This window comes from Prinia subflava, chromosome 3, assembly GCF_021018805.1.
Source record: "Prinia subflava isolate CZ2003 ecotype Zambia chromosome 3, Cam_Psub_1.2, whole genome shotgun sequence".
NCBI lineage: Eukaryota > Metazoa > Chordata > Aves > Passeriformes > Cisticolidae > Prinia > Prinia subflava.
The window spans coordinates 28,358,060-28,495,306 of NC_086249.1; the positions used below are offsets into that span (position 1 = coordinate 28,358,060).

The window sequence follows — 137,247 nt, forward strand, 5'->3', positions numbered from 1 at the left end:
TTGATTCTTTGCAATCACTGAAGACCCTTTGTTCTTTCACCCTTCCTTGGTTTCTATAATATTTAGCAAAATGATGACAGAAAATATCTCCATGTCTTTAGAGAGATTAGTTTCTATTAAAAAGAGTAAAATGGGAGCAGTAAGAACCAGTATATCACTACCCCATGTTCACTGCTGTCTTCTGAACTCATTTGTTCACTCTTCAGCTTTTCCAAATTTTTTCTCTTGGTGCAGATTCATTCTCACTTCTTGAAAATTTATCTCTACCATCCATTCCTTTTGTAAGATTCTCTTTGAAACATATTTCATCCATAAAGCCTTTTAATGACTTCATCTATATAATCAGTTTCTTTCTACTAAAGAAAACATCAAAGTTAATCTGCAGTAGAAGTGTAATCTGCTATATCACAAGTCTGTCTGATCATACAGTCTCTTTGATTTACAGCATGAAGGTCTTGATCAAACCAGGATCCGCTCTTTTACACTGTGAACATTTTTGCTGGTATTTCATAAACAATATTAAGACGTTATAACAGCTATCCAGGAAAAATGACATGTACTTACCCAAGGGGCGATCCTGTATCATATCCTGTATGTCACCCACTGTACAGGTGGGTTGTCAGAGAGATAGCACAAGCTAACATTAAGCAATGGGAGTATCTAACACACATTTTTAATTGCTTTATGTATAAATGACTACTAAGACACCAAAAAGGATTCTGAAATTCTGAGCTCGAATTGGTCAATATATTGGCAGGTCCCGACAATTTCATGCTTTATGATTTTATCCAGAACCTTAATTAAACCTCTTCTTTGGAGACTTGTAAACTTAAAGCCTTAAGCTGTTCTTCAGGATGTCTTTGCATTTTTTTTTTTTGTTTATGGCACAGCATTTGGACGCCCATCTGAGAGAAACTGAAGCTTGTGAAAACTCCCTGTAAAAAATGTAATAAACATAAGCCATCAAATGGAGGGTGCAAACAATACAGATGAAGTCAAATTAGGTTGGAGAAAAAGTAATCATTTTGAAATTAGAAAAAAACCCTAGTTTTCTCCTTTCACCTTTACTACAAGCTGAAAATACATTGCTTACTACTAATATAAGACTAAACTAAAGAAGTATTTTTCATCACATAAGGAGGGCTTTCTCTACAAGGTGAAATTTTAAGGCATTTAAGAGATCTTGCTTGAGTAGAATCTGTTATTTAAAGAAAATGTCAGAAATCCCAGGTTTCTAATTGAAACTACCTGCAATAAAGAAAGGAATGTTCAATATAGTTTCTGAAATGGAATAGAAGGAGGTATTAGATGAAGAAACTCAGGAAGGTTAGCCAAACAAGATATGGCACAGTAGTTGACAAAAGCTGGCAAAGACCAGCTGTAAACTCACTGGACTGAGCATTATTGGCCTATTAGTGCACAGAGCTGCTATGCATATTTTAACAACTGGAGAACATTCTGTGTATGGTTCCCATACATATATTTTAGAAGGCTGAACATAGGTTACAAGAATTTTAGCAAATTAATGTGCACACACCAAGTGTGCATTGTAGAAGTCTACACATACTGGCATCACTGAGTAATTGGGCAGACTGGTTCTGAGGATATACAACAGGTACACAAGGCTGCTTTCTGGCAGTAAAAACCTGAACCCAGTTCAGTTCTCTTGGCTTCAAGCTTTGGGAGAGTTCATTTGTTTGAGAGTTTGAGAGCCCATTTTAAAATGACCTTAGGCAGCACTGTGGTTTATGCATGAATGAGAAGTTCTTAGTCACTTGTTGCTGCTCTTTCCACCCCAAGGCTGGTTGTTTTTCAGAGACTCAAATCATTAAACTGGGCTGAGCATGTTGGGTGAAATCCCAGGAGCATTTGTGACAGAGAATGAGCCTGCTTCCCTAATAGGAGCTTCTGAAGCAATGTCATAGGACAGCATGCCTTTTTTTTTTTTTTTGTCTGTATGACAACACCATATATGTCCAAAACCACATCTGCATTTACAGACATTTTCTTCCAGAACAATAATTTTAGAATGTACTCTGTATTTAATTACACATAATTATCATTTTGCCAGCTACATAGCCTTTTATGCCTCATATTTTACTTCTTTTCTCTTTTCTTTTTTAAACTGTAGCTTTTTTTTTTTTTTTGACAGAATCTGTACCTTGAGAATTTATACAGGCACAGCTCTGGATACAGTTGCTTTGGTACTGGCAAGTGCAGCTTTGCAGCTTTCTATTACACGACACGGAGTATAATAACAAAAGCTATTCTTCCACATCTGTCAAGAAAATTTATCTCCAAATCAGTCTCAGGCAGAAACTATTATAGACTGTGCTTGCACAGACTGACCATGGTAGATTAGTCAGCCTCAGAAATAAAGATTAGCCCTTCTTCCTTCTTAGGAAACTCCATGTCTTTTTGCAAAGCTTACACATTAATATACTTATTGCAATCTATTTAACAAAAGCGCTTTGCAGCTTTGAAAATGTATGAACCGGAGGATTACAGACATTTGTAAAACCATATTCTGTCAGTTCCTGGCGGTCACGATAATTAGACATCAGGTGCCAGGTGCTAAAAGAAAACAGCATGGGAGAAGTAATCACACATCAAACCAAAATGAACCATAGGGGAACATTTAAGACTATATGACAGTGTGGAATGTGACACTGAGGAATACTGAATGCAGGGAAAGGCCAGTTCAGACTGATATAAATCCTCATTTCATTCTGATACTTCAGTTATCAGCAAGACGGAGACTAGGAGCAGAAAACTGCAGTAATGTATAATAATATGTTAGAGGACTCGCCAGGGGGATTTCGTGTCTGAATATCACATGTTTATTAAAGCTCTTCCTTCAGGGTTTTTCAAGGAGAATACTTAATTCGTGCAAGGTGCCAAGTCCTGTGCAAGGGTGAGCTGTCAGGTGTTTGTATTGTTCCATTACTAGCTTGCAGAAAACCTTTAAAACCAGGGCTTCCCTCCTAAAGATGCAGAAAAACCTACAAAGTCATCTTTCCCTTGTGTAACTAAGAGACATGAGTAGACAGTGAAGAATTTCTGATGAAGAAAGGAGCAAGTGTTCCTGTGTGGTAGTAAAATATACAGGTTGCTTATACTGGTTTGCTTGACCTGCCCATGAGACAGGGAATATTTTCTCTCAGGCCACACAAAGTCAACTCTAGCCTCATGGATCTCATATTCAGACCAAATGGCCCACAGAGCACACCGAGGCAAGGTGCCTGTGCCAAAATCTCTTGACTGATCAAAATCTCTTCACCTACTGATAGAATAAGCCTCCTCTGAGATAGGGAAGTACAAACAGTCCGCTCTCAAAAGACATTTTCTGGAACAGCACAAGGCCTGTACTGTGATTTGAGCTCCTGACTGCACTGCAGGCCAACTTATCAGTGGCTTTCACAGTCATACAACCCCTCTTCAAGCTCAAATGTATGAAACTAATATGATTTCTTTCAAATCTGTGTTTTCATGTAGATTCACTCTGAGACATTTTTATGTATGAAAAGCATTCTTTTCCTGAAAAGAAATTCAAATTTTCCACCGGCTCTCTTGGGACTTTGTAGATAACTCCTGCAAGTGTAATTCCTTTTCCACAAGAGGAATGTGACCAATAACTGAAGCTCAGTACCTCCAGTTTTATATATCCCTAAATAAATGTACCAGTATTGCTGCATCACTATTCACCATTTATAAAAGGAACACTATCTACTTCACAGGGCCAAGGAATTAATGCAGGTCTGTAATACTGTAATTCAAATGTGTATAGAAAAAAGGAGAAAACATTACAGTATTAAAATTCCTGGTTTTCAGTATAGGTATGTAAATTAAGCAGTAGCAGATATAATTCTGCAAGACAATGACAGAAAACACCCTTGAAACAAAATTCTTACGCAGCACATGTAGGTTTCATAATATCCCTTTTATTCAACGGTGTAATTGAGGACCATATATTTGATCTCTTTCACATTTTATAAGAAGAGGATTCTAAAATCCATAATCTCAATTACTCTCTTAATAGACTGTCTTGACTTTTTTTCACCTGTTGACCTGCAGGATAAAGCTATTTACAAGTGATGTTATTGAGGAGAGCACTGCCATAATGAAAATGCTGAAGGACAAAAAAATCCGATAAGGAGACTAGAAAACACATTTGGAAGTGCACTTCTCAGGTCTAATTTATTCAATACGCATACTGTGAAACAACTGTGGGTCTAATGTACAATCAGGTATTAACTTGGAACCAGCTATTCCAGCCAGTAGTCTGCAGCAACTTGCAGAAACTTGTCAGAAAGCAAAAGTCTGTGAACAAGAAGGCACTGCAGCAGTGAAATGAAGAAGGCAAGGAAGACAGCACATAAAACTGCTATGTTACCTCCTCTCCTTATGTCTTTTCTTTTGCAACTGTGTATTTTTTTGGTCTGTTTCCTGTGCAGCCATGCACCAAACCATTAAGTCTTACTGAGTAACCTCAGCAGTCCTAGTTTTAGTCCTGTAGTGCACAATATGGTGGGTTACTATGACAGGTAGCTCCTAGTATAAAATACTTTTTCCTTTTTCTATAAGAAACTGCCAAAAAAGTAGCTATATTTTGCACTCAAGTTTCAGCGCAAGACGATTATCTCCTTTGTGCCTGATCTGTTTTAAGTCACAAACATTTCTTCCAATTTTGTAGCAGCAGCTCAGACCCTTGGAATGTGCTCCTTGTGAAGAAACAGACTAACACAGCCTCTCTTGCCTCATCTGTATGTGTGTCCTCAATATAAATAACATTTACATTCCTCATAAATCAAGGATATCTGATGTCTCCGTTTTCAAATCCCAGCTGCTGCAAATGTTACACAAATGATAAATGGTTCCTTTCAGAAAGAAAGGTGAAGTGTGAGGAAGAAGTAAAAGAATGGTTTGGATTGGATGGGACCTTAAAGATCGCCTGCTTCCAACCCCCCTGCAATGGGTAGGGACACCTTCCACCAGACCAGGTTCCCGAAAACCCCAGCCAGCCCCGTCTTGGGGGATGCAGCTTCCAGGGATGGGGCAGCCACAGCTTCTCTCTCACTGGGCAGCCTGCGCCAGTGCCTCACAGTAAAGAACTTCCTCCCAATGTTTCATCTAAATCTATTCTCTTTTTGTTTAAATCCATTTACCGCCTTTGTCCTGTCACTACGTGCTACCAGCAAAGAAGCAAGCATTGCATCAGACATACAAGGGGCAGGCGACAGTCAAAAATTAGGTTTATAAAGGAAAGGTTTAGCTCCAAGGTTGAGGCAGCAACACAGATGTGCCTGTTGTAGAAGCCACGTGAAGCCCAGAAGACAGGCAGAGCAGCACTGCAAGTACAGGGGCACTGCCATAGCCTGAATGCGGCTGGAACTAAATGATCTTCAAGGTCCGTCTCCAAGCCAAACCATCATTTTATGATTCTGTGATACTCCTTCTACAGACACAGAGCAACCAAAAAGAGCGCTGAACAGCTGCATAGAAGTAACACCAGTGAGGCAGAACTAGTAGGATTCAGTTCTATTCCGCTCCCTCAGCATTTCAAGCTCGGCCGGTGAGTGCCCCTCCCACACGAGCACTTGGAAACTCCGACTGCGAGCTCCGGGTGCGGTGTTGTGACGGAGCCGTGGTGACGAGCGCCTCCACGTGCGCGCCGAGACTGCCGCGTCAGGCGAGGGGGCACTGTCCGCTCAGCCCGGCCATGGGGAAGGGTCGGACCGGCGCATATGAACGCCCAGCGGCCCCTTGGGGCAAACGCGCACCCCACCCACAGCACCGGTTTTATATTGGGCGCGCGCGCCCCCCGCCGCCGTCCCGAGCCCCCATTGGCCACGACGGGATCGGGGCGGGGCTCGGGCAGCCGGGGCGGGCGGCGGCGCATGCGCCATTGGCGGCTCGTTGGGGCGCGGGGTCACGTGGCAGTGGCGGTGGCCGTTGGCGCCAAGGCGACCGGGAGGGCCCAGGCGGCGGCTGTGGCGGTGGCGGTGTGTGCGGGGCGGCGCTGCTCTCCCCTTCGCTTCCCTTCCCCTGCTTCCTCGCTTATCTGCTTTCCCTTCCCCCGCTGGTTTACTTTGTCGTCCCTCCGCGCTGTCCCTCCTCAGCTCGGGCGGATCCAGGTGCGGCCCGGCGGGGGCTCCCGGTGAGTGGCGGGAGCGGCCCGGGCGGACCCTGGGCCCTCTCCGCCCCGCACCACCCGCCGTGTGCTGCGCCTGAGCCCGGGCAAGCGCGGCGTTTGCAATCTCTGCCTCTGCTCTAATCCTTTACAGCCAGGCTTTGCATTGGCCATCCTCTGCATTTTTCCTCTCTTTAGGAGTGTGCATGTGTGAGAGAGAATGTAGTAGTTTGCTACTTAATTTTAATTGTGCCATGATAAACTTCTCTACCTCGTCGCGTGATTAAGGGCGGACTGGCAGGAACCAGGATGCTAATGTCCCTCTTTATGCTGTAAAGAGCTTGGGGCTGGTTGCTTTAATAAGCCTTTACCCAAAGTATCTTATGAGTCCTCGGCTTTACACCTCACCTGTCTTCTTTACAGTCTTGCTATTTTGTCTGTGATACTGTGTCTAAATGTACCAAGATCAGTGTACGTGATGCTGAAAATAATTGTCTCCAGGTGTGACATGTTGGTTAAACTGTTAGTGCTATATGAATTGCTCACTAGTTTTTTTTAGAATTAAACAGGGGCTTTTGAAAGTCTTTGTTTGCTTATTTCGTGGGAATATTTCCAGGGTTGTAAATATTTAAAGATCCAGTAAAAATCTTGCTTGATTCAGGGGAAATTTAGATTAGGCTATTTATCAGTTGAAAAAAGTATTTTTTTTAAATATGAAAATTGTAATTACAAGGAAAATGGGAAGCAGTCTATAGAACCAGAAGATTCTTGTTTCACAGTAAAATGTCGAGGGAAACATAATTTAAAATTTGTCTTAGGAAAGCTTGAATAAAATATCGTTAGTGAGCAGTTTCAGCTTTCCAGTGAAATGCTTGGTATGCAGACTGTTGCTAGAGCTTCAGAGCCTGTAGGGCAGAAAACCTTGGAGTACAGCCAAAAACATAAACAAATTTGCTGTTATATCTTATCTACAACAGTTATGAGAGTATTTCAGTGCAAATCACCTGAGTGACCAGCCTGCTTTACTGTGGGGTGTGCTTTTCAGTAGTTTGTGGGTTTGTTTTTAAATCTCCCCAGTAGCGGAATGGTGTTCACTCTTTGCTTTGCAAATGTTGGTGGCTGGTCCACAGAGTAGACTGTGAATGTGATCCTGTTGCAGTATCACATATGTTGTTGCAGACTTTATTTATTGATAAATAAATACTGTTTATTGAGTAGTATGATTCAAAGTCATAGCATTATCTTTTGTGGCTGTAACAAAGACAAAGCCAATGTTGTTGATGACATTTAAGAGTCATTAAGGTTGGAAAAGACTTCTGAGATCGTCGAGTCCAGCCTCCAGTTGTGACAGACTGAACAGTTGCAGCTCTCACATGCAGATACCCTGATAGAGTTGACAACATTATGGCAGTATCCTGTTTTCATAGCTGTTTTGCCAGTGTCATTTATTTGTCTTTTCTCTCAATTTCTCTTTTTCTTTTCATTGTTCTCATAGAAGTTGATTATTCAGCATATCCAAAGATGAAGAGGAAACCTGCAACAGCTGGGACATTGAGGCTTAGTCCTAATGAAGAAGCCATGTTTCTGAAAGAAGAATATGAAAGAAGAAGAAAACTAAGGCTACAACAGGTATGCCTGTATTTTTCCATGTGTTGCGTTTCATTTGGTGACGTAACAAATAATTTAAGAAAAGTAACTGAAAAGATTCTTTCCTGTAAGCTAAATTTCAAGGGATTAGTATTGTAGAATGGTGGAATATTTTATATTGGAGAAGACCCTTGAGATCGTCGCATCCAACTACTAATCCAGCACTGCCAAGTACACCACTAAACCATGTCCCCAAGTGCCATATCTCATGTCTTTTGAACTTTTCAAGGGATGGTAGCTCAACCACTTTCCTGGGCAGCTTGTTCCAGTGCTTGACAATGCCTTGTGTGAAAAAAAAATCCTAAAATACAAAGTGGAAAATAATAAACTATATTTACTAAGTTTTCAGTATAGTTGTTGATTTTTTTACCGGCATGTTGAATTCTAGTAGGAACCTTTCATAAATTATTGTGTTGTATTTTTGGAGGGAAGGATATTCCAAGAAGTTTTTGCAGTTTTGTCACTTATATATCACTTTTTGGACTTTACCTGAAGCATTTAATTAAGATTAGGTTTATTATTTTATATGTTACTTTTGGAAAAAGGTGCCAGCAACTTGAAAGTATTTTCGCGACAGATAGTAAATGAGATGGAAAGATGGAAGGAGGGTAGACTGTCTTGTGGAAGGTCTTGCTGCAAAAAGTATTGTGCTTTTCTTGAATTGCTGACAAACATAAATGCTATTTCCACAGGTCAGAGAGCAGCAGAAGTGTATCTCCCACCAGATAAGGCAGAAGGTAAAGCAGAGGAGAGAAGAGCAACTGCATCAGTTAGAGGAAGCACTGAGAGCTGAATGGCAGAAGGCACAGGAGGAGAAGCTGAAAGCCCTGGAAGAGCTGTATCTATCGAGCTTAAGAGCGATTGGGGAGGGTCACCGACAGGCTAAGGAGAACGTAAGTGAGCCTCATATTTATTGTGCCATGGTTTCACCCCAGCCAGAGCCAAGCACCAGGCAGCTGCTTGCTCACTCCCTCACCAGTGGGAGCAGGGAGAGAATCAGAAGGGTAAAAGCCAGAAAACTCACGGGGTGAGATATGGACAGTTTAATAGGGAAAGCAAAAGCCACACACAGAGCAAAACAAAACAAGGAGTTAAATCACTGCCTCCCATGGGCAGGCAGGTGTTTAGCCATCTCCAGGACAGTCCATGTTTTCATGGATCCTCCGGGTTCCTACTGTCCTGGAGATGGCTGAACACCTGTGGAGAAGAGGAAAATAAAGATGGTAGACAAGGAAAAGTTACTTGAGTATTTTTACCCTAATACAGTAGAAGGCAATTTTGAGCTTGTGCTTCTTACCAGCAGTATGTAATGTGAAATACCATACTGATAGTATGAGATGTGAATAAAATACTGTATTAAGCGATTACAATATTTTAATGTTAAGGAACCTGACTTAGAAGCTCTGGCAAAGCAAGCAGAGGAAAGGAAGCAAAGAGCACAGACGAGACATAGAAAAGCTCTGATAGAGCAGAAGCACCAAAAAGAAAAATTACTTCATGAGCAAGCCAGGTATGCAATAGTTACTTTGTTTCATTAAGAATGAACTTTACAGTGTCATAAGATGAAAGGCAAAAGTGTTGATGCTTCTTGCTTGGAGCTTTTGCAATATTGAAATTTTATGCGTTAGAGAATAAATGCTCATTGACAAAGTTTGTGGCTTTTGATAAAAGCTGTAACTTTAAAACCAAGACAAGAATGTCAGATATTCAGGTTGGCCTTACAGACTCTCCAGGAATTCAGTGACATATGAAATGAATTGTTGTCAGGCCAGTTCCTGATGGAGAGTTAACCACCTGGAAAAAGGTCCTCTAGTGCATTTGTCATGGTCTTTCTTCTTAGTTTTTTTTTTTTATTAAGCAGATTGGACCAAATTTGAGCTGGCATGGAAAATGGTCTGTGTCCTCTTGGGCATAGTTGTGCTTGAGTAGAGCTAAGACCTGTAAATTAAACAGTTAAGTATGTCTCCACTCGAGCAATTAAAGTATGTTGAAGTGCACAATACTTTCTGGAAACTTTGGTCAAAAGCAGGGATTTTGCATTGCTTTTGGGGTGCTTGTATATATTAACATTTTTTTGCATGACTTGAAAAGGTAATTCTTAACGCTGCTTTCCAGCCTAAGTTCTGTTGTTTTTTTAATATGCTTCCCCATCCCTATGGCCTGAGCATTCAGTGCAGGTACTTAAGGAGGAATCTGATTTTAGGTTTACCTTTTGTTTTGCACTGTTCTGTCACTGCTGCTTCAATAATTTTCTGTCTCTCTTCTCTTTTGTGGTTTGTTTCGTTTTTGTCCCCCAAGACGAACAGATGCACGTAGACGTGCTCTGGAAGTGGAAAGACAAAGAGCAGCCAAAGTTGCAAGCATGCCACCTCCTCCACCACGTCCTTTTGAGGTGTGTATCTGTGCTATAACAGTGATCACAGTCTCAGGGGTGCCATATATATCTCTTGGTCTGACTCCTCACAACAGGACGTCCAGAGCTGCTATTTGCATACTATAGGAGGAGTGGTTCAGCAAAAACCAAGAGAATGAATTAATTATATATTAGGAGATTTCTTGCTACTAAGCTTGGGTAGTCTATTGATCTCTTGTTATATGTGAATTTTATTTTTTATAAGCATACTCTTATTTTTCTAAAGGCTTTTTAGACTTTCATCATATCTCATTTTCATTTAGTAGCCCCAGTGGTATGAGACTTTACAACGATCTCTCTCAGCATGTACATTACAGGCCTCCTCAACCTTCTGTCATACTGATGCAGTTAGCAGCATTTTGTTTAGTTCTGTAATAAAGACAATTCTGTCTTTTTAGCTGCGGGGAGCTTTGTTGGGTTTTTTCCTCCCTTCAATTTCTTTTTCTCATAGGCAGTACTAAATAAAGGGGAAGCTCTTTAATTTTGATAGGAAACCATCACTCAAGTCTGTTGGGGAGGCTGCAGCCTTTTGAGGTGTGGCTTTGTACCCCATTCATGCTGCTTTGATTTCATGGAACTGGTGTAGAATTTCCTGTAGGATTGCAGATCTGAACTGCAGAAAGAACATAACGTGCATTTTTACTTTGGAGTTAACTACTAGAACTTCATGAATGCAGAGTATGTATGTTTGAGTTGCCTCATGTGGTGTTGTGTCCTTTTAGACCTTTAGGTTCAGGGGTATTCTAACTACTGACAATAAAAGAAAGGGCTGAGGTATACTAGCTCCTCTCAGAGCCAGTGAAGCTTTCCAAACGTTTCCCAGCTACATCCCAGCATGTTATGTACAGGTTCGAGTGCAGGATGATAGGGGTTTGATGTCATATGTGGAAAAACTGAGTAACAAGTTTGACCCTCCCAGGTTTAAGAATGATTAGAAGGAATACCCATGGCCTTTCATTAGTTCAAGTTTCTCCCTAGATTTTCTCATCGGGTGCCCAGTGATTTTCATGTTGTGTAAACTGGAAATGAGTGAAGATAAAAACAAATGTTGTAAGGGAGTGGTAGAGTTTGGAGTTATTTCTGGTGAAGCACATCAGTCAGTATTAAAATTCAGTACATGTAGAATAAGGCCCTGTCTGGTACAGTTCAGGTAAATTCACCCCCTTTCACTTTGCTGTTCCCCTCTGTGTTGTGCCACAGACTCACAGGGTGTGTTCCTGGTGTGTCTATTGTAGAGCAGGTGAAGTCTGCATCAGTCCAAACTTTGACTCTTTTTTCCTGGGTTTCAAGTGCTTCTGTTGGTCAGTTTGGCATTGTTGGGAAAGCATGAGATGCTGTGGCTTTGCTCTGTAGTAACTTTTGCAGTTTAGGATGTGTCTTATGTCACATTTTATTTACCCCTTCCCCACAGATAGTCACTGCAGTTAACCTCCATAACAACTAAAATGAGAAAGTACTTAATATGTAATAATACTTTGATCTAGCAACATCAGTAATGCATCTTCCTTTCCATTTTAATAAATGCAGGATTTTCTCCTGATTCTTTAGTATTTTGTCACCAGGGGAAGCAAGAAGGCTTTGTTCCCAGGTTTCTCCAGGTTCTGGCGAAACCATAATTGCATATACAGTTGTGTTGGATGATGTCTGCTCCTTTTCAAAAATTAACACGTTTCCATCCATTAGCGAATGTCCTTTACTCGCCTTTTCAACAGATGCAATTTGTAACCGGTTTTAGAGTTTGCAAACATCTGGATTTTCTACAGTGTGAAGATTTTGTTTCTGTTATGAAGTTCATGTGATAATGGCAGATTGAATCAGTAATTTTGCAGGCATGTTGAGTTTTTGTTGAGGAAAGAGATTGCTCTGTTTCAGTGTAGCACAGTGTGTCAATTTGTTCATTTAAAGACCAACTGACTTTAAGCCTTTTTTCTAGTTCTCATATCTGTATAGATTTTAATAATTTTCTGGTAGACCTATGTCTGGGAGGGCACAGGGCTAAGAATAAAGTTATTTTCTTCAAGGAGTTATTGGGTGCCGTTTACTTCATGGGGAAAAATTCTAAGTAATTGAAAGATTGAGAGATTTTTATTCTTATTTCTGTTTCAAGAGAGAGAAAACAAATGATATTGACTGTCAGTTGGGGGAGAGTAAATCTAGGGCTTTGTCTTGCAAATGTGTTACTCAAAAGGCACTGAATTTAAATTGTCGAACTTTAAATCCTGTGAATTACAGCAAATTACAGGGTCATCTGAATAAGTTGCTAGGTTTTTTTGAATTAGTTTGCATAAGGAGCTTATTAAATACAACTGTAATCATACTCTGATGCTCTGTTGCAATAACAATTGACTATAATTTCATAAAAAGGAGCTAGGGCACTTTTGTTCATGGCACGATTACTTAGAATATAAGAAACATTCTCTAAAGATACTCTTATTATTGTTATTTTACCCGGTTAGAAAAGAAGTATATTTACGCTAATAACCGATTTTGGTTCTCAGAAATACAGATTTTAGGAGTTGAGGCCGTATTTACTTAGACCAAATGAAAAGTTACTTAATTGAGTTAAACTGTAAACACCATTTTATTGAAAAGTGTTGCAGAGTTCTTGTAAACTTACTTTTTCTTACATGATCTATTAGATTTTTATGGAATGAAAATAAAACCTAAAAAGTGTTACTATACTCTGCTTGAGTATTCATAGCATTTTAAGAGTTGGGGTCATGGGTTTTTTGTTGGGTTTTTTTTTCCCATTTCATGATACTTTGCTGCTCCAGTTTTGCCAGACTTTAGTACAGAATTATTTGCTTTTTGAAGGAAGGAAAAAATTAGAGAGGAGTTACAAAACCAAGATGGAAGTATGGTATTTTTTTTAAGCCTAAATTGCTTTTGACATTAATTGGAAAATTACAGCCTCCAAAATAATTCTCATATCTTTGCAGCTTTTGAATAAAATTCTGGAGGTTTGATTTGATTACATGTAATTAATAATCCTTTGTTATTGATTTGGTTTTTTTAAATTTATTAAATAATTCAGAAGAGGTGAATTTACAATTTAATTGTACATTCTGAAAGTAACCCAGTACAGGGCAAGCACTGGTGGTAATCTGGCTAATGAGCTTTAGGCCTGAGACTTGTCTGCTTTTATAGCTATAATCAGTATCTGCAAGTGTTCTGGTTAATGTTAATCTGTTACAATTACTATGATTTCTATTGATTAAGAAGTTTAACCATTTATTTTTTTACCCACTAGAATAACATGCAATAATATTGTTTAAGGACCATAAAATAAGTTACTAAGTTCTGTTGGTAAGGCTAAAAGTTTTACCAGTTTTGAGTCCCTTATGACAAGAAGGACATTGAGGGGCTGGAGCATGTCCAGAGAAGGGCAGCGGAGCTGGGGAAGGGTCTGGAGCAGAAATCTGATGAGGAGTGGCTGAGGGAGCTGGGGGTGTTTAGTCTGGAGAAAAAGAGGCTCAGGGGGAGCCTTGTCAGTCTCTACAGCTGCCTGCAAGGAGATTGTAACCAGGCGAGGGTTGGTCTCTTCACCCAGGTAACAAGTGATAGAGGAGATAACCTCAAGTTGCACTGGGGGAAGTTCAGACTGGATATTAGGAAAAAATTCTTCACTGGCTTGTCAGGCACTGGAACAGGCTGCCTGGGAAGTGGTGGAGTCTCCATTCCTGGAGGTATCTAAAAGATGTGAGTTGTGGCACTCAGGAGCATGGTTTGGTGGTGGACTTAGCAGTGCTGAGTTAATGGCTGGACTTAATGAAGGTTTTTTTCCAATAAGAATGATTCTATGATTCTTTGATTTTCATTTAAAGACAGGACTTTCTACAGTCTTCATAAAATAGTGATAGTCAATACTGAAATTTTGTATGCCTCTTCTTAGGCAGAGATAAGTTTAAGATATTCCTGAGACCTAATGCTGCTCTTTGTGTGTGTGTGAATGTCTTTATGGTCATGTTCATTTTAGACCACTCAAGCTATGAATCTTTCTGGTTTAGTTAATGTGGATGAGAACACATTTTTAGAAGGTTGAGGGAAGAGGAAGCTGAGAGAAAATTAATGGAGATGTTAAGTACAGAGACAGGTCCAACAGGATACTGAGTTACCTAACTTGGCTACTTTGCTACTGAGAACATGAGGCTAAGCCAAAGAGGGAGGGCCTGATGACTCATTGTTCAAACTTCCAGAAAAGAGTTGAAATGTGTTAGTGTACCCAAAATTTCTAAAAAAACAGAGCAACTAAGCATTCTGTCAATAGACACTTTTCAGTGAAGTTACAGAAGATGCTCTTTTCTCTGCTCAACCAATAAATTTGACATAATAGCTCTGAGTTTCCTGAAGCAAGTCTGTACTTGACAAGTGTTGCTTTGCTGTTGGGTGTAATTATATTGTGGGTCTGTGGCTGCCCTGCTCTGAGGTGAATGTGACAGCTGTTGTAAGTGGGATTTGTATTAATGCATTAAGCTCAAGTGCTTTTAAATTAGTGCTTTTGAAACATGACACTCATGTGTGTCAGTTCTGTGTAGGGATTTGCCTAAGACTGTTAGATGCTCTCAGTTACTAAAGCCCTCTAGATTTGCCTTGTGCTGATGTCTTTTATTAATTATTACATGTATATAAGGTTTTAAACAATATTTTCAGGACAGAATTTGCTGGGGTGGGTTTCTTTTAATAATAATTTAGGTGTACAGATCATTTCTGTGTAGTTGCTTTGGTGGAGGTACTGTTCTGTGATAGAGCTGTAGTTGTACTTCTCTTCCTAGAGTTGTGAAGTGAAGAAGATCATTGCCATGAAGCCCTGCGGTGCTGGCAACTTTTCTGTCACACGTTACCATATTGCTGAAGCTCTGGTGGACAGAGAAGTGCACAGAGAGCAGGTGATTAACCCCAAGTGTGTGTGCTACTCTCTTACATATATGTTTCTTTACATTGCATACATTGTCTGGATATCAGCTGTTGGATTTTCTGGAACCTGTTTAAAGATATGAACTTATATAAAGCAGCTGTTACACTGCTTACTAAAGAGAATCTCAGATGGACAGGCTTGTAAAGCCTGTTTCGTGCTCAGTCACTTAGGGAATCACACCTGGCAGTCCCTTGTGTACAGGCTTTTATTAGAAGGTCAGATCACAAGACTGGAGTAATGTTCAAATACCCAAACTGGAAGACTTGTGGCTTATGCTGAGTTGATAGCTGCAGTTGCTCTGCTTTTCTCTCTTCCCTCTTTTTAGCAGCGTACTCCCAGACTTGCCTTATATTTGCCTTGCTTACTTGGAATGACTTGGTTTTTTCCTAAGTGTATTTTTATTTTTATATTAGTAAGAATTTTCTTCTTTGAAAGTTACAGGTTGTTTCTGGTTTCCCAAATGAAATTGAAAATATTTCAGGGATTTTTCCCCTTGTTTAAAGCAAAACCATGAGAATAGAAATACTCAATCTGTAATGTTGATCATATCATTCATTTTACCATGTATTGTAGGAAAAATAACCACTCTGCTATAACAAATCATATAAATGATTGTCCCTGGTACAGCTTGAAACTGGAGCACTTTGTCACCTAAACTTATGTAACTATGAACTTTTTTCCAAAGCTAAAAAACTATTTTGGTCCTGCTTGCAACATAAACATTCAAGGATGTTTGTATGGCATTGTATGTCTTTAAGTGCTTTTGCTGCAGAATTATTAATTATTGTTACATATACTTTGAACTGTCAAAGAATTTTGTGAACTAAACTGTTGATTGACTGTCAGCCAGATGCTCATTTAGCTGCTGAGGAGGAAGGGAGACGTTTGGAGGAGCTGCAAAGGGAGGCGGAGAAGGAGAGAAGAAAGCAGCTTGAAAAGGCCCATGTTAGAGGAAGTCACGCCTTGAGGCAGATCCAACTGGCCAAGGTAGGCAACATAGTTATGCCTGTTTTTAATGTCAGAACAGCCCCTGTTAAGTAAGTTATAGGTAGGTGATTAATAAAGGAATTATATTTACAGGAGGGGAATTGATGGACTAAATAAAGTTTTCAGAATGCCTCTGGAAAAAAAAGGAGTCAAGATCTATTTGCTTGTTTTGGCATCTGGAAGGAGTGAGAATGAAAGAACATCCTCTTAATTTTTGTTATCTGAATGTTTGACCAGTTATTAACCAATAGGTAATAGTCAAGCAAAACTTTTTCCATGGGTGATGAGTTCTGTTTTTCCACATTAGCTTTAGTTGGAGTTGGTGATTCTGTACTTCGGGGAAAAAAATATTGCTAAAAAGGTAATGAGATTTTTTTTTTTTGAAAATTTTTCGAAGTTTTCAAAGACTGACATTCTGTTAGTGTACAAGTCTGGAAATGTTGAAATAGTTTCCTTTAAGAAATAAAAATTGAACTGTGTAGAAAAGTCTTTGTACTGAGATCTACACCCAAAAAATTTTTAATGTCTGATAGATTCACAAGTATTTTAGTGGCTAGAAAAAGAAAAGCTTGCTTTTTATCAGCTAGGATATGATTGGCCCTGAATGAGTAACCAAACTAAAATGGGGATTTTGGGAAATATTACTGGTGCTCCTGAAATTAACAGAAAAAAAGCCCCAACAAACTTTTTTTTTTTTTTTTTTTTTTTTTTTTTGATAGCTCTCACTTCTACTCAATGTGCTAAAGAGTATTTAGTTTACATCTTAAAAAGCAGCAACTGCTGAATGGTATACTATCAAAGGAAGTACTCATTTACCTTATAAAACAGGTTTCATTTTCTTGAGGAAAGTTGGCCTACAGGTGTAGAGTCTGATCCATTTTTTAACATCAGATAATCTAGGCAGTATTGATGACTCCTGTGTCCAAAGGGCTGACACAGCCTTCTCCTGAGGAACCACTTTCTCCCTAGAGTAAGATTAACTTTGGACATTGACCAAACATCATGGTAACCAAATGGAAGCACTTTGTATCAGTCTTGATATACGGCTGTCTGAATGTCAACACTGAAGGTTTGTGTTATCCCTTCTTTATTCTTAAAGGAGAGGGAAAGGCTCCTGGAGGAACTGGAGCAAATGCAAGCTGAGGATCGGATGCGCAGGAGACAGGTTGTCGCACAGATGCCACCTCAGCTTTCAGTGCCACCGTGCAAACGCAGGGAAATGAAAGAAGAATGGCAGAGAGAACTGGAGTCTGCCTTTGAAGAAATGTACAGTGAAGACAGGAGTAAGTTCTTGCTTGGAGGTCGCTGCACCTGGTACCCAGTAAAGGAGAGGCTGCTGCAGCTGCCTCTTGCCAGGTCGAGCGGGTGGCGAGGCCGTGTGCGTATTCACAGTTGGCACACACACAAACAGCCTTCCAGGGTACATCCATACAGCTGGCCATGCAGGCCAGCAGGGAAAACACAGCACTCACATTGAGTACAAACAGAATAAATTACTTCCTTCTGTTTACTGCTCTGGCTGATCAAGATGAAGGCCTTTTAGTGGGATATATGTCTGTAATATGGTATGGATCCCTCCAGCAGTTGGTCTTAGACACTCAGTCTTACTCAGGAGTTGTCCCCTGTATCCCAGGTCTCTTATCTGGCACACTGCAGAGCCTCCTCAGGTCTACCCAGTGATTCATGCTAGAGCCTGAAGCCTTAGAGTTACCTCTCATACTCATGTATGCACTCAAATGCACAGGTTCTCAAATAGGAGCTGTGGATCACTTGGTGAATAGATTTAGACACCTGCTCTTACCTGGCAACTGGCCCTTGATCCTTAGTCTTCCCAGCTGCTGGACATGTGAACCCCCAGGATCTCTGCTCCACTCCGGTTGTTGCTGCACAGACCCAGCTGGGCATGTGAGCGTATGCACAGACATGCATATGCTATGGATTCCTGTGGGAACTGACCATATATACACAGTCTTGTGTTTTGGTGGGGAAAAAAAAGTTGGATTAAATCTGTTGTGAAATAACCTATTGATCTTTGAATTTCCTGGGGATTTGTGTGTGAGTGTGGTCTTGCAATGATGTTTGATTTGTATTCCAAATGGTCATTTTGTTTTGTTGTGCTCTTTTAATTAGACATGAAAGGAGACCTGATTTTGCAGTTTGAGCCACAACCTTTGCCAACCCCTTCTGACAGAGCTCAAGATAATGATCTCGATCTCTCTTTGGAGCATGAATCTGCTTATGATGCTCAACCAGTGCTTCCTTGTGATACTCAACAAGAATCAGAACATGTGATAGAAGAGGAGATCCCCAAAGAACCAGAAAGTAAAACTTCTAAGCTTCATATTTAACTTAAACCTTTTCATTATATATTAGAAAAGATTAGTCCCATATATCAAATAAATTCTAGTAATAAGTAAAATGCCTTAAGAAGTAAAACTTCTTAATGTGCATAAAATAATTCAGAATAATTTGGTTTATGTTTAGCTTAGATGATAATACTTTAATGATTATGAATTTAGATATGAAACTGTGAATTCTTTTTCTGATATGCTTCATTTCATTAATATACTGAGAATAATTTTCAATTGTAAGGACTACACTGTTGGTAGCCATAATCATTCCTATGTAATTGGTATAAATCATGGACTGATGCTGATGCGTGAGCTTAAATATTTTCCATTTTGAGATATTTCAAAGTTGAAGCTTTATAGTCTGCCTGTTGTGTTTCCTTTATGCTCAGGTTTGTGGCTGAGCAGCTGCGTTCTGTGAGTAGGCTGGAACGGATGCAGAGTGTGTCCTGTCTGCCTGTGGCATGTCCAGGGTCAGTGGTGTGAGCCACAAGTGTCTCAGTGAACTTTGCTGCTTGGCCCAGCGCCTCTGCATCCCTTGGGTGTGGAGTCTGGTGTTTGGCCTGTGGTGCCAGTGCTGATAGAAAGCAGAGGGGGGATAGTACTGCAGATTTCTGCAACAGTTTGACTATGAAACACTGCATCCAGCTTAGTCCTTCTTTTATAGCTTGCAGAGGCATATTACTGTTTCTCTCTTGCAGGTAAGAGAAAATTTTGCTAATATTTAAAAAATACACCAAAGCTATTTGTCCAACTCCGTAAGCATTAAAAGAAATAGAGTTGGGGTTTTTTTTATGATACGAAGATATTCATTACCCAAAACTCTTAACAGTATATATTCTTTATAGGGTATGAAGAAGGAAAAACTTGCCAACTTCGGTCAAAACTTGCCTTGAAGAAATTGTTGAACAAAATTAGAAGCCAAAAAGAGGAGTGGACATCAAAAAGTGAGAAAGAGAGTCAAAGTGAATATGAGACTATTGAATCAGGCACAATTGCTAGTGAAAAGAGATCATTATGTGATCTAGAACTTAACAAGAAGCAGCAGAAAAATACAGTGTCTGAAGCCAAAGGTACAGAGTACATACTTGCATCAAAGTTTGTTGGGTAGGAGCAAAAAGACTTGTACAGGGGGCTATGACAGTGACTGTGACAAAACTGTTTAATGAACTTTCAGTGTTAAATGCTTTGTTGGGTTGAATGACAGTACAGTTTCCTATCTGTGCCCACAAGACTCTCTGGATTTGTTGAAAGCACAAACAGGAGAGGTTTTTGCTCTTATGTCCAACTTGTCTGTTAAGATCTTGAAGAGAACAGATGTTGAAAATACCTTCCCTGTCTTTCAAATCTCCCTCAAATTGTTGTCACACTTGGTGTTGCCGTACTTTAATAGGTGTTTGCCTCCAGGGATAGAGTTCTCAGTGCAGAAGTCAGAATTGAAGCTGTGTACCTGTTGAACTGGAAAAGCTGCTTTCTTTGGAGATTCACAGCTATAAATGCCCAAGACATGCATAAGCTGATGAGCGGAGGTTTCTTCTGCTTTTAGGCACCATTCTGAAAAACCTTTTTGTTAGAAATGGAATTTATGGCAATTGGGCATTGCAGTTGGTTTGATAGCCAAATCATCTTGGGGTTACTTCCCATATCTGTCCTCGGTGCCCTTCTGGTTAGGCTAATGCTGAATTGGTCATCTTGTAAACTGAATGGGATTTCTGAAGTTTTAAAGTGATTAAGTTGTGGCATGTGTTTTTGGTTGTTTGGGTTTTTTGCATTTGGGTTATTTGCCTTCATAAGGTGCTTTTTTTTTTAAACAAGATAAAGTGATTTAGTTCCACCATGCACAAGACTGTGCCAGCATAATGCCTGGGGATTGGAGAGCGCAGTGTGAGTGAAACCATGCCTTGGGGAAAATGTGCTGCTATTTAAAGCTAACAGTACAGGATTGAGACATGCTTTTTCTGCAGTAGCCAAATGTTGGATCATTTGCCCCGAACTGCCAGTTTAGACCCTCTTTGTTCCAAGAAGTTAATGTGTGGCTTTTGATTCTTCAGGGTGAACTTGCTCTTGGGCTCCCAAGTAATATTGGAAGTAATTTTCAGTCCCATTGAAGCTGGGACATTACTATGTATTCAAGAAAGACACACAATAAGGAGCTATTAAAGGCTTAAATAATATAAAAAACTGATTTTCTGGCTTATGGAGACAGGCAGGGTAGTAGGATATAGATCTTTTCAAAAGGAGCCTTATGCATTTTGTTGAGAGATACTGGAAAACTGTAAAGCAGGATATAAAGAAGATCCAAGGCTCATTCTGACTGCAATTACAGCTAAGTAACCATGTATATTTTAGACCCTAGGAAAAGGTTGGAAAATACAGTTGCAGATGAAAAATCAGTTCTAATCAATCCTCAAGAACAAGCAGCTAAAATCAGAATGGAAGAGGCAGCTAAAATGAGAATAGAAGAGGAGAGAGAAAAGTGGGTAAGTGTGTTTGTATTTATTCCTATCTCAGTTGTGGTGTAAAAAAATGATTTACAGAAGATTTTAAAATGTTTCAGGTTATACAGCAGCTATATGCACTCTTAACATTTAAACTTTTACTGTAGTATTTTCTATACTTCTCAAAAATGATGAAGGTGTAGCTGGAATTTAGAATGGAGTGGAAACCCCCAGTTTCTTAAAATCTAACAAGTGCTGTAGGCAAATGTAATCATGATTAAATGAGAGTTCTAGTTGTACATTAATACTTTTGTTTTATAAAGGGAGGATATAGTCAGCAATACACAACTCTGAAAACTTTAACCCTGTGCACTAATGTGTGAAAGTCTATGGAATTGTGTTTAGAGTGACAGGAAAAGCATACACGCCTTGAGTAATTTTTTTGTTGTTATTTAGGAAGCAGATGCAGAAAGTTTTTTGTCTCTCTGGGAATGCTATATTTATTACATTTAGAAAATAATAACTTTGTGTTATTTCATTATCTCTTTTGTGTGTGTGTTTCATTGTGTTTTAATTTTTGTTGTATCCCTAGAGACCTACCAGCTGTTATGTGGTGGTTTACCAATTAAAAAAAAAAAATTGAAATTTGGGTCTGTGTGCAGCCTTCAATTGCAGTTTAAGTTCAGAAAAAAGGAAACAAAAAATAGATAAAATAGTAATATTAAAAAGAGAAAAGTAAAAGCAACAGATCCTTTATGAAAGTGTGGCTACTTTCTTTTAATGCCTTGGGGAGGCTGACGTGGAACTGAGACTAGACAGAGCTAAGAGAATAAAGCAGATATTTATTAAAAGGCCTTTAATGATGCAGCTTGGGCAGTACAAGAGCCTGGCCAGGGCTACACCCCAGGTGGACCCAGTCACAAAATGGACAACTGGTCACAAGGTCTTACAGTTTTATAAATTTTGGTCCGTTTGCATATTGGGGTTTAATTGTCCAGTTACAGCTTCAGATTATGAAGTCTTGTCCCTCTTGTTTCCTCTCTTCAGTCCACCGTTGTTGATGCTGTTGGGCCTAAAACTTGTAACACTTCACCCTTCATTTCCTCCCACTTTGCACCTGGCCAGGTGTACGTGGTTCTGTGCCCACATGAACTGTTCTCAGGTCCAGCGTTTTCTTGGGTTGCTATTCCTGATATCCCCATTCACACTGTCATTAAAGGCTGTTGTCCCCTTCATCTTTGCCAGTACTTTGAAATTTTTTTTGAAGCAAAGTACTTTGCTTCAATTCTAAAAGCACATATGCTGTTGCTAAGTGTGGATTTAATTGAATTGTAGCTGATAGGTATATGGAAAGAGAATAAAAATAAACAGACTACTTCAGAGGTTTATGGACTGCTGTCAAAAGTGGTTATACATTAGCTATTTCAGAAGCTTTTGTAAAGCTTGAATTAATGCTTAGATGTGTTGGAGTCTGATGAAAAACTGAGTAAAATGCAAAATAGATTTTTCAGGTAAGTTAAGAAAAGGACTTCTTTTGCAGTCTTTGGAAAATGATAACATCTTGAGTGGATTCTGATTTTATCCATTTTATTAATTTCAGAACAGATAACAATGCAATAGTAAATGGATTCAGGGATTGGTAGAAATATTGAGCCAGTAAAACAAAGTTTTCCTGTAGATTTTGGAACTACTTTTAAAGACCTATTGCAGTTTGGAAATACTTGTCACTGTAGAATAGCAATAGAATTTCCTCTGTAATTTGGAGCAAAGGTTTGTCTGTGGTGGTATGTGTGAGCAGTCTGGTTTCTTTGTCATTCAGTTCTAGAGATTACCCCTCATTTTTCTTTTTGATAGAATAAGGAAATAGAGAAGCAGAAACAGGAGCAGCTGGCCTTGATTAAAAGAATTGAGGAAGAGAAAGCCCTTTTGGAGGCTGATTATCTGAAGATCCAAATGCAAACCTGTTTGGAGGAGGCTAAGAAAAAAAAAGAAGAGGAAGAGCAAGGTCAGCTGGTGCAAAGCCACAGGCTCCCTTCCACAGATCAGCAGAACCAAATGGAACATGAGGTGAAGAATTACAGAAAATTGTGTGTAGGTTTTTATTTACTATTATAATAAAAATGAAGAACACCATTTACCAATTTTAAACTATATCAATTAAGACAATTTTTATTTCTTAGGCTGTGAATTAGAAATTTCTATGTGTTAAAGCTTACTTTTCTGGTGTACAAACTTCTATTTCACATGGTGTCACTGGACCTGAAGGAGTGGCATGAATCTGTGTCAAGGGAGGTTTAGGTTAGATATTATGAAAAAAAATGCTTTTAACCAAGAGTATGGTTGGGTGCTGGAACAGCTCCCAGAGAAGTGGTCACAGCACCAAGCCTCTCTGAGTTCAAGAAGTGTTTGGACACAGGTACATGCTGTGGCTCTTGGGGATGGTCCTGTGCAGGGCCAGGAACTGGACTGTGATGACCTTGTGGGTCCCTTTCAACTCAGATATTCTGTGCTTTTATGATTGTGACTTTGCTGTTGCATTGTCTCTATAGTCTGAGGGGCAGCACATCTCTTTATAATAGCTGTTAGTAAAATCTAATTATAGTCAGCTAATGATTGTTCATGTAGACATAACCTTTTTCAAGAAGGAGAAAAAGAAGTAGTGGGAAGAAAAGATACAAAATCTGCCTCTGTCTTTGTTTAAATCTCAAACAGCTGCTTAAATAAGAGGAATTTATGGAGGATGATGAAGGAAAGTAATCTTTTTTATATAAAAAATCTTGCTTCAATTGCACAACTGGTACTCTTTTGAGAGCCTGATTGCCTTGGAAGTGCACCTACATTGGCTCTTTGTTCCCTGAATTTGCAGAGTATTCTTACCCCTTTAGGCTGAGCTGCTGTAAGCATCATTGACTTTGACGGTGTGTGCAGAAAGAGGCTGTAGCTGTGGGCCATCTGTTCTGGAAACTCCTTTAGCTTCATTGCCTCAGGCTGAAATCTCACAGACTTTAAACATGGTACCCAGTGGCTTCTGTAAACTTAGGCAGAGGAACATAGAGCTTAAGGTTGCTGCCATAATAGTTTTCTGTGAGTTAGTTGTATATGTGCAATTAAAATTACTTCATTTTGATTAGACTGGAAAAGAAACCAGGAGTCCAACAGAAGACAGTCACAGACAGATGATACGTAATTTTCAACAACGCCTCCTGCAGCAAAAAAGGTAAGTGCCTTTATGGAATGTAAAGTGTCTTTGTGGAATGCCTGTTCAAAGTAATTTGAATTGCCTTGATTATTGAAATTGATGTTTCTTTTGGCAGTGCTCTGAAAAAATCATGCTTTTGCTCTGTTTAGGTTGCACAAACAAACCATTGAAGAAGCTAGAAAGAATCTGCAGGAGTATCAGAATACACTGAAGCAAAGGTACTTGTCTACTTCTGAAATACCTCTGAGCCCGAGCGAAACAAAATCCATGAACTCAGAGCCCGTGTCAGAGCTCCTGCAGACGCGAGGAGCACAGCCAGCACAGTGCCAGGCATCAGAACAGGCTCACGCCCAGGAATACGTGCAGTCATTACCTGTGCTTTCAGGAACATTGGGCGTGTTGGGAAAACCATCTTCACAGAAGCAGGAAGAGCAAGTGCATAATATTGGTGCTGGAAAATCAGTGCAGTTTTCAGAAGCATCGGAATTGCATCGTGGAGAGTTACACTTGCCCTGTAACTGTACTTCAGAGGAACAAGTGGGAACGTTCCAAACTGCCAATAATCACATTAGAGAGCCATTCCACTCCCATTTGCTGCCAGGGCCAGTCAGGAAAGAAGTGACTGCAGTAAGAACAAAACCAGAAGCACGCCAACATGTTAGATTTGTGTTGCCTGCAGAAAGTTCCTCTGAGTATTCAGAAACAGCACACTCTGAAGAGATATCTCAGAAGGTATCTAACTATCAAACCAACACGGAAGCTGGAAAGGAGCATCCTTTTAAGACATCCCTCATGGCAGCAACAAAGAGATCAGCCTCAGCTGATCCTTTAGTCTATCAGCAGGGATCTGTAGAGAGCAGCAGCAAAACTGATCAACTCCTCAATCTTTCTAAACCCACAATTCTAGCGCATGAAGAATCTAAAGCTCAGGGTGTTGAGGAATTCTTGATATCAAAAGCAGGAGATTTATCTTCGTTAAATTATTCTGGTATACTGAGTTTAAGGGACAGAGTGTTGGCCTCATCAGAAAGCATCCAAGCTCAGCAAAAGTATTTGAAAGAATTGCAAGAGCAGCTAGATGCAGAAAGAGAAGCTCTTCTTTCTGAACAGAAAATACAAGAAAAACTACTTTTACAGAAGCAAGATAAATTGAAGGAACAGATGCAGAGACAGCAAGAGGCTTTGAAAGAATTGCTAAACAAGCAGGTAAGCTTTATATAAACACTTTGGATGGGTAATCTTCGAGTAGGTGATCAAACTTAAAAGTCAATGCTACAGTATACCCCATGGAGTGTTGATAGTTTTAGGTGATTTACCATAATGAAAATTTTAATTAGGACTTGTAATTTGTAATCAGTACTTTTCCTCTGTAGAGCTCCAAGAGCAGTTTTGTGAAGTCTAACAGAAGTACTGTGAAGGTCCGTGCGTGGTCTCTGAACATAATGCCTTTTGAAATTGTTATGTTGTCTAAAATACACATAGGTAGAGTTGCCTTCGTATCTATAAGTGCAGCTCTATGTGTAAGATAGCCCTTGTATTAAAAATATTTAAGTAATACCTGGAAAGGTATCGTAAGCATCTTGAATAGATAATTTTTAAAGCTTGTCTTTTGGTGTGTAACCACTAGGAAATTGGTTTGGCAGCTGCAGTCTTGAGTTGTAATTTGCTTGTTTCTCAGGAACAGAAGAAAAGTCCAAGTTTATGTCTGAGCTTCTAAAGAACCTCCTTTTGCCTTCCTTGTGTTTTTTTTTAAACAGAAGCCATCTTAGAAGAATAACCGTTCCTTATAGCTCCTGTCTTTTGATTTTGCAGTCTCCAAGCAGCTAAAATTCTTGAATTCAGGAGCTGAAAAACTAAAAGCAGACTTTCAGGAATTGTTCCTGTTAAAAATGATGAATACTCTTGGTCTAATCTCACAAAGGCCTTTAAAATGTAACTAATTGTGTTTTAGCACCTTAGGTTTGTAGAGCTCAGTAAAATACCTCCATGTCCAAATGTTTTTGTGAGCTAAGCAGATCTGTCTGGTATTGTGCATAATCGAACTACTTTCTTAACATGCTCAATATTATCCTGCATGGAATACACACAAGAGAAAATGCTCTTTTGATAAGTGAGAATAAATATAATCTTATATTAAACTGCTTCCCCCCTTTTAAGGTGAGGCATATGTGCCCAAATGAAGAGATGACAGAGGCACAAAAGCCTGTCAGGATTAAGAGAACTGACTTCTTCCCAGTCTCAGAAAACTACCAGCAAGAGAGTGGCAGGAATAAATCTCACAGAAGTGAAACAATTTCACGGTGCATTGGTCCAGTTGAGCAAAATGGTAAGGCTGTTATGTTATTTTTCATTATAATTTTTACTGCTTTACAGCTGAGATGGAGTTCTCTTCCATCTCTCCAAGTTAATTTGGGGGGCGTGTGTTTACACATATTATTGCACTGAACTTTGTTTTGCAGAACAATCTGAGAAAGTTCTCTGTAGAGAACAGAAATGGAGATCTTCCAAACCACCAGTGACAAAAGTCAAGTTAGGGCTTGGTTTGAAACAACATGAACTTAGTGTTATACCAGAGGCAGACACACTGAAGAGTAGCAGCCTCTCTTTGGCAGGTAATGTATAAAATATATAGTAAGTGCTGTTATGAGAAGTAGATTGGAGGAATATAATATTTTCAGAGGAGTCTTGGAGATTATTAGGAAATAATAGCTGATACTGTTGCCTTTCTTAAAGTATAACATATATACTAGCAAAGTTGTAGTTCAGAAAAGTTTATTCTGTGAGTGTCTGTCTAGAAAAACATAACTTAAACAAAATTTCACCAGGAAAAGACAATTCAGTTGCTCCATGACCTGAGTTCCCTGTTGATTTTTCTTTTGGGCAGGATCTGTGTTAGTAGGCAGTTGTAATTTTAAAGAGAAGTTGGTAGATTCTGTTTAAAGATTGACCTTTTGATCATACCAAGAAAATGACTGTGAAATCTTTCAAGTAAGGTGTTAGTATCAAGCTTCTACAGAAACTTTTAGACCATCCTTTGAGGTTGTTTTTTCTAGTTAAAAAACACTCATTGCAAAAAAAAAATTGGAGAGCAATAAAAATTTTATAAATATATTTGTTACAGTCTGCAGACAATGCTTTGCAATTCTGTATAAGGGACATTATTTAACAGGTACAAGAAACTCATGTTTCCTAAATGTAAACATTTGTTTTGTTTTTTCAGTGTCTCTTCACATCTAAAATATAATGCATATTTTACAAAGTTTTTTATGTTGTATTCTTAAAAAGGCTCTGTGGAACAGTGTGGGTAATTATAGGCCTGTCAGACTGGCATTCATTGCAAAATAATGAAACAGCTGATGGGACATCCTTCAATTAAAGAAAAGTAATTAATGCTAGTCAGCATCAGTTTATGCAGAACAATTCTTGTTGGACCAATTTGATATCTTGATTAGACAGCAAGTTCCATTGGGGAAGGTTTTGTTCTCAAAAGCACTTGGCTTAGTAACTTACACTTAGCTGTATAATACTATTATATTCACAGGTGATTTATTCATATATTATCAAATCATTGGTCATGGTAGGTAGTAAAAACTTGAGATTTTTATTGGATTGAGTGGCCAAAAAGGGCTGTTTTGTGGGCTGGGTTGTAGAGAAAAAAATCTTTAAACCAGAGCAGAGAAGTTGTGTTACCTCTGGATCTGGAGAGGTTACTGCAAGTTTTCTTGGATTTTCTGTGTGAAAAAAACTGAGGATTCTTTTGAGAAATACTTTGGTGGAGTTAGGAATTAGTTTCTGGGAAGTCTGTGATCTGTATAATGCATAGACTGATGTGATATGGCTAAATTCATTAAAATGGAGACCATACAAATTCAGCAGTTTACTTCTGTAGAATAGAATGTGCATCTTGTTCCTCATCAAATGCAAAACACTTCTTCCTTTTTATACCTAAACTGATTACAGATATTTTAAATTCAGATAAAACAGATGATGGTACTGGAGAAACCTCTGTGATTCCAACCTCTGGGGAGTTTGCATATGTGAAACGTCACAGTCACGCTCTTCATGAAGGCACCTTTCCTGTGGGCATAACACACTATGAAGGAAAAGCCTCCAATGGAAGTCCAAGGCAAATTAATCCATCAGGGAGATTATTAGAAGAGTTGCTGATGATGGCTGCCGAAACTTCATATGAGTCAGGTGAGGAAATCCTTTCCCTTCAAGAACACCATTCAGCATTGCTGATTTTGCTGCTGTTTATTTGTAGAATATGACCTCACTTGTTAAAGAACATGCAGTGCTATTGAATGCTATTGAATTTTGAGTGTAAAAAAGGGTATTTCAGTAAGCACTTGTTTCAGAATGAATAAGTTCTTCTCTTTTGGGTTTTTGTGGTCCATTACTGTTCTGGTAACAAGTCCACACTGCAGTACACTTCATTGCTGGTCAACAGTTTCTTGTCCAGGGCATGTGCTTTTCATCTGTAACCTTTAGAATTGTAAAGGTTTGCAGGTATTCCAGGTGGGAACCTGTTTTGGGCAGACCAGTGACATTCCTGATTCAGTACCCAGTGATTCTTGTATTGATAAAAAGGAAATCGGTGCTTAAAAAGACCTCTGGAGTGTGTAGGTGTAGACGTCCACTCCACTGAAAGATCAGCATGTATAAGGAACTACTTTAAAATATGGTTGAGACAAAAAATAGAAGGCTGAGGTCATCATCAGCTCAAAAAATCTTTGAAAGAATCACGTCTTAGGTGTGACAGGCACGAAAAGTGAACATTGTAGAACATTTCAAATTTAGAAACCTATAAGGATCATCGAGTCCAAATCCCCTGCTTCTCCCAGGATTAACTAAAACTAAACCATTGCCCAGTTGCTCCTTGAACTCTGGTGGCCTTAGTGCTATGATCACTTCCCTGGGGAATGAATCCCAATGACTGACCACCCTCTCAGTGACAAACCTTTTCCTAATGTCCAATCTGAGCTTGCTCTAATGCAGCTTCATTCCATTTCCTTGTATCCTGTTGCCTTGTTTAGTGTCAGGTAATTATTTTGTTTCTGCAAGTTCTATGTTGTTTGGAAGTTGTGACTGTCAGCTCACAGTGCATTAGCTTTGACTCTCATCTTGTGAGACTAACATAATGCCAGAGTTGAGCCAGACACCTGGAATTTTCAAGTAGCTGTGACAGCTCTCTTGACTAGGAAAAGTCTGTGCATAGCCAGTATTCAAGAGAGATCCATTATGCTTTGGTCTTTTCTAGTAGCCATCATAGGCATTTCACATGCTCCCCTGAATATGTCAAAAGGAACAACAGTGCAATATTGTAAGGACTGCTTTAGCTTTATTCTTGTCTGTCTGTGAAGAGCTTTTATTGAACAAGAACACCTTTGAGGGTAGGCCATGTTCACAGGTGCCAGAGTTATTTTAATTCCATAAAATAAAACAAACTGTTTTAGTTATCAAGGAAAAGGTTTTTGTTAGAAAGTTTTGTGAATGTTCAAAATAATTTTGTAACAGGGACACTGAAACCTGCCAAACATGTTAGGGTGACTTGAGTGGCTTTATAAAAGAACAAAAATGACTAGTTCGTAAAACGTTCGCTAAAGCAATTTGAAGCTTATTACAAGATGACAGTGTTGCATGCTCCAGGACAGTTTTCAGTACCCATCTAAAATGTTATTTGAGCTGCAGAGGAGTTCTCAGAAACTTGGCAGGTTTCATATGCCCATCATTACAAGCAATACAACTATGTAGTACACATCTCCTGGTTCTGCTAGAAATTTCACCACTGGCCCTAAGCTTTAATTTTTCATTTAGTTTACATTGAGACACCATTTCCAATTCAATCACATTTACTTAGAATTGGAGTTGTTTTCAATAAGTACATATAAGCTCATTTTCCTTCAGCTGCTTCTTTATTTCTCAGAATGCCCTCTCTGAAGTACATCTATCTTTGAACTTTGATTGTCTTGAAAACATTTTGTCTTTTAACAATATGTGAAGAAGAGACTTGTATTTTCTGAAGTTGTAGAACCATTACTAGAGCAGCTGTTACCAAAATTATTATAAAATATCTTGGTGTAGTGTCTTTTTACATTATAGAATATTATATATGAACAATGCAATAGTTTATGTAAGAGGATTAGGAAACTTTATGTGAACATCTATATTAAAAGAAAAAAACCCAAAGCTTTCCGTGAGTATGTGTTTAGGAGGATTGCCCTCTTGAGCAGATCAGCAACCAGCAACCAAAAGTGCCATCAATAATCTTGATAACATACAGGCTGTGAGGCTCTCTCTGGTACTTTCAGTAACTAGTGTGGTATTTCAGCAAGAAAATCTACAGTCCCTTGCACTTTAAATACAAAGTTTCTGAAGGGAAAATTTAGGGTTCATTTTAGGTTGTTGGTTATGATTTTTTATTTAATTTGGTTTTTAATTTTTTTTTTCTACTTGATTCTTACTGGAACATGTTTGCATTTTTCTCATGTTTTCAAAATGTAATTGTATCTCTGCAGGTAAGAGCAAATGAGTGCTTTGTGTGATCCTTGACCTTGCTCCTTGAAGATGCATTCTTGATGGTTTGAACCTTTGACCGAATGAAGGAAATCTTTACAACTTATGAGCTGTGCTGCTTTCATGATTACAGAACCACTAGATGTGGACAAATCCTTAGTCACAACTCACATGCTTTTTCAAGTCAGACATAAAAGATGAAAAGAGAAAGTTGTTAAATCTGCTTTTTGCATGCAGTTGCTTTATCCAGAAAGGTGAGTTTCCTTTGATAGGAGAGTTGCCTTGGGTAACAGGCAGGTTTTTTCAAAAGTCTATAATTAACTGCCTATATAATTTGCCTTTCAAATTTAGAGGCAGCCATGTCTCTAAGATGGGTCTTAAGGGAGTGCTTGTGGTTAGGGGGATGAATCCCTGTGCTCAGTACTGAGTGTTGCTGTGCCACACAAACTGAGCGGCTGGTTGCAGCCAGAGCACGGGTAACTGCTGAGATGATGTTGCACTGAGTGGCACCAGTGAGTCCAAAATCTGAGTTGCTCTTTTACATGCCACTGAGGCATTGATAGGGTGAGTTGGGAACTTTGAGCACTTGATGTTCTTTCCAATCCTGTTCGGTTAGAATGAGCTAATAGAATTAGAACTGTGAATCGGGAATTGCAGAGTAACCCTGCAGGTGAGGCAGGCAGTGGGATAGCATAAACCTAATTTTCCTGAGGAAGTTAGCCTGGAACTAGTGACTAGGTTTGACACATACACCTCTTCCACCGTTCTCCTTCAGGAAATATCAACAGGCTTGTCTCTCTGCACTCATCTGCAGTGGTTCCCTTGAGCAGTGTTCCAGATTACCTTCGCGTGTTGCTGCTCTGTACAGGGGTATTATTCCAAGCATGACTTTTTTTTTGTGATCCAAGCTAACCTAAGATTTCAATTTATTTTAGTAATCACAAATAATTGTCCATAATTCAGGATTTCAACAGACTGTCTTTTCCATTACCAGTTTAGCTTTTTTTTGTTTGTTTGTGTACATGGCTGGATTTGGACTAATCCCTCTTTTTATATTATCTTCACTGAGTGGTTGGATTTTTGGTCATTTGTCTTTCAAATTGCACCCTAAAATAATTGTTACTATTTTAGTGCCATTCCTATTGGGGAGAAAAAAGTATTTGGGATATTACAGATTTAGCTTCTAAACATAAATTCTTCGTGACCTTGTGGTGGCCAGGAAGTTAAAACATGAAAGTCCCATGTTGATGTCTGGATGCTGTGAGGAGCCAGAACCTTGCACTATTATTTTAGAGAAGGGAGAGAAGACTGAAAACCCCTCCTTTATGAATCACCAAAGACAGGATTTTTAAGGATATTAATATAAAGAAGTCATGGGATATGAGCATGGATTTTTAATTAAATAATTTGGTTTATAGCATGAAATTGATACTGTTCATCCCTAGTATTAATATCACAAGAACAATGCAGGTTATTACAGTTCAGTAATGAAACATTTGTAACATAGCCATCCATAGCATTTATATCCAAGAGATTATTAAATGCTTGGATCTCATCTCTAGTGTGTCCTGAATTACTGCCTGTCGTGATGATATTCTACAGAAAATAAAATAACTTCCTTTAGAAAAGTATCTCTAATCTTGATGGAAAGGTATCAGGAAATGAAGAATTATGTGGTAGCTAGTTCCAGCATTTACTTTATCATATTTTAAAATAAATAATCTATTTCTAGTTTCTGAACACCTGACAGTCATTTCTGTACGCTGCTTCTTGTTATCACTTTAGGTTTAGCAATCTTTTGTACTATGCATTTTTTTCTCCTATGTAGATATTTAAATAGCAATTGATTCGATGATTGCAGTTTTCATGCTTCTTCAAGGAATTTTCTTGAAGGCCTTGCTCATTTTCAGGATCCTCTGTCTCCTGTATCCTGCTCCAAGGAGGAGAAGCAGACTTGAGCAGAGTACTTGGTCTCTAAATAAATGTTTTAGAAGTATTTCCTTTCATGTTTGTACTTTCTCCTACTGCTAGGAGTTTGTACTCCTACCCTACTGGGTAATAGTGGCTATAAGAAATCTTGGATTTCTTTTTCCTCTCCCTGAAATGAGTTTCAAAATGTTTAAAATTTATTAAAGATTATTAAACACAATCTTTATTATTGTCCCATCATGTCAATCCATCGCTGTTGTTGCTTTACAGAGGAAACATCTCCCTTTTTTTTATAGTGTGAATTAGAACAACCAGAGTTTGCCATTTGGTAAGAAACTGAGTTTCAGCATATACAAAGTACAAACTAGTGTTAGGCAGATCTAACTTGTTCTGAATCCTAAGCAGAGAGTCTTACAAAAGCTGGGGATTTGAAAGGTCTGTCATTAGCAGCCCTTTTAGAATTGGGAGAAAACATACCTACTTCACTTGTGTTTCATTTCAGTTTCATACTTAGCACTTCTTTCTTGAAAATTACTGGAAATAAGAATATGTATTTGTGATGATTAATTTATAATCATAGAATTGTCAAACTTTGAAGGTGCTTATCAGCACTGAATGCAGAAATTGCATTTTTTGGGTGCTGCTGTGGTGGTTTTCTTGCACAGATCTTACTTTTATGTGTAAGAGCATTATGGCTAAAGTGACTCAGTTCCATGGTAGTAGTCATGCTGTAGTTAAGCAATTCAGTGTTTCTAGTTTCTCTGATTCACTGGGAATGTCTGCTTTTCTTTGTAGTCATTGTAATGGTAGATTGTAAAGGATTCTCCCCTCTCCAGTGAAATGATTGTGGTAACACTGGCAAAGCCACGTTTCACTCTGCTAAGCCACAACATGAATTTCGAGCTCTTCCTGCCTGCTCTGTGGAGAGCAGTCAGGGTAGTTAGAAATTGTAGGCAGGCCTGTCTAGGACCACAGGTTGCTGATGAAACTGGTGGTATGGTGGAGCAAAAGCTGTTGTGCAGATGAAAGTGGTTGAGAAGGGGCAGAATCAGTGCCCGAAGAGTGAGGCCAGCAGTAGTGGAGTGTTACTGCCCTCTGCTGTGCACTGCTCACTATGAACTCGAAAATGGCTTTTTGTTCCTTATTGCTTCTGTTACTTTTGTGTTCAGCCCAGTCCCAGGATTCTGAAGTGTCTCAAGATTCACCAGCTGTCGCTCCTGAAGGTGCAGAGAGACTTAGAACAAGTTCTGGACCATCATTCAGGCTTGATAATACGGTTGGTCATATCAAAATAATCATATAATCACTATTTTGAGATGTAAGCTTCTTTTCTCATTTTGAGTGGCTAAGAGTAGATGCACTGTTCTAGATGGAGCAGTAAAACAAGCACCAAGTAAAGTTACCACTGTGCTGCATCTGGTGGCTCTGTCCCTGTTCATACAGCATGGGATGCTGTTGCTCCCCTGTCAGGGCACACCATGAGCTTACACTCAGCTTGCTGAGACTCCTTTTTTGCAGTGATGCTCTTCAGGCACGCCCAGCCGGGACTGGTGCTCTGCCTTCTTCCTTCCCAGGTGCTGGACTTTACCCTGCTGAGTTTCATACCTTTCCTGTAGAGGCAGCCTCGGAGGTCCTCCTGGATTCCAGCCCTGCTGTTCAGTGCATGGGATGCTCTTCCTGCCTTAATGTATCTGCAAATTTGATAAAAGTGGTGGTGGTGTCACCTCCTCTGGGTCATTCTGAAGGACAGGGCCCTGTCTGCTTGTTCCCCACCTCCACAGCGTGTGTAACCCTTCAGTCACTGACTTCTGAGCCTGAATATCCAGCCAGGTTTTTACCCTTGTTACTGTCCATCCATCCAGGTTGCAACATCCAGATTGGGATGATAGAATATTGTGAGAGTGTTAAAAGCCAAAACCAGCACCAGTCTCCCTCTTTTCTCTCACTGAAAGATTCCATCATTTTGGTAGTGGGTAAAAACAGTATTTAAAACATCCTGTGTATTACATGGATGTATAAAAGTACCTTAGGATGTGGATGTTTCATATGTGTCTGTTAAACACATATATACATATATAGATGTATGTATATAGTAGTACATAATGAAAAATGTAGCAGAAGGGTTTCCTAGGTTTTTTATTTTCTTAGGCTACATTTAAGTCAGAGTTTGAGAAGAACTGTTCTCATGTAATTCTTCAAAATTTTGAAGTACAAGAACCCTCATTATCTGCTTTGTGACTTTGTAGAGCTTACCTTAAAATTAAAGAAGATAATGCTTTAGAAGATTTTGTATATTTTAATTTAATTTCGTAGATTTAGATTTGAAGTCTCCTGTATGCAAAAAGCTCAATATTGGAAGTATTTGTAAAGTTCATGAGTTTTCAATGTTTTGCATGTATGTCCCTCTGAGATCCACAATTCTACTAAAGTGGATCTGTGATGAGAAATAGCCAAATCTGACCACCAGAAGTTAAATCCATCTTCCAGGTGGCATGATTTGTATGCAGTTCTGAGAGGCTTTATGTGAGAGTGAGTGTTGTGTGTGTGTTTGTGTGAGAGAGAGAGGGGAGAGGGCTGTTGGGGAGTGACATGCCGGGGACGTGGGGTGTGAATGTGTTGTTCTGAGCGAGGATGAATCAGCATTTGCCTGATTGTGCACAACATGAAGGCTCCTACACTTGAACTGAGCTCAGAATAAAATGTGTGGGTTTAAAGCTTTACCTCTGAACATGTGAATACGTGGTAATAGGTGTGTTACTTTATCCTAGGATAAAGTGGAAGTACCAGGTGCAGAGGCTTTCATGCAGCGAATACCCTGTGATGTAACTTCAACAGTTTCCACTGGCAGCTTTTCAGCCAGTGAAATGGTGAACACAAGCCCCATTGGCACTGGTGAGTTCAGCTCTGTTGTTCTTGTAAAAGGAAAAACTCTAGTGTTCAGGTTTTGTCGTTCTTGTAGAAGGAAAATTGTGGTTTAATTTTTTGGCAGAATGGGTCTAACTCACCGAATGTAAGTTCTTCTGAAATGATCTTAATGTCAAATTTCACTGAAGGTTGATTAATACATCTTACAGAGTTGAGTATAACCAGAATATTTTCTTAGGTACTCATGATTTTTTACTTTTACAATAATTTAATATTATTATACATCTGCTTTGGCAAAGGCTATTTTGAGTTTTATTATGCAACTGTAACACTGGCAGCTTTCAAGCGGCAATTTTTGTTTGAAAAATCATCTTCAAATGATAAACTGATAAAAGTTTCCTAATCAATATATATCACAGATTATTGCAGAGCTATGATTGTCTTGCTGTTAAGATACTTGTTCTAGTATCTGCTTGTCACAGCACGAATTCATAATGACTTAATTGTGAAAATGTCAATTGAATGCCATATTGACTTTTAATCGTTTTCTGGGAAATATGTGTTCTTACCATTTTTTGTCTGTAGTTTTTCCTAAAATCAAAACCAATTCCTTTGTAACAAATACGTAAGTGCTCCTGACATTATTACCTGTGAACATGGAAGTGAGTTTAAAATCGATTAGATAGTGACCCTTGGATTTACTTACTTTGAGGCGTAATATTGTGTTATTCTGACACGCATCTGATTTCTTAAGAAACATATGTATATGTGTTATTCCATGTTTATAAATCAATCTTTGAAGATTACAGTTCTTACAGCCTGAGATTTCAATGACTCATTTTAAACCTAGTGTTTCAAACAGATGTTATTTTGAGTAGTAAACTTTATAACTCAAGTGACACATCTGTGTTTTATTGATGTAAGAAAGCTAAAGTAATTTCTAAGATAATTTTCTTGTAGTTTTTCTTCTCTATTCTTTTTCAGTTGTGAAAGAAAAATACCAAAAGTTTTGTTATTCGACCAAATAAATTTTTCAAGTCCAGCTGTGTCTTTGCCATACACTCAGTGCTTAGTAATGACCTTTTCTGGTAACTTTGTGCAATGCTTCTGTAAGCTTATGGATAAAGAACGGTTGGTGTATTGTTTAGGAGCATGATTTTGGTTGTCTTGATCCCTCAGATTTCTAGTGTTCATATAAAGCAATTTCTGTTTGAGCACAAATAAAACCACTGTGGGGTGTCATAAAGATATTCAAGATCACATGAAAGGATTGGACACATTTATATGCAGTAGGAGGTAAAGATGTGCTAGTTAGCATAAAATAGCAGTATTCATTCTTCTCTGATTTTATAATTTCATTATTTCCTAAGTCTGCATTCTGTAAAAGTGCTCAGCTGTGAAAGTGCTATGTACTGACTGCTCCGTAATCAGATATTAGCAACTTGCATTTCTGAAAATGTGTGGTAAGGTTTGTAGGAGCGTTGACAGGAGACAATTAAAGAGACAACACCAAAGGCATTTGTATATCTGCAGAATTCTATAGGCTTTATTTATTGTATTTAGAAACAACATGTGATATGTCCATTGTTTGGGGGGTTTGGAAGCTTTTTTGGTTGTTGTTTTTATTTTTATGAGGCGCTGGTTTTGGGGCTGTAGGTGATGTTTATTTGTTTTTAAAATAACCTCTTTTCTTATAGCTCTGGCAACTGAACTCTGTTTTCCTGAAACGGAGAGACATTTTCCAAACTTCCATCACCAGCTCTTCCAGCCTTTGGAACCAAGTGTTGACTTTGATACATCATCATCATCATCATCATCATCATCATCATCCTGTTCTCAATACAGAATTTCTGAACACAGTAGAGATTTTAGCAAGGTACTGCAGTAAAACCTCCAGTGGAGGAAATGCTTTGGCTGAAGATTTTTGTAAGATTTAAACGGATAATCCCTATAGCACGTAGGAAAAACACAGCAGTATTTTTATACATTTAGATTGCTGATTGTAGCAGAAATGTGACCCAAAAATTAAAAACTAATTTTTTTTAACCTTCATATTTCTGAGAAAATTAATCTTAAATCAAAATTGTTTTATGCCTCTAGACTTCAGAATTTTCAACAGAAAGTCCAGACGTGTCTGCATTTCTAGAACGGGAAAACTCCGGTCAAAGAAGCAGTCTGCCTTCTAGTTTTGAAACAAATGGGCAAAATGTTGTACCAGAAGAAGGGTCTGCTAGAGGAAATGTTACTCCAGGTATGTTCAGTGTGGTCAGATCAGTGCTTTCAAATTCAGCTTTGTGCCAGTGTATAAATACCAGCCCTTAGGGTGGGCTTGCAGTGTTGAAATGAGGACAGATCTCACTTCTCTCAGTCCTGCTCTGAAATGTCTTAACTCCGCTGCACTCTCACACACAATCTCCTCCACCACCCTTAATGGTAGAACTAATTTTTTTTTGAGTTCATTCCTTCAGCAGTTGTGACTGTGATACAAAAGCAGACCAGCATATTCAAGTCACTGTAATGGATATTACATTACTTATTCCTTCTGGGGTTATTTGGTTAGCAAAGAAATATCAACTCTGGCTGAAACTCTCCTTTTTCAAGTATTTGTTAATGTATATCCATTACTTTGGAGTTTGAGTAAGGTAAGGAGGTTCCAAAAATCAAAAAGTAATTTAAACACAGGGTTGTTGGTTTGGCAGATGCTGTTTTACTGAAATGTCTCCCCAATAATTAATGTTGACACCCAGTCTTTCTCTTTGCCCAGCCTCATCTGGGGAAAAATGGCATCTTGACCATCTTGACTTCTATGCTCAGATAAAGAACGATAACTGAGGGTGCAATAGTGTACTGTGTAGGAACAGTAGTCTCTGTTCCAGTTTAAATGTTGCTTTCTACTTTGAAGATTTTCTGCCCAAGTAATGGTGTTTCAGATCATTTTCTTTCTGGCTTTGAGACTTCATTGCAGGCCCAAAAGAGACTCAGAGGATTTCCATTTACAGAGTATAAGCTGTAAAATGTTCTGACTTCCAGTGTAGTTGTGTCAGCACCATCACAAAGTCCATCCCTAAACATACCCTGAGAAGCAGCAAAAAGTGTTTCTTGAAGTTTGGTGTACAGTGTACATTTTCTGTAATGTTAATGGTATTATGCTGGAGGAAACTTTAGCAGTGTTTGAAACATTTAAAATGTTTCTTCCTATTTACTAGACTTCTTGTTATACATTAGTGAACAGTCTTCTTGCAGAGAGACTTAAAGTGGAAATTTTGTTTTGTTCGCAAGCAATTTGATTTCTGACAATTTTTGAAACAGGATCTGAAGAATCTTTTCACCCACTGCAATTAGAATCTACTCTGAGTGATGACTGTCAGGATGCTGATCAGCCAGGGGATATTAACACTGTGTCACAGAGACCTTTTGAACAAACCTCTGGAATTAAAAACAGAGGCAATGAGAACTGTATTTCACCTGCAAGTGGATATGAAGAGCTGTCAAGAAGTATGGGGTGTATTAATCTCCAATGTTCAGTGGAAGATATGCAGAATGAAAGTCTGATTCACCTGGAAAAGCAAAAATCATTTTATCAGCTAGATCCCACACCAGTTACAATGGATGGAACTTTCCCTCAGCAGTTAGTAAAAGAGACAATGTCTTCTGAAAAATTACCTTTGGAGGCATTTGATAAGAAGCAGCAGCTTGTGAAGTTTCCTGAAAAATCAATTCATGTAGGTGAAGTAAATAAAGCTGTGGAGCTGCATTCTCAGTGCAATATGGATATAAAGGAGCCAGATCAAAGCCTTCCAGAAGGACAAGAATCTCTGAGGGTTCTCAGAGAAGCCAACTTGGAAGACTCAGACATCCATTTGCACACTGTTGTGCAACAGAACAGTTCTTTATTCCAAAGACATGAAAAACATTCTCATCCTGTGCCCAGAAGCTCATGTCGTATTCCAGTCTGGGTGAGTAGAACAGATCTCTAAAAGCAGGGGTTTGTTGTTGCACAAAGTTATCTTAGACCTTCAATATCTGAAACCTTGGCAAATGTTGATTTTACAATTCTAGTTCCTGTTTCCTGGAGTTTTGCCCTACTCCTTCTTCCAGACTGTAGCACTGAGATTCCTAGCAGTAGTTTCAGTGAGCTGAGTTCCCTCGATGGGTGGAGGAGCTGCAGCATTCCTGCTGCATCTGCTCCTCTCAGCACCAAGAGATAGAACTCCTGCAGCTGGGTTACATGGCACGAGTGCTCCCTGAACAGCCTCCATGTAGAAGCCTGAAGGAGGTAAATCAATCAACCAAAGCATAAGTAAACTTAAAGAAATAATGTTGATGCAGCTTTAAAAAAAATTTGCCGTAGAACTAGGTAATTTCAATTTGTGGAGAGGAGGAGTTTTTGTCCTTGGTTGCTTTGGGTTATTTGTTTCAGTTTTTTGAATTCTGATACACAAATGTTCTTTCTGTATTTCATTTACTGCTTGGGATAGGTTTCCTTTCTGCCATATGCTAAATGAGCTTCCTTTTTCTGACAACAGTTGTTGCTATTTCTGAAAATACTGGGGTTTTACTTTATTTCCTTACTGATGTTGTGATTATTTTCTAGGAGTCTGAGTCAGGGCGTGGTATTATGGAAGAACCTGAGCTCACTCTGATAAGCTCCAATGATATCAGTATTGTAGAATCAGACACTGGACATGCTAACCAAGAGAAGATGAAGGAGGATGCAATGGATAGTTCAGCATGTGTGGGTCAGTCTGAATGTAATGTTTTTACTGAGGTGAGCATTATCTAATGTGATTCTGGTTTGAACTTAGTATTAATCACAATAAGGAGAGGCCCCACTGTAGCAGTTCATCCACTGTTGCAAAACAAGAGATGGTTGGGTTCTCCAGGCTTTGTAATTGCTTTGGATCATCTTGGTTTGATGTTGTGTTTTCCAGACAGATCCAACAGATCCTAAATTTGGGTATTCCTTAGAATCACTACCTTGTCATATTGATCTAGATAGAGTTTGGGAAGATTTGCTGCAAAAACCAAAACCATCTTGCTGGTGTTTGCAAGATTGAATTGCATCTTCCTAGATGAAAACTGAACGAAAGAAGGGTGTGGGGTAAAATAAAAACTACAAACTAAACAGGAAAAAAAGAAGGAGAAACCCCTCACCTTGTTAGGATGGAGCCCATACTGGGCTGACACAGCAGTTAGAGGCTTATGGGGAAAATTAATTAGCTCTTCATAACTTAATTAACCACACTTAATTAACCCGTGGTGTTCTTTTTGCTGCTTGCTTATTTAAAGCAGAGGCTGTAAAATGCAGAGGGGCTGGGCTGCAATGAGACAATAGTTTGGGTGCTGAAGCACTGATGTAGAACCAGGTAATCTGTGTCTGTTAGATGAACAGATTGGATTAAATCATGCACTAATTGCAAGAAGCATCTAAAAAATTCCTAAACGTGTCTAAAGATGGGTTTTTATCAAGTAGTTGATACATGGGTGAGGTGGAGGCTGTACTGCTGCAGTGGGTGTCATCTGCCTCTGGGAAAAGGGAGGAAAAGACAGAGCAGGAAGAGAGTGATGGGGAGAACTGGGGAGAGCAGGAGGAAAGGAAATTTGATTTGCAGACCTGTATGAAGAACACGCAATGGAAATCTGGTGGGCAAAAGGTCTTTAATGGATGTTTTTAGGTTTTTTGAGGGGTTTTGTTTGTTTAAGTTTTAAAATGTTTTTAGAAAATGGCTTTTTCATACCTGTTACCAAGATCCATTTCTGATTTTTCTTTGGATCAGGCATAAAGGCAAAAAAACACGTCTTTATTTGCAGTGGGTCTATGCCAGTGCTACAGCAGTACTGCTTCACTCAGATTTGTTGTATATTTTAAGCATTTCCAATCCAATCACTGATCCTTTTGAAACAGGAGAGAGAATTTTTACCTCTAGCTCCAGATGCAGATTTTTCAGCATGCACAAGGCCTGACAGTTCTTCCAAAACCGAGAGTCCCACTGAGAGTCACTGTCCATCACATCTGACTGCAGGTAATTATGTGCTACTTCTATACACTGAAGTTGAAAGTATTTTTTTAGGATTAAAATCATCAGCAAAATACACCTCTCATGTGGAAAACAGAGCTGCTTTTACTTAGGCAAGTGCATCTTGCCTATGCTGTTCAGGCTTGATCTGTAGTACCTTTGACCAAGGTGGTTTAATGTGTGTCACATTGACTTGTCTCTTCCTGGGCCAGGTTGTCTCTCATGAAACTTCTTGTTTGGTATTGTAATGATTTAATTTTGAAGAAATCTATGTTGTTTTCTGATTTCTTGTCATAGCTTATGTACCTTTGATAATTTCTCATTTTCTGTTAGTGCCCCAAGTCCTGCAGCCTAAGAATGATAATTTTTTTTTTCTCCTATTCTGATGATAAGTCTGGAATAGTAAAATATTGACCTTTTTTGTTGTCCAAGATGAAGTGCAGTAATGTGAAGGTCCAGGAATTCACAGAACTTAATTGTGTTAGGGACTTGTCAGGTCTGCAGTATGTTCTGATGCATCCAGATGCTTTTGATGCAGTATTTCTCATGGCATTTGTCTGGGCAGACCTGGTGACCATTACTGGATTCCATAGGTCTGAACTGGTGCTGGTTCTGCAAGATGCCTCATCATTCAACGCCATTCTCTTAATGCCTTTTACAAGAGTGCTCAGCATTTGAGGAGAAGTACCTTGAAATGCATGACTTACTGCTCATAGTTAACAGTGAGAAATGTGGAGACTTCTCCTTTTCTTTCACAGTGATGGAGCTGGAATTTGCAGCTACGCATGGAAGTTTACAAAAATCATTTTTAAAAAGAAAGCAGAATTTCATTCAGGAATCTCTGAAAAGAGTAGAAGCAATAAAAAGTAAGGAGAGAGCAAATGAAAAGCTGGAAGCAAGAAAGCTTCGAAGAGGAAAGTCTCAGAATCTAAGAAGCAGGCAGAAGGAGTCTGGTCTTCTCTCTGGTAGGTTTATCTGAGGGCAAGACACAGCATTGGGTATCCCTTCAATTGCTGTTTTATATCACAGAATAGACTTTATATTTGCTACATGTTTGCTGTTGTAGACTGGCATATTCTTTGTTTTCTCGGGGAATTAGGGAGCTTTTTTTTCCCCCACTGTCTGGCTGCCTCCTCAGTGTTTTAAAGGCCCTTACAGGAGCTCTTCATATTTCACAATCAGCTCACCTTTAGCATCGTAAGGTGCCTCTGCAAACAACAGCTGCTTGTCACAGAACAGCCACGTTTAGCAAACTCATGCACCTCTAGTGCCTGCTCCTGGGGACTTGCAGGTTTCCTGTCGAGAGCTGTGGATGGCCTAAAGCACCTGCAGCAGCCTCAGGAGTGAGACTGGGAGGATTTATTTTAACTCAGGATGTCATCTCTGTTGCTTCCATTCTACTAGCTTGTTTTGGGTTTTGTCATGTCATTTAAAAATCTTTGAAAATCTCTCATGCTTTTAAGGTAGCTAAACTAGAGATTTAAATCTAAGATATGTTTGGCTTCTTTTTTTCCCCTAGGAAAAAATGGTGCACTTGGCAACCAGTTGAAAAAAGTAGGAGAAGTGAAAATATCTTCTCCAGAGGATAGGAAGTCTGGAGAAATTGAAATGTACCAGCGTACATCCAGGTATTGCATGAACACATCTGGGAGAAGTTTAATTAAAAAGCAAACAAAAGAAAACCCAAAAATAGTAGTTAATTTGTGTTTTGTGAAAGCTGCTGCTCAGTCTGTGCTCTTCCAGCTGGACCCAGTGCTGCTTAACACTGCACAGGGTAGGAGCCAGGTGTGTTTGATGGAGGTGATTCCTGCTGGGAAAGGTCCTTCCCATTGGAAGGTGGCACTGAGGAATGTCACTCTGCTGGTGTCACCCTGCTGAGGCAGCTGTGCCACTTAATGCCTGACGTGGCATGAAATTTGATGCCAAGTTCACAGTTGCACTTGGGCACTTCGGAGCTGTAACAGGCAGCAACTGCAGCTCTGAATGGGGAGGGGCTTTGTTTGTTCTTGAAGAATTTGAAGTGATTCTGGATTACTGGAGAGTGCAGTCAAATTTTCCCAATGGCTAGCAACTGAGCCATGGCAAACCCCTAAGCTTGTTAATCTACTCCATCTTTACCATTGCCCTCCTGCCCCAGACACTGATTGATTTTTCTATTTTCACAGACTTTATAATCAGCTTGCAGAAGTAAAAGTCAGAAATGAAGAAAAAACAAGGCAAGAAACTTACGCTAAAAACAGAGAAAAGGCTAAAGAGTTTCAAAAGGTAATAGTTTGCTACAGTGTCCTCTTGCCCTTTGGTCTCATGATTTCACTGAGCTTCTAATCAGAGTAATTGAGATGTGGAGTGAATGGAGCTGAAATGGAGCCTCAAACCAGCCTGGATGTTAAGTGATGCCATTGGTACATCCCATGTAAAAATTTCCTTGTCAACAACTGAGCTCAAGTTTTCTCTAAAAAGTGTTTCTCAGGCTGAATTTTTCCATTCAGGCTGAGCTTAAGCAAATTTTTCTATTCAAGGCTGAGCTTGAGCAAAAAGGCTCCAGCTGCTGGAAAGTCTGTGGCAAAATAATGGCAGCCTTTTTATTCGTCCAACTTGACCCAATTTCAGTTTAAGGCAACATTCTGGGTAAGGTGTTTTTGGGCTGCTTTGGTTACGCTCAGTAGGGTAAGATTCCAAGATGGCCAAACTTGAAAGGTGCACAAATCTTGTTGGGGTTTTGATGGCAGTTGCTGTGGAACAGGGTTGAACAAAGGCCTGGACTTGTCAATCAGTTCCTTTGCTGGGCCTCAAACAATTGCAAAGGAAATGCTTGATAATCCTGACAGGCTGTGACTGCTAGGGGAGATCCAGGTCCAGTTCCTGCCTTTAGCCCTGACCCCCTCACCTGCATTGTGGTGGAAGGAGTTGCTGCTCTTGCTACACTGCATTTCAGATCCCATCATTAACAGGGAAGAGAAATAAGCACATTTCCCCCTGCCCTGTGAGCTGTGGCCTCTTTGGAATGGGGGAGGCACTGCCCTCACTGCTGTCCAGACCAGCAGTGCCCATTCCTGCTGTTCTGGTTACAGGCACAGGACCCAGTACTGTGGTCTCAGGGTTTCTTTCATTTACAGAAAATGCTGGAGAAACTGCGAGCCAAGAGGACTTGGAAAGCACCATGACAGGCACAGAGTGAGCAGTAAGGACACAGTGATCCTGGCACCATCCAGGCCACTGAATGGTACAGCATCAATGCTGAACTCTGAAGCAATTTTGGAACCCTCAGCTTTGAGCTGTAGGCAGAGTACCCCAATCCGCTGTAGTCCCCTGTTCAGAGCTCACCACAGCAGCAGATGGACTGTGCTGCTTTCTTCAATGTTTGTCTCACATTTGAGTTACTGGCCTGAAAGGCCTTTCTTGTATATTAATATTTTAAAGAGATCATAAGTTCTGTAATATACATGTGTAAAATATTTTCAAATAAAGTTTTAAGGTTATTTGAATCCTTGGGTGACAGGACATTTTTTCTGTAAAGCTGGAGTTTGTAATCTGCTCTTTGCAGTGTGTGATTGAATTAGCAGGATGCTTTCCTGCAGTCATGACATACATCTTGAAGTACTCGAATGGGAAAAATCTCACACTGTTATTTTTCCGGAGAGGTTTTGTAGCCCTGTCTTCTGAGCTAAGCACATCGTGACAAATTCAAAGCTCAACTTCTGCTGTAAACTCAGTTGTAAACAGGTTCAGTACCAAGGGTTTGTTAATACCCATTCTGGTTGAAATGCACCACAGCAAATCACAGAGTAGTTAAGGGCAGGGAAGAGACCGTTAAAGGTCCTCTGCTCCAATCCCCCTGCAGTGCTTAAGGCTCTATAAAGATCTCCTGGAGCCTTCTCTGCTCCAGGCTGAACCCCTTCATAGGAGGTGCTGCTCCAGCCCTGTGCTCATTTTTGCAGCATCTAAATCTGCTCCAAGGAACTCTTATAAAGCTGATTTTTGGTGAATTGACTCTACACTTCTTTCAGTCTGCTGTAGTTGTACTGCAGCAGTGAACCATAAGCCAGAACCAGTCTGGTAAACTCCATGGAGGCCAGTGGAGGCTGTTTGTAATTCTGGGATCATCAGTAGAGCACGGCAATTCTGCAAGGTCTGCTGAGGCTCACACACATCAACATTTCTCTTCCTCTCTCCAAGTATCGAGGGAAGAGAGCAAGCCAGCATTCTGCTACCAGCAACGCACAGGGGACTGACCAGCAGCCAGAACTTCAACCCTTCGTTGGCTTTTCAGTGCAGCAACAGGAAACAACCGCAGGCTACAGCCCAGAGCCCCAAACTTCAATGCTGTGAGATTCTGTACACAATGAGCACCTGCCCAGGGCTTTGGTGCAGCTGAGCTCAGTGACAGGGAAGTGAGGGAAAAGACCTGATAAAGCCACTTCCAGTCATCTCTATACTCTGTTTTGCTGGGCCTTCTTTAACAGTGAACAGGCACCTTCACCACAGCTCCCAGGAGGGCAAGAAGCAAGTCACAACATGCACTACTGCACTGTACAAAACAGGAACAAGTTCAAATGAATGTTTAATTCAAAAAAACTGCAATAAACACTCTGGAGGTTCTTTCTTCATTTGGAACAGCTGTGCCATTCTTTGCAGCAGGCTTGCAGCAACATCACCAGGATCTGAGAGGAAAAATACCTATTAGCACTTTCAATCCACATAAAACCAGCTTTTCTAATATCCAATCTAAACCTCTCCTGGCACAATTTGATGTCATCTCCGCTCATCCTACTGCTTGTTAACTGGCAGGCCAAGCCCCACTTTACTACAAGCTCCTTTCAGGTGGTTTTACAAAGCAGAAGGTTGCCCCTGGGCCTTCTTTTCTCCAGGGTAAACACCCCCAGCTCCCTCAGCTGCTCCAGAGCCCTCCCCAGCTCTGCTGCTGCCCATCTCTGGACACACAAACAGCATAAACTGGGCTGCAAGACTGCTCAAACCACAACTGTTGCAACCCTGCAGTGTCCCATGCTGCAAGTTCTTGCTTCAGAGTGGAACTGAGTAGCCCCTCCTCTACATCAGCCTCAAAACCCCCCAAAGGCCGGAGGACAAGGCCCAGGTCACCCAACCACATGAGGGGTTGTCTCCTCACAAATAGACCATGGCACACATGGAGTGTCCACGGCATCCTGCAGAGGATTTCAATATGCGGTCACCGCGTTAAGAGCTGCTGGTTTTTCAGCCATGCAAACCCTCTTTGAAGTGACCTTCAACTTCTTTACAGCACCAGCTTTTTTGGTAAGTGCCCTTACCTTCACACACTTTGGTAGCTCATCCACGTGGTATTTCTCATCCCTGTGACAGGCAGCAACTTGATAGCAGACCCTAGGAGTTAGAGAGTCAGGTTTGGTTGGTATAGGGGAAAAGTGCACCTTGAGTCAATTGGCTCAGAACAGTCTTTGTCTCCCTTTTCTGCTTATGTTCCAAAGAACCACTCTCTCATCAGGGGCTCTGGAATCCTATCTACAGATCTCCCAAGAGAAACTTTTGTTCCTCTGCAGTTAAAGTGTTGAAGGTGCTCAAGGATTCATCCCTACACCTCCGCAGGAACTCGCTTTAAACAGCAGAAGGGAATGTTGTGTCCTTCCTGTGTTAAAGCTTTATTCCCAGCAGACTTGGTGCCACGGCATGTGGCAACACAGGAGTCTGGTGGATTTGCTTTATGGTCATGTCCACAGCTCACCAGAAACAGCGACATCCCAGCAGCCTTGGTAATGACCACATACTCCTCTCACCGCTCTTACAGGACTTCACTCAATAACCCAGCTGCCCATCTTTCCCAGTGAAGGACCAGTCAACCCTGCCAGTTCATAACCCAAGCTGTGAACAAGCCTGAAGTATGGCACAAGCCCCAAGTACTGAGGAATTCCTCACAACCAACAGCAGTTTAATTAAGACACCAGTACTACAGATGGCTGCACAACTGTGACAGTATTGAAAGTATGTATACACAGAAGAATGACTCACATATGTATGATCTGCTCAGATACTGCCAAGATCTGCAGTGATCACTACCAAGTAATCTCTGGTACTACACAACTATTTCTACACTTAGTTCTACAACAGTTTAGTAATTCCCATGTTTACAATCATACAAAGCTAATACACCGACTGTGAAATAGTATGGAGCAAGTAACTGAGTGCTTACCTGTCAAACAAGTTACTTTAATTTTTTTTAATTCAGGGCAGTTCACGTCCTTTTGTATCCTCAAGCACCTGTTAGAAAGAATTGAATGCACTTGCTGAGTGCCAGAGGCCAGCAGCCAGTTTTCACACAGATCACCAGAACAAAGACAAATTATAAGCTCTATTTTCATTTGTTACATGAAAATAGAAAGTAGGTACACTGAAATCCCTAAGAGGTTAAAGACTGTTTTGGCAAAAATACCAGGTGTAACAAACACAGCAGAATGAAAACCAAGGATGCCAAATGCTGCACTGGTGTAGCACTGCTTTTTGAACATCCCACCAGGAAAGGCTGCTGGGTGCAGGTGCTGCAACACTGCAACAGCTACAGACCTGCAACCACAACAACTTATTTTACATTTGAGCTTTTGTATACATCAGTGTGTGTCAGGGAGCAAGAGGAACTCTTCACAAAACTGCCACGTAGCTGAGAGGGAGAACAGGCTAACGTGAACAGCAGCTTCAGATTTCTCCTACGTGAAGATCCATACTTTTTCCAAAGTACTTTGCTTCTTTAACTTTGAACTCTTCATTCTACAGAACAGAATCCAGGGATTTCAACAGTATAGCAGTAAACTGACTGAGCTGCTCAGGAATTAACTCTTTAAACCCCATACATAAAGAAATAACCCAAATATTGCTGCTCAGCATGAAACTGGAGCATCTCTCAATTCAAAACAAAAATGCAGCAAGTTTATGATGTTACTCCATAACAGACATCACAGTGCTCTCTCTTCTTACCTATGGCCACTGAAACAAGAAATAATAATCACTCCTGCAAAATTAACGAGGGAATAGACTGCTTTAAGCCATCCAGAAAACAGGCAGCAAAAAAATTGTGTTACAAGTCAGATACCTAACACAAAAACCTGGGCAAAAAACTAAATTCAGCCCATGTAATTCAGAATGTCAGTTGCACCTGAAGTCCCAGAACACACAGGACTTTAGACTCCAACCAAGCTTTTCCACTTGAATTGCTTTTTGTTTTGTATTCCAGGCACAGTTCCAGTTCATCCAAAGGAAAACACTGCGCATTCCCGCATTCCTTGGACTCTGCTCTAAGATTTGTCTTGCAGTTTTATCCCACAGAGCTAACAGGTAGTTAAGTGGGTAAAGCCAAACCACAAGTTTATTCTGTGAGGCGTTTCCAACGACAAGAACCTACAGAAAAGATCCTATCGGGATAGACCTCAACAATTCTGGTACTATAAATGAACACGAGAGAGAAATAAAAATCCAGCAGACTGGAAAGGTAGCTGGTATAGATCCCAGTGTCATTTTATCTTGTTGTAAGACATTCTGGGAAAGGAAGAAGGTAAATTATACACTAGCACCTTCTTCATATTAGGAAGTTTGATTTACAAAGTCAGTTACCTGAGAAGCAAACATCAAGGGGAATTAACTACAGAACTCTGCAGAATCTTCCCTATAATGAAGTATATAAAGAATATTTCTACAAAGTGTAACTTACTGGTCAACACAAAACTATCAGTTTAAGCAGTTTACCTGTTCACCTTGGTTTTGACTGAAGAATTCCCATGAACATTCTTTGAGCAAACTGAAGTTACAATAAATTCTTCCCTTAACAGAATGAATGATCCATTAAGATACAGTGGATAACAGTCCCTGAAACCCTCACAAATAAGCTTTGTCTGAAAGACTTCTGGCCTACTGACAACCAGAGCCCCTCAGTCATTAGGGTATAGGCAGAACTTCAGATGTCACACTAACCCTTGAAGCAGCTTCAGACTTCTGTGAAATGGCATCCTGCATTTCTTCTTTCACTTTTTTGAAGTACCTGACACCAGAAAAAAACAAGTAATGTTACAAACCAGTATGTATGTGCATACAAATCAGCAGAACCTACAAAAGCACAGAGTAGATATGTTCAGAAAGGCTCTTCTCACTCACTCTTTTCAGAGCAGTTGAACATTTTGCCAATCATCACAACAATTTTCTCACAGCACTCTAAAGTTTGGGGAAGATAAGCTTTCATGTTTTCTGAAACAACACTGCATTTTCTCAGTAAGTTTCTCAGTAAGAAAGGAGCAGCACTATAACCAGCTCACCAAGTTTAAGAGAGGCGGCTTACACCTGAAGCAGGCAAGGATAAAAAAACTAGTCACATAAACTTACCAAGATGCTAGTTCAGTCTGGACTTCAGGTGAACTTCCTAAAAGAAAATAAATTGTTGTATTTAAGTAACTTTCAAGTTTCCTCAGTATTTTAGCAGTTTATCAAGACTTGGGTGCTTTTATCTCAGTATGAAGCCAGGCAGAAAGCAGTCCAGTTACACTGGCTGAATGCTGATGACACAACAAAGCATTTTATCTGCAATCAAACCACAGCCCAGTTTATCCCAAAACTACCATCAAGGTCCATATGCAGTTGGAACTGGAGCACTGTGCCACAGAAGGTAAAACTAAGGGAGTTACGTCACAAAGAAAGCATAGAAGAGACCACCTTAAGACATCTTAAAAATATGTTTTCAATAAACCACCTACAAGAATTCAGCACTGCCAAGTATTTTTCCTCTACCAGCTAATTCTACTTCTTTCAATACAGAGGCTGCAGAATTGAGGCACCTCAACTAAAGATTATTGTTATTATTAAAGATTTCACAGTAGCTGCATTTTAAAGTATGTTTGCAGAACTGTCCCACTAAGTGAACTTGTTACAGGTCTCATTGTCACCACTGCAACTGAGTATACAGCGAGGAAAGCAGAACCTGTTACTCTTCTAGCCACGTTCTCAAATTCAGACACACAGCAGGTTGTGTCTCGTTGCTGAAGAACGAGGCATAAAAATTTCACCATATCTTTAGAATAGCCTGGGGTTTTTTTAGCCTAACCAGGTAACTTGGAAAGAAACCTGTCTCTAGTGGAACTTGGATTTGTGTTTCAAAATAGAATACTTTTTTTCTTGTCAAAAGGCAGCCAAGAACTTAAAACTTGAGCCTTTGTCTTCATACAACCACCTCCACCTAGGAAAAAAACCAACTGTTTCCTCAATACTTACAACTTGAGTAGAGGCTTTCCAATCAGTTCCACACATCACAGGAATGAATGCCCTTTTAAGAAAAAATATTTAGGAACAATGTCACTAGCTTAACTATACTTTTAATCCATAACAGGTTAAGTTTTTTGATGTTGTATTTTGAAAAGCTTCCCACTAAGAAACACTAAATCTACTTGTATCAACAGAAATACCAAGTTTAACCAGCACATGTGCATGAAAACCAACGATGCCAGCTGTTGAAATACTGTAGCACTGCTTTTTGAACACCCCATCAGGAAGACACTGCTGGGTGCAGATACCATACAGTGCACAAATTAGTCTGATCACTCGCTGTGGGAATTTTCTAGACTGAAGAAATCCAGTAGTCTTATGCTGAAGCTAAGAAACACGAAGCTCACCACTTTTGCTACTGTGCTGCACAGATGTCCACTGAAGGAATGGATTTGTGAATCAGAAGGTCAGCAAACAGCCGTAAGAATTCAAGAGATCCCCAAGAAGGTACTGTTGCTGCAGTGTGAGTGTGCTCATCTGCAAAGAAAGATACAACCAAACTACACTTCTGAAAACTCAGAACACCAAACTCTAGACTGATCAGCATTTGAATGAATGAATGCTGTTAGAGGCCATGCAAATATTGTCCCTTCATATAAGTAACACAACCAATATATGAATCAGCTGTGGGTTGCAAAAGAAGGGTTTTTTCTAAGCACTAGGTTCCAGGTTTTTTGCCTACAGCGGAAGACAAAACCTGATCAAGTGCTGGAACAAACATTCATTTTTTTACAGTTTTTGAAACAGCATTTGAAGCTAGGTCCCAACCGACTATACACTTAGTGAGCAGTAGAAGCTGACAGCTACCACACTTTCCAGTTCTAGAGACAGGTAACTGAGGTATTGTGGAGAGGGGTTCAGAATCACATGCACTCCCCAGAACAACTTACACTGGGCCCACCTGACATGCTTCCTAGAGCAGTTCTCTACCTACAGCAACAGCCAAGAGAGATGCCTGTTTCTATCCTCTTATTCAAGAATGTTTTTGAAGGTTTCACTGCTTGCCCACCCTCAGCTCACTGTTTCGCATGTTAAAGGGCTTTTCCTATGCTGTATCCTTACAAGGTGCTTTCTTCCATGTTCTTTCCTACACTTCCAAAGCCATGCAAACTTGGCAACATGTCCTACAGTAAGAAGTTTTCACAGCCATGTACATGCAAGACTCCCAGCTGCTCTCTGCTTTTCTTCCTGTTCTTGCAAGGGCTATGAAATAAGCTGGAATTTTACCACAGCCAAGCCACCAGAAGCTGCAGCTGTACAACACACCCTGGCACAGAAACTGTGGGTGAGGCACCATGAAGACACTGAGGGGAAAGGAGTTCCTCAGCATCTTCAGCAGAGAAAATTCCAGGCAGTGTTGTCCAAATCAGATCAGAAAAAGTTGTCCTGCAGCATTGGACATCAGGTAAAACTTGGTTTTTAACACAAACTGCACTTTGAAGTACTGAAGAACTCAAGTTTTTGTTTAAAGAGAGGCTACAGACTAATTTGGGTCAGGCTGATGAAAGGTATGTAGCACTGAACTCATACCTTGGAAGCTCCAAACCACACAAGCTTCTCAGCTGTGGAGCACTGCAATGTATTTAACTATGGAGTGCTGCTTTTTCAAAGCCTTGTGTGAAATAATGCAGAAAAATCTACCTGAAGGAAACAATACTGAAACCTAAGTAACAGCTTACCCTGTGCAGCAAGAAAACCAAGAGGTGTTTAATCTTCCAAAAGCAACATAAACTAGAAGGGAAGGAAAAAACAACTGCTAAGAACTGTCATATACAGTCAAATAACTGAAGATTCCTGAAGTCAAAGCCAGATTTCAACAATCAAATTAACAGCTGTAGTAAGCTTGATTTTCATGTAAATTTTTCCAGTTCTAATCAGAATTGAAACTTAGTTCATTTCTGAGTCACTCAGCAGTTGAACAGCCAAATTCATCACATGAACTGCAGAATGAGCAGGGCTCCACACACCCCTCACTATGCCCTAGCAAGCAAGAACCCCATTCCTAGATCCAGGATGAGTCTTTCAAGCCCTGGAGTGTTTCTCAGGGAGGCATCTGAAAGAGTTACATTAATTCTGGACCAGTTTTAGCTGTGATCTTTACATGCTGAAGAGTAACTTTTGCAGTCCTAGAGCTATCAAGCTGCATTTGGGAAACTCCCTTTACAAACATTTGGGACCTTAATTCATGAATGTAAATAACACAGCTTGACCTGCTCTCAGTACTGAGCACCTACTGCAAATCTCCTCAGACTGTCAGCTGCACTGGAAGGAAATTCAACCAGCACACAAAGCCTTTTTCTGACAACATGCTTGTTCAGCACAGATCACTTTTACATCCTGAACAGCTGCCAGCTGCTGACAGCAATTTGGTTAAAAGTACCTGAATAAGGCTGCGAGGTGACTCCTTTATAAATCTTGCTGATTCACAAGTGAACATCTTAAACATTTCTTACTTCAGCTACCAAAACTGCTGCAGTAGGACTCAGGGACATTCAGATCACTTCTGAACACTAGCCATGTCTCCTACTGGCTAAAACACATTTGAGAAAGGTATTTGCAGCTGGGGCAATACCTGGTAAGTACTGATAATAAAGAGCTTTTAACTTCTACTAAGACACGTTCACATCTAAAGCCATTCTGGACAGAGAAGGGCAAGAGGGGAAAAAAATTTAACTCAAGATTCACTATACTGCTACAGATTATACAACTTCAGATAATTGTATTACATTAAGGAGCAGAGAATGTTTTCTGAGAAGTTATTCCACATGGAATAGACAACCTCCATCATACAAAATTGATCATTCAAATGCATTAACCACATTTTGCAACAGGCTTTTGTCAAAGTTGACAAACCACTTCTGCATTTTTGTTGCTGGCACTTGACTTGAATTAAATTCTACCTTCAACCTTTTAACTTTTGAAGCATTTTAAACCTGCACCTCTAAGACAGAAAAACAATCTCTCAAGGACCACCCACAAAGAAGTCAGCTATGAAAGGCAGGCATCCAAACTGCTTTTAACTAACTTGAGCATACAGATGTATGTTTTCTATGTACACATACTTTTCTATCCTGTGCTGTTGTTCCATTGCAATATTTGGCCCTTTTCTTCCCATTTTTAATTATGTAAATTCCATAACCCATTGGTTAACAGAAGTCAATTTGCAGAAGCCAGAATTTCAGCAAGACCATCAGCCACTGAACCAGGAATGTTATAATTATACTCTTGATAGAGAACAGCACAGAAGACACTTCAAAGCTTCGCATGAGGACAACTCATCCCGTTTTTGTAACTGTCTCAGACACAGGCCCAATGTACTCACAGTAAGCTGAATGTGCCCAGGCAGCTTGTGGAGAGCTCACCACCGACTCCAGAACAATGTTTTCACACAAACAGGCCCGTGAAAGAGGGATCTGAAAAACGCCACTGCCACCTCATTTGTCCATCTGCCGTTCACCGAGGTGAGCCTTGCAGAGGCACCGAGTTCTCTTCAGCACCATCCTCCTCATCCACTATTTCAATCACTTCAGGTGGTTTTGCACAGTTTCTTCCTGGCTTTGACTTTTTTTTACTAGGAATTGTGCTGCTTAGAATGAAAGAGCTGTTCTCCTTAGAAAATAAAGACAGAAGTAGTCACAAGTCTAGTTTTGAGATACTTAAGATATAAGATTTTAGTAGTAAATTCGTGGGTTTTAAGAACTCTGCAGAGAACTGCAGAATTCCTATACATTTCAGCATTACATTGAAGAGAAGAGTGTGGACCATCAACCTCCTTCTGCATTAACAGATCAGGATTCACAGAGTCACAGTCAACTCTGGATCTAAGCTCAAGAAATTAATACTAAAGACATTATCTACAGATTCTTTAACTTTGGAACAGAAAGGCTAGAGTGTTCCTGAAGTTACAGAGTGCTTACTTACCACTACTCTGGCATCAAGGTGTTCCTGAGCATCAGAATTAAAGCTGTCCTCATCATCACTGAAATTAAAAAACATTAGATCAAACTGTGTGGTTTTGTAGTACTTTAAAATGTGTAAGCTACAAGCCCTGAAGTGAACAGGAGCTGAAAGACAGCATTGTACCTTGACACTGTCTTTTAGGCTTTCTCAAGGTTATGAGTACATTTACAACAGCAAGCATTCTTGCTGATTTAGAGGTCTTTTTATTGCACTAAGCTAATTGCTTGACCCTGAAGACCAAAGATTACTCTCAGATTTTTAATAATGTAAAAAGCTATTAAAAATTATACTTCAGTCTTTTTTTAGAACACTGTACTTTATTTGGGATAACATTAGAGGAGTGCATTTCAGGAAATGCTTTATTTCAATTTCTACTAACAATTATTAGTCTTCAGATGAAATTACAGATACTTTCTTCTGAGAGAACCTTTAAGTCACATCTACACACACAGAACCCTAAGTGGCAGTGTTTTGTTCCCAAAATAAACAGTGCTTTCATAGGTTAAAAGGCAGGAGTCCTGAAGTTGATACACACACATATTTATGTCAGTTAAGCACAAAATAGCAAGTAAAGATGAACTTACTCTGTCTCCTGAATAGGGGAAATGGGGCCTTCATCATCCAAATATTTGTGTTTCCGTAACATCACACACTCTTTCTCCAAGTCGTCACTGGCCTGAAGGGCTTTCAAAGCTTTTTTAAGATGTTCTTCATATTTAAGCACTTTAATATAATTGAAATATCCCTTTGCAGCTGCTTGCTGTAGAAAAAAATACTCGGGTAAGATCCTAAAAATACCACTATAAAGCATTTATATTATGAACTAAGTCGTAACCTATCAACATCTCTATATATTCTTGCATGGTTTGCTTTAAAAGGCAAACCTACAACATCAAGTGTCCTGTTTCATTGTTTTATTCTAGTAGAAGCACAACATAACTCGTTTCAATTCACAATTTTTAGACTAAGAAAATATTCATCCCACAAAACAGAGGACTTACCTCATAGCCAACAACCATCTTTAAGGGAATATGTTTCTCCCCATAATGTTTTTCAACAAAAGGGAATTGAAAACCTCTGTCTAGAAGCCTCCTCTTTTGTTCCTGAGGTGAGGCTGTCAGTGGGGGCCTCCCTGTGGGCATCTTTGTGCTCTCATATTTTTTTTTCCTCTTTTTCTTCCCTGCATGAATTTTGTATTTTCGGTGTGCAGCTGCTTTGAACTTCCTTCCCCTGAAGTGATAGGCAAAAATGGCCTTTAAATTAAGTTTTGACTTCTGCTGCTTGGAAACTTCCAATGATTTCCCTGGACTTTGGGGACACAGAGAAGAATCTGAGGAGCTTTCATCATCAGGTACTCCTGTAACAGATGCAGCTTGTTGCCTTGAAGACTGAGATCTCCTTTTCCGCTTTGAAGGTGCAATGGAGCACTCAGGACGAGCAGCAGAGACATCACTGAAGAAGAAAAAAGTATTTACTTTAAAAGAAGGTACACTTTTATGATACATTACACAGGTTCTCCACAGGAAAAGTTCTGAACTGGAGATAAAAACTCACATTTCTGAATCACTGCTAATCACTAAAACCTCAGAAGCTGCTGCTGATTTGCACATGCTGTTAGGATGAGCTGAAGACTCCCCAGGAGCAGCCGCCCTCTGCCTTGAACGGGAACGCTCTGTTCCTGTATTCCTTTGCCATGAGTACACCTCCGATGGCTCCTTCTGCTGATGGCTGATCAGCTCCTGGGCATCAGGGTAATCAGAGCCAGAAGCCTGGGCTTCATCTGTATCAGTCATGTTTCAGTTTGCCCTAAAAAGCAATGAGAATTTAAGAAACTAAAACAATTTTTTTATTTATCAGGTAACAAACTTTCCTCTACTCCGCTCATGATCACAGGGTAAACTCACAAGATAAATCTCGAGCAAACTTGAGCAGAGATTTTCCTATGAACTATGACCAGTTATATTTTTCATACTAACATTTAGGTCACAGCCACTCACCTAAAGATATTCACAGCATAACTGAGGTCAGAAATTTTTTAGAATCTTTTTAGTCCAGCTCCTGCCCAAAGGAAGGCAAACATCAGCGGTGCAACAGATTGTTTAGAGACTCACTGAGATGAATTCTGAATGTTTGAACCCTCTCTCTGCTAGGGGTAAGTTTTCCTCCAAATAAGCACACATACAAGTAGCCATTGGCTTCTTATACTTGTAAGGACATTGCAGTTAAAGACATACATCAATACTTACTTCACTGTGGTTTAAAACCTTTAAATTAACCCAAGACACTGTCATTGTGAGAAGCAATACCATCTTCCCTGTTTTTTTTGTAAGCTGTAAGATACCTAGAATCTTCTGCCCTTAACAATCCATCACCCATTTGTTCACTGGCTATTAATCGTCAGAGATCAGCCCCAGAACTAAAATGTTAATTTTCACTTGAATCTGCAAGACAACAATCTAGCTCTTCAGTGGCCCGAGTCTATACAAAAGCGACTGGAACACACAGCAAAGGAACCTGGTTTTTCCTCTGTAACAGCCTAAAGTTATTTTACCTGCTTGTCAAGTCATTGACTAGCCCTGTAGACCTGAATCTTTTGAATTTTACTGTGCTTTTTGGAGTTTTACTAACTCATCATCATACCCTTCAAGATTTCAATTGTAGTTACACATAGTTTAGCATCTGAAGTCATCCAATGTCCTCACATAACCTGCAGCAGATCATTCTGAGGGCACATGCACTCAACCAAAGGATCAGCCAGCATGACTTTAGGAAAGGTAGGTCCCAACTGGCCCACCTGATCTCCTATGACCAGGTGACCCATTTAGTGCATGAGGCAAAGGCCGCGGATGTTGTCTGCCTGCACCTCAGTAAAGCTTTGGACACCATTTCTCACAGCATTTCCCTGGAGAAACTGGCTGCTCATGGCTTGGATGGGTGCACTGCTCACTGCATTAAAAACTGGATGGATGACTGGGCCCTGAGAGTGGTGCTGAATGGAGTTACATCCACCTGGTAGCTGGTCGTAAGCGAGGTTCCCAGGGATCAGTGCTGGGGCCAGACCAGGTTAATGTCTTCACTGAGGACCCCAAAACGCGGTTCAAGTGCATTCTCATTCAGTTCGCAGGAGACACCAACTTGGGTGGGAATGTTGATCTGCTGGAAGGGAGGAAGGCTCTGCAGAGGTGCCTGCACAGGTTGGATTGATGGTCTGAAGCCAAGTGAGTGAGGTTTAACAAGGCAAAGTGCCGACTCCTGCACTTGGGTCACAGCAGAAAAGGCCTGGGAGTGCTGGACAACAGCAGCTGAACATGATCCATGCTGTGCCCAGGGGGCCAAGAAGGCCGATGGCATCCTGGCCTGGCTCAGCCATGGTGTGGGCAGCAGGAGCAGGGCAGTGACCGTCCCCCTGTGCTGGGCACTGCTGAGGCCACTCCTCCAATGCTGTGCTCAGTTCTGGGCCCCTCATGCACCAGCTTCACCAGGCCTATGCGCGCACACCACTAACGCTGCCTCACCCATGGCCTGAACCTGAACCACGGTTCACCCGAACACAGACCCAGAACCAAAACCAAGGCCCAGGACAGCGGCAGCAGTGCCGCTCTGACCGCACCGCTCCTGCCCAGTACTCACAAGTCGCAGCTCAGCATCCTTTGCAGGCCACTACCGCAGCTCCGGCCTGGTTCGCTGGGCACAGCATGCAGATCCCTTAGGAAAGGAAAAAAACATCTAAACTTGCTGAAGAACCTGACAAAGGGCCAGGCACACCGCTCGCCCCCTCGCCAGGCTCGGCTGCCAGCGGCGTGCTGGGGCCGGCGCCACCCCGCCGGCACCGCTCCGCGGGGTCCCTCCCCGACCGCCGCAACGCGCCCCGGTCCTCGGGGCACGATTCCACAGCGCCCGGACTGTCCCTGCAGCCCGGGTCCCTCGCTCGCGGGCCCCGGCAGCACGGATGGCGGCGGATCCGCCCGGACCCACCTGCGTGCGCCTCCCGGTGCCCCGCCGCAAAGGGCGGGCAATGGCCTCCCCGCACCTTAAATAGCGCCGGGCTCTCGCGAGAGGCGCGCGGGCCGACGGGAAGGAGGACGGGAGGGAGGGGGAAGGAGAATGGCGCCATTCTGGGAGTGGCAGCGGGGCCGCGCCCGGGGGCGGAGCCGACCGGAGCCAAGCCGAGCCGTGCCTAGGTGTGCCGTGCCGTGCCGTGCTGTGCCAAGCCGTGCCGTGCCTTGCCTGGCTTCGCCTTGCTGTGCCAGTCGCGGACGGCAGGGCAAGTACGTGCGGTCGGGCCATAGCGGCGGTCGGTGCGTAGCAGAGATCGGGCAGGTCCCGGCTCCCTCGGCTTCCCGCCCGGTGAGAGGCTCCCGTTCCCGCTGTGCTGCTTGTCCTCCCCCGCGCTGCCCAGGCTCCTCCGAGCTGGCTGCTCCAGCCTGAACAGCCCCTTCCTTCCCCTCGCAGCCATGCCAGGCGTGCTGCCGGCTTTAGCGCTCCCTCGCTCCAGTACTCTTCGCTGCCTTTGCCTGCTGGGACGCTCTCTGTCCCTGCGGACCCCAGCCTCGCCTAGCACGCCTGTTAAAACCCTGCCGTGACCTGTCCCTTCCCCAAATCCCAGCCGCTCAAGCAGTTGCTTCTGCTGCCCCGAAACCTCCTCTGCCCCGCACGGGATCTCCTCTCAGCGCCCCAAGAGAGAAATTCGGCTTCTGCATCTGTGGATGTCTTGCTCTTCTTGGGGTCATCGCTGAATTTCTCACAACTGCCATCTTCAATTTTTTCCACTGATATTTCTTCCCCCACCACTCCCCTCCCCGACTCATGTCTAGCCTGCTTATAACCTCTCCTTTTTGGCTTTAACCCTCCAAGCTAATGTCAAATCAGGTTTTGATAATAGACACGTCACACACATAATTAATCTCATGGTTCATATTTCATCTGCATTCTTCTGGCACCTGGCTAGTCTCTCTGATGTTTTCTTCCCCCTTGTAGACTTTTAAGTCTTTACATACTTGTTGCCTCCATTCTAGCTGCAGCATCTATAATAATTCTATCATCCCTTTAGCATTTGTGTTCTTTCTTTGAAAGTCTTCTGCAGCAGTTCAGTGTCACTGCACCCCTCCGTGATGGATCTTAACTGTGTGCTGTTGTCTCAGCTTCTGTCTGTCCCTCACCTCACAATTCACTCCCCTGTGAATATGTGCAGTGGTGAGCCACAGATCTACTCTTTTGTGTCTTTCCGGGTAAGAACTACTGTCTTGCAATCAGATTTGGTTTATTATGGTATATCAATTTTTTCCACAGTCTTTCCCTCTTGGTTATGAGGAGCTAACTTATTTGAATACTGTACAAGTCTTGCCTCTGCCTTTTGCACAAGAGCAGTTCTAGCTTGTCTTCTCAGACTGTTTCAGGACAACCAATGTGCTGAGTGCTGGCACAGCTTCCTTCTGGATGTGGCAAAAGGTTCTTGAGGGGTTGAGGATTGTCTAAAACAATGCTGCTAAAGCCATGTTCTCACTCTCTGGTTATGGCTTATTACTCCCTTTCTTGGTGCACACTAAAGCTTTGGGGTATGGTTCACACCACATGACATTAGGCTTCTCCCAGAGGCACCAAATCCAGCCTGCTACTTTCTCCTCCAGAGCCAGAGGAGGGACAAAGTCAACTGTGAGATAGATAAGATCAACTAAGGTGAGAATTACTATACACAGGTTGCAGTCTTTCTTCCTTTCTCTACTCCTTGCTACAGCAATAATTTGGGGTGGCTGAGCATTGAGCTCAAAGAATTCAGTTAAGTGACTGCTATGATTTCCCCACTCTTCTTATTTCTTTTTTTTTCCCACTGTTATTTTTTTCCTTTATGCAGACTCAAGAGGCTGATGGTGTAAGGACAATTACATTTTTTGACAGTCACAAAAGTTAAGATTTTTTGAAAACAGAAGCTAGAACTATATATAAGAAGCTGTCTCACACTGCAGTCCTTCCTAACAAAGACTCACAGGCCTAGGAATGTTAAGTTAGGATTTTTGTTTTTTCATTCAACACCTGATATCTGGGTAAATGGGACCCATTTTATTTTTTATTGCTGTGTGCAGCAAGTAAGTGCCTAAGGAGTTAATGATTGCTGCAGCTGATTTTTAGGTAGTGTACAATCACTTGTTTTCTGCCCTGAGCTAGTGGCTGCCCTTGTAGCTGGCTTTGCTGCTGCAGGGCTGACTGAAGTACAGTTCATTTGTGAAGGGGCCCTTAAACTCTTATTCAAAATGTCTTGTTACAGGCTCTGTACCCATACAGAGCCTGATATTGCAGAAATTGCTGCTGTTGATTTCTATTTTGCTGCTAGCCTGTTCCCCTCTGGAAGGGGAAACTCATGCCCAGAATCAATTGGAGACCATGTCACAGCTGGGGTTGAAAGTCCACCATAGCCAATGCTGGAAAAGTAAACATTAAGGTTGGAAAGACCTTAGGAGGCAGCTGATGTGCTCAGAAAAGCTCAGGTTTCTTTCAAAACTTTCTTGTGAGTCCAGGCTTACAAAAAGACACCCAAATCTCCTGATCCCTTGAGCTGCATTCAGCATAGGATGTGTTTTCCCTACACCCAGTTGTCAGCCTGAGGACTAATATATGTAGTTTTCTGAGCCAGCTATAGGGCTGAGAGACACATCTTCTTCCAAAGTGCATAAGAAATTTAACATGACTACTGAAGCTGTCAGTCTCTCCTGTGTGATGGCAGAACTACAGCTCTATTTTTTCTTGTATTCTTGAGTGAAATTGAAAAATAATTAACGTGTTGAAAGGAGCATGATTAAATTGTTAAACTATTATCTTTGTTGGCAGACCAGTCACTCTGCAGTGTGCTGCACTGTAACTTCTTACCTGAAGAAATCAGCACTGATTAGGAAATGGCCAAAGTTGAAAAGTTTGCTTTTCATGTCCCCAGTCTGGAGGAGCTTGCTGGGGGTAAGTAGTGCAAAGTGTGACTTTATACTAACTCGTAATGTACTCTTCAAACTTATCTTCCAGCTCATACCAAAGTCTTTCTACAGCTAGTACATACAGAATTCCCTGCTGTTAGCACACTGAGAGGTAAAGAACAGCCCTATTTCTCTATATGTGATGATTCTCCTAAAGCAAACAATGACTCATCCCCCAAGCCCCCAAGACATCTAAACACACAGACAGGCTCTCAATCCCTTTGAAACTGCTGCACGTGCAGATTTGTGTGCAGGTCATGAAAGTTTGATCACTACACACCAAACTTCTTTACACATACATAATCATCTGTCCTCCTCTACCCTCTGGTATTTCTTTTTCAAGACTGCTCAAAACATAGCTGACAAGATGCAGTGTATCATGGCAGATCCTCTTGCTTGAACTTAGTTGGCTCCTCCTTTGGTGACTGCCTTAGAAAGGGTCTGCAGGAAACATCTTTAGTTTACTTCTTTCTAAAGTCTTTGCAAGATGTGCTCGGAATAACAGAGTGGTGGAGTTTGGAAGGCTGGGTTCAGCCCAGTTGCTCATGAGCTTGTTTTCTTGACCTAGTAGGAAGACATTATTCCTTCTGGCAGTCTCTCCCCTGCAGCAGACACACTAAAGATTTTTTGTCTTTCAGATTGATTGTCAAGTTCAGTTTGCCACGTTCCTGAATCTGTGTGGTTTGACATTTCTGTGTATTGAGAACATGTGGTCCCAGCAGTGCCCTGGGTGGTTCTCAGTGCTTTTCTCACCCAGTCAGACTGGGGCAGTAGGCCAGGGCTGTAACCCAGACCTGTAAACTCTGCACGTACTTGCAGTAGAACAGTTTGAAAGAGTATCAGAAAAATTAAATCACAAAGCAGAATTTTCCTTTTTTTTCCCCCATCTGTCCTGAGGATCTCCTGTAACCTGGGAATTGTGTTGCTGTTCAGATTTTGGGTATAATTTGAGGAGTGCCCTTTTACTGTTCTTGTCCACTTACCAGAAGGTACAGAGATGTATTTAGAAATGTACCCAAGTACCAGCTACTGGCCATTTTGGTCAAGAGCTTGGTAAATCTGATCTCGAGAAGTAAGGTATGGCTGAAACCCTAACTGGAAGAAACAAAGGCACAGGAAAGTCTTCTGTGTAAATAAGGAACCACCTGATTTGGGATCACAGACTGGTTCTTTAGTTGGAGGCATCTGTCGAACCAGACCCCCAGGCATGAAATAACCTTTCAACATGGTATTTGAAGCAGTGTGTGTGAAGACAATCCCACACTAAAGGTTTAGAAACAAACACTAAAGGTTTCCAAACAATGCATTCGTCTAATCTTCCCTGTTGTTTGAATGACTTTGCAGATTCTGAGCCTAAATAACATTGATATGAAGCAAACCAAAAGTTTTAGATTTGGTTCATTATCACCAACATCATTCATTATCTGTCTTACTGTGACAATGGCACTTGCCAGAAAATCCCCACAAGAGCATAAACATGATAGGCAGTATCCCATGGCAGTAGAAATTTCCAGATAGCAGAAACAGTTTGAGATTATAATCAAGCCATTGCAAACCATCTGGTTAATGTATGTAAAGAACTGATTGCTGCTTCAGCTAAATCTTACTTCCTTCTTTGCTCCTGCATCATATTTGACGTGATCATAATTGATTGCTCTTTGAAGCAAAACCACTGCTGAATGTGATTGAAGTTTCCCCATGTCACTTCACATTGTGCTGCTCCTAGTGCTACTTGGAGCAGTCAATGTATTTCAATAAAAATGGTTTTTAAATTCTTAAAATTAATTAATGTGGCGAACAATTATCTGAACAAACTTTTGCTCATCTCTGAAGCTCAGAGTAATGTAACAACTGCCTGCAGACATTTAAATCAGTGGGGTTACTTAGGGTAAGCATAAGTAATGTATCTGGCAGAAATAACCCCCAAACAGATATGTTTATTGTTGTCAGAAACTTGTCAGACTCTTGGTAATTTTTCATTGTCAATAATTTTGCCATTATTCTTTATTACAGTTTTGCAGAAAGGGCTTAAAGAGAACTTTGCTGATGCTCAAGTCTCTGTTGTAGACTGTCCTGATCTGACTCAGGAGCCCTTCAACTTTCCTGCTAAAGGTAACCCACCATTCCTGTCTTCCACTAAGACTCCTCCAGTTCTTTCTGCACAATCCTGCTTAGTTTTGATCCTCTGAAGATGTTGAGAGAGCTTAAAATGTTTTTCAGATAAAGAATATACATGAGAGGGGAATTAAGTTAGCTTTCAGATTAAGAATTTTTTTAGAACCATGCCAATCACTGAACCTGTGGAGTTGTGCTTCCAATAATTTTTAAATTCCTGGCATTCATGTATGTCAGTGAAGTGAAGCTGTCTTGTTCTAAATGGGATTCTTCTTCTTGGACACTAGCTGTCTGGAAGACAGACATGTCATCTGTGCTACTCATCTGAGTTCCCTCTGGCATCAATGTGGAAGAAACACCTCCAGGCAGTTATTTATCGCTTCTGAAAATGCATATCCAAATAAGTGGTGGGATGAATTGTCCTGAGACAGCTTTCAGCTTTGCTGAAATTTTGCAAGTGGAGTCCCAGCAGCGGTCTCTACTGTGTGGTGAGGGTGTTACTGGAGAACTAGCAAATGGAAGGTGTTGTTCGCTCTGGCAGATTTTTCTTGTGCTTGAAAAATGTTATTTTACAACATGTTGCGTAGCATTAAATGCTACTGTGAATAATTTTAGGGCCTGGACTTCTTAATAGTTCAACACTTTATCTAAGCATGCTAGGGAAATAGTGTTCTCAAGGGTTTGAGAAGTTTGAGAAACCAGTTCTTTGGTGGGTTAGAACGTGTGCTTATTGAAGATTATTGGGAAAAAAGATTTTACCAAGCTAACTGGCTGTATTTTTTCAGGAATCTGCGGAAAGCCTAGGATAGCAGATGTGGGAGGTGTTCCTTACCTCATACCTGTTGCACAGAAAGAAAAAGTGAGTTTTTCCCTGTAGCTGTGGGGTTTAATACATTTGTCAAAAGAAATGCAATAAACAAAACTAAGGACTAAGAAATACTAGGATCTAGAAACTAGGATTCTACACTTGTGAAAGACACTTTTCAGTGTTTAATGAGACTGATTCTGATGTGTGTTGTATGTCACAAAATCTAATAAGAACAATAATTCAGTCTTTGAATAAAATGAGCAGCGAACATACAGGTAGAATCTATCTTGTAGCAAACAAATGGAAATCTACCAAATTTGTTATTACTTAATGTTATGTTGCGTTCAGAAGCCATGTTCAACCTAATTATGAAAATTTTAATGAGGGTAGGTGTTGTGAATTAAATGCCTCCAGGACCACAGTGAACAGAATGACAATGGTAGATCAGAGCACCACACCAAAAGCATAGAATAGTTTGGGTTGGAAGAGACCTTAGAGTTAATGTAGTTTCAACCCCTCCTGCAGTGAGCAGGGATGCCACTAGGTCAGGTTGCTCAGGGCCCCAGCCTACCCTTGGACACTTCCAGGGATGGAAGTATTGTTTTTCTTTTGCAGGTTTACGATCTAAATACAGTTGCAAAGGACATAGAGCTGCCTGGAGCTTTCATTCTTGGAGCTGGAGCTGTTTCATCCAGAGTTCTTGGAGTAAATGCTGAGGTCAGTATGTAAGTGTGATGGTTCTCAATGAATTCCTCAAGTATTGTAACAGTGGAGCAGTATCATGCTGGGTATTGCCCATTTACAACAATGTATTTAATAAACACTTTCCTGCCACAAACACATAAAACACGTTAGAAGGAATTGAGATGAGGGGCATCCACTGAAGTGCATACTCCTGAAATAATAAAGATTAATTTTTAACTTGTAATTCTTCAGGAAGCATGTGATTACCTTGAAGCATGCAAGAAACATGGTTTTTGAAACTGATTGACAAAGACCTGACCAAAGGTTTTCATTCCAAGATTTAGAAATGCTTTTCAAACTTACTGGTAAATGCCTTTGAAATACTCCCTGTCTTTTGCCCTCTTGATGATTTTGTTTCACCATTCTGAATTTTAAGTATACCACATAGAAAATTATAAACTACAGGAGGGGTAGGCAAAAACTATTGCCTATGGAGACTTTGGTTAATCACAGTTTTTTCAGGCATAAACCTTTGGTGTTGCTGTCTCTTTTTGATGGATTTATTGGCAGGTGAGATCGTCCATATCAGCATTAAATTTGGGCCACTATAATAGTGGTTGTTACTGTACACTGAGGGAGTATTACATAGAATTCCCATACTTGCATGCAGATGATAGATCTTTTTTTTCTTTCTTTTGTTTTTTTTTTAACATTAGCATTCATCTTTACATTACATTAGGTTTGATTGTTCAGAAAAAGTAGACCTGTTTTCTGGACCTTTCAATTACATTACAATATTAGTGCATTTTTCTTACCAGTACAGACCTCATCCTGAGAGACAGTTTTTCTTGGGATCATGGTCCAAAGTTAAATGACATTTGAGTTCAGTTCATCTGGCTGATTCTGATATGTTCTTACTGACTTATTCTTATATGTTCTTTTCCCCAGCTTATCCCTATTGTTAAAACTAAGAGTGAAAAAAAGCCTGCTGTAAATGGGAGCTACGTTGCTCAGATAAATCCTGCAGATAAAGGGTGCCTTCTTGAGAAGTACAGCAGTAAATACACTGACTGTGAGTTTGGACTGTTGGCCAACCTTTATGCCAGTGAGGGCCAACCTGGTAAGGTACATACTTCGATCAAAGGTGACTTTTCAGTGCTTTGTGACTGAATGGAAACTCATGGTTCTCCTATCAGTGTTCTGTGATAATAGTAAAGTAATAATTTCACAAAAGAAACATGTGAAAATAAGGAACTGATGCCAGTGATTGAGGGGAAGAATTAGTGGAGACAGATGCACTTGAATTTTTGAGGGGTAGGTATTAGTTTACTAAAACTTTTCCATCATAAATCATTCCTCCAAATCCAATCCAAGCTAGCAGTGACTTAAGGTAATGGTGCAATATACTTGTGTAAATGAGACATGGGCACTTAGGTAGTTTTTTGCACAAGTGCTTCTCCTGACACAGCCAGGTGCTGGCAGAACAGTTGAAAACCTGACTGCTGCATGGAAACGGAACAGTCTTCTCTGTTATCCAGTGCTTCTTTCGGACAGAGTGGAAGCCAGCTGGTGGACAGAAGGGAGTTGCTCAAGTCAAGTGCAGCAGCACTTGCATGGAAGCTTATCTTTTCAAGAAGCGATCTTGTGTTATCGGTTTGGGAGAATTTCAGGACAGCTTTCACAGATCTTTTTGAACTATTGCAGCAGGAGACAGCAGTGACAAACTGACTTTATCTTCCAGGTCATTGAAGTGAAAGCCAATGGAAGAACCGGGGAACTTAACTTTGTGTCCTGTCTGAGACAAACTTTAGAGAAACACTATGGAGAAAAGCCAGTTGGGATGGGTGGTACATTTATCATTCAGAAGGGGAAAGCAAAGATTCACATTATGGTACGTTGTTCTCAATGTATGTAACTTTCTTTGTCCTCCTGAAAACAAAAGTATAAATCAAGGTGTAACATCTTAGTTCCTTCACTTTGGTTTGTATTTTTAAATGTGTGCATAAACTATTAGGATGAGCACTGTATTAAAGTAAAGAGTTGACATTACAAAATCAGTGTTACAAAACCAGTAATTCTGTTTTAGTTGGCATTAATGCCATCATCTTTTGAAATCTGTGTGCAGCTAAAGAACTGGAGAACTATTGTAAAATGAATTGAAATGAAATACATGAACTCAGATGATACTTATAAGAAGCATTAAACTTTTTTAAAAATAACTGAGCTTCTAAAATGTACCAGGAGGAGGAACATCTTCACTTCAGTAGTTCTTCCACTACCTGTGCAATTAAAGATGCAATATTCTGGTCGCTTCTGTTTCTGGCAGAAGCAGAGTGATGGACACTGGTGAGCTTGTTTCAGTCAAGAAGGAAAATGAACAGAATAGTGGGGAGGGAAAAAGCAAAGTTGCTAGAGAAAAAATATCCTGATACAAGTGTCTTCCTTTTACTTAAAAAGCTTTTATCTTTCCTCTAGCCTCCAGAATTTTCTGCCTGTCCCCTGAATACTGATGAGGATGTGAATAACTGGCTCAAATTCTTTGAAATGAAGGCTCCACTGATTTGTCAGCCAGTGATAGTTTCCAGAGATCCAGTGAGTCTCTTTTTTCTCATATCTAAGTATAGACTGAGACCTGTAATGAACTTTGTCTTGGATGTGATTTTCCTTTCAAGAACAGGAGTATGTATATATATATATGTATTGTGTTTGACCCTTCCAGAGCTGGGGCAATGATTGAGAAGCTTCTCATTCTGTGAATTGTTCGAATTGAGGATAAGTCAATCTGCTCTGAAACCTAGTGGTTGTTCTTAGTGGATTAAGTTCATGGTTGTGTTCCAGTTGCATGTGAGCAAGTTTGCATTCCAAACCCAACAGTAAGGTTTACATGCACTGCTGGCCACACTGGGAGAAATGTAGTCTGAACCACCTACATAGAAGGTGGTTCAGCCACGTGTTTATGTGGTTCACTTTCATAAGAACTCCCTCTGCTAATGCTATGTCAAAAGACATGAAGCATGTGTCCCGTTGCTGATGTAAATTGAAGTCTGCAAAGCCTCATGCTGGAAACTTACCTAGCATCTTTCACAAGCACCAAATTCAACAGGAAATAATTCAGGATAAAAACCAATCTGGTTTCAAAAACTGTTAAGGTGCTCATAATTAGGGAAAATGTTTTATTTATTTAAACAAAATTTTATTTGTTTAAAAGTAACTAGAAAACCATAGATGAAAATTACTATTTTACAGTGCAGTCATAAGTAATATAAAAACATTTTTTCCAGAGGTAAGTGGGACATACTGTAGGCTTAAATATGTTGAGGGATGTGATTTTATTGTGTCATTAGCCTAAGGCTAAACTGTGTGTATCTTCCCAAAATCCACTGATGCATCCTTTGAAAGCGGCCATTGGCAGCTGCTCCGTTCAGAACTAACTTGTCTGTTGGATCCATTCAGTGCAACTTGTCTGGTGGATGCCTCTGGGTTTCTCCGCTCTGCATCCACTGCAAGCTCCACAGCACTTGGCTGGGCCTGTGGTTTTGGAAATCTTTGAGTGTCACTACAAAGACAGCAGTAGACGATGACATTCCAAGGCCATAGCACTATTCACCAGTACCCCCTTGCAGCCCAGAAAACTAATCCTGTCCTGGGCTATGTCAAACTAGGTGTGGCCAGGTCAAGCAAGGTAATTCTTTCCCTCATGAAACCCCACCTGGAGTGCTGCATGTAGCTTTCGAGTCCCAAGAAAGATGTAGAGTTAGAGCAGGGTCCCAGGAGGGTCATGGAAATGAGCAGAGGCCTGGAATACCTCTTCCTATGGAGAGAGACTGGGAGCAGACATTGCTCAGCCTGGAGAAGAAAAGGCTCCAGAAAGACCTTATTGCAGCCTTCTAGTGCTTAAAGGAGGCTTTTAGAAAAGATGGAGAGAAACTTTTTACCAGAACATGTAGTGACAAAAGAAAAGGTAAGGATTTTAAATTGAAAGAGAACAGATTTAGATTGGACATACAGAAAAAATTATTAGGCTAAGTGTGGAGAGCCAGTGGAACAGGCTATGCAGAGAAGATGTGGATGCCCCATCCCTGGAAGTGTTCAAGGCCTGGTTAGATGGGGCTTTGAGCGAGCTGGTTGAAAGGAAGATGTCCCAGCCCATGACAGGGTGGTTAGAATAGACGATCTGTGAAGGTCCCTTTGAACCCAACCCATTCTATGGTACATAAAACTGGTGGTGTTGATCTCATGGTTTAGGATGTTAGTTGCTACTTTATTCACTGTTCTTCCCGTGTTCATTTAAGCTGGCTCTCAGAATTGGAGCAGAGACAGTCCCTTTATCACATGGGCCTATGGCAACTCAGTGCAACGGGGTTTGATTTCCAGTGGGGGTTCCTTGGTGTCTTACTGGTTTCACAAGTGTCTTGCAAGTTTTCATTGTTTAATGTTTGGAGATGTGTGAAAAAAATACACACCGGGCTAGACTATCCCGTGACTTTTAAATGCTGTTCCCATGACCGCGCTGCTGACGGGCCTGTGTCTGTGGCCAGGGCTTCGACCTGCGCGTGGAGCACACGCACTGCTTCAGCCACCACGGGGAAGGAGGGCACTACCACCAGGACACCAGCCCGGACAGCGTGCAGTACCTGGGCTACTTCCAGCCCGCCGAGCTGCTCTTCCGCATCGACAGGCCCCAGGAGACGCACCTCGTCGGGAGAGACTGAGCCCCGCGGGCCGCTTTCATCTTCCGCAAGGACAAATGCTGATTTTTGTAATGCTGTCAATTATGCACACTTACCAGATTTAAGAATAAATATGAGAACAGTAAGCTGCCGTCTTCTTAATTGTGTCAAAGGGCAGCACTCAGAGCATACGTGTTGCTGGAGTTATGACACAATTCAAACGGTAATTTAGTGGCAGTGTTATTGTATATTTTCCTCTTGTTTGGTTGAGCTTCCTGCGTGGCCATAGCTGATGGTGGGGAACCAGAGGTGAAATTATGTTTAGAAAGGGACACGAAACCAACTTCTGGACAAAAATAAAGCCCTAGGAGAAAACCCTAACAGCTCCAACTGTCTGCCCTCGGCCCCGCCCCCTCACAGCGATGGCCCCGCCCTCTCACGAGCGCTTCCGGAGGGAGCCGAGCCCACTCGGCTCTGGCCCCGGCCTCTTCCGAGCTCTCTCCGGAAATGGCCGATCCCGCCCAGCGCTGGCCCCGCCCCCTCCCGGGCCCGCCGGCGCTGGCCCGCCTCCTGCCGAGTGCGGGCGGGGGTCGCTCCAAGATGGCGGGCGTGCCGGCCGTGCGCATCAGCATCGAGTCGGCGTGCGAGAAGCAGGTGCAGGAGGTGGGGCTGGATGGCAGCGAGACCTACCTCCAGCCGCTCTCCATGTCCCAGAACCTGGCGCGCCTGGCGCAGCGCATCGACTTCAGCCAGGGCTCCGGCTCCGAGGAGGATGAGCCGGGCTCGGCGGGCCGCGCCTGGGCCGAGCCGGGCGAGACGGAGGATGAGGAAGGTGAGAAGGGCGCAAGGCCGAGCTCTCCCGCCGGGATGAAGCCGGTGGAGGCCCGCCGAGCTGTGGCGGTGCCGGCCTGCAGCTCCGCTGGTGCTCGGGCCTGGCCTGCCTTCCCCCAGGGGTTCCTGTGGTGGGCTGGTCAGAAGATTCGTGACCGAGCCCCGGGAAATTGGAGTGGGAAAGGACACCAGCAGATATGATATCGTGTTGTGTTTCGTGCCGTTATGCTCTCTCTGTGGTTCAAAAATGAGCCTTACACCGTACCTTTTAAAAGTCCTTTGTTTTTCCTTCCTTTGTTTTATTTTTAGGGTTGGTAAAGTTTCAGCCATCCCTCTGGCCTTGGGATTCAGTGAGGAACAACTTACGAAGTGCCTTGACTGAGATGTGTGTGTTGTATGATGTCCTTAGCATTGTGAAGGATAAAAAGTTCATGACTCTAGATCCAGTCGGGCAGGATCCCCTTCCTCCAAAACAAGTATGTTGTACCTAGTTGAGCACTTGGTGTGGCTTGATGCTAAAGATTCTATTACAGAGGATTCTTTTTTCTTGTGAGTGATCAGTACAGAATTTATCAAAATGTTCCTTTTGGTGTCCTGGTGCAGTGCTTTGACGGTCAGAGTAAGGCTGGGAATGGGAGTTGATGCCAATTTCAGAACCCTCTTTGCTGAAGCTCTAGGTCAAGATGCTGCTTCCAGCTGTATAATGCTGGTATAAAAGTGATTCTGAGTAAGTTACTGAGCATCCAGCAAAAACAACTTATCAGTCACTGTCAGTTTCCACTAATAATAATAAAAATAAATATTAATTAAAATTATTATTAATAATAAATAATAATAAAAATAATCGTTTGTGAATTAAAACACGAGTATCTCGTTGTTGTTGGTGCTAGAATCCTCAGTTTCTACAGCTGATTTCAAAAAAGAAGTCACTAGCTGGAGCAGCTCAGATCCTGCTGAAAGGTGCGGAAAGATTGTCCAAATCAGTTGCTGAAAATCAGGAGAATAAGCGACAAAGGGACTTCAACTCTGAACTGCTAAGACTGAGACAACACTGGAAGCTGAGAAAAGTGGGAGATAAAATTCTTGGTGATCTGAGCTACAGAAGTGCAGGTAAACAGCAGGATCTTTTTCACAAGAATGGATATTTTATGGAATTGTCTTTTTGTTACTGGAAAAAGAGATGGAACGTCTTAGAATAAATAATTTCAATGTGAATTTTTTGTATTGATGAGACAGGTTTATAAAGGAAGAAATCTTGTTTTCATATTAGGGAAAATATCTTGCCATCTTCAATCCAGAAAGTGATTTTAAAGGCTAACTGTGTAGTATTTTACTAAGAATTTGTTCACAAAAACAGTGCTGCATTTGCAATGTAATTGATCAGTTGACAGGCAGACTTTGTAAATCCTTGGCTTTTATCTACGTTTGGCGTGTAAAGCATTTTAAAAAAGTTGGGTTACATTTTTTTTTTAAATCAAAGATCAGAAAATCCTAGAATATCTCAAGTTAGAAGGGACCTAAAAGGCTTATGATGTCTAACTCCCTGCTCCTCAGAATTCACACCAGGTAGAACTAAACCATGTGACTAAATACCTTATTATACCTATAATTCCTACACTTGAGAAATGGAGCTGAGAATATGCCTTAATTCATGGATTGCATTTAAAGGGGGTGAGCAGCCCATGGTTCTAGAGGCTGTTATGGAGTGACAGGGTGAATACAGAACCTCACAGAGCTGTGGATGTTGGTACAAAGCAGGCATCAGAACTGCGTGTGTTGGGTTCCTGTTGTCATTGGTGAGGGAGGGGAAGGACAAATTCAGATTTGTTCATGAAGAAGCTGTAGATGTACCCAGGCTATGTATCTTTTTTAGTTGATTTACCCTGAACTAGGTGAACTGTGCCCTGGATGAAAAAGGTGTGAAATTGAGGCAGATGTGGGTATCTGCTTTTGTCAGTTCCTGAATGACTGGCTATAGAGCTATCTTTTACAGTCAGAACATGGTCATAGTTTTAAGACTTCTAGCCAAACTTCATCAGAATTCCTTTAAATCAGTAATGCTGTTGTACTTTTAACTACCTGCTTGCAAAACTTCACACATTCACTTTTTGTCTCTTTTTAGCCAAATATCTTTCTTTTTCTCCTTCTTTGCACCTAATGACTCAATTTCAAAGAACTCTTGGCTTTCTCCCATAATTATTAACTACTCTGTGTTAACTTAGTGTAAAATATTACACATTGCACAGTGGAGGATTGAGATGCTGATACAGTGCCATGAACTTTTTAATTTACCTGGGGTTTTTTTAAGAAGTCATTAAGAAATTTGAGTCAAGGGCAGCTCTGAGATTTGGAGACTCAGAAATACATATTCTTCCAAAACAGAGATACAAGCTTTTTTTATTTGCAGAAGGTGCTTAATATTTAATGTGTATGTCTTTGTCCTTCTTTTCTCAGGCTCTCTTTTTCTTCACCATGGCACATTTGAGGTGATAAAGAACACTGACATTGACCTGGATAAAAAGATACCTGAGGATTACTGTCCTTTGGATGTTCAAATTCCAAGTGATTTAGAGGGATCAGCATACATCAAGGTTTGTTAGAGAAACCTTAAAAACCTAGTGGAGTTTTGTTTCAGATTTGTATTGCTTACAACAGAGAACAAACATTAAATACTGTTCTCTCTTGCCTAGGTTTCTATTCAAAAACAAGCACCAGACATTGGTGACCTTGGGACAGTCAATCTCTTTAAAAGACCCTTGCCAAAATCCAAACCAGGTATAGCTTATATGTTGTTTTATGAATATGTTCTCAAGGAATGAGTTTGCATATGATGCTTGTTTGAAAATTTCAGCTTGCAGGTGGGAAGAGGAGTGAATAAGACTTCCCTTATTGAAACTGAAATTTTCTGTGTGGGTGCTGCTTGGGCTTTGGAAATCATGCTTTTGAAGCATGCTCCTTCAGTTTTTCATATGTGTTTATTCAGTTCTGAAACAAAATTATTGAGGTTGTATTTTGAGTATTCTGGAACCCCTTTTGTTAGACATTAAAAGTTTGAGCCCATAAGTGAAATCAAACCAAGGTGTTTTGTTTCAGTCAGTTACATCCCATTAGTTCAGCTGAACTAATGATTGTTCACTCTTAACTCTGCCCAAAATGCATCCTTTGTGTCTGTTGCTCATATGTTTTATCTGGATCTGAAGCTGTGCTGGTGGTGTGTGTGAATTGCCAACAGTTCACCTGGCAGATAGTACATTGATTCATTTAGTATGTGCCAGTATGTGAAGTTGTAAACTTTTGGATTAAAAAGCCAAAAAAAAAAAAGCTTTATTCTTTAAAGCTAGAAATAAACTGACAGGATTGTGTTTCATATGGTATTGAGGGCACATTATACAGCTTGTGTGCTTACTCACTCCAGAATCTCCTGAGAATTTGGGGCCTATAAACCCTGTGAAAGCACAAGCATGCACTGAACATTATTGGATAGTTCATCATAGAGTGAATTTAATAAAGCCAGAAGTATCATTGAAAGTAAGTTACAACTTAAGGAGCTTAAGTTTCATAAGGGGAGTTCACAAAGCGCCTGGGAGAGTAGTACAGTGTTCTATAAGGGTGTTGCACTTCACAATATACATATATGTAAAATTGAATCAAAATTAGTTTTAGTTTTACCTTAAAGTACTTGCTTAACTGAGATAAAATTCTGATAATACTCAATTTGGTTGTAAGGTACTGACTGCTTTATCTTAGTGATCACACCTGGCTACTGCATAGTATTTGGCATCTGAGCAAAGAGGTGGCTTCTCTTTGCTCTTCCCTCCTGCAAACATTGATTTACACTTTCCAGGTTCTGCACACTGGCAAACCAAGTTGGAGACTGCACAGAATGTTCTTCTATGTAAAGAAATATTTGCCCAGCTGTCGCGAGAAGCTGTTCAAATTAAATCACAGATTCCTCACATTGTGGTGAAAAATCAGATAATCTCCCAGCCTTTCCCAGGTAGGAGGCTTTTTAAGACTCTTGACCTACAATTATTTGCTTAAATACTATTTGCTGTCACCTTTTTTAATGCTCTGTCCTTACAAAAGAAAAAAAACCTCCAGATTTTCAAAAGTATTGAAAAACAGAATTCCAACTAAAGCACAGTATTTTCTAATGTATTCTGTTTTCCTTTGTGGTTATGTTTTTTTCAGCTGCACTTAAAACTGTCAGCTGTAGTGCCATGTGCATGTGGCAGTGTAGAGCTGTGCATAAGTCATTGCTCCTGGACTGCATGTAAAAAGAAATTAAAGATTTGAGTTTATGGGTCCTCAGAAAAACAAAAGCAAATGCTCTTCAGTGAGGATATTAAACAGCGTAAAGGTGGCTTAGAGTCAGTGGTGAATCCTCTGTTCTTACAAGGGGTACACAACTGATTGTATCATGCAAAGAATATATTTCTGAATTGCTTAAAATGTGTGTCATGGTTGATCACTCCTTCTTTGAGAAAGAAATGGGGTCCTGGGGACTTTTCTTTTTGTGTTGGATTGAGTCATAAAAATTGACGTGAAATGTACCTGGTGAGTTCACAGTTGCCCTGTCGATGCTTCAGTAAATATCAAGTTTTACTTGCCTTTGCTGTGGTGCTCTCCACCATCATTCTTTGATTTTTCTCTGATACAGTGACTTCTTCTTGTAAAACTACAGAGTATAAAATATAAAGAAAAGCAGTTATCAGCAGCAACCTTAAAAATTCTCAGTGCTCGCTTTTTAAAATCTTCTTTTCCATCTGCTTTGTACAGGTTTGCAGTTGTCTATTTCTCTATGTCACTCTTCAAATGATAAAAAGTCACAAAAGGCTGCTTCTGAAAAACAGAATCCAGAGGATCATCTCTATGTTCTGGAACATAATTTGCATCAGCTTATCAGAGAGGTACTGCGTCCATGGCTGAAGTACTGAAGAGTTTTTGGGCTTTTGCTCAGCCTTCTGCCTAGTGTGGCACTGGTGTAACAGGCGAGTGCCACTAGGGGCCAGTCCTTCTCCATCCAGTGGTGGAAGGCAGCCTGCTGCTTGGTTTCCATGGGTGTGCGTGGTTTGGGAGTTCCAGTTAATGCTTTCATGGAATGCTAGTTCTTTACTTAACATCAGACCAGGCTGCTCACTGCAGAAAAGCCGTGCAAAGCTTTTCTGGTAGAGTTCATCAGTTCTGCCTTCTTTTGTCCAATAGTGCTTACCAAACACTGTCTGCGAGCATCTGGTCAGGCCATACCCTCATGAAAGAACAATCAATCTCCGTAATAGCTTTGTTTGTTTTAAGGTCCACTTCTCTGCTTCAGCATTTCAGATTCTTGTGTAATCTAGCAGAATAACCTTGGATACAAGGTTGAGGTTGTCTCTCTTCAGGAAAGAAGCATCTCTAAGTAGAATTGAAGCTATGTTCCAGAGAGTGTTCACCTCCTTAGAGCATGGCTCTGCAAGTCATGCAGTCATGTGGAACAGTCCAGTATTTTAAACACTGATTTAGGATTCATGGAGCTTTGGCTCTGTGCCCACTTTTCCTGTGGATTTCCTTTCTTTACTTCAGATGTGTTGCTAAAACTTTTGGTACTTCAATTTCTTTCGTCTAAACCCCTTCCTTTATTTTAACTGACCATTCTTTCTGTCTCCATAGATACATATAAAGAATACTTAGTAGGAGCTACTGCCATGCTATCAAATTTTTATTAGCTAGCACTTTTTTTTTTTAATTCCTATAAGGTTTGAAAGACACCTATAAATGCAGGAAGCAAAGTATGAAAAACTGTCTTTAAAGTGCTTTTTAACTGTTGATAAAGTTAAAAAGTTGCACTTTTTGAAAGTATGTACACTCAAACTGATGTGAAGCAATGTATTGTAGTAGACATAGTATTTCTTGCAGGTATGTTATTTGGTCCCTTTCTTTTATAACATCTGTTGATTATTGCAGTGTCACAAGCAAACCCTGAGCTCGACAGTGATGCCACATCCAGCTAGTGCACCTTTTGGCCATAAGAGAATGAGACTTGCAGGGCCCCAGGCTTTTGATAAAAATGAAATCAGTTCTTTACAGTCAAATGAAGGACTTCTGGAAAAGATCATAAAACAGGCAAAGCATATCTTTCTGAGACGAAGGTGGGTCACAAGATACTCTTGTTACAGTAATGTGCCATTGTGCAGAATACAATTGGTCTATTTTAACTGTTCTTAAAACTAGCTGCTGTTTCCTTCATGGTTAATACATTCTTTTTTTGTAAGTACTAAGAACCAAAAATTATGAAAAAATATGAGCCAACAATATTCAGCTAGTAAAAAGAAAAAATACCAGATCTCTTTGAGATCTTGTGACAATTGCAACATAAGCTGGTGGTAGTGGTCCCTACTTATCTCAAACTGGATAAATCCTTTTTCAGTATTCTTTGCAGTGCAGTAGCTGAACTGAGTAATACCACTGCAATACTGTTGTATATGGAATGTATGAGAAATGTACAAAATAAACAAGTGTACTTCATTAGCACCAGAACAGTGCTGAAATAGAATTTTGATCCAGTGTTTCTGTTAAATGTAATATCTCCTTGCTTCCTGTAAGCAAGATAACAGCACAAACTGCCTGGATTATTGTGTGTTGGAATATGGCTTTATCTTCCAGAACTGCTCGAACCATTGACAGCCTGGCGAGTCGTATTGAGGATCCTCAGATTCAGGCTCACTGGTCCAATATCAATGATGTTTATGAATCCAGTGTCAAAGTTCTAATAACTTCTCAAGGTTATGAGCAGATATGCAAGTAAGTATGAGAATGGATGTCCTTTTAGTTGTAGAAGCTGAAGCAAAGGCAGCATGTATTCACATTGCACTTTAAAGGTTTAGATTCTCTTCAGACAGACAAGTAGGAGTCCGTTATTTGTATGTTTGTTTTTCTGACTTGACTGTGGGGTGAACAGTCACCTTAACAAAACTTCACTCACTTTACTCTTTAATGAAGATTTTTAGTCTATTTTTAATTAATACTGTTTCCTTTCAAAGAAGGAATTTAAGATGAGAGTGGACATTTGTGGGGGCGAATTTACTTTGTTAGAGATGACTCAATACAAAGTATCATTTGATGTGCTGGATTCTAAACTTCCAGTCTGGTCATGGAAAGCTAATCACTGCTCAGTCTTAGCTTGGTTGCATAGGTACTGAATGTGGAACTCATGTAATTCATGCAATAATTATGCACGTTGTTACTGACATACGAGATTTCATGTTATAGAAATAAATGCCTGCAGACTGATCAGCAGTGAATTCATTAATGCATCAACAGTGTTTTTTTCTATTTGGAGCAGTGCCCTCTGGCTGTGACCGCAGTGTGGGGCAACCTGCAGTCATTGGTACATTGCCAGTCTTGGTTCCAGAGTACATAAGTTGCCCAAGTCTTTTCTGTAGCACAGAACACACCATTTTCCCCCGCACAACTGGAAGGAAACTTGGGCACAGGGGCAGGCAGGGAGCTGCAAGGCTTCCTTGACCTGAACAGATGGTAGGCCAGGTCTGGGAGCATGCCACAGAATGTCACCAGCCATATAGAGGGAGCTGTTGTGACTGATGAAACTGGAATGTTTGGACTTGCTGTCACATTCTGTAAGCTTTGCTCTATTTGTCAGGAATTCTTGTCAATGACTGGGTGGGATTCTATGTTCTTAGTTTCCTGTTTCCTGAAGTGTTTTAATGCTTTTTGAATAAATACGGATCTTGTCTTCAAAGATCCATTCAACTACAGCTGAACATTGGAGTTGAACAAATCAGAGTTGTGCATAGAGATGGAAGAGTCATTACACTGTCCCATCAAGAGCAGGAGCTGCAAGATTTCCTTTTATCTCAGGTAGGCTCACATATGTTATTCTTCCCTTTCTCGTGATGTTTGGGAAACAGAAGAAGTTAGAATCTCACTTTTATCTGTGTAGAAAATATTAAAAAGTTCAGATTAAGATAGTGAAGATGGGAAGCTGGATGACTGAATTTTCACTGTTTATGTATAGTCTTTAGCAACTGTTACTAAAATACATAGCCATTTTTTACTAGGGTCAGCAGCCATAACAATTTTTTCCTCCTATTTAAAATGCATTTCTGTATACTGCTCATTATGGGTAAAACAAATCAGCAGTAATCCTAGCAGACAATAAGGTATTCTATGTATGAAACTTACTGTAGCTAAGTTCTTAATGAAGCCACAATTACTGTCATTTCAACATTGTCTGTTGATGCTCACTTTGCATCTGTCGTTACAAAATTAGCTGATACTTGAGTGAACTCTGTTTTCTTAATTGCTTAGAACAACCTGCTGGTTTTATTCAGAAGTAGCAATCTCCCCAGTATGCATTATAAATAGTCAAAATACAGGTCTTTAATAACAGTGGTTGGCCTGTTGCAGTTATGTAAAACTCTGTGACACAGAAGACAAGTCAAAACAGATCCTGCTGACGTGGTGTCTTTTTGGTCAAGTGTTGTCAGACTTGTTCAGAGAGAACTGCTGAAGGGTGCTGGATACTCCTTGTTGCAAGGGTTAAGTCATGATACAGGGAAACAGTAGCATTTAAACTCCTAAGCTGTTAGAGCGCAGGGCTTACTCTTGAGCATTAATGGAGATAATCATATATATTTTTCTATGTTTTATAGCAGAAGTCTTGTTTCTGTTGGAAGACAGGATTGTTTACAAATCAATTTTTTGAGACTTAAAGATTTTTGGAAATTGAAAGCAATACTTAAAATGGCTAAGTGCATATACCTATGAAAAACTAATTTAACTGCATAGCAGAGTGGTCTTCTCCTCCTCTGCAGAGGAACTCCTCTAAATTCAAATAACACAAAGCTCTACTATCATATTAAAAAAGTTGCTCTGAAAATAGAGAATGTAAGGTCACTTCTGTAAACAACTATTGTACAGAAAACAGGCTTGCTAAACCTCATAAATGTTTGTTGTCTGCAAGTGTTGAACAGAAAACAAACCTCTTGTTATGTTTCAGATGTCACAGCACCAAGTACATGCAGTTCAGCAGCTTGCAAAAGTCATGGGATGGCATGTGCTGAGTTTCAGTAATCACGTTGGTCTGGGGCCAGTGGAGAGCATTGGCAATGCATCAGCAATAACTGTGGCATCACCAAATGGAGACTATGCCATTTCAGGTAGTGTTTCCTCTTGCAAACAGAAGTCAGATCTTCCTGAGAGTGTTTGTGGAATATTTGACTATAAATTGATATGATGCTCTAAAAGTTGAGAGACTGTCTCTTTTGTGTATGGAATTGAGATCTAGATAGAATCAACACCTTGCCCAGGAAGCCATTTATTATAAACCTGATTTAATTTACACAGGCTTGAAAATAGTTCTTATAGTTATGAAAAATTTTAATATATATTATATAATATATGTTATATGAATACATTATTTAAATATATAATTACATATATTATAAATATTTGCTTAACATATAAATACATATAATTAATTGTATGTATTATTATTAGCATAGAAAAAAGAGATTACTGAAACCATCAGGATCCTGAGAGAAGGGAACAAGATAAACAACAGGATCACAATTCCAAACTTAGGGAGAACAGGATTTGGTCTCTTTAGGGATCTTTTTGAAAGAATCCTATGGGATATGATCCCATGGGATGGAAAGAAAAGGGGTCTGGGAGTGCTGTTTGATTATTGTTTTCAAGGGTGACCTCTTTCAAGCTCAAGAATGGTCATTCCAAATGTTCAGGAAGTTGTGCAAAGGTGACAGAAGAGCTGTGTGTATGAACAAGGAGCTCATGACTGAACTCATGACATAGGAAGGAAGCTCCAAGAGATTTTAAGTAGTTGACCTGGGAGGGATGTAGATAGACTATCCAAGCATGCTTTTATAAGGATAGGATAGGAATCTGATGGAGAATGTACAGGGCAGCAAGAAGAGCTTCAACAGGTATGTCAGCAGCAAAGGAAAGATTAGGGGAAATGTGGGACTGCTGTTAAACAGAGACAGTACCTGGTGGCACAGGACATGCAGGAGGCCAAGGTACTCAGTACCTTCTTTACTTTGGTCTTAAGATTGGCCTTCAGAAATGGATCCGTGAGACCCATGGGAAATTTTGGAGCAAAGACTCAGCCTCAGTAGTGGAAGACCATGTTGGAGAACCTTTGAACAGGCTTAGACATACACAAGTTCATGGGACCAGTAGGGTCATATCCATGACTGCTGAGGGAGTTGATTGATGTCATTGCAAGGCCACTCTGGATTATCTCTAAAAGGCCAGGCTCAGGAAGGGCTCCTGAGGACTGGAAGAAGGCAAATGTTACATCCTATATTCAGAAAGGAAAATGTGGGGAACTACAGTCAAATCAGCCTCATTGCAATTACTGGGAAGATGAAGAGGAAAAATAAAGTCTCAGAAGAATTTTCTGAACATACGGAGAATGTGGTGGTGGGGAGTAGTTGGCATCAATTTATGAAAGAGAAATCATGTTCAATCAAGCCTGATAGTCATCTCTTTATAGAAGGTTAGCTTGGTAGATGAGGGAAAAGCTAGGGGATACCTCTCCCAACTGTTTATTTAAAAAGCCAGCACACACCACTCTCAACATGAAAACACAGAAACCCATCCAAGCCAGCAAAGCACCACCAGCCCTCCATCAGTCTTGCAGAATTTTGTGCAAGTAATGAAAAATTAACTGCCTAGTGACTCAGATCCTGTCTATTTGAGATAAATCCACTAGAAACAAAACATTTTTCAACAGAATAGTGGGGAATACATCCAAGGAAAGAATGAGCAATGAAGCCTTTGCCCTTCCTGGCATCATTGGGGAAAAAGAAATGCATTTATAGGGTGTACATTTTGGGGTTTATTAAAAGTTTCTCTGTTTTGATCTAACCAAGAACATGCAGTGCTAAAGCAACAAATCATAGAGAGGTGGGAGGAGAGAGAGAAAATCCAGAGAAAAAGCTGTGAAAAAGAAAGGAGGGGAATTTCCCTTGTTTGATTTCAGCATGTTTGGAATTGAGTAGGAGTAAAGTATAGAGTACGCAAAGAAGAATATTTAGTATGAGAAATTCGTACAGTGTAAAAATGCTCATTGAAATCTCCTTTCGCCACAGTACGCAACGGTCCAGAAAGCGGCAGCAAAGTCATGGTTCAGTTTCCTCGGAGTCAGTGCAAGGATCTCCCCAAGGGTGATGTCCTGCAGGACAGCAAGTGGAATCATCTCCGGGGACCATTCAAGGAAGTGCAGTGGAATAAAATGGAAGGGCGTAACTTTGTGTATAAAATGGAACTCCTCATGGCTGCCCTAACTCCTTGCTAGTGAAGCGTCAGCCTCTCTCTGAGGGCTCTGAGGTGTCTCTGTGCAATGATAACTGCCAGTGCAGCAAAGGGAAATGGGAACTGTGGGCCAATACAAGAAAGCAAAGTCAGATTTATTTCCTGTACAGAAATAGCCATTTTGGTATTTGTAATAAAACCTTTTTCAGTGGCATATAAAATACATATCATTTTTTGTAAAAGTTCCTTTCAGCTGTGTCTTTGAAAATTGCTCTGTCCAGAGTGACATAGATGAATAATTGATGTATGTTTTATTTATAAAATTAAATTTGGTAGTCCTTGAGTTGAAACATTCTTGAGTTGGAATTTGTTTGTACATTCATGGGGATTCTGGGTGACCCCTTTATTTTTGAGAAATATGTTTACTTGGCAGTTCAACTTGAGAGTGTTACAAAGTCACTGCCTGTGGCAGAAGTCTTTCCTCTCTGATGGCCTGTGTGATGTTGAGTACTTTGCTTGTTTTTTGACCTTATTTTTTTGCAAGGATATAGAGGAAAGGGTCTTACTTGGCTTGCAAGGTTCTGACTGTTTGAGTTTGTGGGTGACTTGTGACTTAGTGACTGGATAGAAGGAGGTAACTCTCATGCAGTAAACCTCCACATTTGTGCATCTGGGTCTTTCTCCTGCATTCTCCGTGATTATCATCCAGGGAAATAGTATCTTCCTGAATATCAGCTCTTTTGAGTTCTTTCAAAATAAAAAAGTCACATTTTTTATAGTTTTGGTTGTAATTTTAGCCTTCTTGAAACTTACAGTATGGTGTTCAACAAAACTTTTGTTTGGTACTTAAGTGCTAAGGGTCTTTTTGCAGCAGGTGTGAACTGGTTCATATTCATGTCCATATTGTCTTATGAGTGTCTGTCTGTATGTATATATATATGAACTCCTTGCACATAAATATGTTTGAATTGAACATCACACTTCCATGGTGACAGTTATTTTGTATTCTCAAGTATAAAGAATAATTGTAGATGTTGGAGTCTAGAACATCCCTCTGGCCACCCTGGAGGGTTTGGAGACCGGACAGGGGTGTCTGGGATCTGTACAAGGGGGTCAACCAGCCTCACACAGAGCCCAGGAGGACATTGCCTCTGATCCCTGTCCATGGGAGTGAATGCCCACATTGTATGAAGAATCACAAGCTGAGAGAATTCAAAATAAGTAGTATTTAGTTTATCATAGAATGTAAATGTAGAATCTAGGATTCTCAGTATATGGGGTTGAAGAGGCAAGATGGAGGAATTGGGGAGTGGCCCCTGTGCTCCTTGTTCTTGCTCTCGTCCCCCATTTTCTGCTGAGTTGGATCTCAAGGATTGGTTTAGAGTAGAAATGACATGTTAGCATAGGTAGTAGGCATTGGTACAATTTTGTAAATAAAAAGTACTTTGTGGACAGTGGTTGGGTCAGGGGTACTGTACATAAGGTGCGGGGCTCTCTGATCCGCCCCAGTCTGCTGCGTGTCCTGCTCTGCTGGGGATGCCTGGCAGAGCTGAGACAGAACTAAGATAAGGTACCCTGCCAGGGAAGCCTGGCAGAGCTGAAAAAGGACTGAGATAATGAAGAATAAACAACCTTGGAAATGTGCACCGGCGTACTCAACTTGTCGTCTCTACCTCTGGTGTGAAACACTTAGGGCAAAGAGAAGCCTGAAAACCTTATTACCTCTGGGAACAGCAACCCAGAGGAAACTCCCAGGGAACAGCAACCTTGGGGGAACCCTTAGTACCTTGGGGAACAGCAACTCCAAGGAGAATCTCAGGGAATCAATAACCCTGAGATGTAGGAAATTGTAGCAGCAAGCTGCTGCTCAGCATGTGTCCAAAGCAGTTCCCGTACTTAGATTGGTGTTGGCCATTGGAGCATCTTGTTTCAGTTCCTGGGAGCACTTGCTTCTGTGTGACCAAACTAAGAAAGAGAAAGGGTTTTCCTTTCAGGTGCCCATGTGTTACCCAAGACAACTGATGAAAATTAAAAGCCCTAGTTGAAAATAGTCTCCTGATCTTGACACAGGGCTGAGCCCAATGTAACCCCCGTGATGGCAGGTCCTGTACTGCTGTGCCAGCAGACACTGTAGGATTCCAGACAGAGGGGCGGTGGTTCCTTGGTGAACAGTTCAGCCAACAGCCTGATGAATGTGTTCATGCATCCGACTCAATGAGGCTGTTCTGACTCCTGCCAGCGCAACGAATCTCTGATTAATAATTAGAAGATGAATCTATGAAACTTGAACATGTCTTTATACTTGATTGTTCTTAACCTAAATTGACAGGTCTGCATGTAGCGATAGCCTTTTCATCAAGTAAGTTCTTCGTTACCAAGTAATCAGATCACTGTGGAGCTATTACAATCTCATGGCTGCAGGACCTCTCTTGGAAAGGACACCTGCTGTGTTGCAGAAGGGCAAGCTCTGTGTGTTAGCATGAAAACACTTGTCAAAACTTCTAGGTCTAGCTGGAAAAAAGAAAAAAAAAATATATATAAAACAACAAAAAATCATTATTAGAGACCTGGAGAGTCTGTGTTTTGGTGTTGAATACACAGGGATTCCTAATTTTAATGGAAAACAGACTGATTAGACATCTTAACAGACAGTCTTGAAACTTGGTAGTGCATCTTTGATTATGAAATTATGACATTAGTGAATGATTAGGACCTTTTCAACTGATTGCCAAAACTTGGACATCTCTTTAATTCAAGTTTAAAAGTAAAATGCCTTAATCCCTTTGATCATCTAGAATGCTCTAAGTATTAAATTTTGCTACTGTTCTGCAGGGAATTTACAAGTATAGTAAGAATAGCTGTTAGTTTCTGAATTTTTACTGTAACAACCTTCCGTAAAACTTTAGATGCTGCAGGGTAGCAAGAAACTGCTAAAGTTTAGCCTCATGTTCTGTACCTTAAATATTGATGTTAATAATGCATATTGACAAACATAATTTTCAGGAAAATATGAGTATTTTTAAAGTAACGTTACCTGTGTAGATTAAGCATATTAAATTGTGGGTAAAATTTTTGGGTGAGAAATTGTCGATAAGGAAAGCTATATACAGGGTAACTGTACTGATGTTCTCACTGAATACTGTTCGAGTCCCTGCTGCTCATACGGGATGTTACTGCCTAAAAGTGAGATTGGCATCAGGTTCAATAGCCAAGGATGGTGCCTGAAGTTGCAGTGACTTCAGCCAAGCTGAAAGAGGCAGAGCAACTGTGCTAGTTGTAAACTTACTTTGTAGTAGTATGTTTGAAGCTGAAGAATTTTAAGTGTTCATTTCCTACTTTCATCCCAGCTTTCAAACATTGTGGTTTCAATGTGTGTGTGACCTCTGCAATCACAGCAATGCACTGGAATGGTCATTCATGCCTGGATACATTTCCTGACTTCCTCTGGCAATTGCAGTGTTCAGGTCAGTGTTAGCAGATAATAGTGTTTTACGTGTAAGCTGCACTTTTTGTATGTTCTAAATCTGGCAGAGCACCTGCTATATATTCAGCTCAGCCTAATACCTAGCTTCACATTCAAAGTGTTTTAATGCTTTTTTAAATTGCATTAAAAGTCTAAGATCCATTCAAAGTCTAAGATTTAGGGCTCAAAAAGAACCCCTAACAATGTTTTCCATATTCTGTAAGCATACTTTACCAAGTAATTCGTTTGGTGATTGAAACAGTTGCACTTACAGTTTTCCTGTTGTCAAAGCCTCGTTCATTCAAATTATGAACACATTTTATTATGAAAAAAAAAAGACACAAAATATGGGCAACATACATTTAAAGCAGAGAATTGGAATAAACTGTTACTTGTCCGTGCTGTATCAGATACTTATTTCATTTCTTACCTTTTTTGACCTGTTCCAGATGTAGGAAGGAGTAGACAGCTGAATCTGGTGCCTCAGTTTATGAGTGGGAGAGAGTCCCTTTGTACTACAAATGGCCAGCTCAGTATGGGATGGCTTAAAGGTATTGTGCACAGGGTGATTTGGCTTGCTTGGCACCTAACTGCATTGTTATGCAGGTGAGAACTTTCCTGAATGTTTTTCCAAATGGAGCCCATAGCACCTCTGCCCTTGAGCTTCCCAGTCCCTGACCAGAGGGAAAGCTCTGTCAGCCTGTCCTGTAAAAGATTTCTGCAAACAAGTGAGACAAAGTGTAAAACAATAAAAGGTAGTAGCAACAGTTTGACTCAAACAGCCACGTGGCAATCTACAGGTGCAGGACTAGGCCATGGTGTCTTCCAAGTTCAAAGTTTATTTCACACTGCAAAATACTCATTACAAAAGCAAAACAATGATTTGGAATTTGGTCAGTTTACTGCTTTCTCACTGACAAACAAATTTTATTCCACCCAACAGATCTACAGGTGGAGAATTGCAATACATGCAGTATGCAGGCTCAAGAAAACATTAGTTCGGTCAATTCATGTTTTCTTACAACATAGGGAAAGCAAAGGTAGCTTCTCAACAAGAGCAATTTTAGAACTGTATTTGTAGATACTATATTTCAAAGTAATGCTATTTTAACTTTTCTTTTCCGACAGATTCTTCATCACTGGGCTAAGTTTGCAAAGGACTTGACATCTTTTACAACAAAACTGCTTAGTACCATCCCACTGGTGTTGTGTGTCAGCATTTTATCTGACCCCTCTAATCTTTATAGCCAGTGTCCTCTTTAGTGCCTGCCTGCACTGTTCCTTGTACAACCACCTGCTCTAGTAATGTCATAAAATGTGTTTTAACATCCATCCTGGGGCAGTGTAAACAATGGGAAACGCAAGCGGGAGAACTTTGACCAGCTCAGCATTCTTTCAAAGTCAGTTTTGCCTCATGAAAAATTGCAGTCTTAAGAGCTTCAGGAAGTTCCTTACACCCAAAAGTAGCAGCATAGGTGCAATAAACAGGATTCAATGCTTGCAATTAATTTTTAATGTAATACTGTAATTAGATATTTTATTTATTATGTTGATGGATGCTAATGACCACTCTGTCTGTAATAGGAGACTTGCTGTATCCAAAATGCAGGTGTCCTTCAAGACCATGATAATTTCCTTTATGGGTTGATCTTAGAGGCTTGGTTGGTTGGTTGGATGGTTGGTTGGTTGGTAGGTTGGTTGTTTTTAAGAGTGGTAGAGGCTGTAGATTTTATTAGCTAGCCACAAAAATGTTCATGCTCAGCATGAAAGCATACTCTTTTATACTCTGACCTTGACTAGCAGAACCGAAAAACCTACCAGGTCAAAACAGCTCCATCAGACACTGCTGATTTAATTACTTTGCAAGTCAGGATATTTCTGCAGTAGTCTCAAACATTTTATCTTCTAGGTTTGTTCTTGCTTTCTTGGCCAATACTTTCTCCTGAGGTAGAATTGTTATTTTTATTATGAAACAGTCCTTGGCTAACACTCAATGGTTTCCAGTTCAATCTCTTCCGTCGTACTTGCTGTAAATAAAAGGATACTGTTATTGATTGGCAAATGGATTGGAAGACCAACATTCCAAAATAACTGTGCCAAGACATTTTAAACTTTTTAATATGACCTCACGCTTGCTCATCTAAAATTAGGTTTTAATTACATCTTTTTAAAATATTTAACTGCATAAAGAGGTTCTCACAGTCTTTAAAGTGACAACGATTTCTTCCAGTTCAAAGCTAAAGGCACTAAGAAAACGAAGTCCATGGGGCCTGTTCTTAAATCTCTCTTCATGACTTCTGAAAGGAGGGCTCTTCTGAGATAGAACTGGGGCAGAAATTAGGTCTCAGCATCAGACCATTTCCTAGATCACACAACAAGTTTCTAGACTGAACTCTGCTGTATGTTACATGAATATTTCTATTCAATTCAGCTTTGTGGGAAGATTGGCTTCAGCTGGAAGAAGAGGCTTTATCTAAACAAAATCCTGTATATTCTGGCATGATAGGTAAGTTTTCAGTAGCTACAGAAGCTAGTGAGTGGTGTACGCACCACAAAAACAGCAGCAGCCCTTAAGAGCTGTAGGTGAGCAACAGAAAGGAAGAGGCAGCTCAAACCAAGTTAATTTCTTCTTAAAAGAAGAAATTAGGTTTTGCAGAGTTGACTCAAACTCTGGGCCATGAGTCTTAGGATGCTTGAGTGTCTGTGTTGTCTAGTAAAATACTGATAGCTAGGCTGCTTGTTGTAATGTAACACTTATTATAGAAGAAATACGGACCTTTTACCTAGAGGGCAAGCAACCACGAGTGGATCTACACTTAAAAAGAAGGGAGGTAAGCATCTGAAATATTTTTAAGTGGTAAGGAAACCTCCCATTTCAAAGATGTGCCTAAGAGCTTGATCCTAGGCCCTTAATGTGCACCTTGTCTTTCTGCCTAGGCCAAATATCCCTGGCGGTGGCTTGGAAATTTCTTCTCTAATATGTCCCTTCAGTGTAGCCCTTGTGTTCCCCTGACTGCTTTTCATGACTGTTGTCTTTGGTGTCAGGTTTTGATATTACTCAGTGTTCACTGGAGTCTGCAACTGGATCAAAAGTGAACAGATGAAGAGGGTGTTTGAGAGGAGGAGATGCAATCTTCCACTGAGGATTGAACTGAGGTGGGGCCACTCCCAAAGGTCATTTGAATATTTTCCCCTAGGATACACCCTGCTGATGTGAACTATGAGAGAGTTGCTGATGCTCTTGACTTTGTCTCCTGCCCTTTGATGGGGGATTATTGCAGTCCTGGCCTTTTCTCCCCATGTGTTGCAATCAGCAATGTTGGGAAGTATTTTATTGTTTCTAATGTGAAACATATAAGTTAGATGTCCTGTGGATTGTTCTTCAACAGCTGTTATTCAGTTGCCTCAGCTAGTAAGGAGTAAGAAGAGGATACTCATTTGAGCCCTTCAGTCTTGTTTCTCAGTCACCCTGTTTAGCACCTTCATGGTACAAATTTTAGGCTCAAATTTCAGGCTTGAAGACCATATACTCTGACTACATTTTTAGAGAAGTACCTGTTAGTTTGTGTGTTGTCTTCTTCTGAAATAGATGCAGAGATTTATTACACAGCCACATGAAGCAGATTAGAATGGCAGATACTGCAGCAAGAAATGCAAAGAGAACTGCTACAAAATGCAAATCTTCATAGATAATCTCTGTAGGGAAAATGGAAAAAAAAATATTATTATAAAATTGATTACAAGCAGATTGATGCTTAAACACAGGTAAAGCCAAGAAGGCCTGTCTAGTTTGTACCGTAAACATTGACTACGATGGTGCCATAGGCATTGGTTCCATGCTCCTCCATTACAGTGACAAAATAGTAGCCAGCATCTCTCATGCCCACATTTCGAAGCTGTATAGAGCCATTTTCAAAAGTAGTCACTCTGTCCTTGTAGGCCGTGGATATGTTGACGTAATTCCCACTTCTCCACTCAACAATGCTGGTGGTGCCCCAGCTTGACACGTGCTTCCACTCAATGGTGGCCACGCCTCGGCAAGAGTATTCAACTGAGAGAAGGATGTTCTGTGCCACTGTTGCATTGATGTTGGGTTGTGGGACAACTAAAGACACTCCTCCGGGAGCTGAAAGACAAAGGAGAGTGATGAGTCTGGTGGTGATGCTGCACTAACTGTCCAGGGCAGGTTGGGACCTCTGGATCCTGGGGATTTATCCTACCTATCTCAGTGATCTGTTTTAAGAGAGGATAGATGATGCTTTTCAATATCTTTTGCTTTCTGCTTTCCGTAAAAGTAACGTACTTGAAGACTATATACACATTTATAATTTGTGATAGCAAAAATGCTTCCACCATAGAGGACACATGTGTTTCAATGTTTTTACACCCACATAGAAAGGGACTTTGGATAAGCATAACGTTTTCTGAAAACTCAGCAATGTTCTTTTGTTCATCAGTAACTGGCTTTCTTTAAAAATCCTGCATTTACATGGAAAGTTTAGTCACTACATTCAAGCTAGTCTATCATATTCATTAACTACCATCCCCCAAAAGCAAGAACTGTAGTAGGCATAAGTATGTGAAGTCTTGGCAAGGACTTTGTCGTGTTTTCAGGATGTGTAATCAACATTAGAAATATCAGCTTCTTAAAGGCGGCCAGCTAATAAAGCAGTGCAGATAAATCACATGTAACCAAAGGTACATAGTTTCCTGAGAAGCCAGGGACTTCAATGTTCCTGATGATATCTGGGCAAAAATGCACATCAAAGAATATTTAATTCTCACCTACTTCCTCCTGATGTGATTACAGAGCTGTTCATGACAATGTGAAACTGAACCAACGGCTTAGTTTAATGTGTAACTGCAATAATTTCTGCTTACATTTGGTGTTTCTGCATGAAGATTTGGATGAACACCAACATCAGAGTTTTAACTGGCATACATTTTTTCTTTTTATAAGTGGCTTGTTTGAAACCCTTGGCTAAAGACTGAAATCCTGTTATCTACCCACAAGAATCAAAGCAGACCAAAGGCAAGCTAAAGCACAGAATAAGGGTGAATGCTTTTTCCTGGTTTGGCGGGGAGCAGCTCACCTACTTTACTCCCTTACTGTGGGAACAGGCTGACTGCAAGAGCAAAACAAAAAAGAAATGCTGACCTGTAAATGTCTGTAACCCAGTGGGGGAGTGAGAATGAGACCCTCACCTACATTGTACAACTGCAAAGCAGGACACCTGGGGACAATCCTGGAGGTTCTGCAGAGTCTTCAGGGATAAGAATGATTAAGAAAGGCAAAGAAAAAATCTCCAAGGGAAAGAAAATATGTTTAAAAAATCTTAAAGTAAGAGCCCTCTGTGGCCAAAACGCCACAGCCACCACAAATGGAAAAGATGGGTGAATTACAACCTGACTTCACTGCATTTGGGATCTGTAGCAGAATTCACTAACTCTGCTGGTCAGTGTAAGGTAGGGGAGCTAAAGAAGCCAGTTCAATTCCCAGGCCCTCATGTATGCTACCAAATAGGATCTAGGCTTTTCCAAGATAACACTCCTGGGCTCCCCCCTTCATGAGCATCTTCATACTCATGCTGCTCAGTCCCCCTGCAGGAACGTCACGCGTTCCGGGCAGCTCAGCGCATCCCCAGCTGAGCTGTGATCTGCTGTTCAGCCTGTGTGCAGGAGAGACTAACCAGAGCTGTGAAAACGAGGTTTGTGCCAGCTACAGAAACAGAACAGCCGGGAACCTCTGGTAATCGCTGCAAATTGTTCCAATTGTTTTCTGGTCCATGTGTTTATTTAAAGGCCTTTCCCACTGTTTCTGACCAGACAGGAGCTGAGTATCTCCCCTCAGTGACCCTTTCATGTTTTTACAGAGGCTTTCTTTTGAATATGTGATTGCAAGGTAAATGTTAAAAAAAGAATTCAAATCTTTCCATTAAATGATTTGCAAACATGTTCTGTCCCTATCTGGCATGCAAAGCTAAAAAAAAGTAGTGCAGTATCTAACCATGCAAAAATGTTTTTGGTAGGCAGTGTGCCTAGATCACCTGAACCGGTCTAATCCAACAGAGCTGCACCAGGCTGGAGAGCAAACATCACACCCTCATTGCAGTGCCCTACACAAGATGACTGTGCTCTCCTGCTCGCAAAACCAGCCCCTTCACACCCAGTAAAACTCACAGCCAGGAGAAGAGCATACAGGGGCTGCTCAGAGCTCACTGAGTTTGCCATCCTGGCACGCTGCTCTACTCCAAAGTATTTGCCTGGCCAAGAGTCAAAGTGGGAAGTGTGGCTCTGCGTACCAGCCTGGCCGTGGCAAGCTGGGCCTGCAGTGTGCTGAGCAGTTAGTGGGAAAGAAACAGGCTGGCAGCGAGGGAACTCCACGCAGAAACTCTAAACTGGGGGGACAGCTCCCAAAGGGGCCTCTGAAACCCTGCGGACTCTCTCTCCACCCTTTGGTGTCCCGCTTGTGGTCACTTCTGTCGGTGGAGCGCCGTGACCAAACCAAACTCGCTGGCGGCACTGACACCTCGGTCCCCAGGCGAGGTGGGGTTGGCAGCAGCCTCCTTCGGGTCCCTCTGGCAGAGCACCCGACTGCTCTCTGCGTGTTGCCCCATCCTCACTCAGCTGGGTTGGAACCCACCTTCCCTCCTCACCGCCGCGTTTCCCAGCGTGACCCGACGCCCCTCGGGCTGTTTCCTAACCGGGGTTGTATCCGCCCCCCGCCTTGTCCCCTCAGTCGCTGGAAAAGCAGCGGGGGGACGGCGGCTGCTGGAGCCGCCCCTGCCGGGAGCGGGCGTGAGGCCGGGCCGTGGGGCTCCCCCCCCCGCGGCCGAGCTGTCCCGCTCGGCTCCCCCGCTCCCTCCGGGCAGCAGGAGCGGGGACGAGCCTCCCTGACCGTGTCCAGCCCTCAGAGAGCAGCGATGCCTGCCTGAGTCTCGGTATGTCCCGTCGCCATCCCCTCCCCAGCCGCTCCCGGTTGCGGACGGGCTGGCAGAGCGCTGGCCGCGGGCGGGGATCGGCGGGCGCGGGGCTGAGCTGAGGCGGCGAGGAGCAGGAGGAAAGGGCCGAGGGTGGGAGCGGGGGAGGCAGGGACGAAGTCGGACACTTACTCTGCAGAGCCCACCCGGCGGCCAGGCAGAGGGTGACGGTCCCCATGACGACGCCCCGGCTTCGACAGCCCCGCAGCGGTCTCATCAGCGGGAAGCCGATGCCCCAGGAGTTGCATTTAAGTGGCTGGGCCGGCCGGCGCGGCCCGACCCCGGGGGCTGCCTGCCCCAGGCCTCTCCCTCGCTGCTCTCCCTCCTCTTCCTCCCGCTCCCGCCGCGCTCCCCCGCAGCGGCCCCCGGCGCTCCCCCGCCTCACACCCCGCGGTCTCCGATCCGGGCTGGAGATGCAATTGGCTGAGGAAGGGAAGGCTCTGCCCGGCCGCCGGCCATCGCCCAGCCGGGGAATGAGCGCGATGGGCGGCCGCGGAGCCGCGCAGCCCTGCCCGGCCCTGCCGGTGCCCGGCCGGAGCCTGGAGCCGGGAGCCAAGCCCGGGATCGGGACACTTCGCGGAAGAGGCTGCTTTTAAGTGTGATTTGGCATCCGCAAGGGAAATTCCACTTCGGGGCGTTAAAACTGACTTTTTTGTGATGCTGCAGGTGAGACGGGGGTGAGGGGAGGGCTGGAGAGCAGCACCTCCGTTGCTCCCAGAGATCGTCTCAAATGACCACGCTGGAAAATGAACCTGATTCCCATCCCACTATAGCTGGCACATGCACTAGGTGCTCCTCTCTCCCTTCTGTTGCCGTCCAGAGGAGGTCCCCAGCAATCCTTGTACTTCTTTCGAAAGCACTGGACAGTGTGAGATAGTGGAAAACATGATCAGAAAACATGAGAGCGTCCCAATCCTGAAAATTCATCCCTGATGCATGCTCAGAGGCATCCTTGTATATGGCTACCAGAAGCCATATACACTCCCAGAAGACCTGCCCCTCTGACCAGGGAGAGTTACACACCAGATCAGCCTTTTTGCAGATTTCCCATTCTTTTTCCTCAGGTGCAAAAAATCTCCAGACCCACCAACTTCTGGTGCATCTCCTGAAGCGTCAGCAATGATACTCAGATGAAGGGGCAGGGAAAGAGAGGTCAGTGAGGATGTACTGCCCAAGTGTTTGATCCCATGTAGGTTTTGCAGCCTGCCCTGGTGCTGGGATTGCCTGGAGGTATGTTTGCACTCGATCTGCAGAAGCTGGCTATGGACTGCTTCCCTACTGTCTCATCTGTCTGAGCTGCTCCTGTGCTTTGCCAAATCCCCTCTGCTGCATCAGGCCAACATTGTGCCTGGGTGTCCCTGCTGGAAATGTAATTGCATGAAAAAGTGTGTAGTGCTTCCCCTGGGAGAGATTCTGTCAGATGAAGTTTCTTCCTGATCCTATCACTTTATGGCAGTTTTATTCCTCAGAGCATTAAAGAGGATCTCATGGTGATGTGACTTTCTGTAATTTTACTTATTTTATTTCTTTCAGCCTTTATTTAAGTTATTTTTGAGCTTATGGCCCAGTGAACTATTTTGGAAGCACAACTTATGAGCTACATTCTCATATAAAATTAATTGAACCCTGCATATTTTAAATGTATTAAACTGGTTTCACTGAGCAAATGTACTCTATTGGAAAGACAGGTATTAGTAATTAAATTGAAATATAGGCTTGGAGCTCCTCTCAAATTTTGGCAGTTTTGGCTACCATAGGTCAAATGTTCAGTCCTCTGATAAAAAGAAGTCCTGTGTTTGTGTTCAGCATCAATAATTAACAGCAAAGATCTTTTAAATTCCTTCTTTTTAAAGGGAAAATTATGAAATATCTAGAGGTTGGGGTTTTCAAAATAAAAACTGCACCTCAAGAAATACATATCACAAAGTGCTCAGCATTAAAAAAGTATTCAGTTGAGCTATTACAAACCATATTTATTTGAAAGCTGGCTGCTTCCTCTCTCCCTGAGAGCCCCTTGGAAGCAATGCTTCCTCCCTCTGTGCTGCAAACATTCCCTCTGCTAGGGTGGAGGTTTCTCTTAAGCAGAAATGCATTGGGGTGTGAAATGGTAGTGTTGGGTGAGAGCTGGGCAGGGTGGGGGCCCACTGGCAAGGCAAGGGAACAGCAGAGGGCAAGGGCAATTTTCAGGGCAGTTTTCTTGCCTGCAGCCCCATTAACAAGTGACTACAGAGAGAATCACTTGGCCTCAAGGAATCATAGAATCAGTTTGGCTGGAAGAGGTCATCAAGCCAACCATTAACCCAGCACTGCCAAGTCCACCACTAAACCATGCCCATAAGAACCACATCTACATGTCTTTTAAATACCTCCAGCCAGGTGACTCCACCACTTTCCTGGGAAGCCTGGTCAAGTGCTTGACAACCCTTTCAGAGAAACAATTTTTAGTAATGTCCTCTGGCATAACCTGAAGTCATTTCCTCTTGTACTTATGATGGCTGGATTATTGATTAGCAACCAGTCTAACTGAATTTAACCTTGATGTTTGACCCCTCTGAGTCCCTCCAGCACCTGCCTGCCTCCCAGCACCCCAAAGGCAATGGGGGGATGAGCTTCAGCATATATCACCTGCTGTTGGGCTGGAGTTTGAAGAGGATGCTGTGGACATCCTGTGCTTTAGTGCAAAGCTTCAGTGGGGGAACGGTTTCTGCCAGGTGTGAGTGAAGGGATGCACCCTGCCTGGATCTTCTGCAGGATTTGGTAGCTAGCTCAGGGTAACTTCACAGAAAAGCCAGATTGGAGTGTTATTCCTAATTTTACTTACCTTGGCATATTCATGATGTATTTTCCTATGAAAGTTTTTTATTAAAATCCTGTCCAACCACATTCAGATGAGGCTGATGATATGCCACTCCAGGCTGTAAGTTTTTCATCCATTAATGCCCCTCTTCTGGTTTTATTTTTCTCTGCTTGTCAATCAGCAGTTCTGAGAAACATAAATGTATCAAGTAATATAATACACACTGTAAAAAATTAGGCTGTCTTTGTTTAATTACAAAGTGGCCTTTAGCTACCAGGCTCTGGGAGTGACTTACAAGGTCTGTAAAAGATTTAGTTTGCCATCCTACCCTGCTGTAGGCATCTCCATATTTTACTGCTCCATGCTCAGTATTTTAAGTGTTCTCCCCCCTTCCCTTTGCTTATTTCCATTATTTAAAATGACTTTTTCCTTTCTTCTCCTTGCCAGATGTGAAAGAACAGTCTCTCAAGTTTGTCTGGAGGGCCTGATTTCTCTTTCTGGTGCCATTAATAATGGAACAAAACCACATTAACGATTGCAACAACAGCCAGATAGGAGCCAGAAAGCTCTTTTTGCTGTCTTAATATGCTGCATGAGTACATTGAAGTGCTTTATACAGAAGATTTGCTCTTTTTTTCTCACCCTTTTGTACTGATGTATTTTTTGGACTTGATAAAATGCTTGGCCTTGTCTTGTGCTGAAGAAAAGATAAAAATGACCAGAGTTAAATATGCAAAGAAATTACAGACCTGAGATAGCCCTTTAGAGGTAATTTCATCCTGCAAGAAACCATAGGAGAAAAATCAGTGAAGAAATGTTAACAGCGACTGCAGGACATTGCATCTGCCTGGTCAGACAGGCTGCAGAGAATGCTCACCATTGTTTTTGGTTGATGATGCAGTGAGCTGGCAAAAAGCTGGCAGAGAGCAGGAGAGAGCTGCAGGCTTCCAAACCAGCAAAGAAATCTGCACCTCGCACGGGAGTAGTCAGAAAATAAGTAACATTCTGGTGGCCCCCCCTCTTTCACATGAGGCTAGTCATCTGGGCTTAGCTTATCCTGGTCTTCAGGAAGTGAGAAGAACATTTGTTGTGAGGTCTTGGTGTGTAAAGACATGCCTTCCATTTACAGAAGATGAAAAAGGATTTTTCAGCATCTGAAGTAGAACCTGGTCAAATCTGCCTTTGCATGTCGGTGGTTTCTTTTTGCCTTTTATTTTTTCTGCAAAGGCACAGTACAAAAAGCCTCTTTCTTACCTCAAATCAATCAATAGCTATAAGAAGAAAGACAATGGGCAGTTCTGTCAGAATTCATCCACTTTTTAAGCTATCTAGACTGCCTAAATCTTCTTGTAGGTTTGGCCTGTGGGTTTGCAGGTTAGGGAAATAGAGGAAAAAAATCAAATGATGATGCAGAAATGTTTATCTGAGAATGCACAGATGCTTAGTAGAAGGGAGACATTTGGAAACAGTTTTATCAAATGGGAGGTGCTCAAAGCACACCTTTGAATGGGGGCGGCTGACATCAGCCCATTGGGTGCTGCTGTGGCAGTAAATATCTTCCGAGACAATACATCCTCCCCTCTATGTTCACAGAGAGTTGAATATCCCCATGTTCTTTCAATGGGAAACCAAAGCACAAAGTTGCTTTTTTCTAGGAAGTTTATATCAAAACAGAGAAAATAAATCCTCACTATCTTGAGTCTCTGAGGTGGTCTTTATCCTGCCTCTCTGAGCAACCTGTTCTAGTATTTCACCATCCTCACTGTAAAAATTTTGTTCTTTATATCTAATAGAATTTTAATCTCATCCAATTAAAAAACAAGTTGTCTTTTCCTTTCACTACACCTACTCCTTGGCCTTCCTCTCACTCTATCTTTACACAGCTGAGCAGTGTCCCTGTACTCTTCCCAGGATACCTGTTCCTGCTCTGCTGCCTGTGCATTTCCTTCTCGCTCTCTAGTTTCTCTAGCAGGTCTCGACTCAGCCGTGATGGTCTCGTGCCCTCCTTTCCTGATTTCTTATACTTGGGGATTGAGAGCTCTTATGCTCTATGAAAAATGTCCTTTAAGATCTCTCAGCTCTCTTCTGCTCCCTTGCCCCTGAGGGCAGTTTTCCACAGGGGTCCTATTGACTAACTCTTTGAAGGATTGGAGGTTATTTTTCCTAATTCAGGGTCCTGATTTTATTCTTTGCCTGACCTTTATCCCTCAGGATATGAACTCCACTAGTGCATTATCACTGCAACCCAGGCTGCCTCCAGTCTTGATGTTGCTGATTAACTTGTGTTGTAGTGGTAAAAATAAAGTAAAATAATAATGCAATTCCAATTAAATAAAAAAATTTATGTTCCACTTTGGACACCAGAAGTTCAGTCATTCCTTCAACCCTTCAGCTCACATCAATGTCCCAAGTTAGTGTCTATTGGTTAATGTTATATCATACAAAGAATAGATAAGAAGAGACTTTATCACAAGGAAGATTCATCTGACCATTTTCCAAATTTCTAGTTCAACTTTGCTGACCCACGGTATTTTTCACTGTTTTTCAGTATCAACATAAATATTCTCAATTGTAGAATTCAGCAAAGTGAATGGCACATCTATCCACTAAGTGAAGAATGAAAACAATCTCAAAAAGAGAAGGGACAAGTGCAAAAGGGTGTCTTCCCTTTTTTGCTTTTCCCCCCTTTTTTCCCCCTTGCTCCTCTCCATTGCTGTCCATTACCAGAATAGCACAAGCTTTTTTCAACTCAAATCTTGGGATGCTCCAGGTGCTCAAGCCTGTCTCACATCTCTGGTTTGATAACTGTCCTAAGATGCAGGATATGTACATTATATCTTAATCTGATATGTACAGATTGGGTGACAAGTAAAATTAAACATGAGTTATAATTACTAAAAGAAATAATTAAGCATGATTAAGTTGGTCTAGTTGAAATGGAATGTTTAAATATTCACACTTCAGTCTTAACTACGCTTTTTATGTGGATCACCTAAACAGCTCTCCAATTCATTTGGCCTAAATTTGGTGCAAAGTATTTACTTTGACCTGCCCTGTCAACACAGCTGTGTCCTCATGGCATCTGAACTGCCAAAACCAGAACTGGTTTTTTTCTACCACTGCTTAGGCTCACTATGGGTTTGCTGCAGCACTGAGCAGGGGCTAGCACAGGGTCTCTCTAGAGAGCCAGGCTCAATGATCCTCGCTGCATGCAACCTCCTTGTCTGTGCTGGTTCCTGTGCCTGGACACAGCACCTGCAAGGCAGCTGGGAATACAGAGCACTGAAGGAAATTGAATCCCCTCTGGCCCTGCAGAACAGCTGCTGAAGTATGTCAGGCATGTGGCCTTTCAAATAATGACTGTGATTGAGCAATGGTGGTATAATTATGGTGTCACCCGTGGAAACAAGTACAGGTAACTCAGGGCAGTCACAGCTCAGACCCCTGCACAGGCATAGTGGGTGGGTTCCCCCTGGAGCACCACACACAGACATCACAACACCAATTATAGCCTTGGCCTTATGCCCCACCTCAGTCTATGTGTGTGGAGGACTTCAAACTGCTCCCAATACATCAGAGATGGAAACTTGATTTTTCAGTGTAGGATGGGTAGGTGGCTGCTGGAGGAGGTCATGCAGCACCATCACCAAGATAAGGAGACTTTCTTCCCTCATCTTTGAACAGACCTCTTGGGTTCCAGGATACAGAGTCTGCTGATGGAGGATCCAGTGTAGATTCAGAAATCCAAATCACACTGTTCTTGACTTATTTTTCGGAGTTCAAAGGTGGCTCTGAGCAGTGTCAGCATTAAGAGAGACGTCACAGTGGTTACCTCAGTGGTACCTGATTGCTCATCTCCAGCAGGGCTGGGAGAAGTAAGGCACAAAAAAAGTTTCTGGCATTTGTCAGTCTGAACTCTGGGCTAGACATCAGATACCCTAGGGCTACACTGAATGGATTCCTCTTAAAACAGAGGGATAACTTTGAGAAAAGCTTCCACTTTCACTGTAACATTTTCAGTGATGGCAAATCCACCTCAGCCCTTACCAACTTGCTCCACTTAATGGATTTTACATTTTAAATGTTTAGCCACATTTATAGCCCTAATTTGTCTAGTTTTAACTTCCAGATGCTGAATGTTGTCATAAACTCTACCTATGAGGAAAAAAAAAGGAGACAAAAATAGCAGGAGCATGCTCTGGGTAAGATTGATCTTACCTAAATCTTGACATTGCAGTGCATACATTCCCTCAGACCTTGCTTTGAAGACAACACAGCCAACGGTTGGTTTTAGGCTGTGATGCACTTGATCTCTCTGTAGACACCTGCATTGGATTGTCCATGAGCCCACACTGACCTGCAGCTCATTTGACCAGCTGAGCACACGGTGTGGAGTGCTCCTCATTGCCCACCCAGTCACTGGTAAGTGCAGTTCCATAGCTGGGAATCAACCTCACAAGAGGTTCTGGTAGTGGGTGGTAATTTCCTGCTTGTAATTACATTTCAAACCTGCCAGTTGCTAATCTACCTAATGCATGCGGCATTGATTTTGTATGATTCTTCTTTGTTAATCAAATTTCAGTCTGATACCATCTCAGATGTTGCAAAGATGAACTGTAAAAATGTCAAAGAAAGGCAAGACAATAGAAGCCTCAGGGTATCTCACTTGATCTGGCCAGCCCAGGCAACAATAGAGTACTGCTGGATGCTGGTGTTTGCTGCTTTGTGTAGCAGCTGTCTAGGCTGAGGAGTTAATGAAAACTGAAACTGCATAGAGTCATTGTCATGGACACTTCTAAGGGTCAAAGGAGGTAAATCCACATGTGGAGAGGTAAACTGGGGCCCTCCAGTGCCCAAGTGAATTTTTTATAAAGGAGGGAAAGAAAAATAATGGAATACCGAACTGGAGGCTGTAACCCATGAACAGAATGGCTTCATGGCAGCTGGGTCATTATCCCCCCATGCTAGCAACACCTCAAGGACCTTGGGTCTGCTGGACTGGAACAACTAGGTATTTGGGCATTAAGTATAGGACAGAAGTACTTTTGTATTTAATTTACTTACAGCTAATTGCTTCCAAAACTTTGTCCAACCTTGATGAATGTTTTCTTTTCAAGCTTGCTGAGGGATGTTCAGAGGAGAAAGTCATTTAAGAATGGAAAATGGTAAACATTCATGAGAATTACAGTAATTGTGTCTTCATCATTTTCCTCTATTCACACAAAGCAGAGCACTGTTAGTGGTATGAAATTTCAGGATGCCTTGCAAGGGCCAAGTGTGGCTGAGTATGCCAGATACCCCTGCCAGCAAAGATTCGTGTTTGAAGTCTCTGTGAGTTTCTGTGGTGACGCTGGGTGGTAGCAGGGTGGCAGTGGTGACATCCTTCAGCAGTGTCCTTTGCTGCTCTCTCAGGAAGCTGTGTATCATTGCCTGCCATGCCAAGCCTGTTAGCACAGAAAGGCTTCAATATCAAACTTTGGGTCTCTGCAGGGTAAAAGCAGGAGAAGTTGAGCACAACGGTGGAGTGAGAAGGTATCTCCGGATGTAGGCATTTACCTCTCAGAGCTGCTGTGTGGGATGCATCCTGGGCTGCATCAAAAGCAGTGTGGCCTGCAGGGTGAGGGAGGAGATTCTACCCCTCTGCTCTGCTCTGGTGAGACCCTACCTGCAGTGCTACATCCACCTCTGGGGTCCCAGCACAGGAAAGTTGTACTGAGTGGGTCCAGAGGAAGCCACAAAGGAGATCAGAGGGATGGAACACCTCTCCTATGGAGACAGTCTGAGAGATTTGGGGTTGTTCAGCCCAGAGAAGAGAAAGCTCCCTGGAGTCCTCATTGTGGCCTTCAAGTACATTGAGGGGGCTTATAAAAAGGAAGGAAGGGGACTTTTTGTATGAACAGATAGTGACAGGACAAAGGGCAGTGTTTTTAAAATGAAAGAGGGAATTTTTAGATTAGATAATAAATACTTTACTCAAAAGGTTGGTGAGGCACAGGAACAGGTTGCCCAGGGAAGTTGCAGATGCCCAGTCCCTGGAAGTGTTCAAAGCCAGGTTGAATGGGGCCCTGAGAAACCTCATCTAGTAAGGGGCATCCCTGCCCATGGCAAAGGGGCTTGGAATTAGATGATTTTTAAGGTCTCTTCCAAGCCCTTAACATTCTATGGTTCTATGGTCAAGAGGTAGGGTGATGACCTTGGCATGAGGCCATTGGAGTTTCACTCTTATCTGGGTCATGCAGCAGGTCTGTACCCTGGTTCAAATGCAGCTTTGATCTGCTCCACATAGGGGGATGAACAGGTCCTCAAAGTAGGTCACCCCTAAATCTCTCAGGGGAGTATGCTTCAGTCAGCATCCAGCAGCTGTGATTTAACGAGAGCCCTGTTCTCCTGGCTCTGAGGTAATGATAGCTTTGGTGCCTCCCTTGCCTAAGCACAACCTCACACACTCCCACTCAAATGTGTGAAAGATTCCTGTGGTGACTGCCTAGGGCCATAGTCAATGGCAAAGCTTTTGATATTTAAACCGGTTTTTTTCTCCTTTTCTAGACACATTATAATTAATATTTCATGGCAGTCTCTAGAGACAGGAGAGAATTTCTGGTTTAACAAATATATCAACAAAGTATATCAGTTTTGGTTTAATAAAGTCCTGGAACAGGACTGCTGTGCATTGGAAGGTTAGTGTGCCCAGGTGTTCACTAATACTAGTACAAAACAGAAGATTATGTGATATTTTTCTGATAAGGAGCAGAAACTCCACCTTGCTGAGGATGGATATTTTAAAAGAGCTGAATGATCCCCCACACAGAGCAGAGTCCTGAAAGTCATATCTAGAGTGCAGTGCTGACAGTCCTCCTCCCAAGCCAAGGCAGTTGCCTTGGTACAATTCAGAATCTAGTGACTCCTTGCTGAGCTTGCTGCAGTGGCACTAGTGGAGCTTCTCATTTAGTGCATGGCACATGCTGGAAGTAAATCACAGACCAGCACCTTGTTTTCACCTCAGCAGTTCACCTGGCTGTGAGGGTTACTTTGCTACAGGATATTTTGTTTATCCCAGTAAGTATCTTCCTTTCAATAGTGGCAGGTGTTTCCACTCACAGCAGCTCCCACAACCACTTTGAAAAGGTACTGTGAGTGTGGCTCCTGCTGGCTCTTGTGGGTGGATTGCAACTGACCTCGGTAAGATGCTGCACAGCTGCTGAGGGAAGTATAAAATAACAGCCATCTGTGAGCCATTACTATGGAATCCTCTTGAATCTTTAATTTAGCTCACATCTTAATGATGCCATCTCACTGGGGGATGTTCTCAGTCCATCAGACCTCAGGCTAGAGTCCAAACTCACCATTTATCTGGGTTTCTTGTCTTCCAACCATTAAGAATTTATGCAAACAAGGTGTTGGGGGCTTTTCTGTACTCATCTGTGGCTTGAATCTTTTGGGATCTTGCCTTCAGGATTTTAGGATTTTGTGCCCCTGCAGGAAAGTTTAGGATCAGTTTCCAGCACCTTTCTGTCCAGAGGACTCACAGTCCTCCGAGTTCTCACACACCACTTTTTGTATGTCACACACCATCCTGCTGCCATGCTATGGTAAAACCTTGACACGACTGATATAACAGGTTTTAGACAAAATTCATCCAATAGTCTGTCTGGCACCTCTGTTTTTCTGTCTGGTTACCTTTTTGTAAATAGTGGCTATGTAAATCTTCGTGAATAGTTAAGGACTGTAGCTTTATCTTGCTTACTTGTTACTGCCCTACCAAGTTGTGCAGAGGGGATGTCTCACACATTCCCAGGCTGAGGGATCCACTGGCAGATACTGCAGTGGGGAAAGACATGCAAAAACTTTTGCAGTATGAAGGAAAGCTTTGTAAAGCATACAAGGAATGGTGCAGAACTGACATTACTGCTGCACTGCTGTGGCAGTTGCACTGCTTTCAGTAATTTTTGTTTTCAGAAATTTGATGTGCTCCCCAGGGATGATTATACTAAACCCCTTGATGTGTAATGGAAAAAGGTTTGCTCTTTTTTCTTTTTTTTTTTTCTTTTCTTTTTTTTTTTAAGTTAAGAGTACTCAATGTATCAGACATTAATTTATCTTCTTTGTGGTGAGAAAAGTATGTGACTTGGGAACACCCTAAGAGTTGGAGCAGGATTACAGCTTTGCTTTCAGTTGGAATACCAGGGGCACCTTGAAGCAACCACTGCTAGGGCCCAAGGTGTCCCATGGTCACCACCACAAGATTGTGCTCCACCACCATGTGACTTTAATCACTGCTGACTTCAGACTCACATATTCTCCTTGGATGAACAGAATGCCTCTTTATTTCTCGGGGAGAACTTTAAATAAATCATTAGTGGAGAAAGCAAAGAGCGATGCTGTCTGTGCCATGCTCTAACTGCAGAACACACTGTGGCCTTTCCAGTGAAGGCCCACATCTAATCATGGTTCTCTTCTAGTGCAGCAGCTGGCAAACACTCCAGTTTCTCCACCTGCTGCAAGGGGATGAGGATGGCGGTTCCCCCCGTGACATTGCAAACATCCCAGCTGCGAGGGAGGAGGTTTCTCTGAAACACAGCCTTGGCTAGGTGTGAAACAGCAAGGATCGTGCCCAAGGTGAGAAGCACGGTGAATGTTTTAAAAGGGAAGAGCTGGCTGTAGGTCCCGTTCACCAGGGAGCAGCCTGGGTAGCGGATGATGGGGGGGATGCTCAGGGCAGGCTCCCCTGCCAGTAGCCTCAGCAGGAGCCCAACCAGGAAGCCAGCAGCTGATCCATAAGTGTTCGTGCTGGGTGCAAAGAGGGCACAGCAGAGCTGGGGGAAGAGGAGGGCGTACACCAGCTCCCCACTGAGGAACCAGAGGTCGTAGACAGAGCTGGAGTAAAAAGCCAGACCAGCAGCCCCGGCCCCAAACACCAACATGGAGGTCCTCATGGCCCACAACACCTCTGTCTCTGAAGCCTGTAAAGCAGAGATTGCAGCATTAGAGACACAGTGTTTTTTGGCGGGATGGCCAACAGTGCCCTGGCCTGGGCTGGTTCTCCTCAAGCCCTTGATGCTTTCAGGCACCACTTGCCAGCAGCAGCCAGGCAAGGCAGGCACCCCTGGAGGGGCCCTCTGATTTTAAAGGTCACGGCTTTATGCTGTTTCCATTAACACCTTAGTCCAAATTTCATACTAGTCATGCTAGAATGAGCAAAGCTCATCAGTGTGGGTATTGGTACGCCTACCAAGGATATGAACACCCCTGGCTTATGTTTGGAGCTCTACCTCCAGAAATCAGTTCAGCAGCTGAAGGACACACACCTCCTGTCACAGAGTAGTTTAGAAATAGCCATGAAACAAGACTGTCTTTCCTGACACCAAAATTACTGAATGCTGCAACCAGGTACCTTTTTCCTCAAGATTTTCCTGTAGATGTTGTGAGCGAACATGGAGCCAGTGGAGAGAAGAGCTGAATCTGCAGAAGACATTGCAGCAGCAGCGATGGCTCCCAGACCAGTAATGGAGATATATGCAGGGCAGAGCTGTTGTAAAACAAGTGGTAGTATCATTGCTGACTCCCCTCTCTCAAATGGACTTGGAAGACCGTAGCTTGTCTGATTCCAATCTTTAAAGCAAAACAAGGAACAGTCACAACAAATCCTTTGTGGACATTTCTGCTAGCTTTGAAATTGCGTTTTCACAGGGGCCGGTCACAGAAAGGCTAAGAATGAGATCCACTCAGTGTTTTAGGACTTAGATTGATTTTTTGGGGTTCTTCTGTGAACTTTTGTGATTCCCCTTAGTACACTGCAGCTACCACAAGATCAAAATTTTCCCTTTTCCTCAGCAGCATCTATAGAAATAGGTATGCTTTGTGTGATTCCAGAATTGGCTCAATTAAAGGTTAACCCCTAGACACTGCTTATGACAAGGGAATTGAATGAAGTCATGACTCCAGCTGGTTTCCTTAAATGTTCAGTGATCTGGCTGCACCTTTACCCTTGTTCACAGCCAACAGAGGACTCCTGCATGGAGGCCGTGAGTTTACAGGACTGAACTTCTTGATTCCTTCAAGCAAGAACCTTATTGACAGTCTAGTAATATTGCTGGGTCTTACATGCCTAAGGCATGAACAGAAGGAAGCATAAAATTTCTAAAGTAGGATTATATAAGGTTTTAGAGAGTCTGCCTTCATCTTTCCTCAACACAAAGTCTGGAAAAAGGTCATTTCAGCATAAGGAAATAGCTTTAAAAATATCTTGGAGCTGTTTAAATGTCTGTAAGTAGTTGTGCAATGTACCTCAGAGGGCTCCACATTTTCTGGTATGGATCACATATCTTGGTGTTGAGGACCATGGGATGGGGTAATTTGAAGTCTCCATCAGGACTTCTTTGGATCCCATTTTAATCACCTTTGCCAAAACCACACTGATTGCTCAGAGACAAACAATTCATTTTACCTGTTGATGCTGCGACTGCCCCAATGAGCACAGAAGGGATGGCCATTGCAAAGCACCCGAGCCCAGAGAGGTAGGAGATGAGCCTTGCCTGTCCTGTCGAGGCAGCAGAGAGCACCCTTTGGAAGTAAGTCTGCCACGGGATGCTCCCAAGCACCTGAAACATTTCATCTGTTACCAGTGGTACCCACCAGGCTGCTGTAGGGCATTATCCATAATAATCTCTAGTGTTATCAAGTTCTCATTTCAAGTGCATAAATGTTGCACAGCTCTAACTCTTGAGGATATTTCTGATAGTTGAGAATTCCCTTTTCCTTTGTTTTCATTGCAATGGATGTGAAATTTTAATGAAAACAGGTTAATGGTTTGGCAGATGGAGAAAGCTCAAAATGGTTGTTTGGAATTGTGAATCAGGTAAAGAGGAAGTGAAAGTTTTTCAGGAATGCAGTTTTTGTAAATAAATCTACCCAAACTTAGTTATTCTGCTTTTAAAATGAAAAATAAAACCATAATTTTAGTTTTCTTAGCACACAAAATTAATCTGATAAAATCTGAAGACTCTGTCCTCATCAGACAAGATGTGTCCCTATTATCAGTTTAGTAAGAGCAGCACAACCTCCTGGAGGCTATATTGGCAACTCAAAAGTTGTGCTTGCAGTGGAACCAATTGCACTGTGTTTGGTTATGACCTGCAGTCATGTCATTTCAATTTTTTTTCAAATAGAGGGAATTTTACATATTTATGTTAAAAGCACACTATTGAGGGTGCAAGACCAGTATCTCAAAAGGCAGGAAATTACTCATTTAGGTGCCAGGAGAGGAACTGGCTGCCTGGATGGTTTTACCCAAGAGGTATGTTCCTCCATGTGGGTAAAGGATGGAGCGTCCCTGCTTCTTCTTATCCCACAGCTGAGCCCTGGGTCTCCCCAGTCCATTTAGGTTGCTGCAGGGGATGCTAAGAGACAGTTTTACATCTCCAGCCTGTGCCAACTGGCCTTGCAAGGTAAGGCTCCTGGCTGGTAGAACTCACAAGCTTTCCAGACAGAAAGTCCCCACACAATTCCTCCTCCCAACCACTTGTCCAAGAAATACCCCATACCAAGTAGAAGAAGTCATCCAGCCACCTTCCAAGAAACTGTTTTTCTATCTTCCCAATCCAAGGGTCTTGGTAAGATTGATGGGTTGCAGTGTAATAAATACTTTCTGTTGCAGAATTCACCAGGGCAAAGGGGATACAGATCCACTAGGATAGAAATGGAAGTTGTTAACCATTTTCCCAGTGTTCTTATTCTTGGAGAACAGATATTTAAGTTAAGGTAGATATAGAATGTAAACTTACATAAGATTAAGCCTAGACTTAGAGTCTTCCTTTCTCCCCCTTCCTTACTCTAAATCTACATATTTCTGGTTCATAACATCATCAAGAACATGAGTCTGTAATTCAAATTAATTGGTATTTTCTGTAGACAGATCTCTTTCCATCCAAGATGGTTCTAGACAGGTTCTGCAAATTTCACTTTTGTGCAGACTTTTTGTGTTCACCTAGCAAGGCCAGTGGCTTGTGTGAGCGCTGTCTGAAATGCATATGGTACAAAGACTTGTAAAGACTGTCACAGTTTTCAGGAAACCTGTTCTCCTAAAGAGGAACTGCAGGTCAAGGAAGTTAGTTTTGGTCTGAGACATGCTGGAAAGAAGAGCAGGACTTTTCCCTTTAGTTAGAAAAATGGTACCACAGAAATGCACAGGACTTGCCAGACTGAGGGTAATGAAAACCATCTGGATGACATCGGTGTAGGCAACAGAGTAGAGGCCTCCCAGAAGAGTGTAAAGTATGACAGTGCATGCCGAGACGGTGATAGCCAAAGAGCCTCCAATATCCAAGATGACCCTCATTGTTGCTCCTGCAGACAAGGACAGCAGCCAAGTATTTTAAGACAGATTTCATATGTGCAGAATACAAGATAAATAAGGATATGTTATTCCTGTGGTGCCAGTACAAGGTACTGTATGAAAAATGCAGTCTACAGAGAATGTGCACAGTGGGAACTCAAGAGAGCCCATGATTCATTCCTGCTCTTGCTGCTTCACCTTGCTGCATGGCCATTGCCAAGACACTTTGCCTTTTTACATGTCTTCTCCTACTGGCAAGAGGAAGGTACAAACTCACATTGGAAGAGTTCTCTGTTATAATGAATATATAGCACTATTTGTTTAAACCTGAAAACATATTTTCTAGAAATGATAAATGCTTGCTCTTCTCACAAAAGGAGACATGAAGCTCAGCTTTCCACAATTCCCATTAGTGTATTACACTCTGTCAGTCCACATGACCTTTAACAAACTTAACAGGAAAGCAAATATTTACCCAGGGATGCCAGGATAGCTGCAAACCAGAACACCTCTCCTAGCAGTGGTGGAATGAAAAGTAAGGTTCCCATCATGTTCCCATAAGTTTCTTGAAGGGGGTCCATCACGGTCACATAATTCTTTGCTCTCATTGGATTTACAAAGAAGAAACCACCTATCAGAAATTAATGACATTTTGGTAGAATTTTGCATGTTTTATATTCCAGGAAAAAAATGAGTAATATAGTATATGTGTATCAGACTCACCTAGTGAATTCATACATAGTGGACCCTAAAGAATGATCCAGCCAACCAGACCCAGGGTTTAAATTCACTTGCTAAATGTGGGGTTTCAGCCATTCGAGAGGTTCCATCCTATAAAGGATATCTGCTAACAGCTGATATATATGACCATCCACTTTTGGCACACCTAGATCTTTCTGCAGTGGCTACTGGAGGCCAGAGAAGAACCCTGTGGCACCCCAAATGGCACAAAGTACCTGTGTGACTGTAACAGGAATTTAGCTCAGTGGAAACCCATATATAATCTCCTCTGCATCCTAAAAGACCTACCAATCAGAGACATAAAGGTTTCTAAAAAGCATCTGTGGAAGATGTCAGTAGACAGAGTGGGGCATTGAAGACTCATACTTGGCTAAAAAGGAGGCAAAGTTTTGTCCTTGGTCATGTGATGCAACCTGTTGATATATAGTCCTTTTCTGATCACAATTTTCATTTTGGTAGCTTCATTGTCTCTTCCCAGTGCTATATTGTTTTAATCTGCGCACTGAGCTGAGTCCCACCCACCTTCACCTAAATATTAGAGCTCAGATGTGCATCCATTTCATTAAACCCAAAGAATATGTATTGTGTCTAACCCTGAAGCCAACAGGACTGCTTGTCTGGGCACTACTGACCTGAGCAAAGATTGCAGGATCAGACCTGCACGCCTCAGTTTCATTATAAAAAATTATTCACATAAGCAGTGCTGGCAATATATTTCCAAGCCTGATTCATATTCACGTCAGTTGGACTCTTTTCTTTGACTTGAGAATAAAGGGTATTGTTCTTTTAGAAATTCCTGTGTAAGGTCTGCACAGGTTTCCTTGCTTTCATCATCCTGTGTCCCTAAGTTATGGTATAACACAATGTGGCCTGAAAGCAACTTTGGTCTTGGCAAGACAGCTGAACCTCAGCACAAGTCCAGTAATGCTCAGAGTTAGAAATGGCAACTCAGGTATAGAATACTGCACACTTAGCTTAATTTCAACAAAAAAATGACCAGCTATAAAGTGGCATAAGCTGGAGGCACAACACATTCATCCTGAGACTACTCAGAAGAATGCATTTTAGTGGAAAAAATCAAGATACTATTATTTCATCACATGGAAATTCCAAGGAAAAAAATTAGATACCAATACTCTCAATAGTCTGTGAATTAGAGACCATGTGAAAAAAGCAATATGCACATAGATGCATTTTTCTAAATCCTCATACAAGATTTTTGTCCTATAAATTACTACAAGAAGACAAAACTCTACACTAGCTCCAAGCTACCTTAATTTATGTTTCAGTTCAAAGGATACCATTATAAATGCTTATTCTCAATATATGGGAGACTGAAAAAAGAAAATCACATTTAAAATATACCCTGTATTCTGTTACATATCTTAATATACTGCTATGATATATTTTTAAAGCTCATGTGTCCTAATTACACGAATTATTTACCAATAACAAGGGACAAGGCAAATCCCACAGGTGCCTGCACCCACAGTAATCCTTTTGAGGGCAGGTAGACAATTTCAGCTGTGCTGTTGATGTATGCTCCTCCAACCCAGGTGGCTGAAATGATGGAAGATGAAAAGGTCAGAATTGAGAGACATATTCTCAGTTAATCCTGCAGAACACTCAGAGAGTTTGTAAACATTTTTCTCATACAAATATTGAATCACACTTCTATTTTCTTTGCTGTTTTCTGCTGACTAAGGGTAAAAGTATTAGAATCGCACTCTAAATAATTTTCCAGCTTCAAGAATGGATATCTGTGTGTGCATGGAAAAGCTCAATGTTTAAACATTTAGAGGCAGTTGGAATATAGTAATTTTTAATTACATTTTTTTTTCTCTCAGAGGAAGACTTTTGCTAGAGGAAATGAATTGCCTTTGTATAATTGCCCTCCTTCAAGGCCATCACTTAGAGGGTCTAAGAAAATAGACGTTAGGGAAAACAAATGGAAACAGACAATGGAGGCAGATTACAAACCTACAACAATGACTTAAGTGTCTTAGCCAGGCAAATGCCACTGGGGGATGCCTTTACAAAAAACAGGTCAGGGAAACAAATTTCAGATTATGCCAGGCAGCAAGGATAGAAAAAGGAAGTTGAGGGAAACTCTTTAAGAGAGAGAGCAATGCTCACCATGAGTAACAATTTATTTCACACAGAACTGGACTTTTCTGTGAGTAAAATTCTTCTGTTACATTGGATAACAGAAACTGGTTCACAATTAAGACCACAGTCCTCCTTAATGAAAAGTGGTGTATTCTTTTGTAATTCTTAAATTAAACTCTTAACAAAACTCTTAAATTAATCTTTTTAATTTAAGAGAATCTACATAAGCATTAGGTTCTGCTCAGTGTGAAGAGGTTTGCAAGAATCCATCCCAAAATGATTCATGAAACCATTAACTCCTTTAAAGTCACACTTAGGCAAAACCTACCCTGACATTAAAGGAGTTCACTTCCTTTGAAAGAAAAGTCACCCAGATCTATGCAATACATGTGTTTTAAGAAGAATCTTTTAAAGTCTTTTAAGAAAACTTACCTGTTGCAGTAAACAATCCAATGAAAACATTTATATTCCTGCCTCCAACCATGGCCATCTCTGTTGGGTTCCTGTTCTGCTGATCCTTTCTGCTTTTCCAAGACGCCCAAATTCCAGTAGTTAAAGTTAATGTAAAAAACACACTCAGAGATACTAAGCCTGGTATATTCACAGCCATTTTCTGTTGCTTAATTTAGGTTACAGAGAGGAATAATGGTGAGATGATAATGTTCTTTGATCAAGTACACAATCATAAAAAATCAGTGGATAGCAGTGCCTTGTAAAGAAACTGCTGAGTATTTGCTGGACTTTGCAACAATAGAAGAAGTATGAAACAGAGTGATAAACCCAAAAGTCTCGAGAATGAGATGCGGAGTCTCAGTCTTTGGAAAAACACTGGCAATTCTGCAGCCTTCCCTCTTCTCCAGTAGATAGCCAATCTTATTTTTGTGAGGAGCAAAGATTAAGAGCACAGGAATTAGTGTTGATATGCATAACGGAACACTGATGTGAGGGGTATTACTAGATTGGCTTAAAGTAGGAGAAATGTTATATTTTGTCTGATATGAAAGAGAATGAAGATACTCCATATTTCTCTGGGTGCTAGGCACAAGGCTAAAGCAGCAGATAAGGCTGAGAATTTGTCTGTTTAAAGTTGACTAGACTAAATTCTCAGCAATGATCAAAATAAACCTAGGAAACAGTAAAAAAAGATTTACCATTGACCAATGAAAGGAGCTACATGATGATTCTCAAAGGAATCATTGGAAAATGGTAGGAAAGTGAGGTGGTGTTGGAGTCTTCAGTGAAAGTCTAGGAATGATACAGACTTTTTAACTTTGTGAAGTTCTCTGTAAACAAATAATTCTGGGAAAAATGCTCATATATGCATTACAGAATTAAGTTGGTTACATTTATTGTACATTTATTGTAGAGTTGCCACACTGATATCTTTTTAGTTGCTCTTTCAATCTTTACCATCTGTCCACATATGGATTTTTATAACCAATTCTATGTAAAATCTGCCCATTTTAGGGTACGTGTATACCTTTCCTGGATACCTTTGTTCATCTGTGGAGTGCAAAGCTCCTTTCCATGGGGAAATCTCAGATGTCTTCTTCTCAGATGCACTCTGAGTGAAAGGCCAAATCTTTAGGAAGGTTTTCTGCAGTGCAGCAGCTCCTGCAGACAGATAGGAGTAGCTGTGCATGGAAGTGACAGTGGCACAGGCTAAGCATACCCCATTGGCAGGACACGGTAGGAGCACACAGGCACATAGGTGATGGCTGTGAGAAGAAAAGGGGAGAACTGCAGGAACTCCATGTTTTCTGTGATGCCTCTCTGTGCAAGGGGAAATAAAGGTTTTGGTAAGATATGCAGTGATCTGGAGGGAAGACTATAATTAGTGTTTAAAAAGAAGTGAAAATTAAAAGAGATGAAAAAGCCTAACAACCAGATGCTTACTTAACCTGCCTTAGGAGAAATATTCCTTTATATTTATAATCAAATGCTATTTTCACTGAGTAACGACTTTTAAAATTGATCCAATTATTTTAAGTACAAAAAGGGACACTGCATTTTAAAGGCACATTTTTTTTCTATGGTAATTAGAAACACTCTGTTCCACCTCAAATGAACCTGCTACAAGGTCCCAGAAACTGCAGCTCCATTGCCAATGGCAGTGGAGCCATTGTTTTCTCTGGTTTGCCTTCCTTGCTCAAAATGGGTGTTCCACAAACTTTTAAAAGAGTGTACACATACTAAGTTTTTTTTCTATGAACAAATGTTTTGCAGCACATTTTGTACACAGAAACAGGAAAAGGTTGAAGGACCATGTGGCTGACGGTGAATACAGCTAGATCTCAGCCTGTTCTGCAGTCAGACACTCCTGGATGAGAGTCAGACACCCCTCATGAGAGGGTCAACTAAATTCAACATGCCCAAAGCAAGCTTTGGATTTGTTCTTTGACATCTGCAGAGAATGTCTGGACTGACCCTGCTTTTTTTATCTCTCGGGGAAAAAACCCAAAAATTGTCAGGCATAAAATTCTCCAGAAGAAACTTCACTTAAAGATCCAGAGGAGTGAAGGGCAGATGTGATAGGACACAATTATAGAAAACATTGCATGATTGGGTGAAGGAGAAAGAGGATGTGTAAGGTAGTTCATCTGAATCTGGAGAGGTTTTGCTGATATACAGTGCAAGGAAGAAGTATTGTAAAAATACAAGCTTATACCAAGAAGACCAGTTCCTCACTGAATCTGTTATTTTATCTGTTATCTTTTGCCATTAAATGACTCTCAGCTAATGTATCTATTTTAAGGAGAAAAAAAAAAAAAAGAAATCTCACCAATGAAGAAATTTTTGAGGTGGGCTTTGCTCCCTGCTCATGATGAGGGGCTGCAGCTTTGGGTGCCAGCTGCTGTGCTGTTCACTTCAAGCTCCCAGAGTAACCCATGGGGAGAAATACACAATCTTAGGGGATGATTGACTGACCTGTTTCTAGTCTTGTGAGGCAAGACAGGTCTCAGACTGATAAATTCATGGTTGCTTCTAAGAGCAGTGCCACTGTACCCAGTAGATGTTTCAGAGCTTGATTCGAATGCTCACATAGAGATGACTGGTGTCACATGAGATGCTATAAAACCTGTGAGATGTCCAATTGGCCAAGCAGAGGTTACAGTCCCTCTTGGAGACACCTGGCCCTCCTGGAATAGCAGCCAAGATACTCTAGTGTATCTTCAACAGTTGTGAACTATGGGGATACGAGTTCTTTCCAATACCTGAAGGGAATATAAAAGCCGAGGACTGACTTTTTACAAGGGCATGTAGTGACAGGACAAGGAGTAATGAATTCAAACAGAAAGAGGGCAGGTTTAGATTAGATATCACAAAAAAATTCTTTACTGTGAAGGTGGTGAGGCACTGGCACAGGTTGCCCAGAGGAGCTGTGTATGTCCCATCCCTGGAAGTGCTCCAGGCTGTGTTGGACAGGGCTCTGAGCAACCTAATACAGGAAGGTGTCCCTGCCTGTGCCAGGGAGTTGGAACTAGACGATTGAAAGGTCCCTTCTAACTCAAACCATTCTGTGACTCTACAATACTCAGCTGACCTCTTAACTCTTACACCTTATTAGTTGACCTCGATGGGACAGACTCTGACATGGGTTGTTGATAAGAACAGAGGAATACCTGAAAGAAAGTGAGGAGTGCTGTGTACCAGTGAAGTTTTCTATGTATTTTAGAAATCATCTGCACTGTAGTGAGCACTTACAGCTTTGTAAGTATAAGCACTGTATGAGCTACTCAGCTTTGAAGCTGGCCAACAGGAAGAAATAAAGATGGACAAAGCAATAGCCTCTTGTGCCCAAGACCATGCCTTTGCTCTGCCTCTCTGGGTTAAATGTGCTACATTATTGCTGATGGGCTTTAGATGGCTCTCTGTGGGCCACGGGCTCAGGACAAAAGGGATGCTTCCAGATGAGGGAGGTCCTACAGGGAAGGGCATTTCTGAAGGGTGGCTGTCACTCCTCTGGAAAGGGTCAAGCCATAAGAGCTGGTGCTCTGTAGGAGATGAAATAAAGCACTCTGAGAGTCTGGAAAGGTTTGGGGTTTTTTTAGTTCCCTTGGGGGTTTTTTAAAGTTTGATTGTGTAAAAGAGTTCACCTGGGATCAGAGGCACAGGACTGGGACTGGGAGAGTAGAGCAGAGGCCGTGGCACTCTGTCGTCTGCAAGGATCAACCTCTCAGTGCTTTACTTTGCTGTGCCAAAAAAAGCCAAAAAAATCGAGAACATCGAGTACCTGGGCCTGAGGCATCTAAGTAATTTGCATGAAAATGAACTGACAGTTCCTCTTGAAATTAGAAGGTATGACCTAGTATGTGGTGTCTAGCCCAGGTATTTGGATTGTGTCCTTGACCCTGACAGCTAAAACACAGGACTGTTGGTCTCCAAACATTTACATTTTTCAGATGATGTCCTTGCTCTAAAGTTTTATTCCTATCCCAAGTTAGTCCTAATTGGAAGTGGCTGATCTCCTCCGTGAGTTTCAAATGCAGGACAGAGAGGGATAATTTGATGCAGACCAAACATATTTAAGTCCTTCAGTCAGAGCTGGTGTAGTGTGATTGCACAGTATAGTGAATTAATATCAAAATTACACAAATATTTTTGTCTTTATGTCTGGGTAGTTCTTGTCTATTAATTATTTAAAGTTGATATATACAGAAAAGAAAGAAAGAAAGAAAGAAAGAAAGAAAGAAAGAAAGAAAGAAAGAAAGAAAGAAAGAAAGAAAGAAAGAAAGAAAGAAAGAAAGAAAGAAAGAAAGAAAGAAAGAAAGAAAGAAAGAAAGAAAGAAAGAAAGAAAGAAAGAAAGAAAGAAAGAAAGAAAGAAAGAAAGAAAGAAAGAGAAAGAAAGAAAGAAAGAAAGAAAGAAAGATGGATGATAGATAGATAGATGAATATAGAGAAAAGTTAGATATAGAATAATGAGTTCCTTAGTTTTACTAAGTTCTTCATGTATACAATACAAAAAACTTTTCAAGGACAAAATTTCTCTTTTCCTTTGCTAGGAGATTTCCCTGAAAGAATTCTTTCAGTTTTGGGAAAATACCCCAAACCAATAACTTCAAATCTGTAGTAATCCTAATTCTGAAGCGCAATATATTCAGTTAAGCCAACTCTGTTCAAATCAAAGTTCTTGTTGTATTTAGTATTATGTATTTTGTTTTGAAGCCTTGCCCACCAGAAGAGCTTGAGTTTGCAGGTCTCCTTGTGGTGCTTGGCATGAGGAGCTGCCCCTGTTGCAATGCGCTGGCTGGCTCCTGGAGAAGGTTCTGGTGATGCTTCTGAGAGGACAGGCTCTGACTCCTGTAAAAGGTGATTTGGGGGATCCAAAAAAGCATAAGCTGAAATAATTTCATCTAAATTTAGTCACCTTTATGTATTTTCACTAAATGAATTTTTAGCATCCTTGTGTTTGCAAGAGACAACTGTTTGCTTTGGTCATTCACACCTTTGTGTTGTTAACCCCAGATGAGACCCTTGGATCTCTGGACATCTGTGAATGGGTTCTTCGCTGCATTTCAAATGGCACCAGAGGTTCCTGTCCCTGGTGGACAACTGAACCTTGCTCATAAAGGCTTGCCCACTTGTCTTGGGCATCTCTTTCAGTGTGGGCTGGAGGAAGGTTGCCTCTCCCCTTGGCCCATGTATCTTGATGCCTACCCTAGAAGAGACCTCTTCATGGTGATTCAAGTTAGATGATTTAACTCTGCTTTCTCTGTTACTCCATTTATTTTCCTATTGGAGGTAGTTTGAATTCACAAATTCAAACTACAGACTTCAGACTACACAAATTAAACAAGAAAATAAGTTCAGAATAGCAATATTTAATATTTACATAAATCAATGAGGCCAGTGGTAACACATTTGGCAGGACAGAGGGTGTTCCCAGGAGCACACAGACATCCTCAGGGCAGGACAGCCTGGAACAAGCAGATGGCAGCAGCACAGTGCACTTATTTTTCTGTGCTGGAGGTGTGCCAGTGGGTATCAATTCCTCTCTTGGTGCTAGCACAGCCAAAGTTGGCTTTATCCCAGAGGTGAGAGTCAGGTAAGGGATGAGGAAGGGCGGGTAGTTAGAGACTGTAAAGAGTTCATAGAGCCCTGTTCTGATGATAGAATCTCTCTCCACTTGACTACATGTGAATATTCTTATTTCCCTCTGCCTCTTTAACTCTTTTCCTGGTTTGCTGTCTGCTGTAAGTGGTTGCACTGTCCATGCTTCACTGCTGGCAATGAACATGAGCTTTTTAAGCCACCTGGCAGGTTTGGATGCATCTAGTGATGGATTGCAAACTTCAGCAAGTCTTAAGCTTTCTTCTTTACAGAAGTCGCATTTAAGTTTTATAGGTTAAATTTCCTGCTTTTAGGGGTGAAACTATGTTCCAAGGTGCATATGCTTCTCACCTAGGCAACTGACATTTTCTTCTTCATTTTAGATAAGGAGAATGTGAAGCATTTTGCGTGCTGCATTAGAGAACAGCACAAGCAGTCGTATGTGTCTGCAATAAGTGTGTTTAAAGAGCTTGCTCCCAAGTTACAGTGCAGAAATATGAACAACTTTGAGAAAACACAAATCAGCAAAAATAGACTCCCAGTGCTCTAAATATATTCAGGTTTCATCGCTGCCTACATGCACTCAGGATGGGTAAAGATTATTTCATGGTTTGGCTGACAGAGGAAAGACAGTTCATGTCCAAGAATTAACCTTTGAGGAAGTCACTGAAATGATGACTTTTCTGAAATTTCCCAGTCACGGACATCAGCTCAAGATCAAGATCTTGCTCTTGAGTGATGATGGGGAATAATGCAGTTCCTGGTTGGTATTACTGTTGCTAAAAAACTAAAGCTGATGCAATTTGCTGCCTTCAGATTATATCTTCCATTTATTACTAAGCTCACATAATTACTGCATATATCTTTGTTTATCTTTGTCGAGTTAATTCTTTGATCCATGTGCTCTGTTCTAGAACAGCCCTACAGATCTGTGTAGAAGTTTGTGAAATTCTTAGGCAGTTTCATGAAGACAAAATTGGTGGTGAGGTGCTTCACCTTTTGTTAAACCAGACACTTCTAAACTCTTGCTGCAAACCCTACAGTCTGTATTGACCCAAATGCTCCACTAAGGCTGCCACAATTCTCAGATGCCCCTGAAGAACCGATTTAGAAGTGCTCTGGGCTTTGGCCAAGGAGTCTGACTCTAGGGTGGCAGAAAGAGGCTGAAAACCATGTTCTTCAGTTGCCTCTGCAGTGTCTCAAACACTGCTCGATATATTCTCTGCTCATCCTCATTCAAATCTGTGAGTACCCCATTCAAAAATCAGAAGGAACAGACGGGAGAGCTCATGGTGGGATTTGAGGAGGGTGGGACGTTACTTACATCAGCCACAGAGTGCCTGCTTCCTGCAGCTGATAGATGTATATATTAAGAACAGCTCCATTTCCCACATACATGAGAGGGCAAGTGGTGATCTTTTATCTGAGGACTCTTGTGCTTTATACACAAGTACAGCAGTAAGGGCCAGATAGATTCATGTTTTTGCCAGCACCTGAGGTTTAGTGGGTATGTTTAGAGAGATGAAAATGTGGAGTCTCAGACTGAAAGGATCTAGCTCTCTTCCACCCTGACTTTATTATAAAAAACCCCATTTTTCCCTGTGAAACACCTGAACTTTATTTTTGTTGTCCCCCCCCATAAATAAAACAGTACAGTGCACTATCCTTATTGGATGTGAATCAGCAGTTCGGGGCTTGTCTTGGCATTCCTTGTAGGTCATTCACATTCCAGAAATATTTGTCTGAAAGGCAATGAATGAAAGATGATTAATTAATATTCCAGGGGATATCTGACTTAGTGCAAATATCTTGTACAATGAAAATAAAAAATGAAAAGGAAGCAGTAACGATAAACAAATTTCGAAGATGTTTTCTTCCGTTCTGTAAAGTAACAATATCACTACATCTGACCAATTTAAAACATCTCTACGTTTTGTCTATCACTTACATATGCTGCAAGGGTCATTACATTTTATCAAAAAGGCTTCTTAAATAGGAACAGAACCATGCAATCAGTATGTCAATATGTCATACTGGTCTGCTGTTTAGAAAAATTTGAGGGCCAGGTTATCCCTGACAGACAGAGAGTGTTCAAATGCATCTGTACTGCCCAGAGGAGCTCGTCCATGGACTGTGCAGATCTCCAGCTCACGTATAATTACCAAAGCCTGAAAAATAAAACTGGAAAGAACATAAAGCACACTTTTACTGCGCACCAACCTTTCTTCTCCTCATACATGTGCCACATATGAAGCCAGTGAGTCCATTGATGACTTGAATGAAACAAAGAATAGCTTCAATCACACCGATGGCCAGGAGAATAGAGAAAAGGACGATATTCCAAAGGATGATGTTTTCAGGTTGCTTGCAAATACTCCATGTTGTCTGGTTAAACAAATAATTGTCTCTGTGATAGAGGAAAATAATTGGAAAGGTATTAGAAAGTAAAAACTTGAGAATGCTTTCTGTGTTTTCTGGCATTTTATTTTCTGAACTTGATTGCACAAAGTGAGTCACAGATGGTGCTATAATTGGTAAAAGCTGGTGATTCTCCCCAGAATTCCCTTTGCAGGGATGCAATTGATAGTCAGGGAAGAGAGCCACATCTGTATTTTGTTGCATGCACAAGAATCTCCTCTTTGTTGCATGGCAAAATTATGTTAATAACTAAAGGAAAGATCCGTAATGGTTTTAAAATGTGTCTCCACCTTCTCCATTCCTGCTGTGGTATCTCAGCCCGGTTCCATTCATTATCATAAGCTCTCGTTTGAAGAGTATGGTTGTCAATGTTGACTTTAAAGATTCAGAGAGATTCAGAGAAGATTTTTGCTTTGTTTTTCAGAAGCAGGTAGAGCAGGCTGAATTCTTGGTAATTTAACAGATTATTGTGGCACAGTAAGCAAACATTTCCTTTTTACTCCAGTGGGAGTCACAGCACATGGATGTTTGTACGTGATCAGTCCTTGGTCAAAGAGATGGCCAGATGGAACATACTACTCAGAGAAGTGTGATTTTAGGTGTACTCAGGGTGAGCCATCAGTTCATTTTGGAAAAATCCAAGGTCACTTTAAGAAGATAGGGGAGGGATCAGGGAAAGCAAAACTGGAGGAGCCTGTAAGCCATACTCACTTCAGAGTGTCATTTCTGAAGGGGTAGAGGTATTCTCCATCGCCTGTGTCACACAGAGGACCCCCAATCAGCCCCAATGAAGAGATGACCACACAGTATGCTCCTCCTGCAAATCCCAGCACAGACAGGATCACTGACAGCAGCATCTGAAAGGGAAAATACTTTTAACATTGTGTACACATAGGTTTGAGTAGCATGGAGAGCTCACAGTGAATGAGAAATAATTCTCTTTCTTGTCTCTTAGTTTATGCTGAAACTACTACTGGTACTAAATTGGTGGGAATAAAAAATATTTTACTTTTTCTGGCTGCTGTAGCTGTCCTAGACGTTCAAGAACTTATTCAGAGTTTTATGCTATCAATTATGAAAAATCTGGTGAGTTTTCTTTCAAAAGCCATCATGAGGGCCAGTTCTGGATTGATCTGTTCTGTATCATGTTCCTTGGCATTTCCAACTCTTCAACTTTCTTGGGCCTTGCACCAAGAGAGCAAAGCAAGCAACTACTGAACCAGGTATGAAAGCAACAGAAGATACATTAATTTCTTTTGCTAATTGATGGAATGCAAAAAAGCCTTTCTTATTGCTGTTTTCCTTCATTTTACAACACAATGCCACGTGATTATGACTTCTCATGTTGAGAAATCTAATTGTACTTCATGTGGCAACAAACCAGCAGTGACTTCAAATTGTATGCAATGCACTCATGTTTTACATCAGCCACTCTCACAGAAATGTTACCTTTACTCCATTCTGGGGTAGTTTTCTAGTAATGAATGGGAGGTATCTGGTTGCTGTTTGTCTATAGAAACAAAAATCCCAGGAGGTGCTACTGGTGGTGCATCTGGGACATGTTTCCCAATAGTCTTGTTAAGAATTACTGTCTGTTGTTGTTCCCAACTCTGCCAAGTGGGGGAAGAAACTTTGGAGCAGACTGATAGAGCCAGGGGAAGACCTGGAGCAGGGAGAAGGCAGCAGGCCCTAAAGTCAGGGCAGTGGCATGACCAAAGGAAATACATTCAAAATACTCTCATTTGTGACTCAGGTTTGAAGCCAAATATCCCAAATCTCATAATTTCCCGTTGCCAGCAAATACCAGGTGAAATCTGCCAGCTCACAAGGCAGGTAGAAACCTTCTTCTAGTCCCAGTTGTTCCACAGAGTACTGCACTACAGAGTCAAATGGAAATATCCACCATCCATGTTGGAGTTTTTTGACAAAGCCTTGAAAAGGCTGTTCATTGTCTGAACACATTCAAGCTGGTGAATGCAGTTTCCAGCTTGCCAGCTGACTGCTTTCTGTAGAACTTTGCACAATGCTGGTGTGTGAATTGGCTAATTTTGTGGGTTGTTTTGCCTCTAAACAATATTTGAGTTAAATTTTACTGGTATGTCTCATGGGATTTATTTAATCATAACTGATTAACAACTCAGTCTTTTCTTGCAAAGCTGGATACTTTTTCAGTCTTCATCTGCATGTTAGCTGAATTGCCTCTTAGCAGAGCTCCATTGTCAGCAAAATGTAGGTCATTTAGTCTATTATCCTGGACCAAAGCAGTGTCTGGATTGTAGCTGATGCACTGTCTCTCACAATAATGTCACCAACCATGCCTTGTGGTGAAGGTGAGTGGCTGATACTCTCTTTGAAACTCCTACCTATTCTGAATCACTTTTGCCCACTTGTTTTTTCTTTACTTCGACTGTGCATTCCGCTTCTTGGTTGAAGGATCTTAATTATGTTAACAATTAATTTTAGTACAGCATAGCAATATAGGGCATCCCAAAGATAATTATGAAGAAAAAGTCAAATGGTCTTTTGGTATTACTATGTTTTATGATAGCAGTTAGTACTAGTAGTACTTGTCAGTGCTATCTGTGATGACTATGCTCTGTCACATGATTGTCTCATTTGGAATCTGTTGACTGTAGGACTAGAATCATCCCAACTATCTTCCTTACTGTGTACAAGATCAGCTAGACAGAGACTTTACTCATCACTGAAAGAGGAGGCTGAAGTTGCTGCAGCTGTTGGACTGGCTCTCCTCAGCATTTTCTAGGCATGCAGTGGCATTTCCCCATTTTATCTACTGATCTGGAGACTTTTCTGCAGGCTTGCCTCATCTGTGAAAATCCAAGAATTTTATTAACCATTTCATCATCTCAAACTTTCAACATTTTCCCTAGTTGTACTTCTCATTGAAATATTTAATTTCCTCATTTGTGTCCTTAATTGCAACAGGAGGCCTAAGCTAGGACGCTTGAGTGTGTTGAAATTTGTTTCCCATGATATTAATCTGTTCTGTACTCCTGGAAAGGTTTTGCTGATCATTTTTGCTGATTTTCTCTGCTTTATCCTTCACACAATTGAATTGTCCCTGGTGAGCTGATGAAGACTCTCAGAATTCATTCTTTTGAATGTTTACATCAGCTACTTTGGTGAAGTTAACCCAAGTTCCTCCCGTCCCATCTTGTGCTGCTCTTTATTACCCTGCTTCTTCTTCCACATACATTTCTTTCTTCCCTGGTTCTTTGTCTGGAAGTGGGTTTTTTTGTTTGGGCTTTTTTGATTTAATTGTTATTCTGTCTGGTTATCTGGATATCTTTGCTGAGATTTGTTTGTCTGGAAAGCTTCTATGGCTATTCTTGTTCTACTAGTAACTCTTAAGGAAGACTTAGCAATACTGGAGTATATATTTGCTGATGCAATGAGAGAAGCTGTATTTTGGGTGGGCCTTTTTCGTCATCATGTCAGTGCAGTGGATGATTTCAGATGTGTACGTGTTAAGCTGCAAGACACTGAAGCTTTCTAAATCTATTACTTCCCAAATTCATTACTCCAGAGTGCAAGGACAAGAAGCTTTTGATGCATGTTTGTAAGTAATAATTTAAAGTTGATTAATGAAAAAACTTAATGTAACATGTAATCACTGTGAACTGGAAAACTCACTAAAGTGAATAAAAAATATGAGAAACACAGTAATATTTTTACTGTTGAAGATACTTTGGCAGTATGTAAAGGCTTTGATGAAGTCTGAAACTATTAAACCAGGAACTGTGCAAAATAAAATAGAACAGAGCCCCTGCCTTGAGGAAAATGCTATGTTTTGATTGAACAATGATTCTGATCAGTAATAATGCTTTAACTTTTTCTTTTTACTATGACAAGCAATTCTGCAATTCCGAGTATTCAGTGTAAGTTATCATTTCATACCTAAGATCTCCAAAGCAGAAAAGTTCCCAGACTAGCCTTTGGGATATAGAGGCTGCTGAGTAGTTCCATGAGGGCTATTTCTCTGCCAGTAGGTGGAAGTAGTTGGGGAGCCCTTATCAGGTCCATCCACACCTACCTCCTAAGGAACTCTGGCACTTTGGGAGCTTGCTGATGTTGTGAATGTTTGAGCCAATCCTAGGAGTCCTCTGCTCTCCAGGGCCTCACACCATACCCTGCCTTGCATATACAGCCCTCATAGTCAGGACATCTGAGCATCCCTGCTGAGGATGTCTCTGCATTTTCTTCCACTCTCCACAAAGCCAATTTTGCCTGAAGTTTCTTCCCTTGAAGAAGCAGACCGTCAGCCTTCAGATCTCCCTGAAACACTCACCTCTTTCTGAATGTTTGGAAATTACTCTTCCCCAAGAGCTGTGCAGGGTAAACTTGTTTTCAGTGTTGTTCACAACCACTCATTCTTAGCTCATCTTCCCATCTCATCCCTACTTTGAGCCATAGTCTGTTTAAAACATAGGAGGTAGAGCTTCACCCTTTCCATCTCACAGAGGTGTATGACTCCAGAGAGGTGTGTGTTCAGAAAGACAGCATTTTTATACATATACTGTCCTTGCTGAGCCCATTTTCCAGTTTGGTATGGGTAGCTTCATCACTTGGCCATCAGTCACTTTGTGATATAGTTTAATGGGCATGGTGCTATTCATTTGAAGGTTGGACTTGATGAACTTGGAGGTTTTTCCCAACCTTAATGATTCTGGGATCTCCTGATTCTACAAAATATCATAGTGCATAATCAAATTACTTTCTTAACATCTATTTTATTCCTCCGTAACAGAAAAAAAAAGAAGAGGAGGAACAGCTTGTAGGTAACCAATCAGTGATGGGAAGGTGTAGATAGGGTACCTGGCACTGATGTGCTGCTGCTAGGAATGGCTCAGACAGTGGAGGAGGAGGGGGAGAACAGAGGATCCGGGTGGGTCTGTGGATGTGGGCTGCTGGATGACACTGTGTTGCAGGGCTGGGGAGTGAACCCAGCCAGCCTGGGGAAGGTTGACTCTTGGCTCTGTAATATTTAGGGCTGGGATGACGGATGGAGAAGAGACACCTGAGATGTTGTGTGAATGTCCAGTTCAGCTGGATGACCCCTCGTGACTTACCAGATTCAGTGAGTGTAGGAACCAGTACGGTGGCTGTTTTTCATCACTGCTTTCTACATCACTCAAAATCAAGCAAAGCAGCTGGCTCAGGCACTGTTTGCAGGGTGCCTAGGATCTCACCCCAGCTCTGCAACTGGCCTGCTTGGCCATTGTAAGCATCCTGTCTGTGCATGTGGCATTTGGTAAAATCAATGCAATGGCTTGGGATGTGCTTGCTAACATCCTAATAAAGAATGCTGTTTTGGTATTATGAGTAATGAATTAAGTAAAATGTTTTAAAGAAGCAAAGGTTTTCTCATGGATCAGACTAAATATTAATTGAAGAGTACAGAAGAGACATGCTTTATTGCATGGAATCTCTCTTTCCAGGCTGCTTCTGGGAAGGATGCAGACTCAAAAAAATTTGTAAGTCAGTTTATTCTTGCCAGTAATGATAGCCACACAGAAGTCTGTGTCCAGGGCTTGAGGATGAATGGAGATGCCTTTATAACATGTTGCTTTACAATATTCTTAATTATCAAGGAAAAAAATATCTCTGACCTTTCTTTAGACGCCTAAATTGCATTTTCACATTTCACATGCATAACATTTGGGCACATGTGAGCTACTAGTCAGAACTGCAGGACACAGTGCTGGCTCCTCAGTGCCAGATGCAGCAGCTCACACTTCTGGCATGGACCTGCAAATAGGGGACCTGTGTATCCCTACAGAGAAAAGCAGGGATGAACCTGTGGAAAAACAGATTGCCATGGAAGGGTATAGAGGAAACAGGACTCTGGGGAAGCAGGAGAAACAGGCAAGTCTTTAGGATTGCCTTGAGCAGGGAAAGATGGAGCCAAGTGTTTCTTTATGTGATGTAGTCCCCTTTGCCCTCAGCACTGTGCCTAAGGGCTCCTGCACTGGCCCTGGCTGATTTCCCTCGTTTCAGCAGCTGCAACATCATAACGTTCTTGTTGGCTGGCTGAGCTCTCAGCCCCAGCCCAGGGACGCTGTAGATCAAGCTCCTCTTCTACGTTTCCCTGACATGGCTGCTGACAGTGCCGTGATGGTTTGTCACTGCACATTTCCACCTGCTGAGCAGCCATTTAAAGGCCTATTGCACCAACTCTCTAGTGCCATTTCAACAGCTAAATATCCACTTACCCCACATCTGTTAGCGCAACATCCTGCTCCACCTGCTCCCAGCATCATGAATGCCGGCAAAATAACCTGAAAGAAAAGCACAGGCTGAATTGGAGTGCAGCACTTCTGCTGGGGTGGTTTTTAAATTCTAAGAGCTTGGGCATCATGTTCCTCAAATGTAAGTCACCTTCTGACTCTTCTCTGGGAGTTACCCCTGCTTGGATGTTGTTGTTGATGAAGAGTTACTCAGAAATAAGTGTGGGATTACAGCTAGAGCTGTCTGGCAAATTGGTGGTACATTGACTCTGGTTGCTGAATCCATACTGCTATTTTCAGGGTATAAAAAGGTTCAGCATGGTATTGTTGGGGAAAAATTGTGTCAGTTTTGAGAAAATTGAATTTCTGCCCCAGAAAAGATACACAGCTGGACTAAGAATTGTGTCAGTTTAAAGCTCCTGAGCATTCAGCTCTGGATTATAATTAGGAAATCAGCCTTAAGCTTCCTGAAACAGATCTGACTTGGTTTTTTTTTTGTTTTTTTTTTTTTTTGCTAAACTTCTGGAAAACCTACCTTACCTGGTGGATTTCAGCCAATAAGGAACTTCCAGTTCCTTATTTTTCCTCATATCAGCTTTCTCCATGGTAATTATCAGGTGGAGTTGGACCAATACAACACAGTAACCATCTGTGACTCGGGATATAATGCTGCCTCACAGACACTCTGGAGTTAGGCAAAGTTGCCTTTACTTTGGTAGCCAGAGGGCGAGAAAGCTTTTGTGGGTCTGACTGTGCAGCCAGCACACTCCCACTGCCTTGTCTCTGCACACCAGGGCTGGTCAAAGCATCTCAAAGAACAGCACAAGTAAAGGAGCACTTAAGAACACAGGAAATGGTTACCTTAAATTAATGAAAGAGGGAGAACCCAAATCAATCAATCAAACAAACAAACAAACAAACAAACATACATACATAAAAGGTAAAAACTGTAAAAATGGCCTAAATGGCCTGACTAGATGCTGGCAAGATTTTTTCTCATGTAGGACAGGAAGAATAGAATGTCCATGATGAATAAAGCCCAAGGAATTTATGTATGTAGTGTGAATATCTCTGTTGAACAGTGTGGGATAGTGTTATGAAACTTGCTTAGATTTGTAGGCTTCTAAATATTTTTCAAAGGCTTTATTATCTGTTGCCTTTTATGCACAGCCCAGAGGCAAACTACAGCACCTACAGTGATGGCTGGACCACATCTGGAAGCCTGCAGGAGTAGAGAACTGAGGTTAAAAAGGTGCTCCTCTTCCTGCAAAGAAGTCTGCTCCTAAATAATCACAAATGGTCCCCCAAGGCAGCCTCAGCCAGTGTTCTACTGTCTGGCACTCAGAAGAAGAGTTAATCCCTCTGCCCATCAAACCAACACTCCTTTTCCTCTAGGGCTGTTATTTTTCTTTCGAGGTTTCCCATCTAAGCAGCAAACACTTTTGTGTCATCTATTAGCCTGGCTCAGGATGAAGGGTTTGTTTGGCAGGGTTTTTTTTTATGCAGTGCCTGATTATAAACACCTGCCTTTTGACATGGGAATGAGAATTTTCTGGCTTTGGCTGTTGTCAGTAAAACGAGAGCTGTGTGTGAGCCATGGCTCAGTCAGGCATTTCCTTGTGTTGCACACAGTCTTTCCATGAGGAAAGACATTATTATGACACATAGAGCCAATCTTACTCTCTTTACATCCTAAATTTTTGAAATAAGAAAATTGAGAGGTTTTCATATCATATAGTTTCCATTAGAGATTCAGCAGAGGAGAAGGAAAGGGTGGAGCTGGCTACTCAGCCAAGGAGCACTGATGATCTATGTATCAGTCTACAGATGAGGTTCCCAGGTGGAGGGAGGCTTCCTGGCTCACAGAGCTAAGCCAGGCTGTTCTGAAGTTTCTCCCACAGTCTTGACTCTGGAGGCTGCGTCCAAGTTGTGGAGAGATCAGGCAACCTATTGGCATGACTTGCCTCAGTTTCCTTTGGTAAGAAGCTAGGTGCATGGGGGAACATATTGCAGCTTCATCTTTCCTCATTGTAGTGTCAGGATATGGACCAGACTCCAGTTGTGGGACATTGTTTTAACTCCTTAGGACACTGAGAAGCCAATCTTGATTTTCCCATGCTTCCAGCACCTGGAAGATGGAGCTGATGATAATGCTTTCTTTCCCCTTACCTGTGGGCATTTCCCATGCTGTTTTCTGGAAAACGTGTACACTCAACAGCATTGTTTGTGGATCAATAATTACTCCTAATGCCATGTTTGAAGGTCAATGCAAATTTTTCCTCTCCTCTGACTAGCTGTTCTCATTTTTGATGTATGTGGTGCTGGCCACAGGCAGGGCTGTGTGGAAGCCTTAGAAGAAGGAGTGTTTTCAATGAGTCGATGACGCTCTCTCGTCTAACATCCTCCTTTCCTTTCATTGAACGCCAATGACTCCTGGGCTTGCAGTGATACGAATTTTCCACAAGGTCTCTCATGTAGTTCAACTTCTTCCTTCTACAAGCTCATGCTTATGTTCAAGCTTAGCATGAGTAATAGGCCCAAGTGTCAGCCACAAGAAGAAGCAGACAAGCTGCTGGTGGAGAACAGTTTGTTGAATGATCTTATACCATGTCTCTGCTTTGAGAAAAATGAGTATGAACCAGATCCACTGCAGGCTTTCTACAGGCTTAAGCAGCAGCTGCATCATAGTCTGACTGTGAATGAATTTATTTTTTTTTTCTAAGTTAATTGTTCTTAAACATTCTTTTTATTTTTTGGCCAGCTCTGTGCCAGTTTGCCATCCTCCCAGCACTGGTTGTATGCATGTTACTTGCTCAGCTTTTTAACTGCACTTGGGTGGATAATTGAAAGAGCACAAAGGGAGCAGGCTTTCCGATGAACTGGAAAGATAAGTATTCCCCAACATGTTCCCTTCTAGCCATGGATAGTCACATAAAAGTGATCTTTCCTGAGACCTGGAATGGAGAACTAATTACAGAAGAGCACATTCAAACCAGATCCAACCCCAAAGAAGGTGGGTGGGAGTGTGGGAACAGGAGGCATTCAGCTTATTAAACCATTTGCAACCCCACATTTGTAAAGTGTTAGCTGGGTCTCAAACTAACACCTGCTGAAACATGTTTTTGTGAATTGTGTGTACATAAAATCAGATGGAGGAGTAACGTGGGGGTGCAGACAATAGTGAAAACTCACCACCTCCAGCTGAGCTTAGGACCTCAGCTTTGCTTTCACTCTTGGAGGATGTACAGTCCTGTAACTCTTCTCCTTAGTGAGCAGTCAGGCTTAGTGCTTCTTTCTAACTTGGAGTCCTGATATTTATTTCAGGAATGTTTTGTATTTCTTTGACTAGGTACTTCTTTTGCCATAATGCATTTTCTCAGTTACAAACTCAACTTCTCATTTAAGCTGTTCACATGTTTATGCAAAACACATTTTTATGACCTTGTTGGGGTTTTTTTTAACTGGGGTTTTCTTGGCCCCAAATTTAAAACAAAACAGAACAAAACTCACAAGAAACATTCATCTCTTACCAGTATCCCAGCTCCCAGAATGCCGTGGAAAAACCAGACCAAATCAGTTATCTCGCTGAGCTGCAGTACTTGTCCATTGGGGAAGTACAGGAGAATGTTGGAGACAATGGCACATACTGCCAGTGGGAAGAGGGTGATCCCAATGCACTTCGAACACTTCCCTGTGCACATGGCAGCTCTCTGCTTAGGAAAGATACAGGGAGGTTTAGGTTACTGCAGTGCAGGGAGCACTGGATTTCAGCAGTTTTATTCTTTAATGAAAGAAGAATCAATTTCGTAGAAAAAAATGTTCCAAGTGAGACTTACACAGATAGTCCTGTTCTACAGATCCTGTTCCCTTCAGAGAATTTATTTAAAATTGAATTATCCAAAGATGGGATGTTTCATTGAATTTATTTAAAATTGTAGGACTAAACCTATGTTGGTAGGGAATTACCAGAGAGTTTCATTTTGGTTGTTAATGGACAATTGTCTGTCCATTGGGAATATCAGTAACAAAACCATGACCCCACAAACAGATACCCTGGCTGGCAGTCAGGGCTAAGGCCTTCAGTGGAAGGAAGGGTGGATGCCCTGGGTTCTCTGGGACCACTGTCTTGGGAAGCTGATCTGAAATCTCTTGCACTGAGGGTCTAGAAGAGCAGGAAATAGATACCAAGAGAACAGATACCATGTGAATGTTCAGCCCTGCCTGGGCACTGGGACAAGCAGGGAAGCCTCCCCAGGGTGCCTACCAGCTGCATTTCCTCTATTTCAGTCAAAAACACACTCTCAGCAAGAATTGGAGAAATATTTATTATTGTTTACTGAGACATGCTTGTTCTGCACATAAGGGTAGATAAGACTGTGGATTATGGGCCTGTTTGGCACCCACCCTAAAATATCTGAAAACCTGCAGTCTTGTCTAATTCTGTGTCTATTTGCAAAGGACAGGTCAAAAAGCCATCCCATCTCATTTTGAGAGATCTGTCATTACATACAGTAGCTTAGTAGTTCATAGCACTCAGGTTCTTTTTTTCAAATCAAAGGATCAACATAAATGAGGTATTGGTTGAGAGAGATCTCTGCAGGTGTCCAATCTGACCTCCTGCTGAAAGCAGGACCACCACCAACACTAGGTCACTGTGTCAGCCACAGCTTGGCGTAGCTGAGCTTTAAAAACTCCCAAGGATGGAGCCACCGCTGCCTCTCTGGGTGACCTGTTGCAGGGTTGACCTAATCTCTTGATGAAAAAGTCTTTTCTCATGTCCAGTCTGAATCTCCAAAGCTGAAAAAAAGCTGAAAGCTGAAAGCTGAAAGCTGTTGCTCCTCATTATATCCTCTCATACCATACCATCACCTCTGTCACCCCCCAGTTTTTTGTAAGCTGTTATTAGACCCCTCTTCACCAAAGTCTACAACTTTAGCTCACACAGCACCCATGCTGTCATCTACAGCCAGAGAGAAAAGCCTGAACAGTAGAAAAGTGGATCCACAGATATATCTCCATGTCAGTTTGGAAATTTCAGACTACTGGGTCAGGGTTTATTGAACTTGAATACTACCTTCAACTTTATGGCACAAACTGATCACAACTTCTTTATGATGTTTTATCATAGCTTTATTCCAGCTCAAGGCTTTCAAATGCATAAAAATATAAAATGTGCATGAAAATTCAAAATATCAAGCTGTGGATTTCTGTCGTCAGAGAGAACTGTCAGTTTATGACAAAAAGGGTGTTTTTGTCTTGTAAGTTACCAAATGCAAGAGAAGGAAAAGGACGTGGAGACACACCATTTCATGCACACACAGATGCCTTTGCTTGTTACGTGCAAATAGTTTTTGTAATAACTGAGGCAGTAAGCAGTGAAATGTCCCTCAATTTACTCATGTGCATTGGCTAATGCAGGAAATTTTATGACAAAGATTGGTGTGGAGAAGGTATTAAGCAGGCTAGGAACACAGAAATCAATCAAGGTTGGGTTCCCAAGCAAGAAAAAGGCCCTGGTGAAAGGTAGCTTGAAGCCATTTGAAAAAGCCAGGCTAAAACAGACTTTGATGACAGAATGAAGACAGTGAAGAGATAAGGTATCAGGTGAGATGTCCTCAGATCTCTTCAACTGAGAGGGAAAACAAAAAGACTTTATGGTGTTCCATACATTGCTGTGAAGCAGCTGTGGCTACCTGAGACTTTTTCTGAGTTTGCATTTCTATAGCTAAAAATTTGCATCATTCTCTGCTGCTGTAAGTTCAACAAGAGCACTGTGCTTATATGCCTTTTTTTTTTCTGAGCAGTTTGCAGTCATGTTGAGCTTTATAATCCATCTTTAAAATAGGCTAACTGGCATTAAACTATTCCAGATGGGATCATTTTTAACAGAGATACTTCTGTATTTATGGTTGTTATGTGTTGTTTACACAGTGCTCAAAATTTGGCAAAGCATTTTGCAAGTTTCTGGAAAAAGCCTTAGCTCAAAGAGCTATAAACAGACCAACAACGTGCAAGTAAAAGATGAAGTAGGGAATGGGAATGGAGAAAAATTGAAAGAATACTGTATATTTCACCTTTCTTTCAAATAACCCGTGTCTACATTATTTTTTCACACTGATTCTTGCCTGCCTGCTTTCCTATCTCATTCTAGCCTTAGCTTTTCCATTTGTTTGCCTAACCTCACCTACTTTCCCTACCCAGAGAGAAGCAAACAAGCACAGGCACAGCCTAGCCTCCTTCTACAAAAGCTGAGCCTTGTAGTTGAGTTAGGAATTCTCTTCTGCATCTTTTGTACATCGCCGGAGGGCCCAGTTCTTGTACGGCACGAAGCAACATGATGCTGCTTTGGCTGGAAGGACTGGGGGTTCCAGCCCATTCGCTCTGACCTATCTCAATACCACTTCAAACTGCAGAGACAACTTACCTAAACAACAATCACCAGACCTAGTGAGAGCCTCTACCACCAAAATCAATGCCGCTTTGCCACCTGTGCACATCAGAGGACCTGCATGTGTTATTACACCTTAGGAAAACACTCTGGTTTGCCAGAAGCACTTAAACCACGTTATTGATTCACCAAACAAAAACACATTCTACAGCTTCATTAAGCGAGGTGGCTAGAGCAAGCTTCTAATTTTTAGTGAGGCTTGTAGAAAGTTTTGTTTTTAAATGCTACAGTAAGCATGTAAATACTTTTGCTTACCTTCTAAACAGGGCTAAGATGGCCTCCAGAGTTCCCCACAGCCAGCTTCAGGCTTTCCAGCTCCTCTCTCTTAGAGTGTGGCTGTCTGAGCGAGGCACAGCGATGTTTTTGGGTGATGGCCTCTACTAAACAAATAGCTGTTTCTCTCTGGGAATGAGGAAATACCCCAAGTTATCCCTGGTTGGCCAGCGCAAGGTTGGCGTGTTACCCACGGCTATTGACTATTTTAAGGCAGTGTTCCAATGGTCAATGCCTCAGCCCCCGGGACACGTGGATCAGAGCAGCGGAGACCTTTTTGCAGCTGTAACCATTTCAGCCGTGTGGAGTTTGGCAGAAGAGGAAAGGCAGGAGATGGCAGCGAAACAATGAGTACCTGGCAGAAAATGTGGTTGGAGCATGAGGTGGTGGCACAGCAAAGTCTGGCCATTGGTGTGGTGTCATCTTCTGCACACCAGGCTGTGGCTGTTAAAATTCACTACTGTCTGTGCTCCAAAGCGTGCTCTTGGGAGAGTTAGGTGAGGAGAATAGGATGGGAGGAGAAAAAAATTCACAGCAAGACAGGAGAAAAAGGAGAGAGGAGGATAGACAGGCTGGGGAGAAAAGAGAGATGTGACCAAGGGAGGGAGCAAGTAAACAAAAACCTACACTATTCCAAGAACGAGAGAGTTGAAATATGGAGGGGAAACTGAAAATTTACTTTGGCAGTGGAGAAAATAAATGTAGAAGAGACACTAGGGATGGGCCAAGAAATGTAAAACACAATGAAGAGTTTTAAGACATTAAAATTTAACTTTGAGAAGACTCAAACTGAGGATGAAGGGAGTTTCTTTTGTAGAAAATATGGTGATAATAATAACTGTTAAAACATGTCCAAACTTGCAAACATAGAAATATATACGTTACTTGGTGGGTCAGATTTGGCCCCAGCTGTGCTGAGAATATATCCAGATCCCTCCCTTCAACTGAAAACATCACCTCTCAGACAAGTATTTTCATCCTCACTCTTCACCTTCATCCTCTAAACTTGCCAGAAAAGATTGTGAAGGGTAGAATTCATCTCATGTGACTTTGGGCATAGATGTCAGCCTAGGCTGTGCTTATTTCTCATGAGAGAAATAGACACTTCTACGGAAAAGAATCACAAGATCTATTTAAGGAATTACTGTAGGATTACAGTAAATCATTAATGGTAAAAGAATCTCACCACTTGTTCAGATCCAGATGTCAGAATCTGTTATCAGATTAACTGCATCTGTGAGGACTACCAGCATGGCAGAGTGACTGCAAAAGCACCGGAAATCCAGTCCCTTATTGCATATTTAATATAAATGATAATATCAAATTATCACTGATTCACAGCCAGTGAAAATCTTGAGTGGGCTCAGAGGGATCTCAGGCAAAGAACTATTAAAAGTCAGATGTTGACAAGGAGGAAAACAGAACTAACTCACTGAATCCAGTGCCCCAAATTTCAACTGACATCAGTAGCAACAGCCTTTAACCATGTCTTTTGTGGCAGTGCTTCAACACCAAGGGAAAAGAAACTAAGCATCACACAGTCTTCAGACAGGACAAAGGAACCAGGTCTAGTGACATTTAAATCAGTTTAAAAATTAACTTTAGAACAACTTGAAGACCATCAGCAATTTGCACTGACAGCTGGAACAACTGGAGGGACCTGCCAGCTTATGTAGAGAGTTAAGATGCAAATGAGGGAACTTCATAATGATACTTAAGCTGAACCCTGCCCCTAAATCTCATATCCTGGTTACTTGGAGTTTTTATAGACTTTAAGTCCATAATATCTCTCAGACACTACCTTTCCCATCTTCACATGCCCAATACCCTAAGCTGGGCTCAGCATCCTTCATTTTGCTTCTGCTTTTCTCTGGTTTTGCCTGGCTCATACTCCTCCAGAATGATGTGCAAACCTCACCTCTGTAGTTTCTCACCTATACTGTCTCCCCAGCATTACACATTATTTTACTTTTTCATTTTCTTCTCTGCACTTTCCAAAGTTTGTCTATCGACAATGTAGACTTTAAACTGTTTGAGGCAAGTTCAGGGTTTTCATCTACATTCATATAACACTTATGTTCACAGGTGCATAACCAAAGACTAGTGCTTCTAGTTGCTACAGAAAAAATACAATATTTGTAAGCTATATTGAACTCTATTCTTTTACTGATTTAAGAATATCTTTAGATGTGCTCATGACTAAGTGAGATCTACATGCAGTCTTTGGTGAGTTCTGTGCTAAGTACTACTCATTGTGAGGCACAGGAAGAATGCCAAAAAAAACATAAAAAAAAAATCTGTATTAACACCAGGCATCTTGACTCCTAGCTGTTTTTCTAAAGCGACAGACTCACCCAAAAGAAATGAAAGCAAGCAAGCTATAAAACCCTTAGAAACACTGAGCTTTGTCTGTGAAGTGTTTAGTGGCTAAGCTGAGTGTATACAATTGTGTACAACAATTTTGCCCCCTGCAATATTGACTTTTAAGGCAATGAAAACATTTTGTGTTCCACTGATCAATGCCTCCTGATTATATTGACTTACTGTACACCAGCTCTGATCCTCCTTTTATTTCCACCCTTTTAGCCATAAATTCTTTATTAATCTTCCTGTTACATGTAGTAGCATGGGAACTGAGAGAGGAACTGTAAATATGCGAAAAACCTTGTACATCATGAAAGGAATGAAAACAGTTTCAGCCTCACAATTTCCCTGAATGGTGCAATGTGAGAAGCTAAAGAATCACAGCCCCGTGCAGGTTTTTGAAGGGCATATCTGACTGCTCACTTACTCTATTAATTGATCTGCCCCATTTGGAGCGTAGCTGCTGCGCACTTAGGAAAAATGGCCTTTTTGCTGTTGGTATGGTGTGGAAAAAGGAGAAAGGCAGCTCTGTTCCTATCTATTGTATGAAACTTAAGTGATTGCTCTGAAGTCACAGCTTTATTCTGAGTACACGGTGACACTCCACTCAATTTAATTTATTCCATTTTGACACAAATTATTTCTTGCTGTTCTTTCCTCTGAGATTTTGCTGTTAATGTTCCCTTCAACTGAGGGAGAGGGAGGTTGATTTTCCTGACATCAGAGTGCTGTTAGGAAATTTACCTGCTCCTAAGAAGCTTTTTCCTAGATGAGCTAGCTCTCAGAAGGTCCATGTGCTTGGGCACTGCAGGTAACCTGGCCTGAAGCGCCAGCTGCCCCTGCTTCTCCTGCAGCAGGTAGCTGAAGCTACCTGCCTGCATCCAGGAGTTGCAGATGCTCTGTTAGGGTAGAAACAGGAAGATGGAAATGGCACTACCAACGTTATTCAGGTTTTCCTTTATCTGGAGTATCTGAGACCCACATGACCCAGGCCACAAAGAGCTGATTGCACAGCAAGAGTATTGAGGAAGCTGAGAAACAGCTGAGTACAGAAAGGCTCATGACTTGAATCAGATCAGCGAGAAACAGAAAACATCTACTTTTAATGGCTGAGTGGTGCAAGTTAAGGTTTTTATATCAAGGATATCTGTGAGTCTGAAGAGGTAGAATAGAAGTTATTCTGAAAAATTTTGAAATAGGCTCTCTGCACTCTTTGGTAGTGTATTCACTGCATTGCACCATCGTGTACTGGTGGTCCCAACACACAGCATATGCTGGACATACACTTTGCAGCAACAGCAGTCACATGGATGGATCTTTCCTTCTCTTCTATTTTACCTATTTTTCACTTTCCGTCTCTTCCTTCTTTTCTCTTGTCTCTCCTTTTATGCATAATCCTCTTTCCTGAATATTTAGACTCTTTCTCCTCCCTGAGATGACACGCTGTTAAGCACACTTTTCCCCTTGCAATGGCAGCACACACATCATTGCCCCTAGGGACACTTGCACCACTACCAAGAGACAGAGCTTTGGGAATAAACCCCATCATTATCAATTATTCTGTGACCCCAGGGCACCCCTGAGTGGCACAGCCAACCCTCTGCAGAAGCACCTTCTGGGGTGAACAGTATGGTCCCGAGACTACACCTGGTGAGCTCTGCCCATCCGACAAAGCATTATCCATTGCTTGCTTGCGTGTATATATGTTCATCTGATTTGTAACAAAGCTTGTTTTATTTAATTACCTGAGTGGTTTGCCCAGGGACAGCACTGTACCAATCCCAGTGTTTACCAAAATAGCAATGAACTATGACCTGTGGCCAAGGGTTGTTTGTATCCCAACACAGAACAACACTGTCCTTAGCCAATATTAAAATAATTAGAGGTTTGTGCTTTCATTTTGCTGGTTTCATGCAACGCTTCTTTCTGGTTTTGGCTGAAAGGAATTTCTCATCCATATGTTTTGACACTGGAGTTTGCCCAAGAATGTGCTTAGGAAAAGGGTGAATTAGGAGCTAAAAGTAGTACTGACTGTAAAATGCCCCTATTTACCTGAGCAAACAGGAGAAATCTTACTGGTGATCCCTCCCCTCCCTTCCTCTCTTGCCCTGAACTGTCCCAAGTTTCTTTGGAAGTCTTCAGTAATGAAGAACAAATATTGGGAATATGCTGAAGATTTATGTGGTTTGTCAAAAACTGCTCATATATTTTTTTTTATAGATGTTTGACACTGTCATGAGGGAAGCTTTCTGTAGTCCAGAGTGCTGGTTTTGGTCAGACTGAAAGATGTAGTTTATCTAAGTAACTTGAAAGAGATTATAAATTTCCATGCAAGGCTGAAGCACCTTGGGCAGTGATTCCCACCAGAATGAAAGAGGAGGGCAAAACCCAGGAGGTCAGAAGTGACCATTAAGTGTTTTGTTCTTGCAAGGGGCACTGTCCTCTCGTTCATCAGCTCCATCTCATTTTGTGCCAAAAGGGAAAAAGGAAAATCAATGCTAGCTCTGTGTGTGGAGTTGTGATGTTTTGAACATGATCATGAGGCCAGGTTTGTAGCAAGAATTACTGCTTGCTAGTAGGAGTACTTCCTATTTACTTTGCCCGTTTCAGAGAAATGAATATACACGGAAAAACTGGATAAGCTTTTGGAAATACAGCTAGTTTTCAGATCCTGAGGTTTGTTTCTTTCCAGCTGGTGCAGGCTGATTGAAGAAAGGACAATCCATTCCCTTGCTGACTCCAAAGCTGTTAGTTGTTTGCATCCATTGTGGGACAGGATAGTATTTAAAATCTCCATATACGTCACAGAAGGGCCTGAGGCGATGAAGTCAATATTTCTCAAACTGGGAAATACTGGCATTTCTTCTTTCGGGCATTTCTTAGCACTTCATGGGCTTCTGGAAGGGATTCTCTTCTTTCACAGACAAACACATCCTGGATTTTCCCAGAAATTAAGCAATCTTCTTCTTCAATTTGTTTGTTTTCAAACAATTTGTGTCTTCAAATTGTTTGTTCTTTGCCTTTTCT

At 41.3% G+C, this 137,247-nt stretch overlaps 7 protein-coding genes, 1 long non-coding RNA gene and 9 other non-coding genes across 28 annotated transcripts; 5 read left to right on the forward strand and 12 right to left on the reverse strand.

Moving 5' to 3' along the window:
* Positions 1-5,704: 5,704 nt before the first annotated feature.
* On the forward strand, positions 5,705-44,889 carry CEP295 (centrosomal protein 295). Of its 5 annotated transcripts, XM_063394481.1 has the most exons (29): positions 5,960-6,002; positions 6,554-6,631; positions 7,626-7,759; positions 8,470-8,670; positions 9,163-9,287; positions 10,076-10,169; positions 14,963-15,076; positions 15,952-16,092; positions 17,192-17,375; positions 18,223-18,414; positions 19,289-19,513; positions 20,790-20,920; positions 22,733-22,969; positions 24,010-24,095; positions 24,227-25,283; positions 26,235-26,403; positions 26,537-26,689; positions 28,053-28,274; positions 33,692-33,798; positions 35,291-35,414; positions 37,085-37,263; positions 37,488-37,638; positions 38,697-39,343; positions 39,982-40,155; positions 41,293-41,410; positions 42,163-42,369; positions 42,924-43,032; positions 43,570-43,669; positions 44,521-44,889. In XM_063394481.1, the coding sequence occupies exons 3-29, from the start codon at positions 7,652-7,654 to the stop codon at positions 44,566-44,568; spliced, it is 5,403 nt and encodes a 1,800-aa protein (XP_063250551.1). In that variant the 5' UTR covers positions 5,960-6,002; positions 6,554-6,631; positions 7,626-7,651; the 3' UTR covers positions 44,569-44,889. The 5 variants fall into 5 exon arrangements, with proteins under 5 accessions (XP_063250547.1, XP_063250549.1, XP_063250550.1 ...); XM_063394477.1 differs by lacking the exon at positions 6,554-6,631 and having other exon boundaries at positions 5,705-6,002; XM_063394479.1 differs by lacking the exon at positions 6,554-6,631 and having other exon boundaries at positions 5,705-6,002; positions 22,733-22,945.
* Positions 34,954-35,037, forward strand: LOC134549238 (small nucleolar RNA U2-19). The gene has a single exon (XR_010080042.1). It is a non-coding gene; the product is annotated as a small nucleolar RNA U2-19 (small nucleolar RNA).
* Positions 44,890-45,946: 1,057 nt separating the features above from the next.
* Positions 45,947-58,702, reverse strand: TAF1D (TATA-box binding protein associated factor, RNA polymerase I subunit D). Of its 3 annotated transcripts, none has more exons than XM_063394492.1 (15): positions 58,631-58,702; positions 58,286-58,360; positions 56,210-56,461; positions 55,657-56,107; positions 55,240-55,415; positions 54,617-54,674; positions 54,018-54,304; positions 51,043-51,172; positions 50,645-50,696; positions 49,763-49,799; positions 49,358-49,424; positions 49,133-49,207; positions 47,589-47,656; positions 46,693-46,765; positions 45,947-46,065 (listed from the first exon to the last, which is right to left on the reverse strand). In XM_063394492.1, the coding sequence occupies exons 3-7, from the start codon at positions 56,446-56,448 to the stop codon at positions 54,149-54,151; spliced, it is 1,080 nt and encodes a 359-aa protein (XP_063250562.1). In that variant the 5' UTR covers positions 56,449-56,461; positions 58,286-58,360; positions 58,631-58,702; the 3' UTR covers positions 45,947-46,065; positions 46,693-46,765; positions 47,589-47,656; positions 49,133-49,207; positions 49,358-49,424; positions 49,763-49,799; positions 50,645-50,696; positions 51,043-51,172; positions 54,018-54,148. The 3 variants fall into 3 exon arrangements, with proteins under 3 accessions (XP_063250562.1, XP_063250561.1, XP_063250560.1); XM_063394491.1 differs by lacking the exon at positions 49,133-49,207 and adding an exon at positions 52,375-52,426; XM_063394490.1 differs by lacking the exon at positions 49,133-49,207.
* On the reverse strand, positions 46,520-46,649 carry LOC134549232 (small nucleolar RNA SNORA25). The gene has a single exon (XR_010080036.1). It is a non-coding gene; the product is annotated as a small nucleolar RNA SNORA25 (small nucleolar RNA).
* LOC134549231 (small nucleolar RNA SNORA8) lies at positions 47,809-47,947 on the reverse strand. Its single transcript, XR_010080035.1, has one exon. It is a non-coding gene; the product is annotated as a small nucleolar RNA SNORA8 (small nucleolar RNA).
* On the reverse strand, positions 48,690-48,821 carry LOC134549236 (small nucleolar RNA SNORA18). The gene has a single exon (XR_010080040.1). It is a non-coding gene; the product is annotated as a small nucleolar RNA SNORA18 (small nucleolar RNA).
* On the reverse strand, positions 49,509-49,581 carry LOC134549229 (small nucleolar RNA Z40). Its single transcript, XR_010080033.1, has one exon. It is a non-coding gene; the product is annotated as a small nucleolar RNA Z40 (small nucleolar RNA).
* On the reverse strand, positions 50,296-50,427 carry LOC134549233 (small nucleolar RNA SNORA1). The gene has a single exon (XR_010080037.1). It is a non-coding gene; the product is annotated as a small nucleolar RNA SNORA1 (small nucleolar RNA).
* Positions 50,816-50,954, reverse strand: LOC134549230 (small nucleolar RNA SNORA8). Its single transcript, XR_010080034.1, has one exon. It is a non-coding gene; the product is annotated as a small nucleolar RNA SNORA8 (small nucleolar RNA).
* Positions 51,278-51,405, reverse strand: LOC134549239 (small nucleolar RNA SNORA40). The gene has a single exon (XR_010080043.1). It is a non-coding gene; the product is annotated as a small nucleolar RNA SNORA40 (small nucleolar RNA).
* Positions 52,565-52,636, reverse strand: LOC134549242 (small nucleolar RNA SNORD5). Its single transcript, XR_010080046.1, has one exon. It is a non-coding gene; the product is annotated as a small nucleolar RNA SNORD5 (small nucleolar RNA).
* A 69-nt stretch (positions 58,703-58,771) lies between the features above and the next one.
* On the forward strand, positions 58,772-70,037 carry C3H11orf54 (chromosome 3 C11orf54 homolog). Of its 6 annotated transcripts, none has more exons than XM_063394495.1 (10): positions 58,809-59,002; positions 60,283-60,331; positions 61,478-61,600; positions 63,628-63,726; positions 64,515-64,588; positions 65,153-65,254; positions 66,170-66,346; positions 66,963-67,112; positions 67,697-67,813; positions 69,760-70,037. In XM_063394495.1, the coding sequence occupies exons 3-10, from the start codon at positions 61,543-61,545 to the stop codon at positions 69,931-69,933; spliced, it is 951 nt and encodes a 316-aa protein (XP_063250565.1). In that variant the 5' UTR covers positions 58,809-59,002; positions 60,283-60,331; positions 61,478-61,542; the 3' UTR covers positions 69,934-70,037. The 6 variants fall into 6 exon arrangements, with proteins under 6 accessions (XP_063250563.1, XP_063250565.1, XP_063250567.1 ...); XM_063394497.1 differs by having other exon boundaries at positions 58,809-58,923; positions 60,204-60,331; XM_063394496.1 differs by having other exon boundaries at positions 58,812-58,923.
* Positions 70,038-70,412: 375 nt separating this feature from the next.
* MED17 (mediator complex subunit 17) lies at positions 70,413-82,350 on the forward strand. Its single transcript, XM_063394487.1, has 12 exons — positions 70,413-70,723; positions 71,032-71,198; positions 71,613-71,832; positions 73,177-73,313; positions 73,413-73,497; positions 74,567-74,719; positions 75,502-75,632; positions 76,666-76,850; positions 77,365-77,502; positions 78,462-78,579; positions 79,721-79,880; positions 81,834-82,350. The coding sequence occupies exons 1-12, from the start codon at positions 70,492-70,494 to the stop codon at positions 82,037-82,039; spliced, it is 1,932 nt and encodes a 643-aa protein (XP_063250557.1). The 5' UTR covers positions 70,413-70,491; the 3' UTR covers positions 82,040-82,350.
* Positions 82,351-86,278: 3,928 nt separating this feature from the next.
* VSTM5 (V-set and transmembrane domain containing 5) lies at positions 86,279-93,493 on the reverse strand. The gene is made up of 4 exons (XM_063394499.1): positions 92,572-93,493; positions 89,256-89,585; positions 89,015-89,155; positions 86,279-87,486 (listed from the first exon to the last, which is right to left on the reverse strand). Exons 1-4 carry the CDS (start codon positions 92,654-92,656, stop codon positions 87,443-87,445), a joined length of 600 nt encoding a protein of 199 aa, XP_063250569.1. The 5' UTR covers positions 92,657-93,493; the 3' UTR covers positions 86,279-87,442.
* LOC134549083 (uncharacterized) lies at positions 92,263-98,015 on the forward strand. The gene is made up of 3 exons (XR_010079991.1): positions 92,263-92,400; positions 93,504-93,591; positions 95,684-98,015. It is a non-coding gene; the product is annotated as an uncharacterized LOC134549083 (long non-coding RNA).
* Positions 98,016-101,118: 3,103 nt separating this feature from the next.
* Positions 101,119-111,107, reverse strand: LOC134549077 (high affinity choline transporter 1-like). Its single transcript, XM_063394488.1, has 8 exons — positions 110,850-111,107; positions 109,755-109,868; positions 108,043-108,198; positions 107,430-107,578; positions 106,777-106,920; positions 105,681-105,834; positions 104,628-104,845; positions 101,119-104,196 (listed from the first exon to the last, which is right to left on the reverse strand). The coding sequence occupies exons 1-8, from the start codon at positions 111,025-111,027 to the stop codon at positions 103,675-103,677; spliced, it is 1,635 nt and encodes a 544-aa protein (XP_063250558.1). The 5' UTR covers positions 111,028-111,107; the 3' UTR covers positions 101,119-103,674.
* A 134-nt stretch (positions 111,108-111,241) lies between these two features.
* Positions 111,242-128,836, reverse strand: LOC134549073 (transmembrane 4 L6 family member 1-like). The gene is made up of 5 exons (XM_063394482.1): positions 128,666-128,836; positions 125,121-125,186; positions 119,599-119,744; positions 118,690-118,876; positions 111,242-118,211 (listed from the first exon to the last, which is right to left on the reverse strand). Exons 1-5 carry the CDS (start codon positions 128,834-128,836, stop codon positions 118,191-118,193), a joined length of 591 nt encoding a protein of 196 aa, XP_063250552.1. The 3' UTR covers positions 111,242-118,190.
* Positions 128,837-137,247: the final 8,411 nt, after the last annotated feature.

What these genes read in the sequence shown, in the direction of transcription:
- TAF1D (XM_063394490.1), bottom strand. Translation starts at nt 56,448, where the DNA reads ATGACTGATACAGATGAAGCCCAGGCTTCTGGCTCTGATTACCCTGAT. An exon ending in TCCCCTATTCAGGAGACAGA is followed by an intron (nt 54,675 to 55,239) that starts GTAAGTTCATCT and finishes TTTTAATTTCAG; the next exon opens with TGATGATGAGGACAGCTTTA. An exon ending in ACCTTGATGCCAGAGTAGTG is followed by an intron (nt 54,305 to 54,616) that starts GTAAGTAAGCAC and finishes TTATTTTCTAAG; the next exon opens with GAGAACAGCTCTTTCATTCT.
- LOC134549077 (XM_063394488.1), bottom strand. Translation starts at nt 111,027, where the DNA reads ATGGCTGTGAATATACCAGGCTTAGTATCTCTGAGTGTGTTTTTTACA. An exon ending in AGCTATCCTGGCATCCCTGG is followed by an intron (nt 107,579 to 108,042) that starts GTAAATATTTGC and finishes CCTTGTCTGCAG; the next exon opens with GAGCAACAATGAGGGTCATC. An exon ending in TGGATGACTTCTTCTACTTG is followed by an intron (nt 105,835 to 106,776) that starts GTATGGGGTATT and finishes GAAATGTTTCAG; the next exon opens with GTGCTTGGGAGCATCCCGTG.
- CEP295 (XM_063394477.1), top strand. Translation starts at nt 5,720, where the DNA reads ATGGGGAAGGGTCGGACCGGCGCATATGAACGCCCAGCGGCCCCTTGG. An exon ending in AGAATTACAGAAAATTGTGT is followed by an intron (nt 22,970 to 24,009) that starts GTAGGTTTTTAT and finishes CATTTTGATTAG; the next exon opens with ACTGGAAAAGAAACCAGGAG. An exon ending in CGAAACTTCATATGAGTCAG is followed by an intron (nt 28,275 to 33,691) that starts GTGAGGAAATCC and finishes TTTTGTGTTCAG; the next exon opens with CCCAGTCCCAGGATTCTGAA.
- VSTM5 (XM_063394499.1), bottom strand. Translation starts at nt 92,656, where the DNA reads ATGAGACCGCTGCGGGGCTGTCGAAGCCGGGGCGTCGTCATGGGGACC. An exon ending in CGCCGGGTGGGCTCTGCAGA is followed by an intron (nt 89,586 to 92,571) that starts GTAAGTGTCCGA and finishes TTTGTCTTTCAG; the next exon opens with CTCCCGGAGGAGTGTCTTTA. An exon ending in CATCGTAGTCAATGTTTACG is followed by an intron (nt 89,156 to 89,255) that starts GTACAAACTAGA and finishes TTTTCCCTACAG; the next exon opens with AGATTATCTATGAAGATTTG.
- MED17 (XM_063394487.1), top strand. Translation starts at nt 70,492, where the DNA reads ATGGCGGGCGTGCCGGCCGTGCGCATCAGCATCGAGTCGGCGTGCGAG. An exon ending in TGCATCAGCTTATCAGAGAG is followed by an intron (nt 75,633 to 76,665) that starts GTACTGCGTCCA and finishes TGATTATTGCAG; the next exon opens with TGTCACAAGCAAACCCTGAG. An exon ending in AAGATTTCCTTTTATCTCAG is followed by an intron (nt 78,580 to 79,720) that starts GTAGGCTCACAT and finishes GTTATGTTTCAG; the next exon opens with ATGTCACAGCACCAAGTACA.
- C3H11orf54 (XM_063394493.1), top strand. Translation starts at nt 61,543, where the DNA reads ATGGCCAAAGTTGAAAAGTTTGCTTTTCATGTCCCCAGTCTGGAGGAG. An exon ending in GTGAGGGCCAACCTGGTAAG is followed by an intron (nt 66,347 to 66,962) that starts GTACATACTTCG and finishes TTTATCTTCCAG; the next exon opens with GTCATTGAAGTGAAAGCCAA. An exon ending in AAGCAAAGATTCACATTATG is followed by an intron (nt 67,113 to 67,696) that starts GTACGTTGTTCT and finishes TCTTTCCTCTAG; the next exon opens with CCTCCAGAATTTTCTGCCTG.
- LOC134549073 (XM_063394482.1), bottom strand. Translation starts at nt 128,836, where the DNA reads ATGTGCACAGGGAAGTGTTCGAAGTGCATTGGGATCACCCTCTTCCCA. An exon ending in TTCTGGGAGCTGGGATACTG is followed by an intron (nt 125,187 to 128,665) that starts GTAAGAGATGAA and finishes CTTTTCTTTCAG; the next exon opens with GTTATTTTGCCGGCATTCAT. An exon ending in GTTGCGCTAACAGATGTGGG is followed by an intron (nt 119,745 to 125,120) that starts GTAAGTGGATAT and finishes TTTCCCTTTCAG; the next exon opens with ATGCTGCTGTCAGTGATCCT.